At 38.8% G+C, this 144,179-nt stretch overlaps 3 protein-coding genes across 5 annotated transcripts in view; 1 reads left to right on the forward strand and 2 right to left on the reverse strand.

Annotated features, from left to right (window-relative positions):
- Window positions 1–7,289: 7,289 nt before the first annotated feature.
- ibtk (inhibitor of Bruton agammaglobulinemia tyrosine kinase) lies at window positions 7,290–62,929 on the reverse strand. 2 transcript variants are annotated; one of them, XM_056258205.1, is made up of 28 exons: window positions 62,770–62,929; window positions 57,422–58,224; window positions 55,500–55,596; window positions 54,475–54,599; window positions 50,003–50,113; window positions 49,752–49,922; window positions 47,585–47,702; window positions 47,137–47,317; window positions 46,710–46,833; window positions 40,100–40,277; window positions 39,874–40,024; window positions 35,205–35,807; window positions 33,709–33,795; window positions 33,535–33,617; window positions 32,359–32,396; window positions 32,181–32,277; window positions 31,985–32,086; window positions 28,273–28,390; window positions 25,564–25,624; window positions 25,362–25,486; window positions 25,141–25,277; window positions 21,776–21,915; window positions 20,797–20,912; window positions 20,628–20,714; window positions 19,134–19,283; window positions 17,119–17,313; window positions 8,460–8,586; window positions 7,290–7,873 (listed from the first exon to the last, which is right to left on the reverse strand). In XM_056258205.1, the coding sequence occupies exons 2-28, from the start codon at window positions 57,743–57,745 to the stop codon at window positions 7,748–7,750; spliced, it is 3,972 nt and encodes a 1,323-aa protein (XP_056114180.1). In that variant the 5' UTR covers window positions 57,746–58,224; window positions 62,770–62,929; the 3' UTR covers window positions 7,290–7,747. The 2 variants fall into 2 exon arrangements, with proteins under 2 accessions (XP_056114180.1, XP_056114172.1); XM_056258197.1 differs by having other exon boundaries at window positions 20,628–20,723.
- Window positions 62,930–65,776: 2,847 nt separating this feature from the next.
- On the forward strand, window positions 65,777–67,967 carry tpbgb (trophoblast glycoprotein b). The gene is made up of 2 exons (XM_056258225.1): window positions 65,777–65,902; window positions 65,974–67,967. Exon 2 carries the CDS (start codon window positions 66,259–66,261, stop codon window positions 67,402–67,404), a length of 1,146 nt encoding a protein of 381 aa, XP_056114200.1. The 5' UTR covers window positions 65,777–65,902; window positions 65,974–66,258; the 3' UTR covers window positions 67,405–67,967.
- A 59,207-nt stretch (window positions 67,968–127,174) lies between these two features.
- Window positions 127,175–144,179, reverse strand: part of ube3d (ubiquitin protein ligase E3D) — a 35,092-nt gene continuing 18,087 nt past the window's right edge. For both annotated transcript variants that reach the window (XM_056258243.1, XM_056258236.1), the window contains exons 9-10: window positions 138,639–138,777; window positions 127,175–127,302 (exon numbers count right to left, since the gene is read on the reverse strand). In XM_056258243.1, the coding sequence (XP_056114218.1) occupies window positions 127,282–127,302; window positions 138,639–138,777 (160 nt within the window). In that variant the 3' untranslated portion in view covers window positions 127,175–127,281. The remainder of the gene's footprint in view (window positions 127,303–138,638; window positions 138,778–144,179) is intronic.

Here is a 144,179-nt window from a genome sequence, read left to right on the forward strand (position 1 = left end):
TTTCCCTTGCCATGCAACGTGGAAGGAATCTTTTGGAATGGCTTATCCATCCTCTGCAGGCGTCGACTGTGATGTCCTCACATGCTGCATCCATTGCAGCCAGCAGGGTCATCTGTGTGTGTGTGTGTGTTTGTGGCTGACGATCGTACACCTTCCACCTCCATGCTGAAAAGAACTCCTCAATTGGGTTAAAGCTGCAGTCCGCAGTTTTCCCTCTTTGTCGCCATCTCTGTTCGAAATCTGCAATTGCAGTCATTCACAGAATTATCAACTTCACGTGAGTTGTGCCTCGACACGGCACAGCGCGGATGAACACAGTGTTTGAGGAGAGTGTGTGTCTGTCAGTCGCCGCCGGTGTGGATACTGGCATTCAGAATCACAGATTATACTTTTTGGAAGCATGACCAGCATAATAATTTTCACAGGAAAATGTAATCTGAACAAGTAAGTAACATCCACTTTTGTTCTTCTGACCAACTAAGGGGAAAAAAGCATTGCAGTAAATCGCGCTGATTAAATCTAACGATCGCTTATCATATCACGTAAAACCGTGCAAATTATATTTTGTTCTCAAATTGTTAATGTTCAACGTCAGCATTGCGTGACTACATTTAATGTCCTTCAGATATAACCCTTGTTTTCGCATTGGCCGGTTGCAGTCTCTTCTTTTCTGTAGCCACTCCGAAGTCAGAACGAAGTCTTTTGCATTTTACAGCGGGTGAATCTCTAGTTGTCACTGGTGATTGTCGTTTGAACCTTTCTGGATCCGCCATCAAATTGATAAGTTTAATTATATCAAGTGCTGTGAGAAAAGGCTATAAATCTCCACCTCCAACATCCTCACGCTCATAGCCTAATAGCCGAGACTCTTCTTTATGTGTACAGATGTGTGTGTGCAGATGTGTGTGTACAGATGTGTGTGTGCAGATGTGTGTGTGCAGATGTGTGCGTGCAGATGTGTGTGGACAGATGTGTGTGTGCAGATGTGTGTGTGCAGATGTGTGCGTGCAGATGTGTGTGTACAGATGTGTGTGTGCAGATGTGTGTGTGCAGATGTTTGCGTGCAGATGTGTGCGTACAGATGTGTGTGTGCAGATGTGTGTGTACAGATGTGTGTGTGCAGATGTGACGTAATGACACAAAGACATGCTCGAATCTCCCGAGGAAATCCACCAGTACCACTGGAATTAAAAACATTATTACAAGCTTACCGTTTTGAACCGAGCTACGGCAAGCAGAGAGCTATGAACACTGACTGGTTATGTACTTGCTCAAAAATTTATTTTGGATAATTTTTAACCCAAAAAAGCTACGGACTGCAGCTTTAAGGAATGGTGAATAAGGCGGGAGGAATTCTATGAGCATCCTCGGGTGGGTCACAAACCATTGCCTTATGATGTGTGATCGATGGAAACTCACATTATCACAAATGACCACATACTTTGGCAAATCCTCTCTAAACAGACCCCTCTCATCATCAGAAATGAGAGCCCTGTAGAGAGTCTCTAAAAAGTCGAGTAGATGCTGGGTGTTGTATGGCCCTATAAGGGGGATATGGGTTAGGACACCATGCTCCGAAATAGCAGCACACATGGTGCTATTTCCTCCCCGTTGGCCTGGCAAATCCACAGTAGCTCTGACCGATGATACTCCGACCCCGCCTTCTGCATTTGGTCAGGTTGAAGCAAGCCTCTTCCACGTACACAAAGTTGTGAGAGGGTTCACTTGATTCCAACTCCATTATACGCTATATCCCAGAACACACAGTTGAATTTGTTTTGGTAAGGAAGAGTGACATAAAATGTACATATATTGCATGTTCCTTCCACAGCAATGGAAATGTGTGCAGTTTATGCTACTATGTATCACTATAAAATGTTGGTGTAAAGTAGTTATATAGATATACGTTTTACCTGTACATACTGGTACCGTAACGCCTTAAAGGGATAGTTCACCCCAAAATGAAAATTCTGTCAGTAATTACTCTCCCTCATGTTGTTCCAATCCCGTAAGACTTTCGTTCATCTTCGGGACACAAATTACGATATTTTTGATTAAATCTGAGAGCTGGATCACTCCTCCATAGGCTTCTTAAGGGATTGAAACTTGCCGGCCCAGAAAAGTTATGAAAGACATCGTTAAAATAGTCCAAGTGACTACAGTGGCTCAACCTTAAGTTTATCAAGCGACGAGAATACTTTTTGTGCGCAAAAAAACAAAAGAATGTCCTCATTCCTTTGGAATGGCACACACTCATGTTTCATACTCATCTAGTTTCTACTGTATGCAGCACCCTGTCGATGGTTGAGATGCTAACCGTATGGATGTTTATGTTTTCAAAGACATCGTTGTCTTCTATAATGGTCCTTTGTATTTCCCTGAGTCTCATGGCATTGTTTGCTCGGACTATGGTGCACATAGCCTCCTCCTGTCGAGGTGTGAAAAGGCGTCCTATGCCACCGGTTTGAGGTAATCTTGCAGTCCTATATGGGGAAAAATGCAGTGATGCATCGCACACTTTCACATAGACAAAAACTATGTGAACAAACACACATTTTACTGTTAAACATACAGGTGGGTGCATGTAAGGTGCGGTGTGTATCTGTATAGAGTATATTTCTGTATGCTGTGAAATACAAGTGGACTACTGTAATATGAAGCATTGTAGGAAGTATACAGTATACAGCTTATATACAGTAACAGCAACTCTGTGTTGTGGTCTGTCTATATACACTTGCCAATTGATTGTTCATGAGATGCACCTTTGAGCAATTTAGACAACTGGTTGATTGTTGGTTGAACTAACACTTTACATTCCTTCATGAGTGAGGGTCAATTTCACCTGCACGATTCGTCAATTCACGTTTTTGTACAAAAGGTCTAATAGAATTGTGTAAAACTATGCTTGACAGTTTATGACAAATAGTTCAACAATTTTGCATGTAATGGGTTATGCAAGGAACTGTTGCCTAGATGTTTTGAGGGGTAAGACAGAGAACCATCTACTATATTTTGATCAACATGACATAAGCAATTGAAAATGTGGAAAAAAGCTGACACTTGTACAAAAGCAATTGCAATTTGTTCAAAGTAATAAGAAATTGCTTTAATGATGTGCACAAGTGACTAGATGATTTGGGATTTGTACAAGTAGTATCAAGAATTGCACTTTTGATCTAAGAAATGCACCAAAGCGACTGAGAAAAACTGTAAACACGTCAAATGTCTGTATCGCTCTTAAAATGCTGATTTTGTTCTGTATCCAACACACACAGGTCATGGTTTTGACAATCTATTGAAGTGATATTTAATTCATTTACCAATTATAGTGTAAATGTTTTTTTATTTATTTAAATTACTGTTTAAAAGTTGGGGTCGGTAAGATTTTTAAATGTCTTCAAAAGAAGTCTCTTCCGCTCACCAACGCTGCATTTATATGATCAAAAATACAGTAGAACAGTAATATTGTGAAATATTAGCACAATTTAAAATAGCTGTTATCTAGTTGAGTATATTTTAAACTTTAATTTATTCCTGTGATCAAAGCTGAATTTCCAGCAATAATTCAAGTCCAAACTTAAGTCTTTTCTCCACAGCATTCAAAATTTATGACCGTTTCAGTTCCATTCCCAAAAAGTGAATAAATTGATTAACTATATGCATAAAAAGTACCATAAAATCCCCTAAAAATACAAAATATTAAATAAAAAACATTATCGAACTAAAATATAGTACAATTACATCACTGAAATAAATAAAAAAGTTTTGTTTTTTTTAGCCAGAGGGTTATTGCATCCATGCTGAATTTTTTATATATATAAAAAAACATACTGAACGGTATAGTGCATTTTTAATTTTAGTTTAATTGATGTATATTGCTCTATATTAAACGGTGTTAATTATATTAAAACACTGTATTAAGACATCTTAAAACAGCTTTTGAAACAGCGTTGCATACTTCTTTCCAATCTCCTGGGCATCATATCTCCTCTCTGACTAATTCAGACAAGTAAGTGATTATCATTCCTCTCACTGCGTGTCTGGCAGAAGCTTGAACTGAAGCGTCGCGGTCATTACTGCACATTAGGACCCTTAACCACCATGCTCTTATTTATGGAGGGTCATCTGATGCACTCTGTTAACGGCTGCTTTTTAACTCCCTGATGATTGTAACATATGCAAAGAGAGAGGTTTGTTCGCAAGGAAAGGACCGTCTCCTAAATCAAATCACACCAAACATCAAATTCATTAGGACGGGCTTGAGATGACTGCATGAGTGCAAATTTGACAAATGAAAGAGAGGTGACATCACTGAAGTAACGTCACTGGAGACACGTTGTTCTCTGACCCCGATGACTGTAAACACATCGAGTCAACAGCGGTCTGCTAAAACAGGCTGAGGTGGACAGGAGGTCCTTTAATGACTCATTTTCATATGAGCTGAACATCATTGGGTGTGTTCGGCTTGAAGCGGCGCTGACCAAACACACCTTGGGCCAGATTTACTAAACAGGGCAAATTGGTATAAAAACGCAATTCCACAAAAGTGCAGATGGGAGTGGAAAGTTGCGCACATGATCTACTTACGACACATTAATGAACACAGACACAGCGGATCATTTCAGATGCTAATTTGCGCTGCTCTTGGTAGATTGTGTTGGTCATTATGGAAATGATCCAATTTCTATTATTTGCACTGTTGCGAAACTAATTTTCAATCAAATATCAAAAAACATTAATCTGTTTTTATCAGATTTTATCAGATTTATTTTATCTCCATCTCAGACCAACTTTTCCACCACTATGGCCTTAATGAAATACACCAATGATTTGTTTACTTCCTTTGATAAAGGCCAACTTACTGGTGCAATCTTCATTGATCTCTCAAAGCATTCGTCACGGTGGGCCATTACTTTCTACTTGATGAATTGCTCCCCTATAGGCTTTGATTAAAACTCTCTCCTCTGGTTTAATTCCTATCTCCATAACAGACGCCACTATGTTTCTTTTCGAGGCTCTAATTCGGATTATTTGGTTGTTGATAATGGTGTTCCTCAAGGCTCAACACTGGGTCCTCTGCTCTTCTGTGCCTTTATTAATGACCTTCCCAAAACTTGCTCACAATCTTTCACTCATCTTTATGCAGATGACACTGTTATTTACTCTTCCTATTCTGATTATTCATACATTCAGTCCTCTCTGCAGTCAGAATTTGACTCATTACAGGATTGGTTTTTACAAAAACAAAGTTGTCCTCAGTAAAAAGAAGTCTTGTATGGTGTTTATCAAAAGATGCCATTGTTCGCATTCCTCTGATTTAAGTATTAGACTTAATGACGGGTCACCCCTCACTAAAGTTGATCTATTTAAATATCTTGGTCTTTGGCTTGACCCCGAACTGTCCTTTAAGCCTCACATTGATTTTATTATCAAAAAATCATATGGTTGCTTGTGTTCTCTTTATCGCTCAATTCATTGCTTTTCATTTCAAGTCAGAAAAAAAATCAATTAATTTCTATTATCGACTATGCGGACATTATTTACCAAAACACTACATTTAAAACCTCTAAAAGTCATTCACAATTCTTTATGTATTGTTTTGAGATCACACCATTGTACACTATGAAACTCTTGATTGGCTCCAATCAAAATCCCTAAGGTAATACCACTGGTTCCAGTTTCTTTTTAAATGCGTTCATTTTAATGCCCCTTCTTATTTAAAAAAGCTTTTGGTTTAATTTACATCCTCCAATCCCCTTCGACACATGCAGCTTCCGTTTTTGTGTGTCCCGAGAATGGACAAAGCTCGATCAGACTGGAACAATCTCCCTCCTCGTCTCAGACCGATTACATCTTTCCGTCCGTATAGGACTAAATCTCTTTTCTCATCAGAAAACAACCAGCTCATGTTTTTAAATCAAGGCTTCAACGCTTATCATCCTGTTCATTGTATTTATTTATTTGTTATTTCTGTTGTCTCTCAGGGTGCAGGATTTTCATGTTTGCACTAACATGTATGTCCTCTTGTTTGTACATGCTCCTGTTTGTCTAATACAGTTGGAGACTGTAGGTGGGAGAATAGGGGAGTGAGATGTTTGTCTGTTTATGTGTGATCATATGTGATTTCTTTTTTATTTATTTGTTTGTTTGCTTTAAATGTGTTATATTTTGTATTGTAGTTTGTATGCGTTTATTGGGACCCCCTCGAAAATGAGATGTTGCAGTACATCTCAAGGGGCCATCCTTTCAATAAATTCAAATACACATCAAATTTCATTTTAATTTGTGAAGTTATGACAGGTTTTCAGTTTTAGCGCCCCCTATTGGCAGATTTTGGTACACCCTGTCAATGTGTATCAAGTTTCATCAAGTTTGGACATTGCATTGAGCAGATTCAGGTCAAGTAGTCAAAATCAAAGACGTCAGACCATTTAATATACTTATGTCTTCACAACGCCTTATTGAATCAGAATTCTTGTAACTTTTTGTCTTGAGGAAATTGGGATGATACGTGCCAAGTTTGGTGCAAATCGAACCGATGGCCTAGGAAGATTTAGAAAAAGTACGTTTTTCAGAAAATTTCAAATGGAAAAAAAATGTCCCAGGGATAAACAATATTGCATATATGACCTTTTAGAGCAGAAAAATAATAACTGGCAAAACAGGAAATACAATAGGGTTCAGCATCTTGGTTTCTTGGACCCCTAAAGAAAAGAAAAGTAAGTCAATGAATCAACGGCAAATATTGTTCACAGCAATTTTTGGGTTAAAGGTTTGGCGAACTTGATTGTCTGAACCCGTGCATAAAAACAAAAAAACAAGGTACTAAATAATATTATATGGTCTTAGCCTTGACCAAGCCACAGTGCAGAAGTTATGCTAGAATGACGGTGGATATTTTCAGGTTAAGCTCCAATCCTAGATTAATATGTCACAATTGTATGGATATGTAACATTGTTACATTTTGTAACAATTACGTATGACATACAATCTGTTTGCCCTACAGTACCCTACTGGAGACTCTCACAGACCACCACATGTGGGTGAACTATCCCTTTAGACATGCATGAAGAAAAAACAACATCGCTGATGCTCACATTCACCTCTTTATTGCATGCCACTGCAAATATCTTCTCTTAACATGAAGCAAAAATGACTAAGAGGTATTCAAAGAAAGAACAATAATCTTCTTTTTTTTTTAACTATAGTACCAATCATATTCTGATGCTGACTTAAACATAATAAACTATAATTACACCCAGCCCCAAATGAGAATGTTATTAAATATAAAATGCATATTTGTAAATCTCAGCTCCTTTCGTCGAGCACAAGTTTCTCCTCTTTTAAACCAACAGACCTCGTGAGCAGCCTAATAAAGTCTTTATTGCTTTTCACGGCTGATTGGGTTTTCTTCATCTTGTCACAATGGGTGAGTTTTGTGTGTGTGTGCCTAGCCTCCATAAGACACACACACACACACACAATCATCAAGAAAGAAGAAGAGGAGATACAAACATCCTTTGGCACATGCGGCGACTCTTCGGAGCTGAGAACAATAGATTACACTTCACGTTCCAGTCGGTCCAAGAGAAAACAGCTAAATAAACGAAGAAAACCGGACAGAAAGAAAAAGCAAGCAGTCTAAGAGAACTTGCGTTGGGAAACAGAACACGGCTTGTGATGCAGCTTAACACTGGCTGAAACTGAAGCGTGATGTGATAGTGTTACGGTAACGCTGTGTTAGCATCAGCGCTTGTTCCAGGTGGGGGTGGCGATTGGACCTTGTGGCGCTCTTTCCACCAATATCAGCTCCTCTGGGTTATTAACGGCCTTGTAATGGAGTAACAGGTCCTGAATGGCTCGTTCTTCAATCTACAGTCAAAATGAGAAGAACGGAATTAAAGGGTCAATGACAAAAATATTGAAAGAAATCTAGTGTAAAACACATTTGCAAAGTTCTTAGAAGCTGCATTACTCCAGTCTTCAGCATCACGAGATCCTTCAGAAATCACTCTAATATGATGATTTGATGCTCAACAAACATTTATTATTATTATTATTATTATTATAAATGTTGAAATCAGTTGTGCTGCTTCATATTTATGTAGAAAACGAGATACGTTTTTCTCAGGACTCTAGAAAGTTAGAAAATAGATATATTTTTGCAACACTGTTGTCTTTTTCATAGTTTTACCATTTTATAACAATTTAATCCAAAATTGAGATTTAAATACAACATCAAGCGGTGTAAAGCTAAACGTACATATTTCCTTTATAGCACATGAGTGTACATATCTTAACCATTATCATTCAAAAGTAGAAAAGCTTGGTTTTTTAACCATTTATATCACGCTGTTTCCTTGCAGTTATACCATTTGACAACCTGAACTAACTAATGTTATTGCCAGGTTAAAGTTCCTGTTTTAAGTCACATGCACATAAAGCAGAATCCCGTTACCTGTATGAGCGCTAGCGGCTTCTCGCGGCTGCGGATCAGGGCCGCCTCCTGTTTTCTCTCCTCCTCCACAATGGAGGCAAATGTAGAGGTGGACGGAGGGCTTCCAGCTGCTCTCAGCACCCAAGGGCTGATGGGAAGAAGAAAAAACACAAGAGAGAACAAGGTTCAATGCAGAGTAACTTCCTCCGAAGTTGCTTCGAATGCTTCAATTGACTCAGGCATGTGAATTGTGAGGAATTTAAAGCTGCAGTCCGCAGTTTTTCCTCTTTGTCGCCATCTCTGTTAGAAATCTGCAATTGCAGTCATTCGCGGAATTATCAACTTTACGTGAGTTGTGCCTCGACACGGCACAGCGCGGATGAACACAATGTTTGAGGAGAGTGTGTGTCTGTCAGTCGCCGCCGGTGTGGATACTGGCATTCAGAGTCACAGATTATACTTTTTGGAAGCATGACAAACATAATAATTTTCACCGGAAAATGTCGTCTGAACAAGTAACATCCACTTTTTTCTGGTTCTGACATTGTCTCTAGTTGTCACTGGTGATTGTCGTTTGAATCTTTCTGGCTCCGCCATCAAATTAATAAATTTAATTATATCAAGTGCTGTGAGAAAAGGCTATAAATCTCCACCTCCAACATCCTCACACTCATAGCCTACTAGCCGAGACTCTTCTTTATGTGTACAGATGTGTGTGTACAGATGTGAGTGTGCAGATGTGTGTGTGCAGATGTGTGTGTGTACAGATGTGACGTAATGACGCAAAGACATGCTCGAATCTCCCGCGGAAATCCACCAGTACCACTGGAGTTAAAAACATTATTACAAGCTTACCGCTTTGAACCGAGCTAAGGCAAGCAGAGAGTTTTGAACACTGACTGGTTATGTACTTGCTCAAAAATTATTTTGGATAATTTTTTGAACCCAAAAAAGTTACGGACTGCAGCTTTAAAGGGTCATGAAACCCCAAACCAAATTTTCTGAGATTTCTACAGAGGTATGTGTGTTGAACACCATTGAAGACAATGTTAGCATCAGTTAGATTTAATAGTAGGGTTAAAATGGTTAAATTTGAGTTTTTTTCCGCTTTTCTCGTCTTCCGGGTTTAAAATCTTCATCGTGTCCACGTCACATGCTGTGACGTGTCAGTGCACTGTGAGTGCGTTGATGACTCATCGGTGTCTCATAATTATTAATGAGACTGAGTTTTCATATCCTATGAGAAGACACTGTCTCTTAATTATTCATGACACCACGTGGATCTTTCCAATGACAGACATGTCAAACTGTGATATCGCGTAGTAGATGAGAGAGGCAATCATGGGACGCACGCAAGTGTTTGTTTTCGTGGTGCAAAAGTCCAATTGGGTTGAATATGTTTCCCCGCGATGCTGCCCGGGCTAGACTCTGGCTCCGGGCGGTTGGTTTTCCATCAACCACGGACACATCTAAACGTGTGTGCCGCAAACATTTTTCTCGAGAGAGCTTCGAGAATTGGAGAATGGTGGACTTCGCCTTGTTGACAACCAATGCAGGTTGCGTCTTGCGAGTGATGCGGTACCAAGTCCCGAGGACTTTTCTATCCCTTCAGAGGTGTGTGTGTGTGTGTGTGTGTGTCTAAAATGAGAAGTCATCCACCTCCACAGAGCCATCTTTATTATGGGGGTTCAGGGGGCGCGTAGATCTAGGCTATGCACGGAACGTTTTTTTTTAAGCGGAAAATTAATAATTTTCAAATATATGTATTTATAGTGTCTATAAACAACTATATATTTTATAATGACATTATAATTATACATGTAGCCTACATTAATATGTTCTCAATAGAATTACGATTACTGTAGGCTAATATAGCAGGGCATTCAGTTACTTTTGAAAGGACAATAATAAAGTGTCGTATTTCATAAGACTTTAACTTTGCCAGCTATAAAAAAAGTCTAGCATTTCCTCACGTTTTACCACTGCTTTTAGTGACAGTCGATATGCATGGGATACTGGCGATGACAGTGATGGCCATACCACACCCCTTCTCACAGCCATCCACGCCCATTTAAGTTGCATTTTTCAAAAAGATTGTGAGCTAGACTTGAGCTGAAAGAGGGGGGTTTCATGACCCTTTAACCTGCTTCTGTTTCCACTGTTTCTCAAAGATTCAGCAAACAGTATCTGGAAAAGCTGAGGCACAAACGACAGAAAACAGGATCGTCACAACAACGGCTCAGACAATTATATTGCGCAGTGCGCACACACACATATTAGGCTATATAAACATTTGATACATGCGTTTAATCCCAATTAATCGTTTTGACAGCCTTGTTTACTTCCTAAATCCCATATCAAACTCAACCAGTTGAACAATACAAGGATATGTATGGGATGATTTTAGTATCAAAATGATTAACACGTGCAAGCACACTTATCAATGAACTTGATACATGTTGCAGAAATGTTTTATCCATGCCTTTCAACTTGCGTGTGCAAAATTCAAAATTGAATGAATGTGAAGCAATTTGTACAAATAGAGACATTTTTGTGAATACAAATGTTTTCCTTTGTATTAGTGTATCATAATTTGCACATGCAACACAGAAGACGTGCATGTGTGGATCAGGTGACACGCGTGCATTCATTGACTCGTTTCTGAGTCGATCCTATTTGATTCATTTGGATTTTGAGACTTTCATTTCGCGGGTTTCGCCTTGCACGATCCACACACAGCTGTCTGAGAAAAGCTGCTACCACTAGATGGCAGTATTCTGCTAAAACAGACAACGGCAGCATAATCAAGCGTTCTTCCGCATTTAAGACGCTTAATGAGAGTGATATTGAAGCACCAAATTTAGTACACAATAATATAGGCCTACCCTATTAATAAAGCATACTTTATAGAGGCAAACATTACGTCAGATTATGAACAACACCCATAGAAAACCATTATAAAACGCTTAACGTGCAATCGCGCGTTGCATGTTCAGTAAGGTGTATTGGCTACTGAGTTTAAATATCACCGTCTTACTGCATTGACGTTAAGCTTTTTCTTTATAATATGCTCTATGGAAGGAAAACTATATAGCCTACAGACAAGAGACTACATGAACGCAACGCACGGCGTTTAATACAATTTTCCTTCCTGTTAAAAAAGAGGTGAAATTTCGCAGTTGCGTTCATATTATATGCTTATTTTTATCTGACTACACATTGTGTACATAGTATACAACCAGGAATTTGAAAATGTCTGTTTTTAAATATTAAAGACGATTTTCGCAGTACATTTGTTTTCCCTTGACCCTTAAGCCATAGGCTATAGTCTTACTATAGCACGATGAGTTTTAACAATATGCAACCATTGTATATCGACATGAAATATTAATTGAAAATCAACTGGCGTAGCGGGCCTGTAGCTGCATATTTCTACATGAGAATGCTTTGACGCGCTAACCACAGTTCATGATGCACAAGGGAACGTCTGCCAATTCCACTAACTGCGTTAAAACCACTGATCTATAATGTCATTCTATATAGATCAGTGGTTAAAACGTTTAATTTGTTTTAATTCAAATTACTTTTTAAATTTAATAACAGACATTTTCAAATTCCAAAGCTCGTAGAAGGTTTCTGTAAGACTGACTTACAAGTAAAATTTGGACAATACTTCCCTTCATGTAGCCTGTATTCTGCAGAAAAATACTGTAATTCACCAAAAGGGTTTTTTCATGTTCAAAATGGTTGTAGTATGTTCAGTGACTAGACTGGCTTACTACAGGTGAAATTGCCCCAATAACTCCCTTCATGTAGCCTATTTAGTAAACAATTATTATTTTATAAAAAAATTACTGTAATTAACCAAACGGGTTTTTGGTGACTTACTACAAGTGAATAATGTAAAATTTCACCTGACTTGTCACTAGGAACGTACTACAACCTTTGGAACATGAATAGAAAAACAATTTACAGTAAATTAAAAAATTGTAGGCTACTGTTCAATCGAGATATTGGCTGGACATAGTACAGTAACAGTAGGCTAAGTCAGTCTGCCCACTAGACTTCCAAGGTTATAATATAACCTTGGAAATATGTTCATTTGAATGAATGACTGGACGTTTATATTTTTTTGACTGTGAGTGGAGTTTGCAGATGGTCCCTTTATAAAATGAGGCGAATATCAAACCTAAAACTTACTTCACTGCACTCTCGGACCGGTTGCTCTCCCATTCACATGCAAAGTTAAACGCAACTGCAGAATTTTTATTTCATGTTAAGCTTTTTCTTTTTAACAGGCTCGGGAAGGAAAATGTTATTAACTTGAAACGCCGTACATTGCGTTCATGTAGTCTCTTGTCTGTAGGATAGTTTTCCTCCCATAGAGCATATTATAAAGAAAAAGCTTAACGTCAATGCAGTAAGACGGTGATATTTAAACTCAGTAGCCAAACACCTTACTGAACATGCAACGTGCGATTGCACGTTAAGCGTTTTATAATGGTTTTCTATGGGTGTTGTTCATAATCTGACGTAATGTTTGCCTCTATAAAGTATGCTTTATTAATAGGGTAGGCCTATATTATTGTGTACTAAATTTGGTGCTTCAATATCACTCTCATTAAGCGTCTTAAATGCGGAAGAACGCTTGATTATGCTGCCGTTGTCTGTTTTAGCAGAATACTGCCATCTAGTGGTAGCAGCTTTTCTCAGACAGCTGTGTGTGGATCGTGCAAGGCGAAACCCGCGAAATGAAAGTCTCAAAATCCAAATGAATCAAATAGGATCGACTCAGAAACGAGTCAATGAATGCACGCGTGTCACCTGATCCACACATGCACGTCTTCTGTGTTGCATGTGCAAATTATGATACACTAATACAAAGGAAAACATTTGTATTCACAAAAATGTCTCTATTTGTACAAATTGCTTCACATTCATTCAATTTTGAATTTTGCACACGCAAGTTGAAAGGCATGGATAAAACATTTCTGCAACATGTATCAAGTTCATTGATAAGTGTGCTTGCACGTGTTCATCATTTTGATACTATAATCATCCCATAGATATGAAACTGCTCTTTTAATTTCAAAGTTGCATAAATTATTCTAACTGACCCTAGTTTTTAAAGGGAGATGGTTACATTAAGAACATACACTTTACCCTAGATGATTAGATGTAAAATTTTTATATTAAATCCACTACCGTTTTATATAGAATTGTTCTATACTCTACACAGTATTAAATTCGATTACATGAGAAGTAACTAATTCAATTACAGAAAAATTAAGAGTAATCCCTTAAATTACTTTTTCAAGGGGAAAGTAATTACTTAGTAATGAGTTACACACAACACTGGTTGTGTTTTAATTTTTCACACAACCTTTAAAATATGTTCATTATTTTTAATTTTTAAATTTTATTAAAAATAATGAGCATTAAATATTTGATCATTTTTGCTCATTTACATTCTTCCACGATGTCTACAGAACAATGTTTGATTTGACTAACTTTTATGTTAAATGCGATTCATTTATTTGACAGCACTAGTAACTTTACTTGTAACTCACCAACACTGTACACAACGCAAAACCAACAAAGGTAAAACAACCCCTTTCCACCTGAGAGCAGCGACTCCGTGATTTCAGCCCGCCTTCTCATCGCGCTCGTAAACACAGGTGACGTCCAGCCCCAGTGTGTTTGTGACAAAGTTTGCCCTTATCAATATAGATTACAATCACAGACGGGCTGCTGATAAATATTCAGACCTCTGCTGGAGCGCTGGACTCATAAACACTGACCCAGCGGGCAGCTGATGTGACCGAGAGACGCCGCGCCACAGTCACACATCTGCAGGCTCAGGTCAGATCAGTGCTGACACATGATGGAGGAGGACACGAGAGAGCACAGCATCCCAGAAAACACCGGAGAAAAGCATCTCTCGTGCACCACATATAGACAGACGGACGTCCTGCCGTATTCGGGTCCGTTTTGACCCGGAAGAGGTACATAAAATGTTTTTAAAAATCCATAGTTTTTAGTACAAAGATTTTTTTAAGTGTGTTAAGACCGTCAAAATAAAAGAAATTATTTTCCTTTCTTTTTTTTTCCACACACACAAAAAAAAAAAAACGTAAGAGATATAACCATTTAAACTAAATTGTTACACCTTTCACTTTCAGGTCCGTTTTGACTCGAAAGTGAACTGTGGCTTTACACATTTTTTATTTTTTTTTACATTAGATTTGTCTCAAATTACTTCTGTAAAATACATTTAGCGTTTTTTCCTACATCATACACAATAATTCTGAAAAATAAATAAATCAAATAATGTCTTAATGTTGAAATAATAAAAGTTTATCCAAGTAAAATGAATATATTTTGTTTGAGAGTACATTTCAGAGTAATATTGATGTTGTATTGGTGTTGTTTTGTTAGAAGAACAATATGTAGGGTTCATAAATTTAGACTTATAGAGTTATAAGTTTCATATGAATTTAATTAAATTCATTGAAGTCAATGGAGCTCATACTGGAAATTCTTATATCAAATGCTCTTATAAATGTCATCTAACGATATATTCAAACACAATTTCTCATAAATAAAGTTTTTTTTTTTCATCACACTGGTTTTTGCTGTAATTCTTGAAAATAAATTAATGAAAAAGAATTTCTCAATTTCTTTTATTAATAAAAGGGGGTAAATTGAGTAATAGCGTGGAAAAAACATGGTAACACGCAAAACTTTAAAACCTTTGTGCATTCACTCATTAATGATAAGTTAGTGATTAGATAAAATATGGTTTTGAAAATATTAAGTTATGACTTTTATAAGCTTTCGGTCCATCGGGTCCAAGCTGACCCAGTAATGCAAATATACCGTTTTTTTAATGCACTAGGAGGGTTAAATAACAGTCGGAATCATCTGAACTTCAGACGACACTGGGTTTGCATAATAAAACACAGAATACTGACCAGACGCCACCGCGACAAAGCAACTAGTGCCAAGATACGGTCACTCTAGTTTCCATTTCAATAATTTCCAGATGAATATTTGAACACATTCTCCATCGGCTGAAATCATGCGGGAAAAAACAACAACGTACTAACCCAAGAACAAGAACACCCCATTACCTCTTTGAGAAAACAGCACAAAGCAAATTAAATAGCATCAGCCTAGAATCACACCAGTAATGTCAATAGATGTACTGTAACATGTGGCTTCAGTCCCCACTGACTACAGCATCAGTCACATGACCAATCACTCACAGGCCTCGTTATAAAGAAGCATTACAGCGCCATCTAATGGAACAAACAAATGAACAAGAATCAGAATAACACCTAATCCCACACACAAGGTCTGATGTAAAAACTGGTGAGTGCCCGTTTCAAAGGGAGGCAGCAAAAGACATCTTATTTTGGCCATATTGTAAGGAAGCACTGCATGTGTGCGTCACAGAGAAAGCAATCCCAGAATGCACTCACAACCAAAAAAAGATATTTGAGTGTTTCTATTTGTGTGCTTGGAGAATCGTGGCGTTAGCTGAGCAACAGATGATCAATATATCCAATAAGCATGTAAAGCTATCAATAAGTTTATTTAGTTTACGGTCACGTTTAGGGGTGTGTAAATGCCACTTCAATAACCCCATGTGCAACCATACATCATTCAACACTCTTCATTAAAGCACATGAAGCACATGGGCGGCAGTGGCTCAGTGGTTCATGTAGTTCAATCCCCGGTTCCACCTGACCAAGTGTCGAGGTGTCCATGAGCAAGACATCTAACCCCAGCTGTGTGTGTGTGTGTGTGTGTGTGTGACACCTAACCCCAGCTGCTCCCGATGAGCTGGATGGCGCCTTGCATGGCTGACACCACTGTCAGTGTATGAGTGAATATGAGGCAATATGTAAAGCACTTTGGTGGCCATTGGGTCTGTGAAAGCACTATATAAATGCAGTCCATTTACCATATGAGAAATTAGTTGATGTATTTGTGGATGTTAGTTTTTTTCTCTGGGAAATAAACACAGATTTCTACGGTAGAGATTAAAATTCAAACAACTTTTATCCCAGTTGCTCTGATAATATGAATATTTGTAACACAGAGATAACGGTACTGTGTGGTTGAAAAGACAGATGACAACTGCTCTCTCTGGATCAGCGGCAGCGCCAACACAGATCTGAATGTTTCGGTGTGATTTTGTCAAAGGTTTAATAGACAAAGGCGAATCATTTAAGTCATTTAAGAATAAGAACGCAATCTTTTAACGATTAATTGCGCAGCTCTATTGTGTTTATTTATTATTTTCATACTTTTATCCCCAGCTGAGTGAAACGACACTTGCGCCTGCTGTTTGTGTTTCGCATAAAGGCAAGCTTTCTGCTGCCGTCACACCTTACATGTGTTTTGTTGAACTAATGATGACATCATCAGCTAAAAAGCACGCACAGGTTTCTTTACTTCCCTAACAAGAGCGCACCCGAGTCACGCCACAGCTCCAGTGCTTCTGAACTCAACTTTCACTTGAACAATTTTTCATGCGAACCGTGCCACGTTTCAAACCAAACCACCAGTGTGAAAGCATCAGTGGACTTTGCGAACCTGTTTCCAGTTTATGTGCCATATGCATCCATCATGTAGTGAATGGATATTGTGCACTGAATGAGATGTTCCTCACCTCGCGGGTTTATCCGGGTCGCTGCTCTCGGCACATTTAAAGGTCACTCTTTTGGCACACATCGGGGGTCCTGCAGTGGCCACTGGACTCCTGGCCTTCACTGGGGAAACTGAGGAGGCTTTCCCACGCTGTTCCTCCTCCACTAAAAGATCCCGGAAGGAACGGGAAGAGGGCGGGGACTGAACTGCTGTCGACCTGACAACACAAGGATGCAAGGTGAGTAACAATGGTTGGACAAACATCATTAGACAAATGATGTTTCCAAATGACACAAACGTAATGGCTCTGCCAAAATCATCCTTAGGCTTAGGGCCTTTCGACTAATTCTCCTTATACGGGGCGACACATTGTGCATTTATATTCCCACCTTTTATTTTTAAAATTGATGGTCTTTTACTTTTTAATGATAAAAACTGAGATAAAATTGTTAGCAATAGTTTATGCACTATATAATGCATTAGGTATCACTGATCTAGGTGTAAATATGCTATTTATACAACATGTTAAAATGTATTAGTATCAGATTTATTCGTTTACTAAGGGTGTTCACACACTGGTAGTTCGGTTCGCTTGGTCCAGACCAAAAAAAAAAAAAACATTTAGTCCTGGTCCGCTTAGCATTCACATTGGCATTTTATCATCAAACCTAAAGATACCGAACCTTAAAGGCATAGGGATACATTCACAACCTGGTCGGCTTTTATTACATATATTTCGCGACGGAACAATAGTGTTCTGGGATAAATGCGCTCACTGTATGTGCATGGCTACATATGATGGTATTTTGACCAGCTGAGAACTCGTCAAGAGCTTATAAAATGTGTAAAGGAGTCAAAACAGTGTCAGGAATCCCTCCGTCACACAAACCGAGATCTGCTGTGAGGAGACGCGGTTCTGATGCCTTTACTGAACTCAGACGGGCAACATCACGACCATGACGAGAAAAAACAGGAACTTGAGCATTCTGTCCTTTATAGAGTCACATGTTTATGACATCACCGTCTTGCGTTCATATTCAGTCGAACCGCACCAGAGTTCGGACCGAGAGTTTCAGCGTCTCGGTCCGCTTGTTTGATGCGCACCAGGGTTTAGATGGCAGCGTTCACACTTATTCACATGAACCGCACTAACAGAGCAATCGCACCAGAGTTCGTTTTAATCAAACCAAACATGCCAATTGTGAACACACCCTAAAACCTAAACCAAACCCATCAAAAAACACTGTTACTTGAAATAAAATAAATGTTAGCTGAAATAAAGTGAGATTTTTTTTATATGTAAAAAAAAAAAATGTTCATGTAATTTAACTTCCATCCATTCATCCTGCTATTATCCTCTAGAGGGTCACGGGGATGTTTTGTGCTTTGCTGGACTATGATGTGTCTTTGTAAATGGTTTGCATCTTCATTTGCTACTGACACCGGTTACACTTGCAGGGGGCAATGATTGAAAAGCGATTTGACCAATAGTGTGCAGGCATTGTACATATTCAACCAACTGTAGTGTGCGAGAGATGATGGGATCAGAAAATGATCAAAGCAATGCAAGCACGTGTACAGCGTTTAGAAGACACTTAATTATTCAGTAATATTATACATTCAACTGCACCAATACTATCAATACTTGAATTGACTGAAAAATGACACTATAACCTTATGAAGAGCTGCTGATAACTGAATCAAATGTGTTTCATTATTGATGAATTTTGCAACATTGTCTTTACAGCATCATTTGAATTTGTCTCATATTTGATGAAGCTTGCATCACTGAATCTGTTATTTTCCTGTTTATTATTGTGAGGCTGCTATGAAACAATCTGTATTGTATAAAGTGCTGTTTAAATAAAGGCGACTTCACTTGGGATATTATGTATGAGGACTGTAGAGAGCACGTCAATAGGAAAGCCAAGCCAAGCCAAATTTGGAAATCCCAAAGAGGCCGTGCTGTCACCCTACCTTATACCTATTTCTCAGACATAATGGAATAAGGAAAGCAGAAAGTGATCAGGCTCTCACCAGGTCTTCACAGGTTTCACTGGAGTAACAGATGGTGGTGATTTCGCAGACGTGATCTCCGTGCTTCCCTCTCTGGACGCCAGAGCCATCATCTTCCTCTGCTTCTGAGACATCTTACTGGGAGTGACCGCAGCTTTACTGCTGCTCGATCTGGCATTTAAAAAAAATAATTAAGTAGAGTAGAAGCAGAAAAAAAAATAGAGTATAGACACTTAAAAACCTCTTAAGTGTCACCGGCCCACCGGTGGGCCCAAATCCATTACATTTTTAAAACAGTAATATCCTATACTAGACCTAAACTAATCTTGACAAACTATTATGATTTTCAAAATAAATTACAGAGGAGCCGTAATTTATCAATTTGCAACAAGAATATTTTCATACTCCTAAGGCGTGTTTAGACCTTTATTTTGAAATAGTGATGAACATGAAAAATCATGAAAGAAGGGTAGAAACCTCAGTTTGTTTTCATGCCAAGAGTTCAAAAGATAGAATCCATTCAATTATTTTAGAAAAAAGGTCTGACATTTTTTTAAATATAAAGAAAAAAATGATAGATTCACCATTTGTGATGTGGCAGCGAGCTATAATGCACATACTTGTTTCTTAGAGGTTGAATTCATATCAAAATCGGCCAAACTTCTCATATTACTTCTGAATAGGATGTCTACTTCATGAATTGTATGAAAATTGTGGAAATAATGGTTCAGATCACTCAAAACACATATGGAAATGGAGGCGCCCTTATATGGGCAGTTATGGAATCTGGTTGTGCCCTAGTGGAAGCGTTCGGTACTGCGCCCAAACAAAATCTCACTGAAAGCTCATTTTTTGAGATATCAACCTAAAATTTGAAACACAACTTGTTCAGATTTTTGGCTTTGATTTTTTTTTGCAGTTTTAGAGCCGCCCAGGTTTTGAAAATATATATTTTATTTAAATATGTAAATTTTTTACATTGTACATTTTCATAAACTCAAACTTATATAACTTTTTTTCTGTTTCACTTTCTTAATTTATTTCACTTCTACAAAAGTCTGCCAAATGTCTTCTTTAAAACGAGACCAATCTTACGTCTATATTCCAAAGCATTCTTGAATTACAACCATTTAAGTTTGAAATGTGCATTTTCATGTATATTCAAAAAAAGGGGGGGGGGTGACAGTTAACAGGTTAAAGCTTAAAAATTAAAATTCTGTCATCATTTACTCGCACTCAAGTTGTTCCAAACATTTATGATTTTTTTCTTCTTCTGCTGAACACAAAAGAAAATATTTTGAAGAATGTCGGTAACCCAATAGTTGATGGACCCCATTTACTTCCATAGTATTTTTTTTCCAACTATGGAAGTCAATAAGATCATCAACTGTCTTCTTTTGTGTTCAGCAGAAGAAAGAAATTCAAACAGGTTTGAGGGTGTGTTAATGATGACAGAGTTTTCATTTTTAAGGGAATTATTCCTTTAACTGTGCTCTGTGAACTACCGTGACTTACGAGCTGGGACCTTTGGCTGTGGCACCCAGGTTCAGTGAGTTGGCCTCCATCTCCATGATGGCCCTGAGGTCCAGGACAGGAGCTGGTCTGGAGAGACTGAACATACATTCAGAATTACAGCGACACCAATGAAGAAGATCAACTGCTTGCGGTGACAGATTTAAATCACCTTGCTTTGACTGTCGGGATGGGTTCAGGGGTGGAAGAATTAGTGGGAATGGGGCCATTTTGCAGAACAGGGTTGCCAGGAGGTGTCTTTAGTCCCACTGGTCCACGTCTCTCCTCCTACAAAAGACAATTTTTCTTAAATGGAGAGTTCACACAACGATGAAAGTTCTGCCATCATTTACTCCGCCTAATGATATATGAGAGCTCTCGTGGGAGGGAAAATGTTCAGAGAAAAATGACTTTAATTTTGGTACTTTCACAGCTATTTTATTACAAAAGATGTCCGACAGCAATGTTAGAATGTTTCTGTGTATCAAAGAATCCTGAAAACAGCACAACTGTTTTCAACATTGACAATAATACATAAATGTTTCTTGAGCAGCAAATCATCATATTAGAGTGATTTCTGAAGGATCATGTGACACTGAAGACTGGAGTAATGATGCTGAAAATTCAGCTTTGATCACAGGAATAAATAAAATTGTACAATATATTCACATAGAAAACAGTTATTTTAAATTGTAATAATATTTCACAATATTACTCACAACTCTACTGTATTTTTGATCAAATAAACGCAGCCAAGTGAGCATAAAAGACTTCCAACCCCAAAACTTTGAACTATAGTGAATATAAATAACAAAAAAAAAAGCTTTAAAAAAGGACACAGCTGACATGATCAGAATTATAATGTAGTAATCTTTAAATTTGACTAATAAAACAAATTACTTAAACTGTATATAAGTGTATAGAGTACAGTATATATTCCACTAAAAATAATATCTTAATTTATAAATATTATATTACACCAAAAATAATCATAATTTTTGGAAATCATTTTGGGTTAAATATTACCCAATAAATAATATTATTGATATTAGTGAAACCGAAAACAACATTTAGGTTTTTTTATATTAAAGAATGAAATGCATCTATACTATGGAGCATTGTGAGTTGATAGTAAAGTGTTGTGCTATTACCTGTGTATCAGGCCTGTCCTGGAAGACGGGGGACGGCAGGTCTCGAGGGCTTCCCACCTCCATATAACTGCCCTCCGAGTCAGACGTGATGAGCTCCTGCAGAGACTCCACTGAACTGGCCTTCACCGAACCACACAGACCTGGGGAAACACAACAGTCAACCAGATCCAGTCCAAACTAAGAGCATCGGTATTCAGGAAAACTACTAAAATGATAGAAATGACTGAATAATTCACATTTGCTTTGTGATCACATGATCTTCAGTGTGCAGAGCGCCATTTAGATCAGTGGTTCTCAACCTTTTTGTCTTAAAGGCCTCGATTGTTCCACATTATACAGTATATAATGTAAAAATTTAATTTTATGATGTGCTTTATGATGGGTTTATGTTGTGTTTGTGTCGGTTGGTGTATTTATGTATTTTATATTGTTTGAACTGACTGTACAGCACTTTGGTCAGCAGTGGCTGTTTTAAACGTGCTTTATAAATAAAAGTGCCTTGCCTTATATTCAGAGCCCCCGGATGTAAACTATAACATTTCCTCTGTATGTTCATCTGTATGAAGATGACTTGACTTGACATGTTCTGCTGTAATTATGATAAAGCTGCTTGTTTTCAAACATGAAACGTGTCAAAATACTAAATTGACAATTATTTTTGTGATTGTAAACAATTCAACAACTGAATATTCTTCTGCTGATCACAAAAGATGATATTTCGAAGAATCAACAAACAGTGGATGGACCCCATTGATTTCCTACTATGGAAGTCAATGGGGTCCATCAACTGTCTGGTTACCGACATTCTTCAAAAATATCTTTTGTGTTCAGCAGAAGAAAGAAATTCATACAGGTTTGAAACAAGTTGAGGGCGAGTAAATGATGACAAAACTTAAATTTTTAGTGAACTATTCCTTTCATTTAAATAATTGTAATTAATCCTGCGAATCATATAGAAGTTTGCTGAGGCCCCTGGTTGAGAACCACTCATTTAGATGATCAATATTTGTTTTCGGAAGAAAGAGTGAGTGGTATTTATCTGTTACGAGGGTATTTTGGACCCAGCTCAAAAGAGACCACAGAGGGATCTGAATAATTCCCTATTCCCAAGTATAAGCAATAGTAAAAGTGATGCTTGCCCTAGCAAACACAACTAATTAGTAGGGGTGTAATGATACCCCTCATGTCACGATTTGATAAATATTGAGATACTGAACTCAAGATATGATATTATTGCGATACTCCAAGACATATGGTAAAAGGTTAACAAAAATGCACTGTTGATTACAATTCAAAAAATGTATATTTAAAATAACGTAGTCCACTTTTTACTGGTAACATAAGAGATTTGGCATTATCAGGACCCACAATATCCCCCCACTGCATTATTATACATTATATTCAACATTGCATATAATAGTTTAATGTAGTATAAGCCCTGGACCTTGAGAGTGGACCTTTTAGTGTCAATGTACACTAAAACTCTGTAAACTTGAATTTTTTTCTCACACAGTAATTTTAACTACACACAATACACATATTGTCACTATCCACGATACGTATTGTTGCATATTTGTGTTGCGAAATATTGTGACACAATATATTGTTATAGTCCTACGAGCAGGTCGGAGCGCATTAAGGGTTTTCTGTCGGGTTAGCGGCCCCTAATTTAATAACTAATGATCTTTGCAACGGAAGTGAATGAATCAAAACTAAGGGTGTATTCACACCTGCCTTGTTTGGTTCGATTGAATCGAACTCTAGTTCGTTTCCCCCCTTGGTGCGGACCTTTTGGGCAGGTGTGAATACAGCAATCGAACTCGGGTGCGGACCAAACAACCGAACCGAGACCCAGCTGAAGAGGTGCTCTCGGTACGGTTCCAAACGAACTCTGGTACGGTTCGTTTAAGGTGTGAACATGAACCGACCCAACTGCAAGAAAGCACTGCGCCTTTGAGTTAACAGGCTTCCGTAGTCGGAGTTGAGTTATGGGTAAGTGATCTGTTGTAGCCTACTACATTACATCTGTTGCGTCGTGTGTGAATCATTGGAATGGAATGAATGAATGAGTGTGTGCATCAGGACATTCACATACAGAGCGTTCTCTTTAGTCTAATCGCGCATAGATGCAAAAAAGCATTTGCAGTTCATATAATGTAACGATAGTTATAATACAAGGATGATGCTGCGTTAATTTACGTTAAGCCTTTTTTGCACTTCCTGATTTCCCTACTTGAGAATCCTTGTCCAATGAATGGACGACCTTAGCACACGTGTGGTTTTGTTTACAAATTTTGGTTCACTTGCAAAAAGAGCAGTGTGAAAGCGAACCGTACAAAAAATAAAAATAATTTATTTGGTCCGGACCAAAGCAAGTGAACTATCGGACTTTCCTGGTGTGAATACACCAGGGGTCTCCAACCTTTTTTCATTTGAGAGCTACTTTTTAAAAATGAAAGTGGCCGGGAGCTACTCATGTAATACAATACTTAAATCTCCTAAATAATGACTCATAACTCATATTAACAGCTATCCAAACTGTTTTAGGCCTATATATGTCACCCTTAAATGTCAGAGAAAAGAACAGAATCAGAGATCAATTTTTTTGTATAGAAAATTGTACTTTGCATATTATGCTGTAAACACATAATTATAGTTGATTTTATAGTGCATCATAACTAGAGATGAAATGGCATGAAAATTTCCTTTCATGATTATAGTGACCAAAATGATCACGGTTATCACAGAATCCTGTTTAAAAAATACTACTAAATAAAATCAATTCACCAAGTTATATGTCGAAAACGAGCAAATAACAAAAAAAATAGCATCAATATGCTCTTTTTGTTTAAATAAACATCAGGACATTCACAAACAGAGCGTTCTCTTTAGTCTAATCGCGCATAGATGCAAAAAAGCTTTTGCAGTTCATATAATGTAACGATAGTTATAATACAAGGATGATGCTGCGTTAATTTACGTTAAGCCTTTTTTGCACTTCCTGATTTCCCTACTTGAGAATCCTTGTCCAATGAATGGACGACCTTAGCACACGTGTGGTTTTGTTTACAAATTTTGGTTCACTTGCAAAAAGAGCAGTGTGAAAGCGAACCGTACCGAAAAAATAAAAATAAAAATTATTTGGTCCGGACCAAAGCAAGTGAACTATCGGACTTTCCTGGTGTGAATACACCCTAACTTTAGCTGGACAATAACTTTATTCTAGATCTGCTGTACAGCCAAAACAATCTGTTACTTTAATTTCCTATTATCACTGTAAAGCTGCTTTGAAACAATCTATATTGTTGAAAGCGCTATATAAATGAAGCTGACTTGAATAATTAGTGTCTTGTTAGCAAGTTGACCTGTAGTGTGCGGGCTGTGGGTGACGTCAGTAGGAGAGCTCTGAATGACATCAGACAGGTTGTATCCGCCAAAGCTGTCAGAGCGGCGCCGAGGTTTCCTCTTAGCCCTCATCTTGGCCTTCTTCAGCAGGATATCACTAAGTTAAACACAGTGAGAACTCTTACAGATGGGCAGTCCTTCATATCGAGATTACAGTGTTTCAGCAGGGCAGATTTCACACCTGGAGTGATCGGCTTCAGAGCCGCTCTTACAGTCCACAGCAGAGTCCCAGTCTCCGTCCTCATAGGCGCTGAGATCAGGAGCGTCGGCGTACGGCGTAATGAGGCGTCTCTGCATGGCTGGGATCTGAAGGAGGAGTTCGCTGTCAGGATCTCGGAGCGAAGCTTTAACGAACACGATAAGAGCGATGATTTAAAACTTACCATCCTCCTGTACGCAGATGTTAGATCCCGGAGGACGTCATCGCTCAGGATATCCAGCGATCTGACAGACACATGAACAACATCTGTTCATTCACTACAGTTCAAAAGTTTGGGGTCAGTATGATTTTTTGTTAAATAAATTAATTCTGTCATTCAGCAAGATAAAAGACATTTATATAGGCTGTGAGACAGAGGGTTGATTGGTACCATTTTGAGGGATTAAACCGCATGGTGATTTTTGTGTAGGTATATGACCCTGTATTTGAAAAATGTGTGATAGCATTAGATTCAAGGTAGTTTTTGGTTACGGAGGACGATTTTCAAACATATGTCAAGAAAAAGGATAAATGAATTTATCTTTAAATAAATTTTAAATTTTATAAAAAAAATTTTTTATTTTTTTTTATTTTTATAATAAAAAAATAATATTTTTTTTAAATAAATTAAAAAAATTATAAAAGGATAAATTTCTCTCTCTTGTAGTCACTGAACACCTTACCTTGAGGTAGGATGATATAAGTGTTGATTTCTAATGAAAGCTACCACGGATCGGATGCTATCACACATTTCCCAACACTAGAGATGTGTACCTTCATGAAAATCAAAAAGAAATTTAATCCCTCAAAATGGTACCGGTAGCCCAAATTTGGGGTCCCGTCTCATGGCATAATAATGTTATAAAAGATTTATATATTTCAAATAAATGCTGTTTTTTAAAACGTTTTATTTACCAAAGAATCATGAAAAATAAAATGCATCATGGTTTTCACAAAAAATACGAATCAGCACAACTGTTTTCAACATTGATAATAGTTCGAAATATTACTTGAGCAGCAAATCATCATATTAGAGTGATTTCTGAAGGATCATGTGACACTGAACACTGGAGTAATGATGCTGAAAATTCAGCTTTGCGTTGCAGAAAAAAATTACATTTAAAAAAAAAAAAAAAAAAAAAAAAAAAAAAATTATATATATATATATATATATATACACTCACCGGCCACTTTATTAGGTACCCCATGCTAGTAACGGGTTGGACCCCCTTTTGCCTTCAGAACTGCCTCAATTCTTCGTGGCATAGATTCAACAAGGTGCTGGAAGCATTCCTCAGGGAGTTTGGTCCATATTGACATGATGGCATCACACAGTTGCCGCAGATTTGTCGGCTGCACATCCATGATGCGAATCTCCCGTTCCACCACATCCCAAAGATGCTCTATTGGGTTGAGATCTGGTGACTGTGGAGGCCATTTTAGTACAGTGAACTCATTGTCATGTTCAAGAAACCAATTTGAAATGATTAGAGCTTTGTGACATGGTGGAAGTAGCCATCAGAGGATGGGTACATGGTGGCCATAAAGGGATGGACATGGTCAGAAACAATGCTCAGGTAGGCCGTGGCATTTAAACGATGCCCAATTGGCACTAAGGGGCCTAAAGTGTGCCAGGAAAACATCCCCCACACCATTACACCACCACCACCAGCCTGCACAGTGGTAACAAGGCATGATGGTTCCATGTTCTCATTCTGTTTACGCCAAATTCTGACTCTAACATCTGAATGTCTCAACAGAAATCGAGACTCATCAGACCAGGCAACATTTTTCCAGTCTTCAACTGTTCAATTTTGGTGAGCTCTTGCAAATTGTAGCCTCTTTTTCCTATTTGTAGTGGAGATGAGTGGTACCCGGTGGAGTCTTCTGCTGTTGTAGCCCATCCGCCTCAAGGTTGTGCGTGTTGTGGCTTCACAAATGCTTTGCTGCATACCTCGGTTGTAACGAGTGGTTATTTCAGTCACTGTTGCCCTTCTATCAGCTCGAACCAGTCTGGCCATTCTCCTCTGACCTCTGGCATCAACAAGGCATTTCCGCCCACAGAACTGCCGCTCACTGGATGTTTTTTCTTTTTCGGACCATTCTCTGTAAACCCTAGAGATGGTTGTGCGTGAAAATCCCAGTAGATTAGCAGTTTCTGAAATACTCAGACCAGCCCTTCTGGCACCAACAATCATGCCACGTTCAAAGTCACTCAAATCACCTTTCTTCCCCATACTGATGCTCGGTTTGAACTGCTGGAGATTGTCTTGACCATGTCTACATGCCTAAATGCACTGAGTTGCCGCCATGTGATTGGCTGCTTAGAAATTAAGTGTTAACGAGCAGTTGGACAGGTGTACCTAATAAAGTGGCCGGTGAGTGTATATATATATATATATATATATATATATATATATATATATATATATATATATATATATATATATATATATAAATAAAAAAAAGATTATTTTAAGTTCACAATATTTGATCAAATAAATGCAGCCTGGTGAGCATGAGAGACTTCTTCAAAAACATGAAAAAAAGAATCGTACTGACCCAAAACATTTGAATAGTTGTAGTGCTGGGCGATATGACGATATTATATTTTGACCTCTTGTATCTCTTTGCTTAAATATAATGCAAGGCTAAGAGTGAACTAAGGACATAACTTGCAAGCTATCACGTTTGAGGAGATTAGTTTAAGATAGTTTGACAGATGTAAGCTGTAAAGTACGGAGACCAAGAGGGGACATGTTCAGTTCACGTACGATAAGGACGTCATTAACTCGACAAAATGATCTTGTGGCCACGAAAAATATTCTCACACTCCCACAAGTTATGCCATGACCACGATAAATCTAAACCGCAGTAAAGGATCTCATCTTACTTGGACTCCAGCAGCGCCGCCATGTTGAGGACGATGAACTGCAGACAGGAGAGTTTGAGCTGATCAGCGTTGAACACGGTGGCGAACTCCAGCAACTCTGCTGCGTTCTTCAGCGTCACTGCACACAATACAACACTCACAGATTACACTAGATATTTTCAGGACGTGTTGTGTCCATGACTGAAGAATCTTACCGGATGAAAGCACCTCATTTCGGTGTCCATTTTGCACTTTTAGACTATGTATAGTATGTTATATGCGATTTAATAATAACAAAAATCAAGTCAAGTGCAAGATAAAAGCTTAATAGTCAAAATTAAAGGGAGAGTAGTTCTTGGAAGCTATTGTTTAATCTCTAAACTTTCCCAGAACTTTGTTTTCTCTCCATCTACGGTCTTGTATTTTAGTCATGGAACTTTTTATCTACATTACACAAGCCCACTCTCATGCTTTACTAGTTACTTGAAAAAAGTAATCTGATTACAAAGTAACTAGTAAAGCATGATAGTGGGCTTGTGTTTTGCTACGCACTTCATTCCACCAAGCGTTGTCTGTTTTCTTCTGATTTATTTAAATCCAGATTGATGAATTGATTAACAAAACATCGATTGAAATTAAGGTACAAATTATACAAAACGAAAAAAATTCAAACAAACTTATGAAGCGGTTAAAAATCGTCTCCGACCCACTCCATATCTCCCGACATATTGTATTCAATCCATTTCCATAATATCATAAAATTGTAACAAAAATATGAAACCAAATAAATTGACTTAAAGTCCCCATGAATTCAAAATTGACCATACTTGCTTTGTTTGCCTAAATTGATCGTTTTGTGGTGAACAATCCATCCATGCAAGTCAATCCACACACAAAAATTTTTTGGCTTCGTAATCTTTAAGCAAAATCTGAAATTTCCCCTCCCCTCTGCATTGGAGGACCTTCCCTGATGACGTAGGTTTAACGGTTTGGGTGTCTGCTTAACATCCGTAACCACACCCCTCCAACTGACAGTAGACAGGCTGAATGAAAACACCTACTTTTCTAGGTCCAATCAGGTGCTAGTTGGGAAAAAAGCCACGCCCACTATTTTGCCTCATTTAGTATTACGTTTCTCTCGGAAATACGTCACAACACTAGTAGGGGTGGAACGGTACACAGAAGTCACGGTTCGGTTCATACCTCGGTTCAGACATCACGGTTCGGTACGATTTCGGTACAATGGAGGGAAAAGCAAAACAAAAATGCAGAAGGCATTGTATTTTTTAAATAAGTTTTATTAATAAAGGCATAGAACCAGTTTATTTGTAGTGCACTGACAATAGTTTTATATAATTCGTTTATTAATTAATTAATAAAAAGACAAAAAGACCTTGCGATATGTTTGGTAATTGTACCTGAATTAATTTAAAATTAATTTGCTATATTTCAGATAAATATATTTGTTTTCCTTAATTTTAATTAACATTATTAATTAACAATGTAACATTATTCTCATCTGAATTATAAATAATTGATTTCTGTATAAAATAATACTACCATTAAAAACGCATTCGATTTTCTTTTTTAATCAATGTAGAATGTGTAAGATTAGTGCTCCGAGGACAAGAAATGAAAACCAATGCGATATGATGAATGTCTAAAAGATGGGACCCACAGAGTGTTTTGAAATGGAGTTGGATAAATATGTTTTGCTTTTAAAACAGTGTGTGTGTGTGTGTGTGTGTGTGTGTGTGTGTGTGTGTGTGTGTGTGTGTGTGTGTGTGTGTGTGAGAGAGAGAGAGAGAGAGAGAGATTTTGGTTGGGTGACAGTTGTAGGTTACAGTTTGACAAGAGTTTAGAGTGTGACAAAAGCACAATGTTGTGTTTTATTGCGAGTGTACACAAATATAAGTAAACACTTTGCAGGTTTAATGATCTGTATGAACAAAATGACGGAGTATGTTTTTTATGTTTCCACTGTTCGATCGAGGCCGCGCCTCGCTCTCTCACACACACACACACTCCAGCATTGCAATCTTGACATCGCAGCCTGTTCATTATGCGGTCACACCAAACGCGAATAGAGCGTTAAGTTCGACGCTAGTCCAAAGCGAATAGGATGCGCGTATAAAGCCAACGTTTGAAGTGAACGCGCGTTCAGAGCTAAGCCGATGGTAGCCTACAGATTATGTGTCCCTAAAGAACCCGCGTATCTAACGGTAGTTCCGCATTACATTAATTAATTTTCACGCGAGTTTTATTTATTTTTATACTGTGTATTCTCCGTGTAAATTCGTGCACCGAACCGTGACGCCCGTACCGTTTCGGTTCGGTACGAATACATGTACCGTTCCACCCCTAAACACTAGTGCTGCCGCGATTAGTCGACTTAGTCGACCATGCAAATTAGTCGACGGCAATTTTTTTAGTCGACGTGTCGTTTTACTATTGACCGCTATTTATTTTTGGTCTCCCGTCACAAACGGCTCACTGTAATTCACCTCCACACACCAGTCTGTGCGCCGTGCGCGCCCTGCTGGTTTATCTGCTATCATTTTCCTTCACGTTCCCGCCCGCCTTTTGATATGAAAAATTGCAGAGGCAGGTGACGGAGCTTTCACAGTGGGCTCGTTTGCTGCGGTCCGAGTCCGAGCGCGAGCGCGATTGTTCCCGGCGCCCCCCGCAGCGTTGGTCTGGTTTCACACTCAATTCTATCGAACCCTGTTGAGTTTGCGTGCATCTTATGCCATCGCAAACGTGCACGGCGCATGATAGAAAACAGAACGCGGGTCAATATACCGGTATTGTGTTTTTCAAACGGACTCTTTTGAGGAGACAGTGGATTTCCAAATGTGTTGCCCTGATTGCACGCGCAATGCGCGAATACACTGCAGACTCAACTTTCGCGTATCCAAGGTAAATCATCAACACTATCATCCCTTAATTACATGCGTTTTATTTAACTAAATGCATCATAATCAGCTAAAACGCATGGGCAGGCAGGTTACTTAACTTCCTGAACAAGCGCTCCCGAGTCCGTGTTGCTTTCACATTCACGCGAACCGCGGCACGGGCCCGCCATGCACGCAAGTGTAAACGCGAGCTACATAACTGCGTGCCTGCCTGCTTTCAGCGCGACTCATAGTGGGCTAGTCCAGACTCTCAATTCAATTCCAATTTATTTGTATAGCGCTTTTCACAGAAAATGCATTGCATCTACTTTACTATTCAGAGTGATGTTATCAGTTATGCTTTTCAGAAATGTACATAAATTAATCATTATTAGCTTACTGTACATTTTTTAAGGCAGAACAAAGAGCTAATTTAAGTAATACATACATGTTTGTTATTAGAGGATTAGATTAGGACTCTGACTAATATGGAATAGCCTAATGGAAATGCAGATATTTAATGCTTAGATTGTTAATACATAATGTTTTTGAACAGGTGACATTTTATGTTTTGGCCCTTCAGTTGAGTTCAAAATAAAATGGACACAACGAAATAAACACTTGATTTTTTTAAATTAGTCGTTTAGATTAGTCGACTAATCGAAAAATTAGTCGAAAGATTAGTCGTTAGAAAATTAGTCGTTAGTGGCAGCACTACACAACACTGGAGAAAAGTCGTTTGCAACTTCCGGTTCACGGGGACTTTAAATGGCTACATTACTATTACATTTACAACAAAATATCTGAACATGAACGACAAGACTGAAAGAGAGACTTACGGTTCTCAGTGATGGCGACCTCGCAGATCTCCTTCAGCCGAGTGATCAACAGCTGATCAGCCACCACAAGCACGTTACACACGAACTCCACATTCACAGACTCTGAGAGACACACAGAGAGACGAGATATGGCTTACACAGGAGAGAGGAAGAAACAGCAGGATATGACAGCAAAGCACAGCATCTGGGCTGAAACCTCTGACAGTGGGAGACTCGTCTGTGTAGATGTACTCCAGAATGACCTGCAGGACATCAGAGGTGGTGGGCATGTCGAGCGCAGTGCAGCTGGTGGCCTGAAGGGGGCAGAAGAGATTATATTTAAAAACAGCTCCAGTTCAGAGAGACTAAAGATGCTTCATGTTGCTCAATCGTACCTCTATCCAGGGGCTGCCCAACATACTGTTGAAGTACTCTGAAAATTTAATAGTGCATCTATATTAAAATATGATAACCACAGAACAGGAATAGTTCACCTGAAAATGAAGCAGTTAGTTATGTTCATAATGTTTCAAACGTGTATAACTTTGTCTAAACTGCTGAATGAAAGCGAATGGGGACTTTCAACCATAAAATTAAGGATCTTCAGCAAGGAACTTCAATTCCAGTCTGTTTCTCACAAAGAAAATAAATGGGTTACGAGGTAGTTTTCTAGTCATTTTTAGAGCTCTCCACTATCAGCTTAACATCTCTTTGCTTCCACAGGAGTCATTAAACCTGTGTTAATGATGACAGAATTTTAATGTGAAATGTCCACGAAAGAATAAAATCACTGCGAGTCAGAAATCATATTTAAATGTCACTTGAGTTTAGTTTAAACAGATATACACTACCATTCAAAAGTGTGGGATTTTTTTTTTTTTTTTAAATGTTAAAAGAAGTCTCTTCTGCTCACCAAGGCTGCATTTATTTAACAAAAAATAAAGTAAAATTGTAAAATATTACAATTTAAAATAACAGTTTTCTATGTGAATATTGTAAAATGTAATTTATTCCTGTCACCATTACTCAGCATGTCACATGATCCTTCAGAAATCATTCTAATATGATGATTTGCTGCTCAAGAATTTGTTTCTGATTATTATTATCACTGTTGAAAACAGTTGTGCTGCTTCATATTTTTGTGGAAACCGTGCTATTTTTTTTTTTCAAGATTCTTTGATGAATAGCAAGGATTATTTGAAATATCATTCTTTTGTAACATTACAAATGTTATAAATGATCAATTTAATGCATCCTTGCTGAAGTATTAATTTCAAAACTTTTAAACGGTAGTGTATTTATTTGACAAAAATGAAAATGAGGCTGTGTAGGCCAGACATATACTGAGTTTATGATTTTCCTGTCCAATGAAAGAAATTATTTAAAGACATATTTTCAATGCTTCATCAGCTAAATGGTTAGTAATGAGGTACACAGTGTAATAGACTTCTTCACCTTCCAACACTCACAGCTTAATTTTCATTTGAGTCAGATTTAATATGGTATCTGAATCATTTTGAGTAAAGTCTACGGCAGTGGACACAAGTGTGAAAGAAAACGTTTGGTCTCACCCAGCCGAGCGCACAAAACGCATTTGTGACAGGGAAACTCTTTCCCATCTTCAGAGCGCAGTGTGACATCACAGAGATACAAGCTGAGGACACACAATGAGAAGATCTGTATTCACAGCCAATCAGAGAGTGTATGACATCGACTGATGTTTCTCAAAGGAACAACACACACACCATTTTTTCTGGTTGAGTCGTAGCTTGTTGCCCGTCTTCTTCTGCGCCACACTGATCTTCCCATTTTCAAACTTCACTCCGTCAAGCCTGGTCAAACAAAAAATACAGTTATTGATGACTTATTGATTACAGCAATAGCCAATAATATCCCCTCATTTATATTTATATATATATATATATATATATATAAACATACACATGACAAATCAACAAATCATTATCCTGAATGTGCGTGAAATGAAACGTTAAAGGAGCTGTATGTAAGAAATGTATTTCAATTAATCATAAAATTACCCTGAAATGTCACTAGACATTAAGAAATCATGTACATTTCAAATACTTATATCACTGACAACAGTAGTCCAGCCAGGATATTGTCATTTAAAAAGTGCAGTTGCAGCCCTCAACTGATGTTGATGTTGTCATGTTGTGTTTTGGTCTGATGCTCCACCCTCCACCTATCTACCAATCACGAAGTCAGTAGTGTTGTGGCATCCGGGTTGCCAGCTCTGCTCTAGTTACCGCAGCTGCAGCTCGTCACGTTCCTGCTGGATCCTGCAGCCTATCTGGCAACCTCGAGTCAAGGAGGAGGGGGAGGGGATACACCACTCTACAGTAATTTGAAAGTGATTGCAGTACCAGTTTTGGCCACAATCTTACATACAGCTCCTTTAAATATGATTCGTCAGTTTCAATTGGTCCTATCCACAATGTTATCTTTATGACACAAGGTTGTAATACTTGTAATAGTGATTTGTGCAGTTGAATTTGAAAATGGAAGCAAATATCAATTAGTGGATACTTTAAAAGCCTAAACTTTATTATGTGTTTATCTCTGTTTTTGACCATATTGCAGGAGTAAGTAAAAACATTTTCTCAATGTGTATAGTTAAAAAAATTCTACACATTAATTCATAAAATGTTTATACTGACAAACTTGATAGAAAAAGGAAGTGCCTTTGTATTGTTTCATGCACTGTAAAAAAAATGTATGATCAGTAATTCAAGGCAACATCTTTAACTCATAAAAGAAAGTTGAAATTAACTAAATTATTTTTAAGTTATATGGAACTCAACTTGATTTTACTGTCAGTTTTAATATAATTTAATAATAATCTTTGTTCAGAGACAAAGGTAATACAGTTATCATCCTCTATCCCTGTTTTATGAAGGCTGTTTCAATTTCACATGCTTCAGTAATGTTTTTGCGTAAAATTATTTTAATGCGTTAAGAATTTTGAATTAATCGCATGCGTTAACGTTGACAGCCCTAATATATATATGCAGCGATAATATTTTGTGATAACTTAAACATGTTTTCACATAAGATACCTTGTTTTGACCAATATGCATGGCACGAATCCTTCATACAGATTGCATATAGGCTGACTATCTGCCTTGTTAAAGCAAATAATGACTATTTTTGGAGCGAGACACCTTGATTGACATTGTCGGTGAACTTTTAAGCTGAAAATACGCTATAAAAAGTGTCTCACCGTGCGGAGAGACTCCCCAAGCCCAGTTTTTTGGCGACTCCCTGCAGCATCTTCACAGGGTTTTGTCCAGGTTGACCAATATTTCCGTTCTTGGCTTTTTTCCCAGACTTAGTGTTTTTACCCTTGGGTTTTTCTGCTTCCTCACAAGTCTTCGCAGGCAGAGAGCGGTACACCTCCAGAGCAGAGCGGTTCTCCAGACCCAAAGCCTGGAGACTGTGGATGAGCTGCTGCTGTGGTTCGGGATCAGAGCGGGGCATGATGGGCCGGCTCCCATGCACCAGCATCTCACAGGAGTCGGTGTAGATGAAGTGAAGCGCGTGCTCCAGCATCTCAGGAGGAACCTTCTCCAGAACCAGCAAGTCACAGCCCACTGCATCTTCCCCTTTCTTCACCTCTCCATCTCCCTCTTTGCAGCCCTCGGGGAGGAGAAATTTCCGGAAGAAGTCCGAGCGCATGGACAGGATGTATTTGTGCGCTGCAAAGGTGCGATCGCCAGCCTGCAGGGTCACGTCATGGATGCTGTCGGTCTCATCGGCTTCGGACAGGAGGCGCTGGAAGTGCTGGGAGAATGTGGACCCAGAGGTGGTGGGAACTTCATACAAGCTGAAGAAAGGAGAAGAAAAGTGAATGTAGGGCTGCATGATTAAACTAAATAAAAGCAATATCATAATATGCCCAAGTGCGGTTATTGAATCACAAAGGGTGTGATTTAATTCAATAAATATAAGCACTGTGTGTTTAAGAGTGAAGTGCGGCACTGTGTTCATTTACACGTGAGCAGATCGTGATCCGCCGCCATCTCCATCTGCAGGTTTTCCATCAAAATGATGGTTTAATGTTTGAAAATGAAGAAATTAAGATAAATATTAGCATTGCAAACATACATTTGTAATGTAAAATAAATTATTATTTATTTTTTCTTTATTTCACCGTGAAATCATAATAGTAATCTTTTTTATTTTATTCAGTAATTTGTATATTTAATAATTATAATTATTATTAAATCGCATTTTAAAATTGCAATAATTTTTATTAGAAAAATCGTAATTAAATGTTTTTTCCCCCTATTCGCGCAGCCCTAGGTGAATGTATAACAAGACATGATTAAGATTGCGATCGGTTCAGAACAAAATACAGGATCTGAATGATTTTCATAAAATTAGGTTACATTAATGGTTCTTGAGAGTTTGCATTCTTACTTTTTTTTTGTACAGCGTTTACAGCACCACTTTACAAGCAACTCTACTTATTTTCTCTTATTTGAGTTATTGCAAAGGGGTTTGCTGAAAAACTACTCTACTACTTTACAAAGTACTTTGGTATTATGTTTCAATTTTAACCCAAAATGAGGCTATGTTAGCAATATGGAGAGCTAAACATTCACATGTAATTTCTGTTTTCAAAATCCACAAGTGAGATTCATAGAAGTATTTAACTTATGACATTCCAGGAAATCTATGAGGCGCCACGTAGGATTTAAATCAAACTTCGCTTATCAATACATGCATAACACACGTGCATATACACCTATAAATTACTCGCATATACATGTATACTATTGGATGTTCAAAATACATATATGAAATACCGGTACACGTGCACACTAATATGAAATTAATACCAATACATATTATGTTAGTAATGAATGCATATAAACTTGTGAATAACTTGCATATAGATATAAACTTGACGCACGCATACACCTATAAATACTCGCATATACATATAAACTTCCATGCACAATGCACATACACCTATAAACACTCGCACATTCATATACACTCGCTGCGCACGCAGACACACTTATACACATTAGCATATACATATAAACCTCCATGCAGACACACCTATAAACACTCGCACATACATATACACTCGCTGCACGCAGACACACTTATACACTCGCATATAGGCCTACATATAAACCTCCATGCAGACACACCTATAAACACTCGCACATACATATAAACCCGATGCGCGCATAAACATCCATAAAACACTCGCGCATACATACAAAATAAAACGTGGATGCATGCTTTAGTTGTGTATATATGTATATGCGAGTGATTTCATATGTGGATGTGCGTGAACTTTTCAGTGTAAAAGGAAGTAATTTCAGTGTAAAAGGAAGAAATTTCAGTGTAAAAGGAAGTAATTTCAGTGTAAAAGGAAGAAATTTCAGTGTAAAAGGAAGTCATTTCAGTGTCATTTCAGTGTAAAAGGAAGTAATTTCAGTGTAAAAGGAAGTAATTTCAGTGTAAAAGGAAGAAATTTCAGTGTAAAAGGAAGTCATTTCAGTGTCATTTCAGTGTAAAAGGAAGTCATTTTAGTGTCATTTCAGTGTAAAAGGAAGTCATTTATTCTTCTTCTTCTTTTGGAGTTTTATGGCGGTTGGCAAACCAGCTAAAAGGTGCATTTACCGCCACTAACTGGACAGGAGTGTGAAGCGTCAACACAGGGGGCGGAGAGATATCACGCAACACCTGAAATAAAGCTTGCCACAAAGAACCTGTCTTTTACTGTCTATGCAAAGAACCGGCGAAAGTAATGATTATGCATGAAACATTTGAATGGTTGATAAAGTTTATAAATTGATCAAGTTGACGATGCAGACTCGCCATCTTCGCTGTAGTGGCGGTGGCGCCTCATAGAAATCCCTTAGATAGCAATCATGTGTTTATTGTCTTCATGTTTCATCAGTCAAAATGTCTATATCTGCATGTTATTCATGGTACATAGCAATATCTGATTTCCATGTTATATCTGTGTTAGTCTGTGTTCTTCAAGCCATCTCGGGAATATTCATAAGAATGATGTATATCTATAATACAACGTTAATTGACAGCCTGTATCACAGTATAAAATTTTATAAAATAATATATTTTCGGTCTCACTCGGTGTTAAGAAGCAACATGGGACCACAGAAGTTATTTCAAACATGACTGACAAAAAAAAACTGCTCCTTTTTTCTTTCTGCCGAAGAATGTGCCGGGAGCCCACTGTTGCTATAGTAACTAACTACACTTTCACGCGCATCTAATTGACAGATAAATCATGCAATCTAATTTCACAGTTGTTGCTAATGTTGAGGTTATTTCAGCTCCAGTCCATACAAAGTTTGCTTTGCACATTTAATTTAACTGAATTGTTAAAGAGGTCAAGCTGTACCATTAAACTGAACTGTGTGCAAACTGTGCATGCATTTTAGACACTTACATTGTTCTTGCTTTGTCCATGCAATACCTGCATCCTTGTATGAGCCGAGGTTTCTATTTACTTCAGCTGCTCAGAGCTCTGATGATATCAATAATGAGCATAGCTCACTAAAATATTGAAATGTTAGCGATCCAGATTCAAAACGCGAGCACCAGTGATTGAATGTCAAAGTGCAGTTTGAACGTTTTGGCACCCGAGTCAGACCCGTCTGTTATTGGCTGAAGTGCAGGGCTCCACCGCTGTAGTTTGAAAAGTGCCCGTCAAATAATAAAATCGCACAGTTGCTCCGTCGGCACCTTTGTCAAAGTACTTTTAGGCCGTGAGACAGAGGGTTGATTGGTACCATTTTGAGGGATTAAACCGCATGGTGATTTTTGTGTAGGTATATGACCCTGTATTTGAAAAATGTGTAAAAGCATTAGATTCAAGGTAGTTTTTGGTTACGGAGGACTTATGATTTTCAAACATATGTCAAGAAAAAGGATAAATGAATTTATCTTTAAATAAATTTTAAATTTTATAAAAATGTAATAAATTTTTTACAAATTTAATAATAAAAAAATTATAATTTTTTTTAAATAAATTTTTAAAATTATAAAAGGATAAATTTTTCTCTCTTGTAGTCACTGAACACCTTACCTTGAGGTAGGATGATATAAGTGTTGATTTCTAATGAAAGCTACCATGGATCGGATGCTATCACACATTTTCCAACACTAGAGATGTGTACCTTCATGAAAATCAAAAATAAATTTAATCTCTCAAAATGGTACCGGTAGCCCAAATTTGGGGTCCCGTCTCATGGCCTATTTGTACTTTTGGTGAAAAATAAATGTAGCGAAGCTGAATACTTTATTTGTATTCAACTCAAGTAAAAGTAAAACTACCACAATTTAATTATACTCAAGAAAAAAAAGAAAAAGAAAAATGTACTTAAGTACGGTAATGAAAGTATGTGTAATTAGTTACTTTCCACCTCTGGCATTTTTTTAAAATATGTAGAACACTTGTATTATCTGATTGCTATCAGGATGTGTTTCAATTTGTTTCAACCAGAATAACAAAAAGTGTTTATGATTTCTTTTTATTCAACTAACCATAGAATTACCACATAGTTAAGATAACATAATAAACAGGTTTATCAACTTTTAAAAGGGAGGAGAGAATGCTTCTCATATCTTTTGTTGCTGAAATAAGGCAGTGAAAGTGTGTGTCCAATAAAACCATACAGTGTTTAGGCACAGATGTATCGGCCTGTTGGTAACATGGCTGAAACTGGTGTAATGTTTTATACTTCTGTTGTTGTTTGTCTTGAAAAACTGTAAATTTGGTACGATAAACAACTTTGATGATCAGAAGGAACTGGAACCATTTAGTGACATCAAAAAACTCAAAAATTCCAAACATGTCTTTAGTCATACACATCTGTGACCGTAGTCATAATTATCAGCACCTGGTTTTGGGATCGGCTTGCAATACTCCGAAGTTTCGTCCGTTCGAATCCATGGTGATGCTGACGGCTCTGTGGACGTAATGAAGCTTCTCCAGACGGATTCGTTCATAAACAACTCCTCCGTCTGAGTGGCCGGACACCTCCATGGTATCTGACACAACAGAGCATATCTAGTTAAATTCGATTTTATTTATAACGCATTTAGTTAAACTGATGGTCCCAGTACCTTTTTTGTCTACGGCTTTCTTGTACTGTCCCAGCCACTGTCCACTGAAGCCCTCTCCATCCTGAGTAACAAACATCATGCTGTTCTTACTCAGGGCGATGTCTGACATGAAGACCTGTCGTCCATAAGCCCAGCGACACTGCCTCACTGACGTGCCCGTGGAGCGCCAGCAAAACACCTGCAAAAGCATCAGAAAATAAACTGTGAAAATTAATAGAATGAATACAATACCAGCTAACTGGTGGTTAAAGTGATTGATACAGTGGTTGAAAGGTGCCTTACTGGCTCAAGTCAAATGAGTTCAAGAAAATATCTAGGGCCTTATGAAATCGGGTTTACTTTTTCTCAAAATCCTTTTTTTCCATTTTCATTTTTCTGGATTCTCCCTTTTTTTCACATTTCACATTTTATAGGTTAAATAAAACTTTAGTAATCAAAAAGCATATATAATTAACTGAAATCATAAAACATACAGGTTTAACAACAATTTCGTAAAAGTTTAACCATTACATTTTTTGTCCCCGTTTTAATGGTTTAATAAAATTTTAATAAATCAAAAAGGTTTTCCGGGACACTTATTCACAAGACGAATGAGCTAGTCCACAGGAAACTGTGTGTAACGTAAACTGTAACTGACTGTCATAAAACTCTGAACGCCACTGCCATTATATTCACATAATGCTTACCTTTGTAGGGTCTGGACCCATCAGAAACCCACTAATTATTCATTATATCCAAAGGTTTATGAAACTACAAAACTAACATCCCAAATGAAACAAACACCAGGGCTGAAACAGTGTCATATTACAGGGCTGATAAGGAGGTTTTTACGACCACATTCCTTTGACCACATGCACAAGAGAGAGACAATGGGAAGACAGAAACCCTCTTTAAAACAGACTTTTCTGCATTAATCATAGACTAACTGATCTATAAATGAACATGCTTCATAGCATTGTGTAAACGATTTACTGTCTTGTGTACTATTATGTATATATTATGGTATGTACCAGGGTATACAACCAACTAACGGTCAATGTAACCTCACATGTATCATGCCTCCTACCTAATTAATCCTCATTTAATGCAAGAGGTCCTCGCTGCAGCCTGTAGCACGATGACGTGGCTGGATGGTCCAATACGTATTGGATGGAGGTGTGTTTTGGTGACATAATAGACGCATGCGCACTAGTCAAGTCAACTTCATTTATAGCGCTTTTAACAATGTAGATTGTTTCAAAGCAGAGATAAACATATAATTTAAGGTAAATGAGATTGTTTTGGCTTTATAGCGGTTCTTAAATAATGTTTAAGAACTTGTGATAAACGCTGATGGCGTTCATATGCGCATTAAGAATTAATTAGAGTAGGTGTAGAGAGAGAGAGTTGGTGAACGATCGCACGTGCTTTGATCTTCCAAGAAGAATAAAGTAAGTTAAATATAAATGGTCACTTGAGTATGGAAGCTCTTTTCCGCCACAGAATAAAACATTTAAAAATATATAATTGCGACTTTTTCCTCACAATTGCGAGTTTATTTAACGCAGTTCTGACTATATCTCACAATTCTGATAAATAAAGTCAGTTTGCAAGATGTAAAGTCTCAATTGCATGTTATAAAGTCAGAATTGCGTGAAATAAAGTCAGAATTGCGTGCTATAAAGTCAGAATTCTGAATTTATAATAGGCCTACATAATTGGGAGTTTACGTCTCCCAATTCTGACATTTTTTCTCATAATTGTGACATAAACTCGCAATTGCGAATTATAAAGTCAAATTCTAAGGGAAAAATATTTTTTTAACCTGAGAATAGTTTAATATCTCACAATTCTGACTGTAGGCTATAACACGCAATTGCGACTTATGCAATTCTGACTTTATATCTCCCAATTGGTATTATAAAGTCGAAATTCTGACTTTTTTCTCGCAATTCTGAATTTATAACACATAATTAAGATTTTATATCTATCAATTCTGACATATTTTCTTAGAATTGTGAGATATAAACTCGCAATTGCGAGTTATAAAGTCAAATTTTACCTCAGAATAGTTCTCTCACAATTCTGACTTTATAACACACAATTGCGACTTTATATCATGCAATTCTGACTTTAGCCTATATCTCCAATTTGCGTAGGCTATTATAAAGCCAGAATTTCAAGTAGCCTCGCAATTGCGAGTTTATATCTCATAATTCTGACTTAACACGCAATTGCGACTTTATATCACGCAATTCTGACTTTATAACCTGCAATTGCGACTTCAATTCTGAGATAAAAAGTCAGAGTAGTGAGATAAAAAGTTACCTTTTTTATTTCTCACTCTGTGGCGAAAACAAGCTTCTATAGCCTACCATATGTATTGCAGACACTGAACAGCAAATTAAGAGGAACCATAGGCTACAGATCACTGTGGAAAAATGAGTAGGCTATAGCCATTAAAGAAGGAACTCTTACCAGGCAAAATATCAAGCACTTTTTTTTCACATCTGACAAGATTTATTTTCTTGATGCTGTTATTATTTTTGCATTTTCCCTTGAATGTGTACTGGTATCTTAAAATGTTTACAGACTTTATTGTATTGTACCTTTAAAATTACAAAGACAATTAGGCTACTTGATTCATTTTTGCTTCCACTCAACAACAAATGTGACCTGAATAAAATAAAATGGCTTTAAAAAACAAACAAAAAAAACTTGCGGTGCTGAGGACATGCTATTAATCTATCAAATTTAGGTTTAAAATCATGTGATTTAAAATGTTGTAAAATTAACTATTTTGCATAGCCTATGTGTGAAACTCGGATAAGCATCCCATTTATGTAAATAATTACTTATTTATCAATAATTACTATTTAGCAGTACTATACTACACAGGTTAGAACATCATATCAGTACAATATTGAGCATACATGTCACTTAAAACCAGCGCATGCGAATTATAATCCAGAGATCGACACTGCGCATGCGTATATGACGTCAGCAAAACACACCTCCATCCAATACGTATTGGACCATCCAGCCACGTCATCGTGCTACAGGCTGCAGCGAGGGGTGTCTCATTTAATGACACACATTTTGATGTACATCGCCTACTTCTAGAATGCAGTGTGGATGTGTCTATCTGAGCATTAATGAAGGTATAATCACGCTTGGGACAAAGACTCGTAAATTAACTGAAAGCAACCTTCCCACTCGGACATTTCACCGTGCTTATTGGTCCAGTCAACCCTTAGGAGTGGATCGTTCTCAGGCCTTTATTAGAGACAGTCCATATGTGACCTCCCTTTCTTAGTTTTCTCATTCGGCCGCAACACACTGCTACTGATACTGGGGAACCCTCTCCCCCTTCACGGGGGCCCAGGGCCCAGCAGGAGAGAGAAGACTCTCTCACAAAGAACCAAGGACAATCTCAGGAGTTTGTAACAAGGACTCTAACCCACCATGCAAGTTCATCATATCTTCTTCATCCAACAAAGAAGAAAATGATTGAGACTTCAACATCTGACACTCGCAGAATCATCAACAACTTCAGTTTTCAACAACTTTGATAATAGTGTACGCTACTCAGGCATGCAAGTATACTTTTGATTTGATGCTTTGAAAATGAAATGCTGATGTTCTTCTCATATAGTTACATGGAACTTCTCAATAGTTCCGTTTTCGGTTTCGTTCTATCACTCACCTATTTATGTATTCATGTGTGTATGTTGTTTAGTTTATTTATATTCATATAACTATCTATATTTAGTTAATAAAACTTGTACATAATATGTATTTGGTTCTGTCTTGTTTGCAATACCAAGTCACTTTTACGATCACGGTTTTTGCTACTTGCTCAAAGTGCTGTACATGCAAAGAAATAATTATTCTTCTGGGGCCATGGAAGATACCCTTTTCTTAGAAAAAATTTATAATCAAAAGAGTTCGTTGGACGAACTGATTAAATGATTGTAATATTAATTCAGCCACATCAAGTTAATCCAATTAACTGACCCAAATATTCATAATTAATAATAAGTTATTATTGATTATTAATATTTCCAAAAAGCTGAGTTCCTTACACCTTTTATACTACTGTTGAATCAGATCGAATGCATTAATATTATGAACAGCAGCTATGCTAATTATTTCCCATCTGCTTTTCTGCTGTTATCTCGGGACGCTAGTCCCGAGGTAAAAAGCGTTCGTCAGTTCCAGTTTGTATCCAGCCTCTCACGGAGACTTCAGATGCCCCAACACCTGCGATGAGATGACTAAACGCCTGTGAAGAGACGACTCGACGCCTGTGAAGAGACGACTCAACGCCGGCAATATGTTATGCCCTAAATTAATAGATGATTAACTAACTGTATTTTTCTATGTACATTTCTGAAATGCACTTTCTGTAAAGCTGCTTTGAAACAATATGTAGTGTGAAAAGCGCTATACAAATAACTTTGAATTGAATTGATTGAATATGATAGGCTGAGGCGCCTCACAAGTTAGCCATTACACTGTTTCCAATGGTAAGAGCCACAGACCCTCTCATCTCCCAATAATAAGACAATCTCTGCTTACAAACTGTGCAGAACGGGCAGGCACAAGCAAGGACTGGAATTGGGAACCCCTGGCCTGGACCACTCCATATCGCAATTTGATTAAGTGTAAAGTCCTACTTTTTATTTATTCATCCAAAATTTGCCAAATTCCATGACATTCCAGTATTTTTTTTTTTATGACTGGAGTATGCGATTCAGTCCATGTTTTCAGCATCACGGAAATCAAAGGGCTCTACATAATCTTAAGTCAGACTACTCAGAAAAGTAGTAATGCATCTCTCCTCAAAGAAACAAGCCACATGATTAGAGGGATACACCATTAAATAAACTGATGGAGTGACAAGCTGTGAAGATATATAAGCATAAAACTCTGGCATATAACCAGACAATTAGGCATACAGTGCTTAGCATAAGTGAACACACCCATGACTAAAAAGATGAATAAAAAAAGCATGGTTTTATTTCAGTTAGCCTAATTAGCTGTATTGATTTGCATTGAGAGATGATCTTATGGAAAGTACCCCATGCCAGTCTCTAGGTATGGTGAAGGGTGTGTGATGATCTGGGGCTATTTTAATACCAAAGGCCAAGGGAACTTTATCAGGATGCATAGTATCCTGGATCCATGAAATAACTGGCCTTTAAAAATCTAAATCTGCCTGCCTCTATGGGAATTTAACATAGGGGTGTCCTGACTTATGCACCCTGTATTTTAAGGAAGAACATTCATTTATTTACAATAGATTATTCATTCACAAAGAATATTGGTGTCCTTAAAGATTGGATTTTTCCAATTTTTTTAAATTAAGGCCTTAAGATCAATTTCCAAAAGATGATTTTTTATTCATCTTTTTAGTCAACTTTAGCATGGGTGTGTTCACTAATGCTAAGCACTGTACATGCTAGGCAAACCAACTGGTGGCATAAGATTAAGATTTTATTATAGATTTGCTTTTAAATAAAAATATATAGATAAGAAAAGTGGTGTAAAATGAATTAAACATTACTAAAAACTTGGATCCCATTCCACTAACTGGCCTGGTGCAGCTGCCTGATAGTCTTTTATCAGGCACGTATTGGCCCACAAGACTGAACATCTTGGTTAAGCAGACATTATATGGGGGGGGGACATTTGGACACTTAATAAGTAGCTGGAATGGTTTAGTGGTTCAACAACCATTCTAGTAGCCAAGTATTGCTCACAGCATTTTACAAAGAACTTGACAGAGAGACAAACTACTAACGTATGTCATCTGATGCTAGTACCTTGGAACAAAGTGCTGATTTTGATACTATAGATCAAAAAATTATTTTACACGGGCTAGGGAATCGTGTTGGCAAATATGGACAGTCACTAGCTTGGTTTAGGTCTAACCTGTCCGACTGTTGCCACCGATTTGTGTAAATGAAAATCTGCCTGACCTATTGCAAAATATGGTGTGCCACAAGGCTTGGTCTTATGACCTTTGTTGTTCTTGCACTTTAGGTGATAATTTTAGGAAACAGAGCATTAGCTGTCACTGTTAAGTAGACCACGAACATCTCTATTCTTCTTCCAGATAAGATACAATTTTTCCAAAGATTGCATGTCAAAAAATTTCCATTTGCCAAATTCTAGTTAACAGAAGTATTTTGTAAAAAAAAAAAAAATCTAGAAACAAGCTTTTACAGCTACAGAAGAAATCTAGAAATGTTGCTTTTAGTAGCTGTATTGAGAGTGAGACTTTTTCAGACTGACGGTGTGTTTACATCAGCATTGTTGTTGTTCCCCCCGAGAATACAAACAGCATCTTCATCAGAGTCTTGAATGATAGATTCTCTCCTTCAGTAAAACAACAAATATCACAACAGGCACTGTGACAACTCCCTCGTGAGCATTTTTAGGCAGGAAGTTTTGTATGATGATAACACATCAGCTGATTATCAGAACAGATTTTTTTTAGGCTTTAACCCAATACCCAAAGTTTTAACCCAATTTTAACCCAACCTAATTATTGGGTACCATTTTCATCCTGTTAGAGTCTCTGATGTGCATATTGAAGTTCAGTTGAGTGTCGTACATCACTCACCCTTCCAGTTTCATCGAGAGCCAGAATCACCAGCTTCTCTCCTCCACCATCATGCAGAAGCTGAGAATCAATTCGATGATCTAAACTACCACCGCTCACTAGCACTTTTTTCAGGTTCATCTGTCTGGAGAACAACACAAGGACAGTGTTGGACTTCCATCCAACTAAACTTTGAATTGGAATATTCCATAAAACATTTCCAAACAAAGCACCATTTCCATCTGCATCATTTTTATGTAGTACCTCATAATTTGCATAAAAATATGTGGATGGAAACCTAGCTAGTGTTAAGTGCCTGTTGCAAACTATATATTGATATACAATTCAATTAAAATATTGAAATACATTTCAAGCTCTAAAAACTGTACAAAATCTGGATCGCTAAGACAACATAATTGTCAAACTCTGGTCTCTAAACTCCACTTACTTGGAGGCCAGTTTCTTGCACTGGTAATCTGCCAGCAGGTACACATCTCCCTTTTCGGTCACACACACAGTGGCCCCATTGCTCGCTGCCGCCATAGTGATGGTCAAATCCTTGTGGTGCAGAGCGGACACCTGTCGAGGAACAGTCACGCACTTCTCTCCGTTGGGCTCCAGCAGGTAACCTGAATGTATCACAATGGTAGGACCACAACTTTTCATATGGGAAGAGGCAAATGAAGCAGATGCTCTGGTGAAATTGCACGCAGAGGATTTACTATACACCTGAGAGATTTTAGATCAGTTAAACAATCTGGGATGCATTTCCCAAAAGCATCGTAAGCAGATTGCCACCAATGGCCTCTACGATCAACTTAGCTCACAGTGCTTTTGAGAAGGGCAGCCCTGATTGTTTTCTGTGACAAATATATCTGGGTACTTGAGCCTCTTACCAAGTTGGCCACCATTTAATCCTACGGTATAAACCGCATCTCGGGTCCAAAGAACAGTGTGGAACCTGCCGGCTGCAACACCAATCACGGACCTCCCTTTCAGGGACTTAGATGTGACCTGTGGTCAATAGAAAATAACATACAAACATTTAATTTATGGAATTAGCTAGAGTTTATTAAATTTGTGAAACGGTGCTTAATGCATAAGACAAGGGTTCGGATTCACAAAAATCTTCTTAAAGGTACACTATGTAACTTTTTTTGTTTAAAATGTACAATTTATATAATGAGTGAGTGCACCATGAATAATAATTATTTAAAAAGTTTTTTTTATTTTATAAAAAAGTTATTTAAAAAGAATTAAAAAGTTAATTCGTCTTAAGTTTTGTCTTAAGAACAGTGTTAGGAATAAACGATAAGAACGATCTTACGTTTTTTTGGGAATACAAAATAATCTTGTGTTTTTCTCTTAAGTAAGAAAATGAGAAGAAAATGTCGGTTAAGAAGAATTTTATTCTTAAAGGATAATTCCGGTATTTAGCACTTTGAGTCTATTTTCTAGTTTGTTTTGGATGAACTAGAGTGGTGGACTTATGGCGCTTTTCCACTGCATGGTACGGCTCGGTTCAGCTCGGTACGGTTCGACTCGGCGCGGAACGGTTCGGCTCGCTTCGCTTTTCCACTGCTCGACTCGGTACGGCACGGCTCGGTTCGCTTTAGCTCGGTTGCTTTTCCACTGCAGTAGTACCGCTTCAGTGGGTGGGACTGATCGTTATAGTTGCGCAACTCCTCGGCAACCAACGAGAGGAACGTCTGCACCTCGTCCACTGACCACGATTCAGCCATTTCTTTTTCTGAAGTTTTCATCTTCTTTTTTCAAGCAAATACTTTAAAAACAGGTGCTACAGCGTTGGCTGTTGTCTACTGCTGGCTATTTAAATCTAGCGGGTTAGTGTCTCATGTCGCAAATACAATGACGCTGGTAGTGACGATTCTGTCTGACCAATCAGTGATCTGCAGTGTTTTGACGTCACATTTTAGTACCGGTACGGTACGCTTGGAACCTCAACAGACCAGGTACCATTTAAAGCGAGCCGAAGCGAGCCGTACCGTACCATGCAGTGGAAATGCGCCATAAGTGAGCCGTACCGAACCGAGCCGTACTGTACCATGCAGTGGAAATGCGCCATAAGTGAGCCGTACCGAACCGAGCCGTACTGTACCATGCAGTGGAAAAGCGCCAAAGCGTGCCGTACCGAACCGTACCGTACTATGCAGTGGAAAAGCGCCAAAGCGTGCCGTACCGAACCGTACCGCACTATGCAGTGGAAAAGCGCCATTAGAAATGTTGACGATGGGTTCTGTCTCGACTTTTTGACTCTTTTAGACTCGCCTCTGAGCGCTTCAGAGTGGCTGTCTATGGGCATGCACAAACATGTCCTTAAAACAACCCTTAACGTTCGTTTTCAAAACTGTGCAACTCACCGAGTGGTTAGTGGTGTTGTAGTTGATGTTCCAAAACAAGTAGCGTAGCGAAATACAGTTTCTGTCGTGTTTTATTTGCAATTTTTTTAAATCGCATTGATGTCTGCTGGAGGACTCAGTGCTCGTTGATATTACTGCGCTACCGAAAACGGAAAAGGGTCTGTTTACATTTGGTTGTAGTCTTTTCGCTCGGTTCTCCGTCTCTCAGAAGGCTAGCGTGAGCTGAGCAACTGCGGCAAAGTGGTTGTCGCCATCAAGTGGTCGGGAGTGTGCTAACGCTTCAGACTCAAATATCGAGCGGAAGTTTATACGCGGTTGTGAGGTATCTGAAAAAATAGTTCCACTATAGCAAATAACACGGATTGAAAGCATACATTGCGTCGATATATTTGTTTTTAAATCATAAACAAACACCACTAACCACTCGGTGAGTTGCACAGTTTTGAAAATGAACGTTAAGGGTTGTTTTAAGGTCATGTTTGTGCATGCCCATAGACAGCCACTCTGAAGCGCTCAGAGGCGAGTCTAAAATAGTCAAAAAGTCGAGACAGAACCCATCGTCAACATTTCTAAGTCCACCACTCTAGTTCATCCAAAACAAACTAGAAAATAGACTCAAAGTGTTAAATACCGGAATTATCCTTTAAGTATGTTTAGCAAATCTGGCCTCAGGCTGACCGACCTGTTTGGGAACTTGGCTGGAAGCAGGAGGAGGTGCCAGACCCAGCTGATGATGGGTGTTGAGCCCAAAAGTGTAGACGTACCCCTCCTCTGTCAGAACGACAGTGTGATCTCGGGCCGCTGCAATCTGCGAGCAGTGATGGGACAAAAGACCCTCCACCATTCGGGGAACCTTTGATGTGAACATGGACACCAAGTCTTAGACAGCAGATGTGCAGAATATATGCGTTACCCCACACCAAAACAGCTTACCAGATATGTCTGTTCATCACCATGTCCAAGTCGTCCGCCCTGTCCGTGTCCACATGTGTACACCTGACCCTTCTGGGACAGGAAGACCGAGTGGAACTTACACAACACCACCTCAAAAGACACAGAAACACAACAATGTTGCCATCATCATCATCATTCAAGATCATGTTTGCACAGGCAGGCATGGTCCTATTACTGATATAACTCATAAGCCACATTTATGTAGCACAAGCATGTTATTTTCAGCAAAAGATAAAAGTTAGTGTAGAAAAATTACGAAATTTAATTTGTTAACAAAAATGTATTCATTTCTTCAATGAGCTCATTGTTTCTACCTTAAATGAATACATTGTTTAAATACATTATTAATTATTATTTCTGAAATACATAACTTGGTTACCTCTGATAACAGATCACTCTAAATTGTAAAGTAGACATGCATTTTCTGTAAAGCTGCTTTGAAATAATATGTATTGTGAAAAGCGCTATACAAATAAATGTGAATTGAATTAACAAACAACTTGACAATTAGCATTGTTGGCCTAGTAAGTACAGACATTTGGGTTTTGGCCAATAACTTTCACTTCAATCATTTTCATTTTACTACCTTGGTCGATTTTTTGTAATGCTCAGGGGGGCTGCATTAAAAATACAGTAATAATCATAATTTCACTATATAACTATTTTTAGTTTAAAATAACTACTTTCTATTGTAATATATTTAAAATATATAATTTATTCCAGTGATCAAAGCTGAATTTGCAGCATGATCCTTCAGAAATCATTCTAATATGATTGTCAGTGTTGAAAACAGTAGCACTACTTCATATGTTCACCGTGATATACTTTTTATTTCAGGATTCTTTGATGAATAGAAAGTTCAAAAGAACATTGTTTGAAATAGAAATCTTGTGTAACATTTTAATGTTTTTACAGTCCCTTTTGATCAATTTAATGCATCACTACTTAATAAAAGTATTCATTTCTAGAGGGAAAAAAGTACTGACCCCAAACTTCTGAATGTTACGTATATGTGGAATGACAAAGAAATAAACCCATAAAATGTCCTTTTTAATGATTTCATCTTTCATCTCATAATTCTATTTTAACAAGAAATTAGTATTGTTGTCATTAAACATTTGCTCAAGATCCTTAGACAAGATGCTATGGTGATAAGGTAGTCAGTCAGAAATCATTTTACTTGGGAGGTAAATTCATTCACACAAACACACTTTCTGCAAAGTCACTGACTAATTTGGTAGCTTCAGTTTTAGACAACCGTTGAGACAAGCTGGTTAAATGTCACTGCAAAAATATCAAAGCAAGTGTAACTGCAAAAAAAAAGGCCTTTTTTTTCTCTCAGAACCGTTTCTGAGCTATTTATGCAATTACAATTAGACATCTTTTTAGCCAAGTGTACCAAACACTTTTGATGCCACTGTAAATACGATACAAATTCATAGTGGTGAGATTATTGGTCGATTAAGAACTGCGATAGGAAAACTATGAACCTGCTGTGTTCTGCTCATCACAAGGGCTTGACTTTTAGCCATGACAGCTCTGCCCTTTCTCTACAGAGTGTGCCAGCTCTGGATTGGCTTGGAGTCGACTACAGCGGGGAAGGGGTTTCGAGGGTCAACATCATCATTAATTTAACACACTCCTCAAGGCCAAAACTGAAGCAAGAGATGTTCTGTAAAGTGTCCAAACTCTGCGCCTAAAGAACTGACTGGCTCCCTCGCTGCCGTACGCACGCATTCACAGCGCTTATTTAATCTGCTGCTGTTATCCCGGACTGAATATTTTAATATTTAACTGAAAGCATCTGCAGAACAGCGTGGCAGGTCACAATGTGCTTAGGGGGGCATTGGAGAGCTGATGAAAGGGTCGGGAAACAAGATCCGCCATCACAATGAGCACTGTAAAATTAAAGGACTGCCCTGCACTTCAGAAATTAATCACACACAACCGACTAAACAATGAAAAATGAAATTGAAGTGTCTTTAGAAGCATCTCTGGAAGTTTCCCCATCATCCTAAATGGTTGACCGATTTGGCTTACTAAATTAATTTTGATCGCACCCTTAACCTTCTTGTTCTTCTCCTTTCAAAAATGCCAAAATACCAAATTGAAAGGCTGACAATGGGATCATGCAACACTACTGGATCACATTTCCCATCCACATATGAGCACATGTTGGTTATCCATCCAAAATGCAAATGAGTCCCCGCTATGACCACGGAAAAAAGGGAAGCTTATACACCGTGGTTCAAAGCATGATGTTGGCATGAGTTGAGCTGTCAGGGTCAAGTACGCCAAAGCGGTGACAATCACCTAAGTGCTCATGCACATCTGCTAAATGCCCGAGCTCCAACACAAAGAGCTTCTCTCCATCGGCAGGAACATAGTGTTCATCCTCGAGGGCATTTTCAAGAACAATTTACAGAGAAGCAAAGAGGTCTAAGTCTCCTCAGATGGTTTGCAAGGACTCTTGGAGATCTTTGTTTTGAAGGAGTTCCCTGTTGAGAAGTTCCCCGTTATCAAGGCAACACTAGCAGGTCCTCTGTTGTCACACATAACCCTGGGGAGTTTGAGACCCAGTTTGCATAAATAAACCCTGAGGAATAGCATTGCAGATGAGGATTTCATAGCATTATGTGCCTCATCAGCAAAAATGTATCTAAATAGAAGTAATAAGATAAGAAGAGAAGTTTGAGAGTGACCACATCGTAAATTTTATCACTAAAGTCACCAAGACATCAAAATCTTGGTTTTTTTTTATTGCCGTATTTATAATTAATTATATATCAGTGCACATTATATATATATTTTTTTTTTTAATTCACGCTCCTCAAATCTTTGATCAAAATAACTTCTCCCTCTTGCAGCGACATCTCTTCTCTTCTCTGATGATGTGTTCACTGGCGTGAGGGCGGGGCAACCTGTCACTCACATGAGATCCACCAATAGCAAACCACAACCATCCAATCAATTCCCAATGGACAAAAAGAAGTTTCAAGCCTACACAGAAGCGGTTCACTCGTATATTTGTTGCAGTAGGGAAAAAAAAGTATATCTCAACTTCCGTTTCATGAACACTTTAATGAAAACTTTAAGAAAACCAGCAAAAAAAATTGAAAATAGTAAATGAAAAAAAAAAGTAACACTTTATTTAGATGATTCACTTTAGACATTCTACTAATTATAAGAAACTTTGCAACTACATGTCAACTATTATGTTGATGGTTCTACAGATTATCTTAACAGATTCTCCTGTGGTGTGAGGTGTGTTAAAGGGTTAGTTCACTTTGAAATTAATTTTTGGTATGTTTTAGCTTACCTCAAGGGTGTCTTTGTTGAGGTAAGCTAAAACATTACCTAAACAAAGGTAATGTTTGTTATTACGAACAGTGAGAAAACGAACAGTATTATTTATATTGTTTTTACCTCTTGTAAACACAGCCACGTCCAAGTGATCTGAGGGCGCGGGCGCTTCGGTCTGCGCAAGCGCCCGAAGTGATATATTCCAAAAAAACTAAAAAAAATCAACGTTGTCTGTTGATATCTCGAAATCGTCTTCCATTGCGATTTCCTGTACATCTAAATATGTTTAGATCTTCACAGTGAAAGGTAACACTTCCGAAATCTCTGTGTAAACAATGAGTGACGTACACGCGCGAGAGATCACTTCCGGCGCTTGCGCAGACAGAAGCGACACTTGGACGTGGCTGTGGCTACAAGAGGTAAAAACGATATAAATACTGTTTGTTTTCTCACACAAACTGCTCGTTTCGTGTCTTAGGCCATCAATGTGTACTTACATTTACGAGTCATTAAATCATGTTTAATTTGGACTTCTCTGTGCATGCTCTTTGAGGTGGTGACCATAGACCTGCATTATATGACTGACAGACAAGAACGGTTTGACCTAAAAATATCGAAATTGAAACTTCTGCGGAAACAAAGACACCTACATCTTGGATGCTCTTGAGGTAAGCTAAAACATACCAAAAATTAATTTCAAAGTGAACTATCCCTTTAAGAGTGATTGAATCTGCTCGGAAGAACGCCGGGGCCTCACCGATATCAAATTGTAATCCAACATGTTGATTTTTGACGATCAGAAATCCTGTTGTGCAGGAGAAACCCTGAGGACAAACCCGCACGAACTCTATAGATTGTCACGTGGAATGAAACGATACCCAATCAGAAAGCAAGATGGTGGGAGACAGAACCATAACACTAATCCAAAACCTTTCTGTAAAACCCAGTGCAAACACTATTATCGCCATTTCTTCTTTCCCGTCGTCCACCATGTTTGTTTACTCTAAAGTCACGTTTGATCGTGAGAGATTTTGTGAGATTTCCTGTGTTCACAGTCGACAGTATGATTTTATTTTTCGTTATGTTTACGGACTCTAGTGGACCATCGAAATAAAGTATAACCTAAAAAAACCCTAAAAGACATTTACCTGCTTCACATAGATCCCAGACCTTGAGAACAGGTCCACGATCTCAGGATGGTGTCTGCTCTCCTGGTTTCCATGTCCGAGACTAAAATTTGTGTTGTTTCCCCAAGTGTACACTTCAGTAGGGTCTGAAATGAGATCAGAACAAGGACACAAGTTATCCACTTGTTTTAATGCATTGAATACTGTTTCTAGGTCCAACCCTCCAATCCATTTCAAATCACACATTAAGCTAAGCTTTTAAAACTCATGGTGTACACTACAATCTTTATGCTCACGGCATCCCAGACACCAATATTTTAACGATTCATATAGAGATGAATCACTGCCTGGCCAATTGAGTTTTCGGTATAGAGATAAAGGTTAGGATCATGCTATTTCTGTAGTATTACACACAGTGTATATTAGCACCATTTGTCATTTGCTTTTGGGATCTGATAGAGTGTTGGACCCGGAAATGTGACGTGTGACAAGTTTTGGTTTATTGATTTAAGGTTTAAGCCAAAAGAAAACTCTCTCATTTTAAATCTCTCATGTCATTCCAAACCAGCATTTGAAAATGTTCCCTATATTTCATTTTTTAATAATATTCTTGCTGTTTGTTTCCTGTTTTCTTTCTCACGAGTACTAATGATGTCAAATATCATTCACACTTACACTTTTTATGCTGCAAGTTTGAATGACGCAAAACACCAGTTTTGACATCAATGAAACCAAACACCATTGGTTCTGCCAGGTCTCATAACAGGATGCCATGCGTCAGCTACTGTTGTGCTGTTTTGTTATCATTTTTGGAGCATGACAACCACTGTTTACTGTATGCTTTTACTTAATAAAAATATTAAAACGCTTCATATTTCTCAAAAGTTCTAACTTTGATTTTTACTAAGAATCATGCAAGTTTGGAACAATATGAGGATCAATAAATGAGGACAGAATTTTAATTTCGAGGTTTTATTGTTATAAGTACTACATTAACTCTGGTACAATCATACATATTAACAAGGTCATTAGCCCATTTTAATTACCAGTGTTTCGGAACACAACATGAGCTGGGCGGTCCTTCATGGTGAGGTCTAGGACAGAAAGACCCTCCTTGTCCTGGATGGACAGCCCTCCACCATGCTGGAACACAAAGATACATAGACCAATGAAAGACAACAATGCAAACCAATAAACCAATAGTATTGGGAGGAAAAGATAAAGCAGTTCCGGTGACTCTCAGTCCACTGGGTTTCAAAATCTGTTTCAGTTTTCAACTGTGATTGACTAATATACAGGTGAAACTCGAAAAAATCGTGCAAAAGTTCATTTATTTCAGTAATTCAACTTAAAAGGTGAAACTAATATATTATATAGAGTCTAGATTCATTACATGCAAAGTGAGATATTTCAAGCCTTTATTTGTTATAATTTTGTTGATTATGGCTTACAGCTTATGAAAACCTTTTCACAATATTCTAATTTTCTAGTTTTCATAAGCTGTAAGCCATAATCATCAAAATTAGAACAAATAAAGGCTTGAAATATCTCACTTTGCATGTAATGAGTCTATATAATATATTAGTTTCACCTTTTAAGTTGAATTACTGAAATAAATGAAATTTTGCACGATACTCAAATTTTATAGTTATAGAAGTGTTATATTACTTGTGTGACAGTTCCAGAATTGACAGCTTTGGATGAAAATGTACATTTTTGGTTATCATATTTTAAAAGTTGAAGTGTGCAACTGCCATTTAATTTAGCAATTTTCTGCATTGTTTAAAGGTATAGTTCACCCAAAAATGAATATTTTGTCATCATTAACACCCTCATATTGTTCCAAGTTTCTTTCTTCTGTTCAACACAAAAGAAGATATTTTAAAGAATGTTGGTAATCAAACAGTTGGCGTCACCCATTGACATCCATTGTAGGAATAGAAGAAAAAAAAACATGGAAGTCAATGGGTGACGCCAACTGTTTGATTACCAACATTCTTTAAAATATCTTCTTTTGTGTTGAACAGAAGAAAGAAACTCGTACAGGTTTGGAACAACATGAGGGTGAGCAAATGGTGACAGAATTCTCATTTTTGGGTGAACTATCCCTTTAACTTCATTAAATTCCTTTAAAATGTATATTGACATTATCCTGGCCATTGGTCACCCATTTCTCTAATATTGGCATAGGTTAAAGGGTTAGTTCACCCCAAAATGAAAATGCTGTCAGTAATTACTCTCCCTCATGTTGTTCCAACCCGTAAGACTTTCGTTCATCTTCGGAACACAAATTAAGATATTTTTGATTAAATCTGAGAGCTGGATCACTCCTCCATAGGCTTCTTAAGGGATCGAAACTGGCCGGCCCAAAAGTTATGAAAGACATCGTTAAAATAGTCCGAGTGACTACAGTGGCTCAACCTTAAGTTTATCAAGAGACGAGAATACTTTTTGTGCGCAAAAAACAAACAAAAATAACGACTTTATTCAACTATTTATTTCCTTCTCTGTGGGCCTCAAGATTTCACGTAGTGAAACTGCGCAAAGCTTCTGTGTTGTATGTCACACACATCACACACATGACCAGCGTCGGCCAATAGTGAGCCTACGTGTGTCGTGCAACACAGAAGCTTTGCGCAGTTTCACTACGTGAAATCTCACGGCCTACGGAGAAGGAAATGAATAGTTGAATAAAGTCGTTATTTTTGTTGCCACTGTAGTCACTCTGACTATTTTAACGATGTCTTTCATAACTTTTGGGCCGGTCAGTTTCGATCCCTTAAGAAGCCTATGGAGGAGGGATCCAGCTCTCAGATTTAATCAAAAATATCTTAATTTGTGTTCCGAAGTTGAACGAAAGTCTTACGGGGTTGAAACAACATGAGGGCGAGTAATTACTGACAGAGTTTACATTTTGGGGTGAACTATCCCTTTAATGAAAATCTCATATTAATGAACCTGTTCTCACCTTGATGAGCGTCATCAGGCAGTGAATTTGCCCATAGAAGGCGCTGCGGTGTAATGCGGTCCACCCAGACTCCTTGTCCTTCGCCAGCAGGTCGGCATGTTTACGGTCCAGGAGCCACTGAAGCAGGTCCCGTTTCCCCAGAGAGGCGGCGAGGTGTAGAGCCGTGCGCCCAAACTCATCCCGCAGGGTGGCTGCGTTGTGACAGTGGACAGAGAGAAAGCCCCGCAGACGCCCCTCCGAACCGCTGGTCAAAGCGGCGATCACTTCATCAGCGTGCCTTTCAGAACGGCACTTCGGTGTGCAGTCCGGGCTTCCCAGATTCATTTTAGCAGAGTTACAACACCAGAGTTATCCAAAACACCCACAAGCTTGAGCTCAGATTTCTCACACTTTCTAGCAATAAATTAAGGAAAACAGAATGAAAAAACAGGGAATATGTTTAGCCTTGCTGTGAATTTCAGGGCGCTAGAGTTGTGCGTGTGTTGAGGTTCCACGGCACCCTAGCGGCCCCAGAGAGAAGATCTACCTCATCTCAGTCCACCATCTCAGCAACACATTCGACAAAACCTTTGGAACAATCATTTGCATCAAAGAAAATAAAAAACATTCTGTACAAAACCATACAAATATATTCCAGTTGACTCAAAAATAAGTTAACCTGTAATGTGTGTATCGTATTTTACAAAAGGCAAATCCTTCAGTTCTTTGTACTGTCCAGCCAAAAAGTCCATCAACTTTGAGGGGAAAGACTCCTTCCCCCCAAAACTCTCCACCATTTAAGCCTCCATAATTGCAAAAGGTGCCTGAAAAGAGAGAATGTCTTTTAGATTAATATCCACAACAACAATCCCACCAAAATTCAAATTCAGCTGCACATCAATCATCCTCGGGGTTTGAGCGACCTCAGATTATTTGGAAGTCGATAGGCATGTGATTAAAGACAAGTTGACGTTGACTAATCGCTGATGACGTTTTTAATAAAAACACAAGAGCTTTGCCACAATTTGCAACTAGAGGCTAAAGTTTGATGTTGGCTTGAGAAGCATGAACCTCGAGCTGAGACACGAACTTGGGCATATGACAGAACGATGCCCACAGTGCTATTGCTCTTACATAACAGCTTATTTTTATCAGTTACTTTGTATATGGGTCGTTATATTTCTTACAGATTTCTGCTCGTCCTAAATGAGACACACATAAAGTCGCACCGAAGGGGTGTACATAAGACTGACATGACACCTTCATAACCATGACATGACATATGTTATGAATATGAAGTAGGGTTTATGCATGTTTATGACAACTGTCATTAAGTGTCTTTCGCTCTTTCGCTCAATAATGACATTTTGAATGCAAATATGACATTGTTTAAGATGTCTTTGTTATGACACCTTGACATAAACCAACACATCATAACCTGTCAGTGTCTTTGTCATGACAACTTGACATTAAATTAAGTTAAACTGTCATCTGGTTGGTTTTGACATTGGCTGTCATAAGGCCATTATAACTGTGTCATGAATATTTTTCTTGACCTCAACTACAGTGGTACAAATTGAATTTGTCATTAAACAGTTATAATGGCTTCATGACAGCCAATGTCAAAACCAACCACATGACAGTTTAATGTAATGTTAACCAATAAAGCTAAGTGGTTTCTTAAGTTTGATAGTTAATCTGCTATGTCATGTTTATGACAGGTTGTGTTGTCTTAGTAATGTCAAGTTGTCATGACAAAGACACTGACAGGTTATGATGTATTGGTTTATGTCAAGGTGTCATAACAAAGACATCTCAAACAATGTCATATTTGCATTAAAAATGTCATAATTGAGCGAATGACACTTATGACAGTTGTCACAAACATGCATAAAACTTCATTCATATTCATAACATGTGTCATGTCATGATTATGAAGGTGTCATGTTAGTCTTATGCACACCCCTTCAAGTAAAGTGTTACCATTAATCCTACCTGTCTGTGCAGTGTATCTCTACTAATAGTAAAACTGTGGCTTTTATGTACTTTAAAAAAAGAAAAGAAATATGACAGAACTTTTCGATTTTTAAGCTATTTTTTGATAAATAACAGGACAACATTAATAGTAAGTTTCTGCGCTACTGAATGTTTCTGTTTTGCGCGATCTATACATTCCCCCGATATGTGAGTATTGAGATGGTATAAACAAACATAACTTGTGGAGCGGAGTATGCATTTATTTGTCTTTTTAACTTGTGTTGGACTGATATTGTTTTGTTTTGTTTTGTTTTATGGCCGAAGCGAATATCTTAAAGAGCAGGGTGCCAGATTGCTGATAAATATGGCTATATTTTATATATATATGTTTATATATATATATAAATCAATAAATAATTTTAAAAATGTAAGATTTAAAAAAAAACTAATCTGTAAAATAAACAGACTTATGCTTTAGATGGCATCTTCTTGATTCTGTAATCCTATAACACTATTTTTCACAAATAAAGAAAAATGTTAAAAAAAAATGAAGTGAACCATGTAACCAAAAGGGCACTTAGGGCGTTTTCACACCTGAAAGTCCGCACCAAGGTCCGAACCAAAGTTCACGTTTTGATACATTTTATACTTTCAGAAAGTTTTGGTTTGGTTTCACACTGCAATTATGTGAGCGCACTAAAGAACTTTACGTGACACACTCGCGTCCTGTCATCATCATCTATGTGGAGTGGACTGCATCTTGACATTGATTGATTTGTAAATGGACGTGCGTCTGACATCAGCGTGTTGTCAATTCGGCGGGTAACTTTGACAACATGAATGAACAGTCGCATATCGTTGCAACTATATTGTTATTTTTATGGCATAATTACCTGCAGCACCAACTATACACAAGGCTTGTTCAAATTCGCCAAATGAACGTCCTCGTCGTGCGAACATTTTATCGTCGCTGGCAGGAAAGGAGGAGAAGTTGACTTCTTATTATGTCATCAGACCATACTTCAATTAAAAACCTCGTCTCCTCCTCTCCCCATGTGCTACACGGCTCATTTTTCCTGCCACCTTCTGTTTTTTCGGCTATTTGGGAACCACCGGAGCTTCCTGTAAAAGGTCTGAAAGTCCGAACCATACAGAAATGCTTTCACACTAGAAACGAACCAAACCTTTGTTCAGTTTGATCCGGACCGAGACTACCTCTTTTCGTCGGACCAAATTTCATCTGTTTGGTTCGGACCGTGGTCCGGGGGAGGTTTCAGACCTGTAACTTTGATTCGGACCAAACTGAAAAGTCCGAAAGTCCGGACCAAACAAGGTAGGTGTGAAAGAGCCCTTAGTAATCTGGTAAGTCTAAGCGCACTGGGAATAAAGGCACAACAGAAGTGCTTTAGTATGATGTAGGGGTTGCACAGACTTGTCGACTTTAAAGGTGCAGTAAGCAATTTCTGAGAAACTGTTGATATTTGAAATCACCAAAACAAACACACCCCTACCCAACAGGATCACACCCTGTTCTTGATAGCTCCGCCCCCAAATAAAAATGGACTTCAAATATTTCTTATCCTGTGGACAGCCAATGCAAATCTATGGGATTTTGGGGCATTTTGGTTGTAATTTATATGAAAACCGTAAGTCCGATCAGTTAGAAAAGATATGGCACACTAAGTCAGAACAGTCTAAAGGTCTTTTGCGAGTAGTCTTCTGCAAGGCAGCCATGTTGTTAGTGTCAAAAATCACATGATCAGCGACTAATCAATGTCAAGCTTAAAGCATCATGGCAGAGCATTAAACGAGCAGCAAGAGCATTCTGAGAAACGCTGTTGAAAGTGGAGTAAGAAAACACACTTGTAGTCAATTAGCAGTAAGGTGTGTGTCCACTTATGAGAGGGGGGAGGTGCCTGTGTTGCATAAGATGCATCCGAAATCACATACTTCCCTACTATATAGTAGGTGAAAGACAGTATGTGACAAAAGTAGCATGTCTGAATTCACAGTACTCATAAAAGAATAGGCAAAAAGTACCCGGATGACTTACTTCTTCCAGGGAGAGTCTGAAGTGTGCATACGATGGACTTTACCATCCTATGAGGCCACGGGAGAGGATTTATGAATGGCAGTGAAGCGAAGTAACTGGTGCTGATAAGTCACATGATAATGACATGGTGAATGTAATAGATTACATTCATACTACACACACTCATTCTAAATATAACATATTGTTTAATGGTTGTGAAGTAATTTATTCAAAATAAGTACCTACCTACTCAAGAGAGTTTGCGATTTCGGATGCATACTTGTGAATTTGGGGGCGGAGCTATCAAGAACAGGGTGTGATCCTGTTGGGTAGGGGTGTGTTTGTTTTGGTGATTTCAAATATCAACAGTTTCTCAGAAATTGCTTACTGCACCTTTAAAGTCGACAAGTCTGTGCAACCCCTACATCATACTAAAGCACTTCTGTTGTGCCTTTATTTGTGAGTGTGACTAAACAACACCCTTTGAAAATGTATTTAAAAAATATTGATTTATCTGATTTAATTATGTAAAATTGTACATGTGCGTGTTTCTTCAATTATGAACACTTTTGGCCATGTAGATTAAAAAATAAAAAAAAGCTCACTAGTTTGTCCACAAACAATATTCAACAGTGGACCCTGTTGCGATAATCATAGTAATAAAATGAACTTATTATTATTAATTCTACTGGTCATAATTTAAGATTAGGTCTGGTTATATATATTAACAAAAAGATCAAATCTATACAAAATAGGCATTAGAAAGGTAGTAAAATAAATATAACTTTGCATAACTTTCTATAACTTTGCATGTGACCATTACAAACCAAAAAAAAGTTAAAACTGTGAACTAATTAATGAAAATAATTTTAAAAAGTGCACATAGTTGAAGAAACAGCCCAGCATTATGAAGTGCCACATTTGGCAGAGAAGTAGTTTGACACCTTTCGAATACCTCCATCAGCTAAATATGGCTTCAGTCTTGCATCACTTTCTGCATATTTAATAACTTTGAGACCCTAAATCCAAAATCCAATACTATAAACTATTAAAATCACATATTTGAGAAAATAAGTCTGTTGAAAGCGTTTGTTTACATTTGCAGACTGTAAACCTCTCATGTAATGTCAGTCAGGGACAATCAACCTACACACTCATCCAGCTTTAATATGTGGTGAAAAGAATTAACTCATTACAGCACGGACAGTTCGTGAATATCAATAACAGGACATATGAGATGTGTGACGAAGTCTCTTTTCTGAGTCACTGACACATCATCATAATTTTTATGAACCATATTGGGCTGAACTATGTAAAGACTGTCAGATTAAAAGACAACGCGCTGATATCTCTCACTCACCTGTCGCTAGATGAAAGAAAAGGCCATGTTAGTGTTTTTCCCTATGCGACAGATCCAGAGAAACATCTTTAAAGGAAAGATTGGTGTTTTGCGGTGAATATGTTGCAGCAGAAGATACTAGTCGATTAAGTAAGATCTAGAGGCGGAGGCACACAAGAGTAAAACGAATTCTGATTGGCCCATTAGACATGTATCCTTACATTTCATTGGACAATTCACCTTGCAGCCTTGTATTGTTATTTGTGATAGGACAGTTCGACATGTAAAAGACTTAGCAGTATATAACCAGTCTTGCCCTTGTGACACAAATTTTAATGGAGCCACTCAAGTCATTTATGATATGCATTCATGGCTTGTTAGACGGAATAGCAAGTTGGCAAGGGAGTCCCCTCTCTTGCGTAGGCGCTGTGGGCGGGGCTTACCTTCCACACGAGTCACATGACTATCACGTCAACCAGATAATTGGTATGTTTTTTTTAAAAGAAGGAAATCTTTCAATTGCTTTAATTCTTTCTTGCACGAATAAGTGTGTATTAAAGCTGCAGTCCGTAGCTTTTTTGGGGTTAAAAACTATCCAAAATACATATTTGAGAAAATACATAACCAGCCAGTGTTCAACTCTCTGCTTGCCGTAGCTCGATTCAAAGCGGTAAGCTTGTAATAATGTTTTTAATTCCAGTGGTACTGGTGGATTTCCGCGGGAGATTCGAGCATGTCTTTGCGTCATTACGTCACATCTGTACACACACATCTGTACACATAAAGAAGAGTCAAGGCTAGAAGTCTATGAGTGTGAGGATGTTGGATGTGGAGATTTATAGCCTTTTCTCACAGCACTTGATATAATTAAACTTATTAATTTGATGGCGGATCCAGAAAGGTTCAAACAACTAGAGATTCACCCGCTGTAAAATGCAAAAGACTTTGTTCGGACTTCGGAGTGGCTACAGAAAAAAAGAGACTGCATCCGGACCCATGCGAAAACAAGGATATATCGGAAGGACATTAAATGTAGTCACGCAATGCTGACATTGTTAACATGAACAATTTGAGAACAAATTATAATTTGCATGGTTTTGCGTGATATGATAAGCGATTGTTAGATTTAATCAGCGTGATTTACTGCAATGTCAGAACCAGAACAAAAGTGGATGTTACTTAATTGTTCAGATTACATTTTCCGGTGAAAATTATTATGTTGGTCATACTTCCAAAAAGAATAATCTGTGATTGTGAATGCCAGTATCCACACCGGCGGCGACTGACAGACACACACTCTCCTCAAACATTGTGTTCATCCGCGCTGTGCCGTGTCGAGACACAACTCACGTAAAGTTGATAATTCCATGAAATAACTGCAATTGCAGATTTCGAACAGAGATGGCGACAAAGAGGAAAAACTGCAAACTTTAAAGGTGCCCTAGAATGTTTTTTTTTATTATTTTATAATGTTTCCTGGGTTACCCTTATAATGTTAGTATGTTTTTTAGATAAAAAATAATCATAATTTAGAAATAAATGGCATTTTTCCTAGCCTGCTTTTAGCCTCTGATTTGAACGCTCTGTTTGAAGGGGCGTGTCTGCTGTGGGATTCAGTGTAACCGCGGCCACTGCTGTGATTGGCTGACATGCTTGCATATGAAATAGCTACGCATTACATGTGAAACTCTCTCGAATACTTTTACTACTGCTATTATACGTTTTTACTATAACAGCTATCGAGATTAACGAATCGTGAGATGTTTTTAAAGTATGTAGATCTATTCCCATCACATAAAATGTTGCCGTGATGATGAGCATTGAGCAGATGAGTGTGTTGATCGCGAGAATGAAGATCTTATCATTGCAAAGCAGTTTCTGCACTCTCTCTGCTTTCACCAATGCAAACACGATGATGTAAATACAGTAAGAGCTTCGTTGTGCAGTAACGTGCGTCATTGATTTCATAACGAGTTTGGCAAGTGTCCAGATAAACTCGTGCTGTGTGGAAAGATTGTTCTTTGTACATCCACACTGAGCAACTGCCATGCTTCGGCTGCGCAGTTCCGTCTGGCATTGAGGGCTGGCATTATGCAAATATTTGGAGGCGTACATATTAATGATCCCGACTATTGCGTCACAGTCGGTATTGTGTGGAGAACCGACCGTTTTTCAGGGGTGATTTTCATAAACGTGAATTAAATGAGAACGTGAAAACAGTCCAGTTTGAGATTCACTCTATGTCATGTCCATGCACTGAACTCTTGTTATTTGACTATACCAAGGTAAATTCAATTTTGAATTATAGGTCACCTTTAATAGTGGTGATTAGAATGGAAAATTATTAAAATGAAACATCCTTATATATATTTTCTTTTAGACTACCATTATTCTTTCTTTTATTATGTTTTTATTAGGCTTTCATTGAAACTGAAGAGTTTATGACACCATCTCGTACTGACTTATTATTTAATATAGTATTACCCTGCTTTGGCTACAGATTATATCAAAACTTAATTTAGGTGAATTTAGGTTGATTGGGGAACTTTATTCCAAGTCATCTCAATAGCAAAAAATTATTTATGTAACAAAATAAGTAGGCTACTCGTGTTTAAGGTTTTATAAACAGGAGTGAAGTTTTGAATGCATATCTTCTAAATGCGAATTTTGTCATTGTTTTAGAGCACACTAGTTTATAGATAACAGTAATGCTAACATATTCACACTAAAAGCCAAAAAACTAAAATGTTTATTTCATGGGGACTTTAAATACATAGCACCTTGCCCGTTATGATTACATGTATAAGTGTCTATTTGTTATATCATAACCATATTTAGTTATTTAAATGAACGTACTTGTGGCGTGTTTATAGTGTTTTATGCCAAGAACGTTTTTATTTACTTGTAGCCTACATTCCCCCTAAAAGAATGTACCACCTGGCTGGAAAACTTCACAACTCTGCTGCTGGTAACGTGTGTGGTCCTCGACGCCCCCCGTACGCGTGTAATGGTACAGTCCGGTGAATAGCGTCCAGTGTGGATTCAGGGAGCGGCGGGGGAGAATCATTTACCGCGAGCAGCGCGAGCGTTGCGGGACGCTGAGATGACGAGCCCCGAGAATACCTCAACAAACGCGGCGAAAACACGTTTATAGGTTTGTGGATCTACTGTGCCCTTTTTAACATATCAAGACCTTTAATAGCAAAGCGGTATTGTTTTGCACAGGAATCGCTCGTAGGATTGGGCACTAACGTTACTTTTGGTGGAACTCATTAAAAGAAGAGAAACATATTTGGAACTTGAAGAAACGTGCGGTTTTGACGCACATGAACTAAACCCATCTCATCTCGTTTGCTTTGTACTGGAACTGAGGAGGTAAGGAAGCTCATCCTGAATGAGAGAACAAAGAAAAATGTGAGACTTTACGTTAAACGGTCGTTTGAGAAGCGCGTTCCTTTCATCTCTGTGGAGAGAATTGCTTTTACGCAGTTTGATTTATATCGCTTCAAAATGTCCAATGCTGGATTATTGCGTTTGCTTCAACTTCAGAGGAAACAAAATAATATGTGTAACCTGACTCTCTGTGTTTTACTCATCCTGACGTGTTCCTGCTCATCTTTATCTTTGTGTCCTGCCCATTGCTCGTGCGAAAGCACAGTGGTGAACTGTGTTAGCCAAAACTTGAGCTCCATCCCACAACCCCTTCCAGAAAACGTCACCACACTTAACCTCAGTGGAAACAATATAAGGATTCTGAACAATGAATCTTTCCCCAAGCCTTTGGAACATTTAACACACCTTTATGTGTCTGGAAACCAAATGGAGCAATTGGACTCTATGGTGTTTAAAAACTTGCCAAGTCTGCGTTTACTTGACCTCAGCAACAGCAGGATTTCAGAGTTTAACGTTGAGGCTTTACCTCAAGACAACAAGATTGAGGTTTTAAACCTCAGCAAATCCTTATACAATCACTCCTACATGGGTGTGTTTGCAAATCTTTTCAAACGCAGCCTATCTAAAGTTTCCCATCTTGATTTGTCCAATAATGACCTGGTGTTCCTTCCAGAGGGCACATTCACAGATTTGTCGGACTTAACGGTTTTGGATTTGAGGAACAACACTCTTGTTTCATTCGGGAATGATACATTTGTGAATCCTGCACTTAAAGAGTTGGACTTAAGAGACAACGCGTTAAAAGTCCTGTCAAACGTGACCCTGGCGGAGCTCAGTTTGATCCCTGATTTGCGAGTCAGTCTCTCAGGAAACCCCTGGCGCTGTGATTGCGACATCGAGGACATGTTGATTTGGTTAGAGAGACATGACTTTGTGGTGGACAAATTAAACTTGACCTGTTCTTACCCAAAAGAACTGAAAAATGCACCACTTTTACACCTAGCACAACCACATCTCCCGTGCTGGAGCAACAATGGAGATGTGGATCGTGCTCTGGAGCCCTCATATGTGTTTTTGGGGATGGTTCTTGCCCTCATTGGGGTCATTTTCCTCCTGGTCCTTTACCTTAACAGGAAAGGGATCAAGAAGTGGATTTACAATATCCGAGACGCGTGCAGAGATCACATGGAGGGATACCATTACAGATACGAGATCAACTCCGACCCACGGCTAGCCAACCTCAGCCTCAACTCCGATGTGTGATGAGACATTCTTGGAAAACTGGCTTGCACAACTGGCACGCAATGATCTGACTCTAGCTTTGCATGAATACATATATAACTGTAGAGGTTTGCTGTGACATGCATTCGTTTCTGTCAGATAGGACAGTAACTGGATTCTGCAAGGATCAACCCTGTTATGCTTGCCTTCAGCTCAATCATATATGCTGGTGTGTTGCTATAATGTTGTCCAGTGATGCATGAATCAAGAACATTTACAATTCATATTTCCCTTTTTTATACAATGGATGGGACTGTGGATGGGTTTGTCTTTTTCTGATGAAATCTGAAATTCTGATTACAGAGTAACCGGCAAAATGTCTGAACAAACTGTAATTGTTTAATGTTATTTTTATAGCTTAATTCATTTCTTCTGCAAAAAAAAAATACTGCCATGCATGTATTTTAAGTATTTTTTCATTGATGTAAAATTATGGCAATATCCACTTTTTTATGAGTTATTTGGTTTTATATTTACATTTGTTGACTGGACATAGATCAACTTTTTTCTCGGGATGCCCTGTTGAATTAAAGGTCTTGCACTGATCTTTTTTCTCCAGTCCAGTGATTTTTAGGTTTAGAGAGGTGCGTAAAGCTAATAATAACCACTAATTGTTTGGTCTGGTAAACTGATTATAGGTCTATCACATATACCCAGTTTCACATTGAAGACTGTTTTAAAGTATTTGCAAAACGGTTTATTATCCTTCAGGCCGTGAGGATAGACCACAGTAAAACAGGACCTTACATCTACTCAAGGCGCTGAAGCTGAAGATTTGCATAACAATCAAAAACATCTGTTTGTGAGAGGATCCTCGCATAATATCAAAATGACAAACATCATAGACATTCATGCAACGGTAATCATGCCTGATCATTTCCAGCAACAGAACTAATAGCCAGCATTTATTAGCTTGTTATTTATGATGTTGTTTATGCTTGTGAAGCACTGCACATGAGTTAGCATGAAATTAAAATGGACTTCTTAATGCACATACCCTGGTCTTCTTGGGCATGTTATTTAAAAAAAAAAAAAAAAAAAAAAAAAAATTCTCTTCATTTTTATCAGTGTAATCATTTTGCCATCTCTGAAACTAATTTTTATTCAGCCGACATCACAAAACTATGAAGCCCCTTAGGGGACATGGTGAAAATTTATATTTCAATGCTTTTTGGGTTCCCCGAGAATCTTTGCGTTCTCTCGCAAAAGCACTGAAATAGTTTTTCATCCCACAAAATGTTCTCGGGGGGGGAAAAGGGAAACATTTAGCGAGCGAATGTTTCTCGGAACACAAAAGTTTTCATCCTATCTCATTTTTTTACCGTCACCATGTCCCTCCCCTCGAAACCACCTCATTCCAACACTCACTTGTCATGGTTCAATGAACTTCTGATGGGAAAAAATTTTTCAATTATGTTGCATTTGCTAATATGTTGGACTACAGAACTAAAAACACCTTTGCACACTGACTTGAGACACAAGCTATGCTCTCATATGTTGGAATCATTGGCTTTTCTGTCCATAACATGCAGGCGGTGGTTTGTTATTAAACAATAAGATAGCCTAATATGTTAAAGTATGTGACGCATTCATGTTTGAAATACAAAACTATGTAAACTGTGATTTCAGTTGATAACACTGGTAGCAGAACCTGAGCTGAGTGCGATATGAGCTACTTGTGTGGCCCACACAAACAACAAAAATATACATTTTATTCACATTCATCATTTTACTCAAACAATTCTTTGCTCTCATTTATCTTTGAATGATTAGGAAAATGTCATTGAGATGTAGCTTGCCACAAATTTTTTTTATTTTGTGTTCAATGACATGAAATATTTAACGAGTCCTTGTTTTGTCTGTAGTTTTATAGTAATTTGAATTTTAACCATATTCCTGGTTTGGATGTCGTGACATGAACTCTGATCAGGTCCATGAAGTTAACCGTCCATTACACATTTTGCATTCAAGGAATGCAGTGTATCAGTATGTGTGTTACATGGCAATTGCTCCATTGACCTTGGCATTGCAATTGCCATTTGATCTATGCAGGCAAACATCTTCCAGAGTAAGGTAAAGTTAATCTGTTTCACTGTCACATTTGAAAATAACTCCACCTGAAAGTATATTACCACCAAACTAAAACAAACAGCATCATGTGCTTCCAATGTGTTGGCTAAGCATCCACATGTGTACTTGCATCGTATGTTTGTGGCATTAATAACAACACCATACAACTTTCCAACTGTTTGACGGATTGTTGAGATCGTTTTCTGCAGAGCTGAGCGAGAGCTTGAAGGCTGTATCAAATGTGGCTCTTTGTGTTCAGTTTAATCTGGCAGCCGATGACACTCCAAGGATTCGTCTCTCTTTCCCTGGAGGAAAGGGCTTGGTCGCCCCTCTCCAGGGAAGGAACAGGTGCTTGCTATCTCACGTTTCCACGGTGACAATCTCGAACTTATGCACTCTCTGTGCGGCAGGTGACTCTCGGCAGACTTTTAATAACGAGTTTGAGTTACGTAGCTCAGACATGCTTGGTAGAGCAGGTGTAATTTGGATGGATAATATAATAAAAGTTGGTGTACAAGAGAACCTTTAAAGGAGGGGGTGGGGGTGCTTTCACTTTGCTATCCTCTTAATAACTCCTTGTGCATAGTAAACCTGGACTCCAAATAGATGAAAGTAGCATTGCATATTTCAGCGTTTTTCCCCCTACTTTGCCTTTTGACACTGCTTTTTGTTCCTCAAAGTAGAAGTAGAATATGCTTCTCTTCCCATCACTCCCAGCTGCTTTTGTCCTCACTGTGTTGTCATCTGTTTTCCAATCGATGCGTTTACTGTCCGTTTAGTTTGAATGTTTAACCAGGAATACATAGCCTATAGCACGTGATTCACATTCCTTTATATTATTTCTTTCTAGGGCTTGCCTAGGCTCGCAAAGCGGGGACATGGCACAGAGTCTGGCCCATAGTGCAGGCGTATTCATGCCCACTGGAAGAGGACGTCATCTGACTGATAGGGAAAGTCTGGACCTGTCCAAATACCCACACTTGCGGGCTTGGCCATTTGAGTTTACGTGACCGGAAGTAAGTGGTTTGAAAAATGCCAAACACTTAGCGGTACACTTAAAGTCCCCCTGTAGTCAATAATTATATCCCTTAAAACTCATCTTTGATCACCAAAATTACATATTTAAACATTTTTTTTTCTGTAAAAAAAATGTATTCATGGCTTAAAGGTGGGGTATGCAGGGCTCCAGACTAACTTTTCCACTGGTTGCACTGGTGCTACCAACTTTCTCAGTTGGTCGCACCAGCATATGATTTGGTCGCACCTTTTTTTTTTTTTTGCTACATGCCATGGGATTAATCAATGCATGCTGATGAATAGTGGTTTTAATGGACCAAGGCTAGCAAAGGCTTTCTGGGTTGCAGCAGAAATACCTGTAATATATTAATTATCATTGCCAAATTTCAGGATTTTCATGGATTTTAATTTTAAGCATTTTACATTTGAATTATATACAATCTATCTATTTACATTTTAATCATATTCTATCTATCTATCTGTCTATTATCATCTTTCTATCTTTTAAAAATCATTAAACATTCAAATGTATGCATTACATTTTAAAAGATTAGAGTATTATAATAAACTGATACAGATTTTTCGTTATCAAAGTTTATAGTTGTAACAAAAAGCAGAAATCTCACACTCCTTACCTTCTGCATTTTATAATAATTTCCTTTTCCTCTGTCGAGCGATCATGAGAGTAATCGCTCGACAGAGGAAAATATAACCGCTGAAAAGACGTAGGAGGAAGGGGCTCTGTGTTTCGTGAGCAGCTGATACAACGGCGTTCTGTTGCTCAAGCGTCCACTCGCACAAATGCGACCACATAACATTTTAACTCACACATTCTCAAAAAATGGTCGCATATGCGACCAATTTGGTCGCAGTCTGGAACCCTGGGTATGTGATTTTCTTTTTTGACCATTTTTTCAAAATCACTTGAAATCCTATTCCTAACCCACTTCCAGCCACTGAGTCAGAAGCACTGAAATAAAAATGTATTAATTTAATCATCTGTGGAACGGGCAGGACTCGAAAAACTCCAGCCAATCATTTCCAAGACCACCTAGAATCATTGGACAGTCAGTGCGTCAATCAAACGGTCGTACCATCCCCCCCTCCCCCAATCCCCCTCGCGCGTGTGTGTCCCCTTCGTGCGCATACTCAAAGCTCGTGACCCAGTCACAGTAAGTGCAAGTCGCCCCGGTACAGAGAGAGAGAGAGAAATTGCAATCTCGCGCATCTGAGTTTTGCAGATGCATGATTGCGCGTCCATGCTCTTCGAATGGGTGGAGTCAGGGCCAGCAATGGAGGAAAGAAGGTAGGACCTTTTGAGTTGTGTATTTTCAAAATCTGCTGGCCGTTTTTCAAATCCCATACCCTACCTTTAAAATAGCTTGAATGTAACTCTACACCCTTGCCTCATTTAGTATATGTGGTTACATGAATATGCTAATTAGCCCCGCCTCCACTCACTCACACCAGCTTAGAGATCCACTCGGCCAACTTACTGAGGCAAACGCTGCAAAATGGTGTCGATCTTTACAACGTCGAACACATAACAGTAATTCATTTGATTAGCTTTTTGCTTATCAAACAGCTAATAATGTGTTGCTAATGTTATACAAACTATGTTCCGGTTCACTATCTCAGTCTGCCTTCTAACAATCATTAGAAACGCTTTGTTTGAACAAATCAGAACGTCAGTGGAGAAAGGCATATAGTTCATCATAAAATCATAATATACATCATATACATCATACACCCACTATATTGCTAAATCTACCCGATTTTTCGTATCGACAAAAAAATATAGCGGGATAACCTGGCATCTCTCGAGACTCCCCTGCTAGTTCCCTGTTAATTATATGCTAAAGCCCGTCCGCACGTTGATCTGATTGGTTACAAGGTAGTTTGTGACGTAAGATTTCAAACCGTGTTCTTTGAGACTGTCTTTTTTTCACTGCAGTTTAAAGGAGAAAATACTCAGCAATGGTGTTGACTTGGTTTGTCTTGAAGCACATTAAAAACACCACATAGACATATAAACACATTAAAAGCTTGATCTTCACCACAGGGGGGACTTTAAGACACACTAAATCCACACTGTCTCTAATACCACTTCAGAGTGTCTTCGAGGCTAAGCGTATACCGTCATTCATCAAGTTTAGGAATTCACATGCCTTGATTTTGCATCCTGTCTAGGTAAACTTTCCAGTCTAAGTTAAAATAGTTAGTAGGCTTGCTGCGATAGTTAGTGTTACCGGTTGTCAGCCACAACACCGATTACATCACTTGCCCACCGCGGCGACGACCCCACTGTCGTTTCGTTTTTTTTTATAGTAATAAAAATAATTGAGCTCAGTTGGAGAACAGACACTACAGTTAAAAACTGAATGCATCTGCTTAATTCAGCGTGAGCCGAACAAGAGTTGCAGCACTGATCAGAAGTCAGATTTCACCTCACTCTTGACTGACAAGACGATGGAGGAAGATTTGGTTTCAAAGCGAAATGTAAAATCGCCGAAATGTAAGCGAGTTTGTCATTGTACTGTTTTGTTGCTGAAAAGTTAGTAGATGCATTCATGCTTTCAAGACTAGATTACTGTAATGCATTGCTGTCGTGATGTCCAGCAGGCTCCATAAACAAAATGCAGCTTTTAAACTCCTTAACATATAATTTGATCATATTACCCCAAATTGTATCGTCGCTTCATTAGCTTCCTATTTTGTTCTGATGAATAATTGTTGTTTTGTTTGTGTTTGTTGATATTTTATAGATCCTTTACAGGAAATTGCAATGTCACGGCAGCTTCAAACACACACACACACACACACAAAAAACCCACAGCAACACACATAACAAACATTTCCGACTCTGTACTGTTCTACAATATAAATGTTAACAAGAATTAAGAAATGAGCTCTAACGTAACTTAAGATAAGAATGTGCAATTGATGTTATCATAGCACATTAAACTATCTTATAGCCGCCGATGGAAAGGACTTCTTGCTGCGCTCGGATTTGCTCTTTGGTGCGATCAGTGTGTGACTGAAGGTGCTGTTGGTAATCCCCCCCGAGGGCCTGGAGTAAATGTGAGGAATCGTTCATTATTGATCTCCGCTTAGAGAGTATTCTTCGCTCCGCCGCCTGCTGGACCGTGTTGAACTCAGTCTCTACAACAGAGACAGCCTTCTTAATCAGTTTGTTGATTCTGTTTCTTTCTCCCGTACGGGCACACTCTCCCCAGCACACCACAGCACTGGCCACCACTGTCTGGTAGACATTAGAGATGGGTTTTTTGATCATTGATAGGTCTAAAAAAAACCTGAGTACTCGGGGGGCGGGGCATATACAGGGGGCGGGGCTGTTACGAAAACTAATGTTGACAAATAAAAATATGACATGAAAACATATCTATGAAACCATGAACATATGACTAGAAAACATAACACTGCTAGATTATGATGCATCAATGTTATCGAAAAAGAGGCATCTAAAAGGAATAGCTGTTTGAGGTAAAGCTGAAGAGAAGAGTAATGATCTCCAGTAAACTGAAGCCTGTTCTATGACACATCCTACTATTTGATTAATAATCAGATATTTAGATACTTAACATAAACGTAACATTACAACTTGCATCTACACAAAAGAACACAAATGCGGATTTGAACTTGAGCATGCTAGTTTTTTACAATCAATGGTTTGAAAGGGAAAATCTGAAAGTGCTCTTCCCTAACAGCGCTGATATATATTTATTTACAACATTCGCAATTTACAACATTCGTTCATAACAATCGTGTTCTCATTATAACTCTATGCATATGATAGATTGGCGCTGCACATCTTGCACTAAACTGCATTTCATGATTAAAGTAATTCCAGGCATCACTGCAGTGCGCGCTTTCAAATCAAGTTTCACTGTATGTCGCTGGTCTGGAAGGTGAATTGAATGGGCTATATGCACGCATAACTTCCGCGTTTGATGCAAGGATGCTCTTGCGTTTCCGGTTGGGGAGATTTAAAGCGGAGGAAAACCGAGGAAAACGGGATTATGGCGGAGTCTTCAAAATTTACTGTCCTCTCGTCTTTGAAACGAAACTTTAATACGTTTAGATGTAATTTTTTATTTAGTTATGTTTATTTAATATAATAAACAAAGAAGCATAAACAAAACGAGGGGTGTCTGTTTTGTCTGTTTTTGTGGCTAACATTTCTTTAGTATAGCAATAGAGTATAAAAACCAATATAAATTCTCGGTATAGCATTGGACTCTACGATCGGCGGAAGTAATCCAGCATCCTTAGACCTTCACCGGAAATACCGCCGTGCATAGAGCCCATTGAATTGAATTGTAATCTTTATTTCGAATTCGAAACATGGAAGAGAAAGTTTATAAAAAAAATAAAACAATGTTTAAAAACATAGGAGAAAAAAACAACAGATGAGCAGCAAACAAAGTGCCCTTCTTTCCCGTGTTAAAGCTCCTGTAGGTAACTTTGGAAAACATATATTTGTTAAAACTGTCATTATGTCCTGACAGTAGAATATGAGACAGATAATCTGTGTAAAAATCAAGCTCCTCTGGCTCCTCCCAGTGGTCCTATTGCCATTTGCAGAAATACACGCTCCCGGTCAGAAACAACCAATCAGAGCCAGGAGGAATGTCTTAGCAGTGTCAATCACGCTCGTGTACGCGCTGATCACACCCCTCTCTTGCACAGCGCGTTGCGCGAGCCGTCGTTCAAACTCAAGATTGCCGGCGAGCTGCAGCTGTGCTTATGACGGAGAAACAACCTAAACTGCCAATTCTCGAGTGACACCTGCTCATAAAACAAAGAGGTAAAAGGAAAAAGACTGATGACGATAAACAAGCGAAAAAGAAAGAATTACACAGAGCCCATTGACTCGGTGTCAAAACTCTAGGCGTATAACATGTAGATAAAATGTCACGCACTCTGCTAAGCAACAATTGAAACCTGCTAATTCACTGTCTTGTCATGTTGCTGAAATAATGTACTAGCACACCTTATCTAGCATTATATATCGCTAGAATAATTACTTACATGCTGTAACGTTAGTTATCGTTATATTAACGTTATCTTACTAGCTATTTATAACTTATAGAAAGAGTGCAACGTTATAAAGTTACATGTAGGCTATTGCAAAATACATAATGATTTGAGGACCAAGTTTGTAGTCAAAGTATGGGCAGGCCATAGTCAATGTAAAGCATATTATTGACGTTTAGTCCCTATTAGTGAATGTGCCATATAACTTTTTATCCGACGTCATCGGTGGCCCTGTTTACTAGCCTGCGCGTTCACGACGGGCTCCGCTGTGGAGGACGAGCTGTGGAGGGAGGGCTGTAGCGCAGCAGAGAGCAAGGGGTGGGACCTGTAAGTTGTGCTTGTTCAAATTTTCAGGCTAAGTCAACGTTTTCTCAAAACTCCCTACTGCAGCTTTAACATACTTCTATTACATGTGCGAAAAGGAGAAGTAAAACTTATGTACTCCTACCCCTTTTAGGTGGCGTTAACTAATCAGAAGGCTTTTAACGCTAACCAATCAGACCTCAGGAACCGCCCCAAATGCTGCAATAACCAATCAGAAAAAAATGAGAAATATATATTTTAAAAATGCAGTCGGCAAGTCTGGCAGATTGAGTCGACTTAGGCAAAATTTTGAATGTTTACAACTCTCATGCCCCTCCCCCACTATCAACGGATACCCTCCCACCGAGTTCGTGCTCGTCAGTGCGTGTGCACCAAGCGTGCCGCACAAGCCCTCAAAAGTGAAGCCAAAACGTCTCGATCGCCCCCTGGTGACCGGTCCTAGTATAGCTCATAAGCCCCGCCTCCCCATGTTATTCAACGGGACGTGAGACCAACAAAAATAATTAAATTACACTTCACATATCTTTTTTCTAAAGATAGTTTCTGTCATTTACTGTAGTTTCTATCACGTTGATGTAATTTCAAGTGTTTGTTTTTAAAATAAGTTAGTTTTTAGTTAGATATTTGATGCTATAAAAACGGTGCTGTGACATCATGATTGACAGCTGTGATTGACAGGTTCTCTGTGCGAAGTAGTAACTGAAGCACCAACGGACTTTTTTTCATAATGTTGACTATGTGGTTAGTAGTTGTATTTACCTTATTTTAACGAGGTACTGCAATCAGCAGACATCATTGGAGCGGAACGGAGCAGACAAGGCCACTTAAGAAAAGTGCAGGGCGTGTGCTTGCGATTGATTCAGTGAGAGTGGGGGCGGGGCCTTGATTTCGCGGCTTTACTTCCTGCTCGCGACTGCGCATGACTGGTCCCGAAAACGCTACTGCGCAGACTCAAGTTCCAATATGTCAGCGCCATATCAGGACACTGGCGGCTTCAGTTCTCTCCGATGGAAAAGAGCGAAGGGGCGTCGTCCATCTTTTTTTACACTCTATGGTGTGCACCAAGTTATCTGTGAACGCGCCCGTCTCATCAGCATCCATCAACACCATGGAGTATTTAGAGGTATGCTGTCCTGGCTAATCTCCCGATAGATTGCAATTGCTAACGTCATTTATACTCTAAATGAGCTTACTTGATTTGTTAGTGTTTTGAAAGCGAGATACATCCGCCATCACTCTTCGTTACTGTGTGAACCTCCGGTGTGTGTATGTGATTGTAACGTGCGTGAGGGGTGGCGTGTGCCCGATCTGTGATTGACAGTCAGATCTCACACCCCCCTGCGCTCATTGGACCCGATGATCCGGGAGCTGTGGATTTTTGCTAAACAAATAACACGCTCCAGGTGGAGTTAGAAGCTCGGGTTTTTTCTAAAACCACTTTATTTATGTTGTTCTGTCGGATTATAGTGTCGATTTCACTGAATATGATAAAGAAAATGTTGCCGACGGCAGCTTTAAACTTCATCGGTTTCATGATCAATCGTCGCTGTCACGAACGAGTACTCGAGTACTCGAGTACTCTTGCCCATCTCTAGTAGACATTTCACAGTAGGGGACGACAGATGTTGAATGACCTCAACCTCCTTAAGATATAACGTCGGCTTTGGCCCTTCTTGTACAGCGTCTCCATGGAATTGATTGTGTCCTCTTCCACCTAAAATCCACAACCACTATCGAAATAGTGTAATCAGGGATTATTCTTTAAGCTGCAGTGAAAATATATTGTGAAAAGCTTAAAAAAATTAAATTGATTTGTCTCAAATGCATATAGTGGCATTTATATTTACTGAACTATTAATAGAGCATCACTAGCCCTAATTCTAGATCTCATGTCTCTAATTATATGGCATTAAGGGAAAAGCTCCTCCTGCTTAATATGGAGTTATGATGCATTTAACAGTGCCAGTTCATCCCTCCCTGCTGAGTTTAATTAAATGACCATTACAATAAATGAAGACAAATATGAGTCGACAGCCATGTCATTCTATCGAGGCAAGATTCCTGGGCTCCACAGGGATAACAGGAGAGCAAAATGAGACTTGTGCCTGGAGAAAGGAAATAATGGCCTTCATTTATTCTGGTAAAACAGTGTTCTCAACCCTTAAAATAATATCTTGAAGTTTCCGAGAAAGGTCAGCCATTACTGTGAACAGAGGAGAACTGAAATTCCAATTTGAATGGGTTTGGGTCATAATTGGAAGGTATACTTACTTTTTCAGTCAAAGTGAGTGGTATGTCGTTACCATTTCCACTTTCTAGCCTTTTGTACCTGCAGAAAATAAATTCAGAGGACCTATTACCACTTAAAGGTACTGTATGGAAGTTTTTTTTTTTTTTTTTTACTGTACTAAAGGATAAAAATGCCATATGTTTGCAGATATTTAGAAAAACATGCTAATTTCACATACACATTTCTCCAAGAAAACAATGCTACAGCCAGATATTTTACTTTGAAATGTGCGTTCTGTGTCGGGTTGTCTGTTTTTGTCAACGCTATCTCATGACCAATTCGTACAAGTGAGTAAAAGGTGGCGAATTCGTACGATTTGTCTAAACCCTGATAGGTAGGTTTAGGGGCGGGGTCAGGTAGGTCATTCATACGAATTGGGCAACTCGTAAAATATGTAAGATTTAGCAAAAACAAAAATTAATTTGTACGAAAGAGAATTGGCGTGAGATCAGGTTGGGTCTGTGTGATCCCGCCCACTGCCAATTTACCCAATAGTATTTCGACACCACGGGATGCCAAAAGCGCAGCATCAAACTGGGTCAGAGATCACATATTCTACCTGACCTTTTTTAAAAAGCCTCTGCAGCCATCTAAAAATCTCTAGGAACGGGAGGATACTAAAACACGGCTATATCAACTTATCAACTAACAGTATGTAAGTCTCCGTGCCTTCCTTTGTCAATTGTGCTCGCTCCAGTTGTGTGAGGAGGAGGGGACGGGGGAAACAACCAAGGGGGTAATCCAGTCCTTCCAGAGTTTTTTTGTGATTGTTGCGGGCAAAAATCATTGATTATGCGGCCCGTTTTCTTAAAAAATGCGATGGAATATGCGGGATATTTATGCAATTTTATGCGATGAAATTGCGGGAACTTGCAAAAATTGCGAGAACTTGCAAAAACTGCGGTTTGATGAAAAAGAGAAAATAAAGTGATTCCCCCAACACCCTGTTCTCACTAATAGGCTACTACCTTAATGTAAAGAGTCATTTCTTATTACTTCCTATGATAAGCAAGCATATACATCACAGAAAGTATTTAATTTCTCATCTTGTGTCAGAAATAGACTGTAAAAAAAGATGGACGACGCCCCTTCGCTCTTTTCCATTGGAGAGAACTGAAGCCGCCAGTGTCCTGATATGGCGCTGACATTGGAACTTGAGTCTGCGCAGTAGCGTTTTCGGGACCAGTCATGCGCAGTCGTGAGCAGGAAGTAAAGCCGCGAAATCAAGGCCCCGCCCCCACTCTCACTGAATCAATCGCAAGCACACGCCCTGCACTTTTCTTAAGTGGCCTTGTCTGCTCCGTTCCGCTCCAATGATGTCTGCTGATTGCAGTACCTCGTTAAAATAAGGTAAATACAACTACTAACCACATAGTCAACATTACGAACAAAAGTCCGTTGGTGCTTCAGTGACTACTTCACACAGAGAATCTGTCAATCACAGCTGTCAATCATGATGTCACAGCACCGTTTTTATAGCATAAAATAACTAACTAAAAACAAACTTATTTTAAAAACAAACACTTGAAATTACATCAACGTGATAGAAACTACAGTAAATGACAGAAATTATCTTTAGAAAAAAGATATGTGAAGTGTAATTTAATTATTTGGTTGGTCTCACGTCCCGTTGAATAACGGGGAGGCGGGGCTTATGACCTATACTAGGACCGGTCACCGGGGGGCGATCGAGACGTTTTGGCTTCACTTTTGAGGGCTTGTGCGGCACGCTTGATTTCAGACTGTAACGAGTGGAAATCAAGGGGGTAATCCATCGACCGGAAGTTGAAGCCGGCCGGGTGCCGCCATGTTGTAGCAGAACTTCACTTGCGTTAGCATTTCCATTGACTCCCATTCATTTTGGCGTCACTTTGACAGCGAATAACTTTACATCTGAGGCGTTTAAAGACTCCATTTGTCCATTGTTTATTTCTAAAGAAACACAACTATGTATAAAAGGATCCGATTCCTCTCGGCACAGATACTAGAAGACTTACAGCTGTCAGACAGGCTCACGTCACATCTCCGTCGTCAAGCTCAGTTTGAGCCGGCGCAGTCGCTCGGAAGAGATGCTTCTATGGGGTCGCTGTGTCCATTTCTTTTACTGTCTATGGAAACAACCCTCCAATATTTTTGAATTTGGACTGCAGTTCCCATTTCAACCGATAGCTGTCAATATTACATAATGCACCTTTAAATATGTGTTTGGCTGCAAGATAAAAATAAGGAGATATGGAGAGAAAGTGTTGAAATGAAGTGTTGCTATAAATGTTGAAATTAAGTGTTATTTTATGGCGGGTTTTTTTTAGTAAAGAATTGTTAGTGTTTAATGCTGTTGTGTTTAACATTTATAAAAGTTTCTGTAAAGTCTGTGTGGTTACCATTGTGCTGAAGAATGATCTTGTGGTTAATTTGTGAGTGCTAAGTGCATACATGTCAGTGTTAACCTATAAGCAGAGCTGAACTGTTGGCACAAACCCAGCCCAGCCCAGCCCATCGCACAAGAGCCCTCAACCCACTTTCAAGCACTGTGCTGATAGCAACATGCTGCAGCCACATTTCTGGGGGACGTCATGTTATGGTATTTAAGATTTCTATTTTTAATTGATCTCGATTACAAGATGCCTACATGTTAACCTTTAAAGTGTGGTTGTGCAATGCATAAAGTTTCAGGGAGAAACAGTTTAGTTTTGGAGGTGCATACACAAACGCTACTGGACATTATAACGCAAACAGTTATATTCGAGCTACAGTCTCTAACTCTCTTTCTATATACGGTAGTCACTTTTGAAGGATTAAATACACGTTGGCCCCTCGTTAACGCAAAACATTTATCAATATGGATGTGAGCGGTGGCTACGATCAAATCTCACGTCAGGTTTCAGCCAATATTACATACTATACTCTACGAATGTTTCATGAATCACACGTGAACCCTGTCGTTAGATGATTCCTGTGTTCGAATCTGCGCTTTCGTTAGTTTGATAAATGAGGCCCATTGTGCATCACCCCTATCCTTTTGAGCAAACTCTAGTTTGAATAATGTGAATATGTGCTGGATGAAGCTTCATTATCTCTGTCTGTCCTACTTCGAAAAAGCCAGACTGATGTGATTTCAGATAGACTAAAATGTTTACAGCTCAGCATTGAACTCGGACGACTGGTGGAAATATAGTGCATGAGTCATATGGAGTAATTAAAGTAAATATGGTCTCTTTGGAGTTTGACAATAAATTAGCATCCACTGTCTTTCTATGAAAAAGAGCAGCTTCCGCATTCTGCCTTGAAAAGAACATAATTTGCTATTGGAACAAAATGAGGCAGAGTAAATATTAGTTTTGGGGAAACTGTCCTTTTAATGAGTAAATGGGAAGTGAATACACAGCATATCTTTACAGCCAGCGGGTGTCTTTTTTTAAAAAGTTTGACATGGATCAGATAGTGTGACTAAGCACGGGTTTGTTCTCTGCTAAATACAGCCCTATTTGGACAGTGCTAGTTTTCCGTGAGAAGGATAGATGACCACTGTTTTTATTTCTTTCACTTCTCCTCTGAGAAATCATGTCCAGTCCAGATAAGTGTCACATATGCTCTCCGTCTGCCCATCTTTAACAGTCCAGTCATCTCGCCAGAAACTACATTTCCCAGAATCCTTCCTGTCCCTCACTGTTATTACCCTGGTAAAAAGGAAAGACACTCTGTTGTTCTATTCTCATCTGTTCATACTCATCACTACCCTGACTGCTCCATCACTTACCGGTTTAACCCTTTAGAACAAAGCAAACATAAGATGTTTGCAGAAATGTTATTTTGCAAGTTAAATGAGTAATTTTTTCTCAAAACAAAACAAATGGCTTTCAATAAATGAGTTATTGACAATTACTGTGTGTGGTGAGTTTGTAAATAGAATTTAAATGGGCAACGGTTTAAAAAACAGGAATAATTTTCCAATTTTTAATTAAAAATAAATCAGAAAAATCATGAATGAAAGAATCTAACACTTTAAACGTGAAAAATGTTTATATAATACATGTATACAAGTGTTGTTGTTTTTTCATACACACACACACACATAAATTGCCCCCCCTAAATTCGTTCCAAACTATTTCCTGAAACTGGGTGTGATGTGCAGTTTTTCCTGTGGTGGTAGTGATGAAAAGAGTAATTTATTGTGCTATAGCCTTTTAAACTCCGCGGAGAGGAATTACTCTGACCAATGAAGAGAAGCGAAACCACATAAAGAGGCTGCGACACAGAAGTAGTGATGGCCGTTCATGAATGATTCGTCACCCTGTCTACGTTTCTGAGTTTTAAAACGCAGAATATTAAGCAATGCACTTGATTATTGCCTACATAGCTCTCTTAGACTAAGTTGTGTGTAACTTTACTTATGCGCAGCAGTGATAGATCAGATCATTTTACTGACTTGATTTGATGACTGAATTTCCTTAAGCAAAACGAAATGCCTAATCTTTAAGTCATTTCGTTCATTTGAGCGGAGTTAAAATGCAATTTTTCAATAGCTAATTTCTCAGAACACGTCCTCATACGCAATCTTTGATCGTGTTACGAATTATGAAGTCATTATAATGCAGTCAAAGACTAACTGTTCATGAGTGACCCACCAATATCACAGAGACAGTGTTTCACATCTTCAGCATACCAAGAAGATACCCGAGAAAAGATACAGGTTAAATAAAATATTTAGTCATGTTCACGTATTGTGAGAAATAATATTAACCCATCCAATTGTACTTATACAGCATTAGATGTCTATTTTTAAACAACATATAAAACAATTGGCCGTCTTTGCAAAGAGTCCGCTATCAGAGAACAGATGTGGGCTAAAATAACGTAATATAATGCTTTAGTTTTGCTTTTATAAATTGGACATGCATGATATTACAGATCATAAGTTGATTTGTGTTAGGCCCATTTGTAAGATGATGAGGCAGATTTTTTTGTTTGTCATCAATTTGTTTTGTGATATATATTATGTGTCAAGTTTACAGATGCAGAAAAGTACCTAGATATTATAAGTGTTTTATGTCATCACTGCTCATTATCACCCTACACTACAAGATTACTTGTCAAATAAATTAACTTGAAATCATTTTAATTCACGTGTAGAGATTGTAGAGTGATACATTACCCCCCAATCCCCCAAAAAAAAATGACTTCCGAATTCCGATAATCCTGAAAATCCTGAAAAAGGTTAAAGGGATAGTTTACCCAACTCATCAGCCTCAAGTTGTTCCAAACCTGTATTATTATGTTGGCATTAGAAGATATTTTGAAGAATGTTGGTAAACAAACAGTTTTGGTGCCCATTGACTTCAATTGTATGAATAAAAAAATAAAAAATAAAAGCCATTTCTCAAAATATCTTCAAGTCATAAAGTCATATTGGGAATGACGGGGTGAGTAAATGATGACATAACCAAAATTGTAGGTTAACTATACCTTCACCTAAAAAGGTTCACCTAAAAAAGTTACTTTGGTCTAGAACTATGGGATGATTTTAGTATCAAAATGATTAACACGTGCAAGCACACTTATCAATGAACTTGATACATGTTGCAGAAATGTTTTATCCATGCCTTTCAACTTGTGTGTGCAAAATTCAAAATTGAATGAATGTGAAGCAATTTGTACAAATAGAGACATTTTTGTGAATACAAATGTTTTCCTTTGTATTAGTGTATCATAATTTGCACATGCAACACAGAAGACGTGCATGTGTGGATCAGGTGACGCGCGTGCATTCATTGACTCGATTCATTGAGTCGATCCTATTTGATTCATTTGGATTTTGAGACTTTCATTTCGCGGGTTTCGCCTTGCACGATCCACACACAGCTGTCTGAGAAAAGCTGCTACCACTAGATGGCAGTATTCTGCTGAAACAGACAACGGCAGCATAATCAAGCGTTCTTCCGCATTTAAGACGCTTAATGAGAGTGATATTGAAGCACCAAATTTAGTACACAATAATATAGGCCTACCCTATTAATAAAGCATACTTTATAGAGGCAAACATTACGTCAGATTATGAACAACACCCATAGAAAACCATTATAAAACGCTTAACGTGCAATCGCGCGTTGCATGTTCAGTAAGGTGTATTGGCTACTGAGTTTAAATATCACCGTCTTACTGCATTGACGTTAAGCTTTTTCTTTATAATATGCTCTATGGGAGGAAAACTATATAGCCTACAGACAAGAGACTACATGAACGCAACGCACGGCGTTTCAAGTTAATACAATTTTCCTTCCTGTTAAAAAAAGGTGAAATTTCGCAGTTGCGTTCATATTATATGCTTATTTTTATCTGACTACACATTGTGTACATAGTATACAAGCAGGAATTTGAAAATGTCTGTTTTTAAATATTAAAGACGATTTTCGCAGTAGGCTACATTTGTTTTCCCTTGACCCTTAAGCCATAGGCTATAGTCTTACTATAGCACGATGAGTTTTAACAATATGCAACCATTGTATATCGACATGAAATATTAATTGAAAATCAACTGGCGTAGCGGGCCTGTAGCTGCATATTTCTACATGAGAATGCTTTGACGCGCTAACCACAGCTCATGATGCACAAGGGAACGTCTGCCAACCACTGATCTATAATGTCATTCTATATAGATCAGTGGTTAAAACGTATAATTTGTTTTAATTCAAATTACTTTTTAAATTTAATAACAGACATTTTCAAATTCCAAAGCTCGTAGAAGGTTTCTGTAAGACTGACTTACAAGTAAAATTTGGACAATACTTCCCTTCATGTAGCCTGTATTCTGCAGAAAAATACTGTAATTCACCAAAAGGGTTTTTTCATGTTCAAAATGGTTGTAGTATGTTCAGTGACTAGACTGGCTTACTACAGGTGAAATTGCCCCAATAACTCCCTTCATGTAGCCTATTTAGTAAACAATTATTATTTTATAAAAAAATTACTGTAATTAACCAAACGGGTTTTTGGTGACTTACTACAAGTGAATAATGTAAAATTTCACCTGACTTGTCACTAGGAACGTACTACAACCTTTGGAACATGAATAGAAAAACAATTTACAGTAAATTAAAAAATTGTAGGCTACTGTTCAATCGAGATATTGGCTGGACATAGTACAGTAACAGTAGGCTAAGTCAGTCTGCCCACTAGACTTCCAAGGTTATAATATAACCTTGGAAATATGTTCATTTGAATGAATGACTGGACGTTTATATTTTTTTGACTGTGAGTGGAGTTTGCAGATGGTCCCTTTATAAAATGAGGCGAATATCAAACTTCACTGCACTCTCGGACCGGTTGCTCTCCCATTCACATGCAAAGTTAAACGCAACTGCAGAATTTTTATTTCATGTTAAGCTTTTTCTTTTTAACAGGCTCGGGAAGGAAAATGTTATTAACTTGAAACGCCGTACATTGCGTTCATGTAGTCTCTTGTCTGTAGGCTATATAGTTTTCCTCCCATAGAGCATATTATAAAGAAAAAGCTTAACGTCAATGCAGTAAGACGGTGATATTTAAACTCAGTAGCCAAACACCTTACTGAACATGCAACGCGCGATTGCACGTTAAGCGTTTTATAATGGTTTTCTATGGGTGTTGTTCATAATCTGACGTAATGTTTGCCTCTATAAAGTATGCTTTATTAATAGGGTAGGCCTATATTATTGTGTACTAAATTTGGTGCTTCAATATCACTCTCATTAAGCGTCTTAAATGCGGAAGAACGCTTGATTATGCTGCCGTTGTCTGTTTCAGCAGAATACTGCCATCTAGTGGTAGCAGCTTTTCTCAGACAGCTGTGTGTGGATCGTGCAAGGCGAAACCCGCGAAATGAAAGTCTCAAAATCCAAATGAATCAAATAGGATCGACTCAATGAATCGAGTCAATGAATGCACGCGTTAAGCACCTGATCCACACATGCACGTCTTCTGTGTTGCATGTGCAAATTATGATACACTAATACAAAGGAAAACATTTGTATTCACAAAAATGTCTCTATTTGTACAAATTGCTTCACATTCATTCAATTTTGAATTTTGCACACACAAGTTGAAAGGCATGGATAAAACATTTCTGCAACATGTATCAAGTTCATTGATAAGTGTGCTTGCACGTGTTAATCATTTTGATACTATAATCATCCCATATAGAACTGCCACTGTTACTTTATTATTTTACATGAAAATAATATTTAGGTCACGATTGTCAGTTGTTTGTGAACTAAATCTGCTGTAAAAGGTAATGTTGTTTAAGCATGAAATGCTTGAATGTAGACATGTCCATATTTGTGTAGCCTATTACTGTCTGAACAGGGTATGGTTTTAGGTAAAAACTAAGAATAGCATTAAAACAACGTGAATCAATGTTCACGCATCTTCCCCGCTGCCGTATAGCAGTTTCAAATTATGTAAAACTAGTATGTTTGCATAGCGTTCTTCTTAAAATCTGTACACATTTTGACCTATGTGATGTCTGATTTTATATGTTTATATTTGTCAACACACATTTTTTCACACATTTTGTTTTTCCTCACTTCTATATACTATATGATACACTTAAATGATCAGTAATGAGTAGTGTAGCTATCAGTGTACAACAAGTTTTGGTGATAAAATAAAACATCCATCTGTGTGTCTACTCTAGAGGGACCCCACTTTTGTACTTTTACTCAAGTAAATTTGAAAAGGAATACTTCTGAAGTAATACACTTATATTATAAACATACTTAATTACTCTTGTACTTGATTTGTGTACTTTGTCCACCACTGATATATATAAAAGTAACTGCATAATGGTGATTAGTGTTCCCTTTAGTTGGGCACTTGGCCATTGACTTTGGTTAAATTAATTCTATTTTAGCAATTGTTGAAAGTGCATGCTACAAAGAAAAAAACAATAAGTAAAATTGACTTAATTCCATATGTGAAATTTACTTAACAAATCTGCATGCAAAAATTCAACTCTACTTAACTAAGTAAAATTAAAGGTACAATATGTAAGAATTTTGTAATAAAACATCCAAAAATCACTTGCACAGTGTGATATATTTCCTGCAGTTGTCTACTTACAATATCCCAAAAGTCTCCAAAGATTTTTTATTTCAGAGAAATTCCAATTTTAAATAAGTGGCCGTCCCGGAAAAAAATGTCGCCTGTCAATGACGCAATATCCGCGCTATCCTCGGTTTCCGTTCATACTGCCATAGCCATGACGTAACCATGGTGACAGACGTGGACAACTGCGTAGTGCGTAGCGTTTAGCGGCACGCAGTTCTTGTTTCTTTCAAACATAGACCATGGCAAGCAGACTTTGGGACAAACAAGGAGAACTAAAATGAGGATCAATATCAGCGTGGCGTTGTTGAGATGCCGAGAGCTAGCGTCCGCGACTAACGTTAACTTGGACTCGACAGAGCTTCACAAGTCACGACTTGACAGCTTTATTAGACAGGTGAGCAAATGTACATAAAACAAATCAATGTTATATAACATTAGCTCAACATGATGAAATGTTAGAATATGGTCAGTATGTTATTCTAATGTTGATCTAGCTTACTGGTAGTTTCCTATAGCAAACGAACTAACACGTACGCGTAGTATAACATTATAACTTTCAACACACATTTAAATGGCGTTTAGTGTGATAGTGTAACGTTAGACCAAGTGAAGCAGTGCTGCGTTACCTCACAAGTTTAATTCGTCTAATAAACTGACCTGTGTGAGTAATCCAGCACTTGCGGGTAGTTCGGTAGAATTAAATGTCCTTATTCCTTTATATCCGCGGGACTCGCGTGTGATATCTGTCTCTTTAGCAATCGCAACCTGCTTCATACCACTGTAATGTTAAAAAACATGAATGTTTGCACTCAACCATAAACATTATTAGATCCATCAGCTTGACAGCAAGTCCCATCATTCAGCTCATCACTGCGTCATCAACCTACGCCTTTGTTATTCTTGGAAACTGCGCTGTCTTGTGGCGAAAAAAAAACTACATATTGTGCCTTTAACAAAGAAAATAAGTAGGCTAACTTTAACTAGGCCAGTAAAAGGTTGAGTAATTTGTACTTGGTTAAAGTTTCCTTTGCAATACCTTTAGTGCACCTTCATTATGGGCTTTGACCTTTTTGCCAACTTTCTGGGGAAAATAACAGTTCGAGTTCAAATATTGCTGGAATCCCATCTGACATAAAAGGAAAATTAAATCAAGGAGAGTCTGATCCTGGAAACTGCGCAGAGCACTCGCTTTATCATACAATAGCTTCACATTAATAATTTTCTTTCTTGCTAACATTTTATTGTTCAATATGTTAAAGTTGGCATGAAACAGAAGTTATGGTAGTCTTTTCTTCCCTATTGTGACGTCAAATATATCCTATATCTGAGTCAAACGGCTTCTCGAACCAGAAATAATGTAGGCCAGGGGTCATGGGACTTGATTTTGTCCATGGGGAATTGACTGGATGGTTGGATGACTGTGGTTTGCTATTGCTGCCATGCAAAGGCACCTTTAGATAACCAGAGGCCCCTGGGCTACAGCATTACAGTGAGGCAAGTTTATAAAGGAATTAAAGGGATAGTTCACCCCAAAATGAAAACACTGTCAGTAATTACTCTCCCTCATGTTGTTCCAACCCCGTAAGACCTTCGGAACACAAATTAAGATATTTTTTATTAAATCTGAGAGCTGGATCACTCCTCCAAAGGCTTCTTCAGGGATTGAACTTGCCGGCCTCGATAAGTTATTAAAGACATTGTTAAAATAGTCCAAGTGACTACAGTGGCTCAACCTTAAGTTTATCAAGCGGCGAGAATACTTTTTGTGCGCAAAAAAACTAAAATAACGACTTTATTTCAACTATTCATTTCCTTCTCTGTGGGCCTCGAGTGAGTTCACTAGTGTAATAGCGTAAGCTTCTGTTGTTGTACGTCACACGCATCACACACATGACCAGCGTCGGCCAATAGTGAGCCTGCGTGTGACGTAGCTCTACGCAATCACACTACGTTAACTGAATAGAGGCCCACAGAGAAGGAAATTAATAGTTGAAATAAAGTCGTTATTTTTGTTTGTTTTTGCGCACAAAAAGTATTCTCGTCGCTTGATAAACTTAAGGTTGAGCCACTGTAGTCACTCGGACTATTTTAACAATGTCTTTAATAACTTTTGGGCCGGCAAGTTTCAATCCCTTAGAAGCCTATGGAGGAGTGATCCAGCTCTCAGATTTAATCAAAAATATCTTTTTTGTAATCAAAAATATCGATTTTTTTGTAAAAACCGATACAAAGAGCTGCAATTGTTTTTTTCCTGATATATTAAAGTTTTATATGAACTACTGTCACCGTGTTTTGAGAAAATGATGCATGTGATATGTAATTTGCATGAAATTAAGGAAATTATACGACCTGTTAAGGACAATTACAAAGTGTTCAGATCACTGTTTTGAGAACAGTGACCCGAGTTTGGATAAATGTGTCAAATCGATTGAGAAAAACTATAAATTTGTAATTACAGTGTATCAAAGACACCTTAAAATAAAGTGTAACCCTAATGAAAGTTCTACCTCAATGCTTGATTATATACATAATGTAAATGAGATCACATACTTCTGTTTTATTTCCATGGGTTTCGTGTGCTGTGGTGCATATGCATCTATGACCTTATACATAACCCCTCAGACAGACAGTAGACACTACCATTTCAGTAAATTTACAGATCATTATCCCGTCCCAAATCACTAAGCAATAAGAAAATAATAGCTGAAATGTTGAGTTGTGCTGCGACAGCTGTGTTTTGTTGTGTTGGACTAAAACAGTGCTGTGAAGTTTGACAACCTGTAGTGACAATGAGCTTGTGGATAGAGAACATGGTCATCAATCTGTCCACTCACTGCTTGTAATGGTAGCATCTGAGATAGAAAGCAGATTCAGTAGGAGTATTGGAGGATATATTTTCATACTAAGGCTCTGATGATTCAAAATCACTCTTAAGGGGCGTCACACATATTTGTTCTATTTTTTTTTTTTTTTTTTATTTCCTTTATTTTAACCAGGAGAATCACATTGAGATATTTCTATCTCTTCTTCCAGAGAGACCTGGTCAAGACGGCGGCGGCGGCAAAAAAAAAAAAAAAAAATTCATACACAAGAATCATTGAAAAGAAATATCACAATTTACACATTCACAGACAACATTGATAAAAATGAGTCAAGGAAAACTGTAAATTCTATTGACTATTGAATTCTATAAAACTATTGACTTCCATTCATACGCATTTGAATGCTGGATACCGGAAACGCAGAAGTTTTGCACTTCAGCGCATTGTAAAGTTCAAGTTTGGTGAACTCTGTCCTGCGAATGCGTGTCATATGAAGACGTGTGACCAATAGAAGTTAGATAAGCCACGGCTTGACCTCTTGGCTGAATTTTGAAAAACCCACATTTTTTTGCAGTAAAGTCGAGTATATTTTATATTTGTACTTTTTGGATATATTATTATTTGTTAATATATGTTGAAATTATGTTTATAAAAAAGGTTTTTTTTAGGGGTTTTCCATCACGGGATCATTTTATTGATTTAGTTTGAATTCATATCTTATTTTAATTACATTTTAGGAATTAAATTGGTAACGTTTTAGATTACAGCCCGGAAAGTACTGTGCAATTAAGAGGAATTTACAGTGTAACTTTCTGTGATTATAGTGTACCTATAAAGTACTTACATGTAAGTATAAGGGAACAATATGTAAAGTTTGGGGAATAAAGGGGTAACAACCAGGAGAAATAAACAAATATTTATACTGTAAGTATTATAGAACTAAGGGGTACTTATTCTACTATTATGATATAACAATCTTACATTTGGGAGCAAATTTAGCGAGAACATACACTGCATACCTTTTTGTAATAATTGTGTACCAAGGCAATACATACTGTATAGGCTTTTTTAAAAATGATAGGGTACATATCTATGCATTTATAAAATATATATATATATATTATAATATATATATTTTTGATGCAAAAGTGCAGATGTTTTGGCTAACAGGTTTTAATGCAAGAAAAGCTAAGACTATTGCAATTTTTTTAATATACTGGGAAATATATCTGGTTTCATGTGGTTACAGGGTAAGTGGTGCTTCTATAATAAATAAAGGTTTCTGAGTCAGTGATATAAGATTGTGTATGCATTTTTATTGTACTTACCCTGTAACTACATGGAACAAGAGGGTAACAAGCACCACTACATGAAACAAGAGTATCTTTCCCCAATATTTAAGCAAATGTTGCAACAGTTTTCGTTTTCAGTGCACTTTTGTTAAAAAGATTACTTTATAAATGCATAGATATGTGCCCTGTAATTTTTAAAAAGCCTATACAGTATGTACTGGTTCACCATTATTTCAAAAAGGTATATTCTCGCTAAATTGCTCCCAAATGTAAGATTGAGTAAGAATGTAGAATAAGTACCCCTTAGTTCTATAATACTTACAGTATAAATATTTTATGTTACCCCTTTATTCCCCAAACTTAAAATATTGTTCCCTTATACTTATATTGTAAGTACGTTATAGGTACACTATAATTACCGAAAGTTACACTGTAAAATCGCTTTAATTACCCAGTACTTTCCGGGCTGTAATCTAAAGCGTTACCATTAAATTTTATCAATAGAAAAAAAACCCTGTTAAACATAGGCTAAGTATTATGCAGATATTCTCCTTATATAGAACCTTTTTTGTCATAAAGCGTATGGAGTCAGGAACCCTAGGAGTTCTGCATTGAACCACGTTGTACCTTTGTTGTCACTAACGCCTCATCCTAACTGAAATGAAACCTCATTTTGAACACTGCAGTGGGTCATGCTAATAGCACTCGACTCAATTGATTTCAAGAGCATGTTGCTAAGCTAATGATGCAGGACTGTAATAAGCATAAAAATACAGAAATATTAGGAAAACATGCTGTTTTAATTAGTTACATTCTGGTGTTGTCTTCTACGTAAATTATATACATTTGCTGCCTAATGTCCATTGACACACCGCTTTAAAAAATCGCAATCTTGATGCTTGTTATCGTTACAGAAAGTTCTGCTATAGTTTTAACGTATTTTTCCATCAGTAAGAAATTCAAGTTGAAAAAAAATAAAAATCTACAGGTTTCAGTGTTACTGGTCTAAAATATTTTAGACTGTAGACTTTTCTTTGTTGTTGTTTTTGTTCAAGCTGCTATTCCTTTGGGAACATGTTGGCAGGGGACAGGTCAAGGGAAAAAGAAAGTCTATTTCATGCCGGCTGATAATCGGAATTGAGCATTAAGCCCCTGCATAAACGGCTGATAAACACTGAATATTGCTTTTACCATAAAAGTGGAAATAATCGTACTGAGGAACAACTCTGTGTGACAGTCCTAAGCCCACATCCACCACCAACCAACTCAAACCCACACACACACACACACATTGGGTTTTCATGTTATATGGGGACATAATGATTTTTATACTGTATAATGTATATTCTATCCCCTAAACACAACCCTCACAGAAAACTTTCTGCATTTTTAGATTTTAAAAAAAACAAACAAAACATAATTCTTTATGATTTATAAGCTGTTTTCCTCGTGGGGACAACATGACGAAACTCAAAAAATGTCCCCACAAGAACAAGGATTTTAGATATTGCCATCTTTGTGGGGACATTTTGCCCCCATAACGTAGAGTACACCTGAACCAGACTGTTGACAGCCACTGAGAGACAGATTAGTCCTGCAAATATTTTCCTTTCATGTATACATTCCAATGACGTATATAAAATAAATTTGTATTGTTAATGGCATTTGCCTCCCTCAGAAGGTTGGCATCTTTGCTCATGGGCATGGCATTAAGTAAATGCCATGCAGTCGCTTTGGATCCACAGCTAAATGACGTCCTGACATGCTAACAAAAGATTGTGTACATAAGAATGATCCTGCTTAGTAGTGTTTTCCCCTTAGGTCCACTTTTAATCTTAGTCAAACACCTCATAATGTAGCTTTCTGTGACCATATTCAACCCTGTCTTTAAATTAAAGTCGGCATGAAATCAAAAATGATCCTGTTTATTTTCCTAATGCATGTTAGTACTACCAGTTAAATAAACGTAGCCGTAGTAAAAACAAGTTTGACCAGCTAGTAGTTATTCACATCCTCTTTTCGGATTCATATTAGACCAAACTATTTTTTTTTTTTGTAACCAACTTTTAAAAATTAGAACCAGACTTGAAGGAAAAAAAACACGTGACTAACTTTTAAGACTAGTCTAAGCAGTTTATGCAACCGACCACAGCTGTTGGTCTTATAAATAATTAATCTATGCATTTATCTGGTTTTATATAATTTGTTTTGTTTTTCTTTGAAATCTTAAAATGAATGAAATTAATTAAGTCTTGTCCTGTTTGTATCTTTTTCATTAGCTGTTTTACTCAGAAATCAGTCACGATATAGTAGTAAAGTAGGTTGCAAAATCCATTTCAAGCCGACATTTTGCATTTTTGCATTTAACAGACGCCATGACGGGTTTTGCCTGTTTGACAAATGTAACCGATCCATCATCAAGTGTGTAAGAGAGCACCAATGACCAGCAGACAATCAGCGCAAGAGGAAAGGGTTTGGGAAGTGGGAATAACAACAACAAAAAAGAAAACCTCTAACTGCTGCACATTTCATCTCCCCAAGCACATTTTTCGACTCTTTTTTTCTTATGTTTTCCTATTCTGTGCAAAAAAAACATCCGCAAGCCTTTCTTTCCTGTTGTCTGTTGGCATGTTGTCAACTCTCACGCTGCTGTTTGTGTGAGAATGTATTCGGAAACAGCCAGGGAGAGGAATGATTATAATTGACTATAATTGAATGCACCGAGTCTGTGATTAGTTGTGTACTGTCTGCACCAACATGACAGATAACAAGAGATTGTGAGCCTGTATATGTTTGCATTGTCACGGTTCAGGGTGTATCAGCGGCTTCCCCTGTTGTCTGTGTGTGTGTCCTGTCATGTTCTGCAGCCCGTGGCCCGGGAAATCAACGTTGCCTTAAGTTTCTCTAATCCCTGTGTAACGGAGGCCAGCTAGTAGTTGCTGTGCGAGTAAACCTCACTCCTCTGATCTCAAAAGGCTCTCTAGCAACAGATGCTAGGGGCTGTAGTCTTCAGCCTCCTTGTTAGACCACCTGACTTTCATGCCGGAGACCCGGGTTCGAGGCCCGCTCGGAGCGGGTCGAGTGGGACCCGGGTGGAGGGGTTACATTGGTGCCGTGACCCGGATGGGAGTGAGGTTTAGGGGGGTGAGTGTAACGGAGGCCAGCTAGTAGTTGCTGTGCGAGTAAACCTCACTCCTCTGATCTCAAAAGGCTCTCTAGCGACAGATGCTAGGGGCTGTAGTCTTCAGCCTCCTTGTTAGACCACCTGACTTTCATGCCGGAAACCCGGGTTCGAGGCCCGCTCGGAGCGGGTCGAGTGGGACCCGGGTGGAGGGGTTACATTGGTGCCATGACCCGGATGGGAGTGAGGTTTAGGGGGGTGAGTGTAACGGAGGCCAGCTAGTAGTTGCTGTGCGAGTAAACCTCACTCCTCTGATCTCAAAAGGCTCTCTAGCGACAGATGCTAGGGGCTGTAGTCTTCAGCCTCCTTGTTAGACCACCTGACTTTCATGCCGGAGACCCGGGTTCGAGGCCCGCTCGGAGCGGGTCGAGTGGGACCCGGGTGGAGGGGTTACATTGGTGCCGTGACCCGGATGGGAGTGAGGTTTAGGGGGGTGAGTGTAACGGAGGCCAGCTAGTAGTTGCTGTGCGAGTAAACCTCACTCCTCTGATCTCAAAAGGCTCTCTAGCGACAGATGCTAGGGGCTGTAGTCTTCAGCCTCCTTGTTAGACCACCTGACTTTCATGCCGGAGACCCGGGTTCGAGGCCCGCTCGGAGCGGGTCGAGTGGGACCCGGGTGGAGGGGTTACATTGGTGCCGTGACCCGGATGGGAGTGAGGTTTAGGGGGGTGAGTGTAACGGAGGCCAGCTAGTAGTTGCTGTGCGAGTAAACCTCACTCCTCTGATCTCAAAAGGCTCTCTAGCGACAGATGCTAGGGGCTGTGGTCTTCAGCCTCCTTGTTAAACCACCTGACTTTCATGCCGGAGGCCCGCTCGGAGCGGGTCGAGTGGGACCCGGGTGGAGGGGTTACATTGGTGGCGTGACCCGGATGGGAGTGAGGTTTAGGGGGGTGAGTGTAACGGAGGCCAGCTTGTAGTTGCTGTGCGAGTAAACCTCACTCCTCTGATCTCAAAAGGCTCTCTAGCGACAGATGCTAGGGGCTGTAGTCTTCAGCCTCCTTGTTAGACCACCTGACTTTCATGCCGGAGACCCGGGTTCGAGGCCCGTTTGGAGCGGGTCGAGTGGGACCCGGGTGGAGGGGTTACATTGGTGCCGTGACCCGGATGGGAGTGAGGTTTAGGGGGGTGAGTGTAACGGAGGCCAGCTAGTAGTTGCTGTGCGAGTAAACCTCACTCCTCTGATCTCAAAAGGCTCTCTAGCGACAGATGCTAGGGGCTGCAGTCTTTAGCCTCCTTGTTAGAGCGCCTGACTCTCATGCTGGAGACCCGAGTTCGAGGCCCGCTCGGAGCGGGTCAAGTGGGACCCGGGTGGAGGGGTTACACCTGCTACAGATTGTGCAATTTCAGCACTCCTATAAGATCATTACAAATCACACTGTACGACATGGATCTGGTAAACTTGGGGACGACATGTATGTAGACTGTACGATGATGACACCTATTGAATCGTAGGCTACAACGCAAGTTAGTATAGAAGAATAAAACGTCATCAGCATTCGCCAGAGGTGAACAAATAGAGCAAGATAAATCGACCTTTAGCAATTGTGTTTTTTATGTGCGCTGAAAAAAAAAAGAGAAGTGAAAGAGGAGAATATGGACACAATCATGGCTAGGGAAAAGAGGTCAACTTGGCATGCCAATCTATCTTGTAAATTGAGCTTGAGGTAAGAAGTTTTAAGTTTTAGCGCCATGTCAGGTTAATCAATGCACCATTTCATGTTGCATTTTGATTGACTAGTCAGTAGACGTCGCCATCGGTCGTAGCAGCAAACACACTGTGAGGTGATCATGCTAAAGATATGACACTGTCAGAAAATGATCGCAGGCTATCTCTGGATCGTCTTTGAATCTCGACCACGACCACAGAAATCGCCACGATTGGTCATCGTATGGGACAGCCCAAAATCATACAATATGTAGCGGGCATTAGTAGCGCTGGTGTGTGCAGATCACGGGCTGATTGCCCTCACCTGTCACTGATTCCATCTTCTCTTTATATTCTCTGCTGTGTCTACCCCTTGTTGTCAGTAGATCGCATGTGCTTCGTCTCAGGTGTCAGTCAGGGCTCTATCATACACCCGGTGCAATGCAGCGCCAGGCTAAGCGACAAGTGTGTTTTGCTAGTTTCAGCCCGACGCAGTTTTCATTTTCACGTCCTGCGCCACGTTGTTTAAATAGCAAATGCATTTGCGCCTATTTGTGCGCCCATGGGCTGCTGGTCTGAAACGAGGTGTGTTCAGGCGCATTGTTGGCGTGTTGTATTTTGAGGAACTGAAATAGACTGAGCATTGACCAACTGAAACCTGGTCTAAAGTCAATGGCGCAATATTTTTTTTGTTATATAAAGAGCACGTTAGTAATGTGCGCCTATAGGCGGGTCCACAACGCGCGTACACTTTGGCTACGTTCACACTGCAGGCTGAAACGACCCAATTCTGATTTTTTTGCCCCTATCCGACCTGTATCTGATCTTTTCATGACAGTCTGAACGACACAGATCTGATCTTTTCAAATGCGACCCAGGCCACTTGGGTATGTGGTCCAAATCCGATATGTACCTGATCTTTTGAAATAGACTTCAATCTGAACGGCCAGGTCATATGTATCCGACCCGCACGTCATTGATATGCGACAAACGTCATAATTCTGCGTTGAAGTAGGCGGGAATTGACCGTTGAGTACTCTTCTGTGCATGCGGGTCACTTCTGGGTCATTTCACGTTCACACAGGAGCTCACAAAAGGTCGCATTTAATTGGAAATGTGAACAGCCTTGCAAAAAAATCAAATTTTTAAAAAAAATCGGAATTGAGCATTAAGCCCCTGCAGTGTGAACGCAGTCCCATAGATGGTCTGCTTTAACCTAACGCACGAGCAGATCCGTTTCCTCGCTAGAGAAGTGTTCAGTCTTTCCGCTTGCAAATTCCTCCAGCGAGCGCAACTGGCTTTTAAAGGGAATGGGAGATGAGACTCTGATTGGTTTTTTGCACGTTACGCCCAAAACACACCCATTACTCATTAAGAGAATAGGGACCACCTTTTTAGACCATGTGCCGGGTACGCCAACCATTTTTCCCCGTTGTTAAATCTCTTGTGCCCTGCGCTTTAGACCATGCGCTTAGATCGTTAAAATCGGGCCCTCTGTGTTTTTGGACTGATTTGTGTCTTACCTTTTGTTTGCTGCTGTGCCCAGAACACTTAGACGAGGAGTTTCTCAGCAGGTCGTTCACTCGCTGTACTCGGTCTTGTCTTTTTCCCCGTCCCGTTCGGCACTGCATCTTAGATGGTCTCCACAAACTGTGTGTCCGCTGGTTGTTGTACAGATAGCACTGGAGCTCCCATACTATCTTTTATATTCTCCATGAGTGTCTGTATAAGTGGGACTACTGTTGTCAACTAATGTTAACAAATGAAACCTTATTGTAAAGTGTTATGCAAAAAATACTCTTTTGAACTGTGAATTATATTTCCGAAAATTGTTGTTTTAAGGTAGCCTAAATTTGATTCCTCATGATATGAGCTCTTAAAACAAGCCATTTATTATATTGCAAGAAATGTTATTGACTCAGTCGTTTACTGTATTTGCTAAGTGTTAATTTTGGCCCTGCTTATAATCAGTAACTACTGAGTGTAAAGAACAAATGTTCTGCAATTGAGAAATGAGTGGTGGTTCAATTCATAAAGAAAGGAGGGCTCTGGAGCGTCACGGCACACATTATTAAGCTTCTGGTAATGAGATGTGCATCAGTGGTGCATGCGAGACAGAATAATGATTGCAGGCGGCCCATACAGAGACACACACTCTTATATTACCACTTATATTTCAAGATATGTATTTTCTTCTTATTAAAATACTCAGTGGAGCTTAAAGTGGCAGCGTGACTGAGCTTCCCCAAGATGTGAACAGTGTGTCTGTCATTTCCTCCTGCCCCACACACACACACACACACAGGTTTACACACCCTGACTCTGTCGACAGGGAGATAAAGCAGTGTACTTTGGGATGCACAATATGTGGGAGATGCTTAACGAACCACTTTTAATTACTTAAAGGTACTGCTTGTGGTCTGTTCTCAGGAGAAATGAACAAACAAGTTCCACTGTGACTCTTTAAAGTGAAGCTTATACACACCTGTCCTGTATACATGTCTATACTATAGTGAAAGTAGGCTATACAATTAAATGAATTGATCAGGGGTGTGTTTCCCAAAAGCATTGTTAGCCAACTGTGTATGCCAAATACTGCAACATACTGTAACATGATTACAAAATGAATGACTTTCTGTCGTTTTTGCAAATGAACTATAATAACGTTACATACTTCAGCATAAATTATTACTCCACCACCTGCATGTTGTCACATGTGTGCTCTGTTTTGTTTAGCTTCTGTGTTCCTGTTTTCCTTAGTTCCTTGTTAATCTCCTTAGTTCTTAATTAGTTAACACCCGTTCTGTTTCAGGCAATTATCCTCTTTATCCTCCTTATCCTCTGTATTTAAGCCCTCAGTTTCCTGTGTTTCATTGTCTGGTATCGTCTAGTTTCTTTAGTTAAAAGAGTTGTTAAATGGGGCGGTCCTAATCTACGGAGTAGTGTTGTCGCCTAGCAACCGTGACAGCTGCCGTTGATGAGTGACACTAACGTTTGTACTGGACTTTTTTGAAAGTTATTTTAGGCTATGTTTACACGGAAACGATCTGAAGAGAAAACGCAAAAGTGGCGTTGCGTTATCACTTTTTATTCTGCGTTTAGACGAGCGTTATGGTTGGGAAATCCGCGTGCATATGGTAACGCAAAAGTGTGTGAAATTCGATGTAGTGTGCACTCCAGGCGGCTAGGTGGCAATGTGAAGCACTGCCACACAACAACACCAATATCTTAGAATATTTTGTACAACTGCTAAAAAGACTCTTGGATGTTTTTCAGAGCTGCTAGGGCAACTTGAAGGTCCGACGTATGGACATAATCTGACATGTTGGTTGTTATTTTCCTGTACTGGCGCATGCATGTGACGTAAACGCGTACGCGACGAGAGCCACCGTGAGCAGGTTTGCGTTTTTACCGTTTAGACGGGAACGCGACGGTGGAGCGTTTTTAAGATTTCCACTCTGGAGGGTGGTTTCACTTTTTTGCGTTTTTAAGCCCCCAAAACGCCGTTGCCGTGTAAACGAAAGGCACATCCGATAAAATATTTTTACGTGGAATCGTTCTCGTGTAAACGGGGCCTAAAACTGTCTGAAAACAAAAAAGGGTTCACAATAAAATATGTTCTAATAAACATATCTAAATATGTTCACCATGGTCCATTTCGGTATATTGTTCACCATTTCTGTATAAAGAGTATAAACTATATATATTTGCATCTTAGTAAGATATAAGCCAACATTTGAACGGCTTAAAGTTTTTTTGTTTTTAATTACATTTGTATCATTAGATATTTCAGTAAGCTGGAACCCAATACTTGTGTTTAAAAGTGTAATTTGTAATTTCTCTAAAAAAAAAATTCCTGTCGTCACTGGTGTGCAATGAACTCTGGGATAGGCAAGGCTGCGAATGATCCATCTGTTGTATCCTTCATCCTTCATAAACGAAGGACGCATTTTGAGGAGCCTCCGAATCGGGACAGCCTTTGTCGTGCCGCAGTGAAATGTTGAAATAACGCGTTTCAAACGACAGAGTAGTAAACGGTTACGGGAAACTAGTTAGACTGTCATTTGCTCGTTTAGTTTCATTATCATGGACTTTTAGTTTGCTTCTCATTACTTCCTGTTGTCTTTGTTCATGTTTCCCGCCATCATTAGTTACTATGGATTTTAATTTGATCATCCCACCTGTTAGTCTTTTAGCTCATTATCTGTGTATATTTAAGTTCCTCGTTTCTCTGCCTTGATTTGTCTGTTATTGTTTTTGTTAGTGTTTGAACTAGAACACACTGTGACGCTACCTGTGAACTATCTGAGTTTGTTTTATTAAAATACCTTTATTTTTTAAATCTTCTTCATCTCTTCATCATCTGTGGACTTTATACACAGATAATCGTGACATAGACCAGCTAGTTAGTTTCAATGATACATCATACTTTGGTTAAGCAGTGAGTTAGTTGTATGGGAAAAGCACCCCAGGTTAGTTGAATCACAAGCAGGCTTACGGAAAGGAATTGCTTTTTGTAAAAACAACAACATTTAACTGCTTCAAAAAGCAAAAAAAGTATAGGGTCCCATATTGTGTGCCTATTAACTACTATGAACTAACATTTAAATTAATAATTTGATACAATGAACTTTTCATGTACATACATGTTTTACATTGTACTTTTATTTAAAAAAATAATTACCATACCACCAAACTTGTCCCTAACCTTACCCGTATCCCATATACATACCCGTATCCCCTTACCATAGCAGAACATGAATAGCTGGAGTGTTTTGCAATGCAATTTGAACACAAGAAGTACACTTATTTTTTTATGTAAGTACATAGTAGTTAAGGACACCTAATATAAAGTATGACCAAAAGTAGTCCATACCTTTATGTTTTTTTATATTTATTTAATAACTTTTATACATTTTTTTGGAGGCTACAAAATTTCACAATTCATTTATGGTCACTTGAAATGTCATTTTTTGGAAAAGAGATGTTTGAAGCATCTTTTTAAAAAATCCAAATTTGAGTTTTAGTTGAGCGAGTCCTTTAAAATGTTTTCCCAGTAAATTCCTATGTCACACTGATCTAAGAGCCGATTAAAACAGTGGGTCTCCAAATGGTTTGCAATATAATCTTGTTAGAATGCTTTTAAGCAGGACCCACGCTGACACTGAAGCATATACTGTACGCCTTAGCTGTGGCATTACGACTAATGACTTCTCTCAGAATAAATCATGAGCTGGACTCATTCATTACTTTGCACTTTTTTCAAGATTACTGTACTGAGAAAATGGATTCCGCTCTCTCAAATCATTGGGTCTCATTCACTAACCAGTGTAAGCACGTGTTTGTCTGTGATATTTGCGTATGGATGTTTTCACAATCTCCAATAACTTCAATAAAAATTGGTGTAGGATTTACTTCAAAATCATTTTAACTCCGAAATGGATAGAAAATTTCACATATGATTACAAATAAACTGCACGTAACACACTGCATTAAATGTGAATTTTCAAGTCAAAAGACTGAAATTGTATTTTCTTCTAGAAACCTAAAGTTCGAAAAATAATTTTTACAGTGTACAATTTATTCTAAATTTATGACACACAAAAATCGCATACTATACACTTTAAGATAAACATTTTTTACATATGTATTTAATCGTAATCTTAACTAATCTTAAGTAGATTGCAAGTGGTTGCTCATTTATGATACTCAAAATTCATTAAGAGTACAACAAGGTTAAGAACAAATTCATGTCCATAATAATTCAATGAACACATAGAGTACAATATTGTTAGCTTAACAAACAGTGTTATATTAACAGTTTTCATATTCAGTTTGTAATTTTCATTAAAGATTTTTTTTTATTAAATATTGCTATTCCAATTAATAATTATAGTGCTTCAACCTATTTCAGTTTATTGCCAAGGCAAACTTTCTAATTTTCGTTTAGTTTAAGCTTTTCACCTAATGGTTGTATTGTATTTTATTCTGTTTCAGCTTCCTTTAAATTAACTGAAATGTTTTTTTTATAGTTTTTTGTTTTTAGTTAACGATAATAACCCAGTTAAAAACAACTAGCAACTTTTGAAATAAATGAATCTCCATTGTAAATCAGTCATTGGATGTTTTCTGTGTAGACAGCAAGGCAGCTCACTATAGGTTTGAAAAACAGCTCCTGTCTTTTAAAAATAAAAACATATATCTTCAGGCGATAAAACCCTGTTTGTAGTTCCCGGTCCTGTTTTCACAGCTTGTCTTGAAGTGTTCTGGGCCTGTAAGTCTCACAAACGTTTGACATGCATGAGGGTGAGCAGGTGAGCCACGCCAGACTACTGCTCCATGCAATTTGAGCATGTTTTGATATATTATCAGCCATCATCTGGTTACAATCACACTCCCCTGCTGTAGTGTTTCTAGTGGTGAGTGTTTCTCTTCAACAAGCGTCTTATATTTTACCTCCATCTGTGTGGCACAAAAGTTCAAAATCAGAACTTAAAACTTCCTCAAGTACAAAGACAACCTTTATTGAAATGGCTCACTCTGTAGTTCTGCAGCTTTCCAGTGTTAGAAAACCAAATTCATTGACATATGACTATTCAATTTTACATGTTGTGAACAATGGCTATTCTGTGCTCTGAAACTTGGCCCGACCAGTCATGGTGAGAAGGAGGATATTAAAAGAGGAATTCACCGCTGGCAAGATGGGCTTTTTATAAAACTTGTATGCAGTAGAAATAAAATTAGTGCTAGTGGACTAGTGATTAGTCACGAAAAAGGAAAAAAGGGCTGTGTTCTCTTTTGCCAAAAACCTCAACGCACATAATTCACTTTTGATTTTGCCGCCGCCACCACTCTGTTAATCCAACTGTGCATGTGTGGAAATACAAAAATTTGGATCTGTAGTTTAAACAAAAGTCCTGGAGCTGTCAAAAGTCTGCCGGATGACACAAAATAACACACTTTTGCTAACAAATAAATGGGGATATCTGGGTTCAGGTAGCATGGAGAAAGAGTACACATTGTTCATTTACATACTACCGACATTGTGCCAATACAAAGCTGGTTAAAAATCAGCGAACTTATCCTTTAATAAACCCTAGAAGAACCAACAATTAGAATAAAATGTACAGTATAGGAAAATCTGCAACCCATTTAATACTGCTATCCATTTAATTTGAAAACAAGCTCAGGCGGAAATCCACAATATGAAGACGTGTGATAGCTCACAAAGATGGCAGCATCCAGAGAAATTAGTTGTGTCCCAAATGACACACCATACTCTGTGCACTTAAACTATGTAGTATGTACGCTACCTTTGTAACGGTGCTGACATGGGGCAAACGAAGATGATGGTGAACAAGTGCCATTTATTTACAACTAACCAGAATCCAAAACAAAACATAAACTCAATCCTGACATCAAACCAAACATAAACAATGAACTTGACAATAAATAATGGCCTGGAACATGGGAACAGCGTAACGTTCTTCAATACATGACAAAGTTACATGGCAAACATAAGGGCTTAAATACAAGACTATGGAGATCACATGATAAAAACAACCAATGAACAGACAATACTAATGAAACAAAGAAAGCAATGAAAACAAGACACACACAAAGGAGCCAATTAGAACATCACACATGAAACAAGGAACCACATGACAAGATCACACAAGGGGAACAAGGAATCACATGACATGAAACAGGAAACATGACTATGACTAAATTTCGAAATTAAAACAATTATTGGGGGTGGCAAAGGGTGGCCCCAGATGCCCTAACAGAACACAAAAATTCCAGGAGGGAAGAGGAGTGGAAGGGAAGTTTCCCATAAAGGGAAACTCAACCTGGATCATAACATGGTGGAGGACATGGGCCGTGAGGCAGAGACAGACCCAGAGACCAAGGCAGAGCCGGCAGTTTAGAGACCCAAGGCTGAGCCGGCAAGGCTGGGCCTAGCAGGGATCCATGGAAGAGTTGGCACAGCAGGTGCCCAGGGTGGAGCGACAGAGCAGGTGACCACTACGGCGTAGCAGGCAAAGCTGGAGACCACTACAGCTAAGCAGGCAGAGCAAAAGACCACCATGGCTGGTCAGGAGACCACCAGGCAGAGCTGGAACAGAGAGCATAACGATTTTATCGATGGCCTTAATGGCTGTGACAGGGAGCTTAGAGAGTCCAAAAGTGGCCTCCATGGGCATAACAGGGAGCACATAATCTTCACAAACAGCCTTCCTAGCCGAGACATGGAGCACAGAGTGTTCTAAAAGGGCAGAAACGGCCTCCTTGGCTGGGATAGGGCAGGCAGAGAGTTACTAGATGGCCTCCTTGGCTGGGATAGGGCAGGCAAAGAGTTACTAGATGGCCCCCTTGGTTGGGATAGGGCAGGCAGAGAGTTACTAGATGGCCCCCTTGGCTGGGATAGGGCAGGCAAAGAGTTACTAGATGGCCCCCTTGGCTGGGATAGGGCAGGCAAAGAGTTACTAGATGGCCCCCTTGGCTGGGATAGGGCAGGCAGAGAGTTACTAGATGGCCTCCTTGGCTGGGATAGGGCAGGAAGACTGTTCTTAGATGGCCTCCTTGGTTAGGATAGGGCAGACAGAGAGTTCTTAGATGGCCTCTTTGGCTGGGATAGGGCAGGCAGAGAGTTCTTAGATGGCCTCCTTGGCTGGGATAGGGCAGGCAGAGAGTTCCTAGATTACCACCTTGGCTGGGATAGGGCAGGCAAAGAGTTACTAGATGGCCTCCTTGGCTGGGATAGGGCAGGCAAAGAGTTACTAGATGGCCTCCTTGGCTGGGATAGGGCAGGTAAGGAGTTCCTAGATTACCTCCTTGGCTGGGATAGGGAATGCAAAGAGTTCCTAGATGGCCTCCTTGGCTGGGATTGGGCAGGCAAAGAGTTACTAGATGACCTCCTTGGCTGGGATAGGGCAGGCAAAGAGTTCCCAGATGACCTCATTGGCTGGGACAGGGCAGGCAAAGAGTTACTAGATTACCTCCTTGGCTGGGATAGGGCAGGCAGAGAGTTACTAGATGGCCTACTTGGCTGGGATAGGGCAGGCAGAGATTTCCTAGATGGCCTCCTTGGCTGGGATAGGGCAGGCAAAGAGTTCCTAGATGGCCTCCTTGGCTGGGATAGGGAAGGTAAGGAGTTCCTAGATTACCTCCTTTGCTGGGATAGGGAAGGCAAAGAGTTCCTAGATGGCCTCCTTGGCTGGGATAGGGCAGGCAGAGAGTTACTGGATGACCTCCTTGGCTGGGATAGGGCAGGCAAAGAGTTACTAGATGACCTCCTTGGCTGGGATATGGCAGGCAAAGAGTTCCCAGATGACCTCCTTGGCTGGGATAGGGCAGGCAAAGAGTTACTAGATGACCTCTTTGGCTGGGATAGGGCAGGCAGAGAGTTACTAGATAGCCTGCTTGGCTGGGATAGGGCAGGCAGAGATTTCCTAGATTGCCTCCTTGGCTGGGATAGGGCAGGCAGAGAGTTCAGGAAGGGATGCCGCCATCTCAGGAGGAGCTGTAGCAGAGGGCCCTCACCTCTAGAGGAGCTGTAGCAGACAGCACCGCCTCTGGGGAAGTGTGTGTGGCCCACACACACAGAATAGCAGTGGCCAGAGAGATGATCTCTGGGACCACCGGACTTGGATGTGCTTAAACCACCAGATTTTGAAGCGCTAAGACCACCAGATTTGGGACCACCAGACTTGCTCTGACCTGCTCGCACCAACTTCTGTGGTGGATTCATCACACTAGAGATGAATCCCGAGTCTGATCCCGTAACCAAGGAGATCTGTGTTCTGCATCCGCCGGAACTTGGGATGTTTAAAAAAATCTTCAGGGGATTGTTGAGCGGCCGTGACAAGACTCTAATGACATGACAGAACTAATGAAACATGAAACAAAGGAACCAATGAAAACAAGACACATATACACAAGGAGCCACTTGACAAGATCTCATGAGGGGAACAGGGAATCACAGGACATGAAACATGACTATGACTAAATTTCAAAATAAGAAACATGAAGTCTGAGTCTGATAGCACCTCCCTTTTGGCTACATAAGGAAAGCAGCACAATTGACTTTTTAACAACACTTTGTATTTTATGGGAACAAAACAAGCTCAACTAAATTAACTATCATTATTTATAACAGTTTATCATGGGTGTTCGTTGTATTGTAAAGAGCAGCGACAATAAACAGTGGAGACCAGGTAATACCATGATGTTTCATAGAATTCCAACCAAAAACGCTGACCTGATGAATCAATGGCTAAGTTACTTGCTGTGGATATAACGTTAGATCCAAACACACCTGAAGAGATCATCAAGGACCATTGTGTTAGCTCAGTACATTTCACTGAGGACGACTATTTTGAAAAAATGGAATTTGCCACACGGACCATAAACGTGTGTTGAAGGATAAGGCCATCCCATCTATAGCACAGACAGGACAAAGTGGATCACCTGCGGCTGCGGTAAGTGTTCCATTATGTTTTTAGATGACTAGCCTACTGTAACAGTGCCATTAGCCAGATCTAATGTAACGTTAGTTACACTATTAAATGAATAGGGTGGTCACTACTATTGCAGTTGTTCCCGGTCTCCATGTATCACCTGTAAGGCACCATTCACATATAGCGCCTAAAAACGCGTAGAAAAAACTAGGCTTGCAGCATTCTGAAAAGTTGAGATGTTTTTATCTCGATGCGGTGCGGACGCACTGGGAAAAGCGAGCGTGTCGCAACCCGCGCGCCTACATTTGAAATAACGAACTTGAGCGCGCAAAAGACGCGATATGTGAGCAGGCCCTAATGTTAGTATTGTTTTGTCACGAACGCGCTCTATCGCCCCAGTAACAAATGAACGGAGCTAGAGGTAAACTCAGGACTGTAGCCTTCACCTTGCTAATGAATCGGAATTTTTTTTTTTTTTTTTGAGAAACAATGACCTTGTCCAGTACGGGTACGTTAAGCTACTGTCTGTGGGTTCATTGTGCAAAAAAAATTTGCCTTGTGCTATTACTTTCCCCTTATTCTAGCCTATTGTAATGCAATTATCTAACATTATGTATTATATGCTGTTGAATACAGTTGGTTCAGCTGTAATAAATTGCATTTAAAATATATCAATTCCTGTAATAATAATTCTTTATTCATGTTCTATGATATTTATTAATCAGGATGCGTTTTTGGTTGGAATTCTATGAAACATCATGGTATTACCTGGTCTCCACTGTTTATCGTCACAGCTCTTTACAATACAGCGAACACCCATGATAAACTATGCTTTTCTATCTAGTAATTGCTGACTCTATTACTCCAACTCTGAACGAACTCTCTGCTCCTCATCACGGTGCGTCTCAGGTGCTGCGGTAATCACTCCGCCCAAGTAGCAGTGCTCCGCCTTCTGAGAATATAGTTCCCAATATTTTACGGTTAAAAGATGGCTGTGTCTCATATGATCTTGTTATTTGTACACTCTGTGATTATACAAATCAAAACATGTAAATAGGAAAATGTTTGCATTATTTTGTCACTTATTGGAATTAGTATGCTAGCTGGAGCCATTTACATCCAGTCTTTGTGCTAAGCTAGTGGTGGGTGCGTCAGATAGAGTTACAGCACGCACGGAGATGAAAAAGGTATGTATGGACTTATCTAACTTTGGGGGATAAGGTGAATAAGCTAAAGTCCCAAAAAGTCTGCGTGTTCCTTTAAGCTTTCTTACTGCAATATCTTCTAACCCAATTTCATACTTTTGAATTATGACCCGAAGTGAAAACATTTATTATTAATGCCTTTACTATCACTATTCCAGAATATTAAGAATATTACTGCATCAATTCAGTCTTTCATGTATTCTGTAGCAGATACATTTGAACCATCAGTATTGGACGCCGCAAAGATAAACTGCATCTCATCTCTGTGTTTGTTTGAAGCACTTTTTGTGAATAAGAGGCTGTTTTCAACACTTTAGTCTTTAACACACTAGGCTGATATTTAAATGGTTATATAATACATATCTCATTAAAATCTAAAACTCTTTGATTGTGTTGATAAATGAATATTTTGTCAAATGGCTGATTGACTGATTCCCCCAACCACCCGCAAACAAAAACATCTTGGTTCATCAAGCTAAATGACACATTTTGGCTTCAGATGGCAAAATTCACCAAAAAGCGATAACTTTTGGGCACTGTTAATTTTTTTTACCTACAACAATGGTGAAACTTAACTGTCAAATATAAAAATATGTATTTTTTGTTATTTGAAAGTTGCATTTAAAATCTATTTGACTAAAAAATCTGATGGGACATGGGCGGGTTTGAATGGGCATGACACCTCTGCATGGCTGGGTGTAAATTAAAGGGGTCCTATTATGCCCTTTTAGGAAGTCTTGATTTTGTTTTTGGGGTGTACTAGAATATATCTTTTTAATGCTTGATTGTTCAAAAAACACATTACTTTTCATATATTTTACATTATTACAGCTACTCTCGCCCCAGTCTGTCCCGAACACATTGTTTAGTTCCGGTTTTTATGAAGCCCCTCCTTCCGAAATACGAAACGGGCTGTGATTGGTTAGTTGGCCCAGTCTGTTGTGATTGGCAGCGCTTAGCGTGTGTTCGGGAAATGTCCTGCCCCTCCATAACCGCAAACTCTACTCTAGTGTAAATATAAAGGTGTCACGGGAACACACGGGAAGACAGGAAGATCCAAATGCAGCATATTTATTATAAGGGCAATCCAATTCATAGTCATCCAGGCAGGGTTCAAAGTCCATTTTAGCAATCCAAACACACTAAACAAAACAAGAAACAGGCTAGAACACAGACCAGAAGTGTAGTGACAAATAACAACGAATCCGTACACATACTAACACAGACAGGGCATATATACACAGATCTAACAAGACTAACAATGAACAGCTGGGAACAATGATGACGGGGAACAGCTGAGTGCAATGAACTGATGAGTGACAGTGACAGACAGAATGCTGGGAAATGAAGTCAATAGTGAAGGACACCGTGATAACGAGGACCTCTAGTGACAAACAAGGGAACACAACCAGACACTGTGACATAACCCCCCCTCTACGGAGCGGCTACCAGACGCTCCACGACAACACTAAAACACAACACAAGAGTTCAGGAGGAAGGTGGAATGGTGGAGGATCAGGGGAGGGATGGTGGGCCAGGTCCATGAAGGGAGACAGGAACAAGAGGTGAGGGCTTGACCGGGGACCAGGGCAAAACAGAGAGTCTATCGGGCATCATCCAGGGCGAAACAGAGAGTCCATCGGGCGGCCAGGGCGAAGCAGACAGTCCATCGGGCGACCAGGGCGAAGCAGACAGTCCATCGGGCGGCCAGGGCGAAGCAGACAGTCTACCAGATGGCCAGGGCGGTGAAGACCCTTCGGGCGGCCAGGGCGGTGAAGACCCTTCGGGCGGCCAGGGCGGAGGCTCTGGAACAGACACTGGCACCGGCTCAGGAACAGCAACCGACACCGACCCGGCGGCGGCCATCCTGTCTGGGGGCACTGGAACAGGCTCAGGGACAGTCACTGGCTCCGGCTCAGGGACAGACACTGGCTCCGGCTCAGGGACAGACACTGGCTCCGGCTCAGGGACAGACACTGGCTCCGGCTCAGGGACAGACACTAAAACTGTAACAGCCACAAGAACAGACACAAACACAGAAACAAACACTGGCTCCGGCTCTGGAACGGGCACTGGCTCCGGATCTGGAACGGGCACTGGCTCCGGCACTGGCTCCGGCTCTGGCTCTGGAACGGGCACTGGCTCCGGCTCTGGAATGGCAGACAGTGGCATCTCCAGGATCCGAGCCAGATGCTCCAAATAATCCATCATAGCCTTGGCGGCCACACGAATGGGCATCTCTTGATCTATCTCTGGCTGGGCAGACGGAACGTGAACAATCTCTGACTGGGCAGACGTGACGTGAACAGTCTCTGGCTGGGCAGACATGACGTGAACAGTCTCTGGCTGGGCAGACGTGACGTGAACAGTCTCTGGCTGGGCAGACGTGACGTGAACAGTCTCTGGCTGGGCAGACGTGACGTGAACAGTCTCTGGCTGGGCAGACGCGACGTGAACAGTCTCTGGCTGGGCAGACGCGACGTGAACAGTCTCTGGCTGGGCAGACGGAATGTGAACAGTCTCTGGCTGGGCAGACGTGACGTGAACAATCTCTGGCTGGGCAGACAGAACGTGAACAATCTCTGGCTGGGCAGACGCGACGTGAACAGTCTCTGGCTGGGCAGACGGAATGTGAACAGTCTCCGAATCAGCCTCCAGAAAAGCGGCGGGGTGCTGGGACACGGCCTCCGGATCTTTGGAGAGGCTAGGGGTCTTCCTCCTCCTCCGCCGTTTCCGCTGGTGAAGTGCGTGCTCTGGGCTGGATGGAAACGGCGCCGGATGAAACTCTGGACTGGATTGCACCAGCCCAGGGTCGAAGAGTGGCCTGAGTGGAAAATGGTGTTGGAATTCCTCTCGACCACCTCCTCCGCTGCGACCTCCACGGGTCCTGCGAAACTTGACCAACCGGGTCCCCTCAAACAAATCCCTTCTCTCCCGCTCGGTGGCTCGGGAAGAGATATTAAAAAACATACCGCTGGATCTTGTTTGTGACGGTTTCGTTCTGTCACGGGAACACACGGGAAAACAGGAAGATCCAAATGCAGCATATTTATTATAAGGGCAATCCAATTCATAGTCATCCAGGCAGGGTTCAAAGTCCATTTTAGCAATCCAAACACACTAAACAAAACAAGAAACAGGCTAGAACACAGACCAGAAGTGTAGTGACAAATAACAACGAATCCGTACACATACTAACACAGACAGGGCATATATCCACAGATCTAACAAGACTAACAATGAACAGCTGGGAACAATGATGACGGGGAACAGCTGAGTGCAATGAACTGATGAGTGACAGTGACAGACAGAATGCTGGGAAATGAAGTCAATAGTGAAGGACACCGTGATAATAACAACGAATCCGTACACATACTAACACAGACAGGGCATATATACACAGATCTAACAAGACTAACAATGAACAGCTGGGAACAATGATGACGGGGAACAGCTGAGTGCAATGAACTGATTAGTGACAGTGACAGACAGAATGCTGGGAAATGAAGTCAATAGTGAAGGACACCGTGATAACGAGGACCTCTAGTGACAAACAAGGGAACACAACCAGACACTGTGACAAAAGGATGGCGGCAATCTCAAACATAATTCAGACCCTGACAATGTTAACAAACAAGAGGAGCATCCATAAGCATACATTATAGGTATGATTTTACCCAGCATTTAATCATGATATTTGTTGGAGAACTATGGTTATACAAGCAGTAATCAATCTCAAAAACATGTTTAATTTTCCTAAGGGGTGGTGAACATGAAACTTAAAATAAGACATACTCACAAGTTGTGATCCATAAACAACAGATTGTCCCGACAAAGTGGAAACTGCTAAATATTAGGAGAAGCTTTTGACTGTAAAATTTGCAGCGAACAGACAAACATCGGGATTATAATGTTCAGGAACAGTGTTTAAAATAAATTTGACCCATTCTAAGTTCGTCAGCCTTAGGAAGGTCAAACAAATGAGTTGTGGAAATAACAGCGTAACAGCAGATCATCAGGCAGATCAACTGCAGAATCAACTGCAGAACTAACAGCAGATCATCCAGGCCTCGTCCGCTTTTCTGCGTATCCCGTGGGCGGAGATTATTTAAATGAGGAACATTATGACGTTCGTTGTACAGTAGTTCTTGAAAAGTGAATTTTGTTAAATAAAATATCTCCCTTTGGAGTGGACTTTAAAGGTTGTAATCTTACAGATCTTGTTTATGCTCAAACAGCAACATTACACTAAAGTTAAAAAAGTGAAAAGCATAATAGGACCCCTTTAAACGTTTTTAATGCATGATTAGCGGGCAAAGAACCACTCAATGGGAAATATCTCTTGAGAGACGGTGGAAATAGTCGTACAAGTCTTAATTATGACTGGCACAAAAACTTTAGGGGGAAAAAAATTAAATGAGAAATACAGACTTACCGTATATGACTCCATTAAAGTTTACACACGGCCAATGTAATTTGTGATAACAGATACAGGCCCATCCGAAGCTTGCTATAATTAAACAGTACATGTTGGCATGTAACAGGAAATGCAATATTGCTAAAGTGCTGTGAAACCTGAGTGGGCAGTATAGATAGCAGATGTGTGGCGCTCAACTGTAACACTTACCTTCATCACGCCGCTGATAGAGCCAATTACTTGTTCTCTGGTTACGCTGGCTTTCTGAGTGGGGGGCATTTCTGATAAGAGCTTATTGATATGTTTACTTATAGTGAGTGATTTGACTCAAATTCAAATACATGAGTTTTTTTTTTTTTTGTTAAAAAAGGATAAGAAAACCCAATAAAAGCACAAAAGTAGTCCATACGAAACTTGCAGCATTTCCAAATATTCTGAAGTCATGAGTGAAGAACAGACACAAATTTAAGTCATTATTCACTGATAGTCTTCCCCTCTTTTAAAGGTCAGATACCGCAATGAAAAATTGCGCGACATAATTTTTTGGCCTGGCTGTTATACAAAGAAATTGTGAATAGATGCATAAACAATGGAATATTAAATAACTGATCATGTTGTAGTCCATTTTTATTGACCTTTTTATTTTTTTCTATGCATTATTTTTGCATACAACCTCTAGGTAAATTTTTCAGATAAATACTTTAACCAAGTTAAGTGTTTTGTTCTTCCCTTATTTTTAAAATATTAAAAAATATGTAAAACATTCTCCTCATACTTTGATGGTTTAATCGAATTTGTATGGCTATTAAAACAAATACACCCTGCGGACATCACTTTTTGGCCACTACTGTATGCCACCTCTAAATAGACTGAAAATTTGTGTAAACTAACCTTTTTCAAGAAATATTTTAAATTATTTTTGAAATTATGCATCATTTAGCAATGAAAATACATTTATTTTTATTTCTTTATTTTTCTTCAAATACTGATTTCTTAAAAGCACTAAATGAATCATGGAATCGTTAAATAACTGGAATCATTATAATTCAAATATCTTTAGATGTGAAGGAAAAAAAACTTGGCTTTGTTTCCCAAAAGTTTTGTGAGCCCAAGTTTGATGGGCAATGATCAACTTAGCTCACAATGCTTTTGAGAAACGCAGCCCTGATTCCTTTAAATGTGGCCTGTCATCCCTGTTCATTCATCTCCACTACTCTCCATTGTGCGGATTTGCTCTACCTTCAGCAGTTCACTGTGTTAAATGGATACGGACCATTTTACACAAAGACGAGAGAAACAAAACCTTTCGTTGGCAAATGTGGCAGGTGAATGGTCTAATTAGGCAATGCGGCAGAAAGGAAGAGGGGGAAAAGTGAGAGTTACAGAAGCAGCCATAAATTACAGAAGAATGGAGAGTGGAGAAAGCCACATCTGGTGTGTTAAAGGTACAATATGTACTACGAATTTTGTAATAAAATATCCAAAAATCACTTGCACAGTGTGACATATTTCCTGCAGTTGTGTACTTACAATATCCCAAAAGTCTCCAAAGATTTCTTATTTCAGAGAAATTCCAATTTTAAATAAGTGGCCGCCCCGGAAAAAAATTACGCAATATCCGCGCTATCCTCGGTTTCCGTTCATACTGCCATAGCCATGACGTAACCATGGCGACAGACGTAGACAACTGCGTAGTGCGTAGCATTTAGCGGCACGCAGTTCTTGTTACTTTCAAACATAGACCATGGCAAGCAGACTTTGGGACAAACAAGGAGAACTAAAATGAGGATCAATATCAGCGTGGCGTTTTTGAGATGCCGAGAGCTAGCGTCCGCGACTAACGTTAACTTGGACTCGACAGAGCTTCACGAGTAACGACTTGACAGCTTTATTAGACAGGTGAGCAAATGTACATAAAACAAATCAATGTTATATAACGTTAGCTCAACATGATGAAATGTTAGAATATGGTCAGTATGTTATTCTAATGTTGATCTAGCTTACTGCTAGTTTCCTATAGCAAACGAACTAACACGTACGCGTAGTATAACATTTTGACTTTCAACACATATTTAAATGCCGTTTAGTGTGATAGTGTAACGTTAGACCAAGTGAAGCAGCGCTGCGTTACCTCACAAGTTTAATTCGTCTAATAAACTGACCTGTGTGAGTAATCCAGCACTTGCGGGTAGTTCGGTAGAATTAAATGTCCTTATTCCTTTATATCCGCGGGACTCGCGTGTGATATCTGTCTCTTTAGCAATCGCGACCTGCTTCATACCACTGTAATGTTAAAAAACATGAATGTTTGCACTCATCCATAAACATTATTAGATCCATCAGCTTGACAGCAAGTCCCATCATTCAGCTCATCACTGCGTCATCAACCTACGCCTTTGTTATTGTTGGAAACTGCGCCCTCTTGTGGCGAAAAAATCGTACATATTGTGCCTTTAAATGAGATTACATGTTAATTGAACAACATTCAACAACTGAATGCACTCCTGACAATTTCAGGTTGCGACCAGGGTTATTATAGTTAACTAAAACTGAAAACATTAAAGGAACTAGATTTTTCATGACTTTAAATTTGTTGGCCACAGAACCCGTACAGGCACAAATGCATAATCATTGGGAGAATACGACCCCACGGCCACATCCGCTCGATCTTATTTGATTTCATGCGGAGCTCTCATGAAATAATCAAATGAGTGAGATATTGCTGCCGTGTCCTCAGGCTCTGTGTTCTACACACACAACACAACACTCATTTATTTCTATAAGAGAAAGAGGTAGGGACAATAGAGATAATTCCATGGTGAACTATGAGGACGTACTCATTTTTCTGAAGTTATTAAATCACACACAGCCGCTCGCAGAAAGCATTCAGGCCCTTAACCATTTCTCTCATTTACTGAATTACAGATCTGCAAGTGAAACGCCGTGTTCTCTGTGATGTTCGTGTTTCGAAGCAATAAAAAAAGCTAAATTTTTTTCATCTTTTATTTTCTGCTAGAGAAAAAATTTAATAAGCTCAAACAACTGAAAGCCATTGTTGTCATGAGTGCCATTCATTTAATGTTTTGTAGCATCAGAAACTGCGGAAATTAAAATGTCTGCATTTGCTGGCTTTCCAAGCTGTTCAAGTGTGATTGCTCAAGGCTGTTTGAATGGACCATTGAGATATAATGTGTTTGAGAGTCTTAAGAGATTGTGTTTGATTGTGTTATTACTCTCATTTCTTGTCTGCGGTGGTCTTGGAATGGGCAGAAAGCCATGAGGCAGGTGGTTTGACTGCTTTAAATTGGGCTATTTATCTTGGCAGCGTGGTGGCAAACGGATCGGCTCCTGGCTTACTGTTCATCTATCATCACGACTTCCCTCGGTGGAGGTCAAAACTGCAATTCTATTGACCCCTTGAGTTTTGAAGAGAGCAGGATCTTTTTGGAAATTAAGATGCACTATAGCGTATATCCTACAGGCTACCTGTCTTATTGAAAAGACTACATTAATACATAAGAGTACATTTCAAAAAAGTTATTTACTATATGTCAATTAAACACATTAAACACATTAATATGTTCATTGAGGTTCACTTATAACATTAATACAGTGTTTTGCACATATATGTGTGTGTGTGTGTGTGTGTGTGTGTGTGTGTGTGTGTGTGTGTGTGTGTGTGTGTGTGTGTGTGTGTGTGTGTGTGTGTGTGTGTGTGTGTGTGTGTGTGTGTGTGTGTGTGAAAAAATATATATTTTCAACCCTCATTCTGAGCCTCAGTTTTTTAAGGTGCGGCTCCTTTAAGGCTTGTCAGTAAACAAACAGCCACAGTTATGATTGGCTTATGCCATTGCATAATAAACAGCAGCAACGCTCACTCACCATTGCATGCGAGAAAGTGTTTTGAAAACATTATCCATATAAAAGCATCATTTACAAACAAAGCATTATGAAATCATTTACTTGTGATGCAGCTGCTGTCAGATTCAATACAGTTGCTGCTTCATCTTCCAACCAAATTTTGTTGTTGTTGCAAACTCTCCATTACACTGTGCCTCATTTACGAAACAATCTGCAGATCCAGGACGCCATTAAAAACAAACCATCCACTTGTTCCTGACACTGGGGTTCTTCTGAAATCTGCACAGAGACGAGCTGTTAAACGAGCTGTTTAAACAGGACATGTCAAAGAAAACGTTCCTTTACGCTCCTATTTACTCTTCCATTCGTCCTCTTGCTGGCAGACTCAAGCGTGTGGAGTAAAATAAACGGGCATGTGTATACTGTATCCAGTGTAGACAGCATCAGTGATTATAATGGGTTGTGTTTGCTTTTGACATACGACGCGACACTCGCATGCGCTGTAGGCAGATGTCAGCAGTTAAACGGCTGAACGCCAGTGGGCGGGGCCTATGCTGCGATTATGTATAACAATATATTGTAAAACGTAATTTATTCCTGTGAACAAAGCTGAATTTTCAGCATCATTACTCCAGTCTTCAGTGTCACATGATCCTTCAGAAATCATTCTAATATGCTGATTTAATGTTTAAGAAACATTTCTTCTTATTATTATAAATTTTGAAAACAGTTGTGCTGCTTCATATTTGTGGAAACCGTGATAATTTTTTTCAGGATTCTTTGATGAATTTTAGATTTAGTCCGAGAGCTTTTTGTCCCTCCATTGAAAATGTATGTACGGTATACTGTCCTTGTCCAGAAAGGAAATAAAGACATCATCAAAGTAGTCCATGTGACATCAGTGGGTTAGTTAGAATGTGTTGAAGCATCGAAAATACATTTTGGTCCAAAAATAACAAAAACTAGGACTTTATTCAGCATTGTATTGTCTTCCGGTTCTGTTGTGGATCCGCGTTCAGTGCCGCCGCTGACGTAAGACGCTGCTGACGTGTCTCTGGTGCGTCCGTGTATTCGGGTTCAAATAAATATGGCTGGGCAAAAAAATGCAAGTCTTCCTCTGTGTGGAAATCCTTAGACATGTTTGCGAGGATTGTTTAGTTTCCAGCGTGCGTCTCCCTCAGACTGTAGACGAAGCTCGGGCGCACCAGACACACGTCAGCAGCGTCTTACGTCAGCGGCGGCACTGAACACGGATCCACAACAGAACCCGAACACACACACACACACACACACACCAGACACACGTCAGCAGCGTCTTACGTCAGCGGCGGCACTGAACACGGATCCACAACAGAACCAGAATACACACACACACACACACACCAGACACACGTCAGCAGCGTCTTACGTCAGCAGCGGCACTGAACGCGGATCCACAACAGAACCAGAATACACACACACACACCAGACACACGTCAGCAGCGTCTTACGTCAGCAGCGTCACTGAACGCGGATCCACAACAGAACCGGAAGACAATACAATGCTGAATAAAGTCGTAGTTTTTGTTATTTTTGGACCAAAATGTATTTTCGATGCTTCAAAACATTCTAACTAACCCACTGATGTCACATGGACTACTTTGATGATGTCTTTATTTCCTTTCTGGACAAGGACAGTATACCGTACATACATTTACAATGGAGGGACAGAAAACTCTCGGACTAAATCTAAAATATCTTAAACTGTGTTCTGAAGATGAACGGATGTCTTACGGGCTTGGGACGACATGAGGGTGAGTCATTAATGACATAATTTTCATTTTTGGGTGAACTAACCCATTAAAGGTGTAAAATAAATCAACAACAAAACGAAAGTAAAGACAGCAGCCCCTCACTGACGACTGCTGTCACATATAATAAAACCAAACATCAAATAAAATAGTCCTGGCCTGGTCCTCTCTCGATCTTCACTGTCGTCGCTATCCCTTTGGTCTTCCGCTCCTCAATGAGAGATACGAGACCGGTGTGTCGGTCAGGTGTCGCTCATTATCAATCACGCCACCGGCCCTCGGCCTCATCCACAATGTATATTCGATGCATGAAATTATTTGTCTTCAGTCTCTATCTAAAACTATATGCTTTTTTAGAATGTATTATAGGATTTTAAAGCCCTCCCTTGCTCTCATATTCTTTTTAATCAAGTTTGTTTTCTTTTTTTTGTGAGTCTGCAGGTGGAAATACATTTGAATTAAGGACACTATTGGACAGGAATGTTTTATTTGCTATACAACAATCTTAACAGCTATAAACATGAATTTTACTGCCACATTATCAAGGTTGCACTTCAATGCAAAATAAACACTTTATATGAGGCCGTAATGTGCTGCTCACTGCTCTGCCCTTCAGAGGTAGGGTGAAGAAATGATCACTTTCAAATGGAGTTTGCCTTCAGTTTGAAGGACTCTTATAATATAACCCGTAATGTAATAATCACTCTTTCTGCAGAACTCCTTTTACACTACTTCAGGGCTAAACCTTTGATGGTTCTTCTTTGACAGCCCTTTCCTTTTCTATGTTAGCTGTTTTCTCTGGATGCATCGCCGACACCCGAAAGGCCTTTTAGAGACAGTTCATGAAAAATATGAAGCACCGAAGCAAAAAGTTCTGCAAAGCTGATTCGTATTTATTGGCTGAAGTAAGAAAGTGTAAAGTTCTCACTATGTGCTTCTGCGACTCCCCCGGTGGCGACACACTGCTTGCACTGCAGGTCTGTTTCATTATGACATCTGTTAAAGAAAAAAATCCCTCAAACCGCTGCATAACAAGGTTGTATTGGCCGGCAGACTTTGCCCGCAGGCTTGGCCTTTCTGTAGGTTCAGCACTGGCAGTCCTAATGAGACACGAGGGACTCGGCGCTTAGAACCAGAAACTTCTCCATCATGAGAGAGAAGGGCTGGAGACTTTCGTACAGGATCTGATTGATGAACAGGACAAGATGACAATGCAGATGGAAAGTGCAATGTAAGAAGTCTAAATCTAAAGTCTAGTCAATCCCCAATCAACGAAATAACTTAAAACTTCGACTTTTTATCTAAAATCACTTTTACACTTTACTTTTCAACCTTTATTAGGGAAATCAGATGTTAATAAATTGTGAATAAATTAACTTAATTCCTTTTCATTTAACCGGGGTTACATGTGTCTGAATCATGTCCGAATATAACAAAAGGGGAAATGAAACTAGACAGATAAATAAATATAATATATATATATATAAACTCAGTAACAAAGTAAAGCTTCTATCTAGTAACAGAAGGGTGTTCTGGATTATGCATATGAAGAACCAATCATATTGTAGAAAAATTATGTACTGTAATGCCATGCCATGCTCCTATTCTATAAAAAAAGTCTTTTTGCTGGTGGGATTCTCTCTGAAATTGGTCTGAGATCCTCCGGCTGGGATTAAAGCATTCGAAGGCATCGTCTGGAGTCTGTGTAGTTATTGCTGTGCAGCAGGTTAGAGGAACACTAGACCTTATTCCCAAGTGAGAGTGTTCAAAAGTGAACGAGACGTTGTTTGACTCAGTGTGAGACTCTCAGGTGGGGTTAGATACGGTCAGGTAACTATAATTCTTAGGCATTATTTGCGGGCAAAGTATCTACACTTAGGCGTCATCCAACGCGGGCAGAGGAGAAGACACCTGAGTATAATATTGCAGGTAAACTTAAGTCAGGTGTGTAGGGGAAAATCTACCACAGTATCAAACATGATCATCAGGCTTTTGAGGAAAGTTTATTTGTTCATCTCTCAATCATCATTTTATAACGTTGCATTTTATAACGTTGCATTATATCTTTGAAACTACAGAGCTTTGATGATAAAACTAAGCATTTAAATATCATCTTACTATTGGGAGATAGATTAAAAAAAGATAGAGTAAAAGCTGATATTTATATGATTTTATGTAGTGCCATAAAGATCTCATCTTATTTTTTTATATACACTCACCTAAAGGATTATTAGGAACACCTGTTCAATTTCTCATTAATGCAATTATCTAATCAACCAATCACATGGCAGTTGCTTCAATGCATTTAGGGGTGTGGTCCTGGTCAAGACAATCTCCTGAACTCCAAACTGAATGTCAGAATGGGAAAGAAAGGTGATTTAAGCAATTTTGAGCGTGGCATGGTTGTTGGTGCCAGACGGGCCGGTCTGAGTATTTCACAATCTGCTCAGTTACTGGGATTTTCACGCACAACCATTTCTAGGGTTTACAAAGAATGTTGTGAAAAGGGAAAAACATCCAGTATGCGGCAGTCCTGTGGGCGAAAATGCCTTGTTGATGCTAGAGGTCAGAGGAGAATGGGCCGACTGATTCAAGCTGATAGAAGAGCAACTTTGACTGAAATAACCACTCGTTACAACCGAGGTATGCAGCAAAGCATTTGTGAAGCCACAACACGCACAACCTTGAGGCGGATGGGCTACAACAGCAGAAGACCCCACCGGGTAACACTCATCTCCACTACAAATAGGAAAAAGAGGCTACAATTTGCAAGAGCTCACCAAAATTGGACAGTTGAAGACTGGAAAAATGTTGCCTGGTCTGATGAGTCTCGATTTCTGTTGAGACATTCAGATGTTAGAGTCAGAATTTGGCGTAAACAGAATGAGAACATGGATCCATCATGCCTTGTTACCACTGTGCAGGCTGGTGGTGGTGGTGTAATGGTGTGGGGGATGTTTTCTTGGCACACTTTAGGCCCCTTAGTGCCAATTGGGCATCGTTTAAATGCCACGGCCTACCTGAGCATTGTTTCTGACCATGTCCATCCCTTTATGGCCACCATGTACCCATCCTCTAATGGCTACTTCCAGCAGGATAATGTACCATGTCACAAAGCTCGAATCATTTCAAATTGGTTTCTTGAACATGACAATGAGTTCACTGTACTAAAATGGCCCCCACAGTCACCAGATCTCAACCCAATAGAGCATCTTTGGGATGTGGTGGAACGGGAGCTTCGTGCCCTGGATGTGCATCCCACAAATCTCCATCAACTGCAAGATGCTATCCTATCAATATGGGCCAACATTTCTAAAGAATGCTTTCAGCACCTTGTTGAATCAATGCCACGTAGAATTAAGGCAGTTCTGAAGGCGAAAGGGGGTCAAACACAGTATTAGTATGGTGTTCCTAATAATCCTTTAGGTGAGTATATATATATATATATATATATATATATATATACAGTATATAAATATATATCAGTATCTTCACCAAATTTCATATTTTCACTCAGTTTGAGCCTCTGAATAAAACGGATGTGTTTTTCCTCTTCTAGTATGAGCTCCATATTCTCACTATATCAGATTATATGAGCCATAAAAGCCTGATATATTAAATATGATACTCAATATACAAACTTTTTTTTATTTGATCTAAAGGTTAAATAAACTGTTCCATTTAAAACTTGTGTTTTCTTTTCTGACTATTATACCATATGTCAGGCTTTAATACAGGAGATAAAGGTTTTACACTTCTCCATCCAGCCTCTTAGAGGAGTAGCATCTGCCTGCAGTCCCGGAGGCTGCATTTTCAGGACCCCACTTCTAGGACCGCATTTCTAGGACCCTAGTTTTTTAGTGACAGCGCCACCTACCGAATTAGAGGACCAGCGAAGATGGATGACATTCAGAGTGTGAGTATCAAATGCGAATCAATTTTTATTTGTTTAACTTTAAAAACAATTGTGATGCATTTCATTGGAAAGTTAACGTTGCCAACGTGCTGGTGATTTGCTAAACAGTCTTGAATGCATAGCCATCATATATTAGCCTCTAATGCTGGAAAATGAATTGTTGAACTGTTGCATGATAAGCATGTGTTGACTTATTTACAGCACAATAAACTGTAGCATGTTCGTTCTGAAAGCTTGTTAATTACTCATTGTTTTTCCATTTTAATTCAGTTAAAATAATCTTAATGTTTTCACTGTCACGTGCTCACAGTCAGCCTGTTTAACGTTACCCACAATACATGTTATGTGTCTCTTCATTTTGACATGGTTTTATAAAGTTGGTAGTGCTGCTGCATACATCACAATGTGTGCTTTAAATATTATATATGGTCAGGAAAAGTCGTGTCAATAATGTTATTTCTATTCAGGTTTCTTGCATCTCTCTCTATTATTTTTTTCTCAGTTCAGATGGGCTTTATTGACATGAGTGTTTCTAGAACCTTTGTTCCCACAACATCAAAATATTGTTTTTCCCCCCAAATCTTTGAACAGTATGCAATAATTGTATTATGAACATTAATTGGTATGAAGATTGATATCATTATTTTTATCATTACTCTGTGGTAACTAAGATCTTTTAAATATGAAATTTAAAATTAGAGAGTAGAACATGTTCAACTAAATGTTCCTTATTTAATTCACTTCTCTTTCTCTCTCTTAGGAGTCAGTGATGATGTTGTCCATGTGTTTGTCCATCCATTGCAGTTCTGTCTATGTGGTTCACATCATGATCAATTTTGTTTTTGTGTGTTCAAGTTCAGTTGTTATATATTATTTTGTAAAATATTTAGTGTGTTCAAGTTCAGGTGTTATATATTATTTTGTAAAATACACAATCTTAAATCTACCCCCAGAGTCATCCTTGTCTTCCCTCTGTACTTGAAAATGTGGTCCATCTAGTGACTGAAAAGGCTATAACATGATTCCTTGTTTATTTTACTTGAGTTATTATAGTATGCTACTTAGACCCAATCATTCATTTCTCAACATTCCTAGGAACCTGGTTTAATTGCAATAAAGAAAGTAGTATGTGGGTGTAATACAACTTTAAAAAAAACTCTAATGTAGTTCAAACTGGGTGGAAATACTGCCTTGGTGGCACTTTTTTCGGTCCTCCAAAACTAGGATCCTGGAAATGCGTTCCTGGGACTGCGGTTCTCCGACTCGGTAGGTGGCGCTGTCACAAAAAACTAGGGTCCTAGAAATGCGGTCCTAGAAGTGGGGTCCTGAAAATGCAGCCTCCGGGACTGCAGACAGATAATATTGTCTTAGAGAGAGAAAAAGAACAGATGCACTGTGACTTCTGAGATCTTGTGTGCTGTGTTCACACTGGCTGCCGGATTGCCCTCGAAAGAATGGTTTTACACGTTAAAAGACACTTTGTCAGAAGTGAAACACGTGGTGGATGCCTGAGAAAACTAGTGGAAACGTGTTTCAGGAGCAAACAAACCTGCTGTAGATGCAGTATTTCTATTTATATTCAGGAATTTGTGGATTACAGCAACATATACATTTACAAAAGAGTCTCATAGTCATAAAGCTGGTTGATGACTGATGATGGATTCTAGACCAAGAAGAAATATTTAACATTTTTGGTCACCACATAATCTCCACACCTCAGACATATTAGAACATATTCACACCAAATGATGGCTATTGTTTAGACATGCAGACAATATTCATACTAAATAACCAGTAGTATGGTGTATCAAAAGATTTTTCTGGTGGTGTAAAAAAAACCCAGTATATATAAAATAACACACATTGCAAACTAGTTCCCAAAGCATTTTGCAGGCGTCTGTTGGAAGCACTATCTTTGTCTCTGGGCTGTTATTTGTCAAAAACACAAGTGCTGTCAGAGAAGCAGTGCAGTGAGTTTGCTGCCCTAACTCTATTCCTCAGTGGATCTGAACACCCCTGTGACTGATGGAGTTCAGCCTGCTGGCAAATTCGGTTTCCTCTAAATTAGGCTCTGAGTGAAGCGGGTGCAGGGCATTATAACAGCGCAGGGAAAAGGCAGAGGTGGCGGTGGTCAACCAAAAATAATGCAAACAGGACTATAAATAAGTTTGAGCATCTTTGTGCCATTCTTCAATTAAAAAGAAACCTTCATACTGTACATTAGAGTGGTGTACATTACATTGAACGATGTACAACCTGGAACAGGGCACTTGTAGGAAAGGTTATTTTCCTATTTTTGTGGAAGCTTCATGCTGATTTCATTATTTTTGGAGCCTGATGTAAATAAATGCATGTGTAGTCATTAGATGGAAAAAAGAAGCAGTTCAGACGTTCTGGAAAGATATACATCAACGTGTTCAATAGAAAAAGCAGTCTCACAGGTTCTGGAAGGGTAGAAAATAAACCCATGGCAGCAACGTTTTAAGTTTTATGGATTGAACTTAAATTTATAAGTACAAAACTGCATATTTTTATTAACTGATGGAATTTTAACATTTTATCTAAAGTAATAACTTCTGTTTTGTACATGTGTATTACTGATAACCACTATAATAATGGTTAAAGACACATTATGATTCATACTAGTTTATTAGCTTTTCCATGAGCTGAAGTTAACATAAAAATATAAATCGGGCACACAGTGACTGACATGCACACAAATATAAAACACTATCATGGTAACATGACGCTAATATAATGCAAAAAAACCCATTAATTTAAAGTCCCCCTGTGGTGAAAATCCAGCTTTTGATGTTGTTTATATGTCTATGTGGTGTTTTTAATATGCTTTAAGACAAACCATGTGCAAATTCATAACTCAACAGCATTGCTGAGTATTTTCTCCTTAAAACTGCAGTGAACCAAAGACAGTCTCAAAAACACGACATTTCTGACGTCACAAACGACCTTGTAACCAATCAGATCAACGTGTGATCGTCAACCAGTGGATCTCTGAGCTGGAGTGAGTGAGTGGAGGCGGGGCTCATTTGCATATTCATAGAACCGCTGATACTAAATGAGGCAAGGGTGTCGAGTTACATTCAAGCTATTTGGCATGAGTGGCATTACAATTTTCTGCAAAGAATAAAAAAAAAAATATGTCTGTTGTGATCAAAGATGAGTTTTAAGGGATAAAATGATTTGACTACAGGGGGACTTTAACAACATCAGATGGAACATTAAAAGAACATAAAAATATCCAAAATCTGTATTTTTAACGGTATTTTACTGTAATATTATGTAAGATCTGATCTATCAATTAGATCTATTACAGTTTTTCACCATATGTAGAAAGGGAACTTGCTGTTAACCAATTAACAGTTTTTTACCATAATTTTTTCTATCTATCTAGGGTGTTAACTTTGTCCACAGTTTAGTATGCTAGCGGAACTAATAAAATGTCAAAGATCAGATTGTGCCATTTTTCCTACAATTAGTGAAGTATTGCTATTCCTAGGTTTGAGAAGAGCCCTGTGACGCTCACTAGGAGGTGTGCTTAATTATCTTATTCACCCCTTCAGTGCCCACACCAGCTCTGTGCAGAATACCACCTCCTCTATATACAGCACTAGCCTCACACAGCACGACTTACCCGAGCAGGACACATTCCTGCACATGGAACAACATTCCCATGAAACACAACACCCGCACCTCCTCTTATATCAGATGATGGTGCTCAGATAATCTGAGGGAAATTATGGTCTATAAATCTTCAACCAGCAAAAAATGCTGTTTTTAACCTTATTTTGCAATGCAGAAGCAAGATATTTTCTATGAATGTGTATGAACTACTTTTCTTACTTAGTATTTTTTGTCTTGTTTCCAGTCCAAATATCTAAACATTCTTAAATCAAGATGCAAAATTACATAAGACATTGTTTTTGCTTAAAACAAGCAAAATTATCTGCCATTTGTTTAGGAAAATATTTACCACATTGGCAGATCTTTTTTTTTTTTTACTTTTACTTAAATGCATCTTGATTAAAACATTTGTACATATTTGGTATTAGATATTTATTCAGCATCATTACTGCAGTCTTCAGTGTCACATAATCCTTCAGAAATCATTCTAAAATGATGATTTGATGCTCAAGAATAATTGATCATTATTAATGTTGAAAAGAGTTGTGCTGCTTCATATTTTTGTGGACACATTGATAAAAGAATTTCATGATTTTTTGATGAAAGCTGAAAAGAACAGCATTTGAAACAGTACAAAGTTTTAATTTTTACAAAATATTTCTGTCACCTTTAATCAATTTAATGTGTTCTTACTAAATACGTAGTATTAATTACAAAATAATAGCATTCAATTATTTAATTAATGAAAAAATGAAACCCCAAACTTTAGTGCGTATCAAACTCATCACAGTTCTTCAGGCGGTTCTCATGTAGCGTGCTTTACTCTTCACAGTGACTTCAAACTATTGTAAACTTGTCTTTTTCAAGCCATCAGTCAAAGTTTATCCCGTTCAACGTTCCTTTTATAGATCAAATCACGCAATTTGCATTATCCTCACATTTATATGCAACTGCTCTTATACAGGAAGATTGTGGTCAGATTAACCTTGTCCGCATATATTATGGTTGTTTTTATGGCCTGTGGCAAAACCTTTTTTTGATCATTAACATGCATCTAGTCTAGTTGTACCTCTCAGTGAGAGCAACATGAAGGTTTGTGAATTTGAGAGCGTGAGCATTTAGATCAGGGCCTAAAGTTCTTCAGACTGCTTTAAAAACCGTCAATAAATAAAATGTTCTGCAGAAAAATGTGTGGTGTTTGCCAGTACAAAACTCACTGCCACAGTGCCAGGGTGTTGCTATGGGGTTGCTAAGGCATTCAGAGTGGTTTCTAGGGTGTTGCTATGCAGATGCCAGATAAAGGTCATGTTCATTCCACACAAAGCAAAGCACCCTGATGACATGCAGGCGTTTTCTTAAGGAAAAGTGTGTTCCCCCCCCGTCATTAAACATTGGCATCATGATGCGTTATTAAGCACAGTGAACTCAAAGCTTATTCAGGACGCTCTATGAACACATTTACTCGGTCACGTCTGGGAACGCAGTGTTTCCAGTCACTCGCTGGACCGCACACTCAAGAACTCGGACACCATTCCTAAGATAGACAGTGAGTCAAAGTACCGGTAACATGTTTTAAGAGTGCATGGAGTGATGTTCAATGTCCTTGTAATGAAGCATGATGGGTATTACACCGGTACAGATTGCAAGATACGAGACGTCAACAAAATGCAGATCATTAGACTGTAGAACAAAACACTTTTATTTAAAAAAAACTTTGTAATATTTAGCATTTGCAGGCTATAAGAGCATGACCTGCTGATAAACTGGTCCGCCGTGAACTGGAGTACATCACATCCGCATGTAGGCCACCTGATGAGAGAGGAGGAACAGACGAGGTTTAGCACCACACGATATAATACTGTATCAACACAGTGCAAAAGCATAGTACTACATACTAAAATGTGCATTATAAATTGCAAACTGTATCCCTCAATGCAATGCACTCAACTAACCTTACAATTGAAATGGAGTAATAAATACTACTTTATAATATAAAATATAAAAATATTATAATATATTAAAAAAATAATACGTTTGTTATGTTGGTTATGGGTTTGTCGAGTATGCTATGAGTGTTCTCTTAATTGTATTATGGGCGGGGCACTTAGCTAATTAAATAAATTGAAATCATGGGGTGGGTCAGTTGATTGTGAGACCTATTTATATCCCTGTATTAAATGTGTCCGCCTGAAGAAGACCCAGTGGGGTCGAAACGTTGCTTTTTTATTAAATATGGGAGCATAAAGCAGTGTTGCGGACATTACATTTTCTTTTACTTCAGTAATAAATACTAGCCATGTTTTTTCTTAATTCATTATCTACCTCACTATATTCTATACACCATATTCTAATTCACTATCAATTGACAACCAACTGCACTAAATTTAATTTTAAAAATGCAAAATAGTTCCACTCACTGAAGGTTGCAAAGCAAATTGGTTCACATTTACAACCATACAAAAGTCGTATGTCGGAAAAAAAAAATTGTAATGTTTTTGAAATAAGGCTGCAAAATGCAGAAAACAATAATAAAGTGAAATATTATTACGATTTAAAATGACTGTTTAATATAATTTAAAAATGTAATTTATTCCTGTGATCAAAGCTGAATCTCCAGCATCATTACTCCAGTCTTCAGTGTCACATGATCCTTCAGAAATCACTCTAATATGATGATTTGCTGCTCAAGAAACATTTCTAATTATTATCAATGTTGAAAACAGTTGTACTGCTTCATATTTTTGTAGAAACTGTGATGCATTTTATTTTTCAGAATTCTTTGATGAATGTAAAGTTCAAAAGGACAGGATTCATTTGAAATAGAAATCTTTTGTAGCTTTAAAAATGTATTTACAGTCCCTTTTGATCAATTTCATGTTAAAAGTACTGAATAAAAGTAGATTTCTTTATAAAAAAAATAATTCTCACTGAGCCGTAACAAGTCCTCTATGACTTCTATGATTCATAAGCAGTGATCCACAGCTAGGTGTGCATTAGGCTGCAAGTTTAATCACTTCAGAAACGACATGACAAATGACAAAATCTGGGATTTACATTAAAAATACGAAAACTAAATAGATCAATAGTCAAAAATGGCCATAATGTAAAACGCGTGCCAAACAGAGAAGAGCAGCTTCACGCCGGCCTCGAGTCCTGTGACGGACGATGTTGAACTCGGTACACAGTAAAGACATTCATAATGCTAGAAAACATTTACATTTCTAATAAATGCTGTTCTTTCTATTCAGAAAATAATCCTGAAAACGCATTTAGTTTTCACAAAAATATGAAGCAGCACACAACTGCATTGATAATAATCAGAAATGTTTCTTGAGCAGCAAATCATCATATCATAGTGATTTCTGAAGGATCATGTGACACTGAAGACTGGAGTAATGATGCTGAAAATTCAGCGTTGTATAAATTACATTTTAAATTGAAAACAGTTATTTTAAATGGTTTATAGCTTATAATATTTCACAATATTACTGTTTTACTCTATTTTTGATCAAATAAATGAAAAAAAACAACAACAAAAAAACACACAAAAACATTTACTGACCCCAAACTTGTTGTTGGTTTAGATTGAAATTAAATGACAAATTAATTTAAATTGGATGCAAATCATAGCATAACTCTCTGGAGCTGTGATTGTGTCTGATATTAACTGGATTAACTTCCCTCTGAACACTGGAAAACATCTCTTCATGCAACCTGGTTCGACTCAAAGAGCTTCTTTATCTATATAGGTCAGGTGTTTGTGTGCGAGTTGAAGGCGTTGAATGAACTATACACAGCATTCCCAGAGGCACATATGCTTGACGATGTCTGCCTGCCACTTTATCATCACAGCACTACAAAAATTGGCAAGATGAGAGATAGTTTTCCACTTGATGGAGAAAGTTCAATGTCTCCAACAGCTACAGCAGAGGAAACACGTGGCCAGCCAGAGAAACAAGTTGATTATCTGAATTCAGACTAAACCATGGCTACAAAAGTAATCCCACAAAGTAGCTTGTTTAATGTAACGCTAAGCTTTAAATCACTGAGTTTTTTTATGTAGAGTTTTCCAAAATCTCCACTTATTAGGTAACATTTCAGTTAGGATGAGAAGATTGCTGCCTATATAGACGACCCATTCTCACTCCCAACGCATCAAAAGCTGAAGTCGCGTTTGTTTAGCTATTAAGACGCTGAAGGTCGTCACTATGATCGATGAACTAGGAACTCAATTGCTTTCAATGACAAACCTTTGGTGTCAATATATACACAGACACAAAGGGCATGGGAATTTCATTGTCATGAAATTATATAATTTAATTGTATTTACATTACACTATTTAGACATTTTTGAGAAGCTAACATGACCCCTAAACCTAACCATTTGTCAATATAAAACACAGGCAGATGCAACAACAGCCAATTACAAATATCCCACGTCTTCCAAGACCAAATGATTGATTTGCGTGATAAACAAAACCCAAAACCGATCATCGTCTCCACCTGCCGTAACACTTAAAGGGGTGATGAACTGAGAAATCAAATTTTCCTTGAGCTTTTGACATCTAAGAGGTCATCAAATTATAAGAATATCCTGTACGTTTCAGAACTGAAAACGTCCTTGTTAGTCCAATAAAAGCTTTTATTGACACCAGGCTCAGCAAACGACTCGTTTTTCAAAGTGGGGAACTATGACGACAAAGAGGATAAAACACCACCCCCGCAGAAGAAGATCACCGCCTACTTCAACACGGCCGGTTTAGCCCCGCCCACCGATTCGCGCATTACACGAAACTCATTATAATATGCAAAACTGTTATCCACTCACAGCAGTGGGCGTTTACTTCCAAGTCTTCAATGCGAGACGCCCATAAAAACCGAGCGTTTTTGAGCTAGGCTCAAAACTAGGGTAGAAAATAGCCTATTACTTATTCATTTTGATGTTTTTGAATGTAAAAACCAAGCGAACGTCATAAGTTGACCTCAGACAACAATATAAAACAATTTAAAAAGCCAGTTCATGACCCCTTTAAATTGCAAACATTCAGATATTGCCGTATGATGAAGCATTACGTCAGCTTGGCATTGGTGCGTCTCATGAATGATTGTGCTAAAGTTTGGATTTATCTTCTGAATGAGATATGACTGGATTTATCTTCTGAAACTGATATGACTGATCATTTTCAGTGAGTGAAACAAAGATATTGTATGGCTTTAGAAGACTTAGAATGCAACAAAAGTATGTTGTCAGTTTTTGCAATAAATCCATGTGACATCTGCCAGAAGTGGTTAAGTTTAGGGTAGGGATTAGGTGTTCAAAGACATCTATAGGTGTAAATATACATATAAAACAAAATAATTTCTACTTTTTGTCAATATAGAGACACCTAAAGGCGGGCATACACTGTGCGATGTCTGTGCGATTTCAGCAAGGTACCTACTCACACTGAACGAGTAAATCACATGCGATGTAAAGCCAAAGTTCAGGATTTATGTGCTCTCACTATACGGTCCGATCATCGAGCTTGACTTCACTGCTCACACTATACGTGTGAAATATCTGCGTTCTGGATTGCGCCTATAGACGATATCAGAGATATTGTCAAAACAAGCATCAGCTATCAATATCAAGATGATTAACCATTCCAATTTATGCATTAAATTATTATTAGTATTATTGTATTATCATTATTAGGGGAGGCCTAGGCTAATTTTATTATTAAATTGATCTGCTATTATAATTAATTTGCCACGCAATAATTTCACAGCACATAAAATATTACAGCTTACTCCTCATTGACAATTGTCTAAAACATTTAGGTCGATTAGAATGAATTATAGGCATATAATTAACAGTCTATAATATGTCCGAACATTGCAATAATTAGTCATCAATGAAAATTAAAAACAGGTTTATTTCAAAAACATTGTTTAACAAATTAATAAAAGAGGCGTTACATCGCAGGTGGCTTGGAAGACGTGGGTAATATATGGTTAATCCATTTTGCAACACGAACTGGAGGTAAGCAACAGTAATTTGTAGCTATAGTGGGGATACTCCACTTTTTTTGGAAATAGGCTCATTTTACAACTCCCCCAGAGTTAAACTGTTGAGTTTTACCGTTTTTGAATCCATTCAGCCGATTTCCGGTTCTGGCGGTACCACTTTTAGCATAGCTTAGCATACATCATTGAAGTGGACAAGACCATTAGCATTTCTCAAAAAAAAATGACCAAAGAGTTTAGATATTTTTCTAAAATAATGATATGATGCAGCGCCTGAAAATAGGTCACGTTGGAAGTTACCGAGCTGGGGACTATTTTCAGGCGCTGCGTCATATCATTACGCCTGCTGCACTCATGGTACGGCAGTGAAGTTTCTTGATTATTACGCAGGAATGAGAGTATAGTTCCTAGCCATATCAGCCTAGAAAATCGCAACTTTACATTTTCCGTCGATCTTAGTGCACGATGTAACTACAGAAGAGTCAAGTTTTAAATAGGAAAAATATCGAAACTCTTTGGTCATTTTTTTTTTTGCTAATGAAATGCTAATGGTCTTGTCCACTTCAATGATGTATGCTAAGCTATGCTAAAAGTGGTACCGCCAGAACCGGAGATCGGCTGAATGGATTCAAAAACGGTAAAACTCAACAGTTTAACTCTGGGGGAGTTGTAAAATGAGCCTATTTCCAAAAAAAGTGGAGTATCCCTTTAAAGATCTCCCCGTTTTCGTTTTTATTTTTATTAACTTTTTTGCTGCAGATGAAATGGTTAAACTTCTGTCTTCGCGCAGGCACAATGAGGGAAAAAACACTGAGTTTAGGGCAATCGGTTCATAGCTTTGCTTCAACTGTGCGATAGAGTCACGAGGAGCGACCAAAATTTCTGACATGCCAGAAATTCATCCGACCATCCAATTGTCGATCGGGAGAGGTTAACCGCCTCTCATTTCTCCCTGTACACTGCATGAACACTGCACGACAAAGCTCAAAAAATCGGTCCGACCCGAAAAAGAGTCGCACGAGTCAAAATTCGGCTCAAAATCGGACGAAAAGCACACCGTGTATGCCCGCCATAATGGAACCAAAGTGTCTTAATAGTGACGCTAAAGGTGCTTGAGCATGCTTTAGCTTTAGATGCCGTGAGTAAGAATAGGTTTAGCCCAAAAAAAAAAAAAAAAAAAAAAACACAATGTCCAAAACTTCACATGTTCCACATAATTATCACTCATTAAAAATTGGTAGCAGACACACCTCACACCTCACACCTCAAGTGTTACAGATCCTTCAAAAACACCCCATTTCACAGGAATTCCTGAACACTGCGTGTAAAATTCTCTTTATCTTCTTTTTTTCTGTCAGAAATATAGACTCTTTTGCAGAGAATAAAGCTCCACCTTTTCCTTCATGGGTCAAGCGCTAAAACTCTTCACAGTGAGTTGGGGGGAAAAAGACTCCCGAGAGACACATGTTTTGTCTCCTTACTTTGGAGCAAATATGCCGAGGAAACAACAGTAACTGAGGCAAGCCTTTCAACCAGGATATCTGCCTGATTCCAATGCACGTCTGCTTCAAAGAGATGCCATATTTTGTTTTTATTCATTAGTATTCTTCTTTTCCACTGAAAGGCATTTCAGCTTAAGCAATGCGGACGTGAGGTACTAACGTCAGCTTAGCCGAAGGTGGGCAATTAAAAATGACATCAACTGAGGTGACGGGTAACTAAACTTTCACTTATTAGCTGCAAAGATTAAAGAAAAAAATATTTGAAGTGTCACATGTAGAAGGTAGTAAGAAGAGCCGTGCTATTGTCACGGAAACTCATGCGTAATTATTCTGCTGGATCTGTAAATCACCAGGTGCTCATGTCTACACAGTTGTGGACAGAATTATGGGCACCCCTGGGAAATATGATCAAAGATGGCAGTAAAAGATCTTTCATTAAAAGAATTTGCAAAAATCTAACCTTTCTTTGAAGTAAAAGAATCAAAAGTGTGTGTGTGTGTGTGTTAGAGGATGGATACCCGAACCGAGCTCGACGGGACCCGACGGTACCGGACACATATTTTGAAATGACGTTCGGGTTCGGGTCGGGCTCGGTCACGTCGGCGCAACAAGGCATTGAACATTTGAAATTTAAAACAGCTTATTATAATGTTTAACTGGATGCAAATGTTTGTTTTTGTGATTAAAATAAATTTAAAATATTACCCTAACATCCATCTTCATGTGTGCGGAAATATGTTTATGTTGCTGTGACAACGCGCAACACGTGCGTGCATAATATTGCATATTTGGCTACATGTGGCTGGCAGCGCAACGATGGAAGACGTTAAAAAGAAGTTGGCCTCAGGAGATTTTAAAACCAGCCTAAACATTGAAGGATGGATTATGTGAATAGATCCCATGTTACAGTTTTATTAGCCACACAGTTTTCGAGGAAAAATGGTAAGAGTGATTGGTAACACTTTATAATAACTGCATGCTATTAATCATTTGTTAAGCATGAGTAAACAGTCAATTCATCATTTATAAAGCATTAATAGACATTAATAAACAGTTTATAAATACAGCTATAAACGCTTTTTTTCTTGATTTATAAGCATATCTATAATGCGTTTAATAATTGTATTTTCATACGTTGTTAATGATCAATTAATAATTTCTAAATGAAGTATAGCATTATTTACAAACCAGTTATTTAAGAGTTGTCAGTCATTCATAAGATCACTTAGAAAGTGTAAGTAAATGTAGTAAATACAGGTAGTTATAAAGCATTTAGTAGTGGTTAGTTAACTATTTTGTGAGCTAATCTAAAGTGAGGACTATTCATGCCTTGTAAAGCATTTATAAAGGAGATTTGAAGGCGCATCAATCTTCTAAACAGTAACATGTAACTAACACAACACAGTGATACAGAACATAGAAATATTTAACAGCCTTTAAATCTCCTTTATAAATGCTTTACAAGGCATGAATAGTCCTCACTTTAGATGAACTCATAAACATAGTTAACTGACCACTACTAAATGCTTTATAACTACCCGAATTAACCCTGAATTACAGCATAAATACATGTTAATAAAGCATTTATTAACACACTAAGTAACCATCACTATATGTCTGAATAATAAGATGTATGAATGTACATTTAAATAGTTTATTAATCATTTACTTACACGTTCTAAGTAATCTTATGAACCACTGAAAACTCTTAAATAACTGGTTTATAAAAAATGCAATTATTCATTTAGAAATAATAAATTGATCATTAATAAAGGATGAAAATACAATTATTAAATAAATTATAGATATGCTTGTAAATCAAGAAGAAAGCATTTATAGTTGTATTTATAAACTGCTTATTTATGTCTATAAATGTTTTATGAATGATGAATTAACTGTTTACTAATGCTTAACTAATGATTATTAGCGTGTAGTTATTATAAAGTGTTACCGAGTGATTTTCATTTCAATAAGCTGCATTTGTGTTACGTTTATGTTTTGTTCTGTTAACTTGGGCAATTTTTGGTAGACCTAGCTTTGTTCATTTCATTTCAATTGGCTATTTGTTTGGGCCTATTGTGCGCGCCTGTGTTAACATGCACTTTGTTGGACGTGTGCGGCGCACGCTGATGCGTTGCGCACATCTGTAAACATTTCCGAATGCCTTCCAGTTGCTAAATAAAAGCGGGCTTTCTACACAAACAAACGTACGTGTCATTAGTAGGCTATGAGAATTTTTTTTTTTTTTTTTTACTGTGTCAGGCTCGGGTCGGGCTCGGACATAAATATCTTAATGCCTGTCGGGCTCGGGTCGGGTTCGGTTACTGCCCTGTCGGACGCGGGCCGGGCTCGGACAGAAAAATGCGGCCCGATCCGCACTCTAGTGTGTGTGTGTGGGGTGGGGGATCACATTATTGGTGCTTTTCCACTGCATGGTAGGATGTGGGTGGGGTTATAGACTGATCGTTATAGTTTAGCCACCTCTACTGACATCATCGTAAACGCGACACAAACAAACACACAACACAGGAGCAATGGAGCATATCGATGGAATGGTGTTCACGATTGTGGATGTTTTTCACTGCAAGACGAAGAAGTTTGTTTGTTCAGGTTTGGTGTCTCGTGTCGCAAATCCAATGAAGCTGGTAGTGACAATTCTCTCTGACCAATCAGTGATCGGTTTCACAGGAGTATAAATGTGAGTAAACACAAAGGCCAAATTCCCTTAATAACCCATCACAATGAGTGAAACCAAAGAATATTGTTCTAATGTGCATCAAAAGATTGTTGAGCTTCACAAAATAGAAAGTGGCTGTAAAAAGAAATAGCTAAAGCATTGAGGATTCCCATTTCCATCATCACGGCAATTATTAAAAAGTTCCAATCAACTAAAGATGTCATGAATCTGTTATGACGTGTGCCTATATTGTCTTAATGCACGGTGAGGAGGAAAGATTGAGTGGCCAAGGACTCTCCAAAGATCACAGAAGGAGAATTGCTGTGATTAGTTGGGGTCAGAAAGATAAAAAAATAAAATAAAAATAAAAATCTAACAACCCCTACATCATGTTTGGGAGGGTTTCAAGAAAAATCATCCAAAAACAAACTCCAGCATATTCAGTTGTCCGACACGACTGGAACTTCAAAAGGGACCGGATCCTATGGTCAGATGGACTAAAAAAGAGCTTTTTGGCAGCAAACACACCAGATGTGTTTGGAGCAAACAGGGATGAAAAGTACCCCATGTCCACGGTTAAATATACCGCTGGATCTTTAATGTTATGGGTCTAATTATTTTGCTGGAGGTCCTAGACATCTTGTTCAGATACATGGCATCATGGATTCTAGCAAATATCAGCAGATATAAAATCAAAACCTGACGGCCTCCGCTAGGAATCTTATAATGGGCCGTGGTTGGATCTTCCATCAGGACAATGATCCAAAACAAACATCAATATCAACACAAAAATGTGTCACTGAGCACAAAATGAAGCTTCTGCCATGACAGTCACAGTTCCCTGACCTGATGAGTGGAGTGAACTGGAGAGAGGAAGCACAAACATGGATCAGGGAATCTCCAGGATCTGGAGAGATTCTGTATGGTGGAATGGTCTCTGATCTCTTGTTCTCCAAACTCATCAGGAGAAAACTCAGAGCTGCTATCTTGGCAAAAGGAGGTTGCAAAAAGTATTTAATAAAAGAGTGCCAATAATTGTGGCCAATGTGTTTAGGAGAAAATAATTTATTTCATAATGTGATTTACCCCCACTTTTAATCGTTTAACTTCAATAAAAGGTTAGATTTCTTGCACGATTTTTTAGATGAAAGATCAAAAAGATAAACAATGTGGATTTATTTTTACAGCCATCTTTGATCATATGTACCAGAGGTACCAATAATTCTGTCCGGCTCAATCGTTAACACCCCAACCAAACACTTAACTCATGTACAGCTCACGCTCACCAGTAAAACGATGTTCGCTCCCATTCAAGCTGTTCATCTCTGTCCGGGATGCTAAGATTTCTTTACATATAAACTGATTAGGTTGTTGGTGAATTTGGGGGACACATTTGTTTTTTAGTATACTTCACCAAACTCACAAAATAATCTTGAAATTATTATATTAGAACAAAATATATTTTGTTCTAATGTCAATAATCTATATGAGAACATATGTATAACTGAATAAAACAAAAATATCTTAACCATTTTCTAATTTCATTAAAGCAGAGAATGAAAAAGAACTTTGCTGTGGCTGAGTACAGTATATCTTACTCCACTCCCTTTCAATATCTTCTCCTCCTCCTTCGCTCTTAACTGTGATGTTTACAGTGCATTTGCTATATGTATAAGCTTCATAACTTCATTATAACAATATTTGCACTCCATAACGTTAGACCTATTGCTTATTTCACATATTCTCAAACTAGCATGTCACAAAGGGCATTCTGGGTTGAGCGAGCGGGATCTGTAGAAGGTCGCTCTCTGCTCCTGAGGAAATATTACCGCTCTGCTCCGTTCACATGCTCTGCCTCAAAGCCAGATATCTCAGAGTACTTTAGTAGGAAAAAGTGTGTAAGTCACATAAATTAACCACTGGAGTACCTCAGGGTTCGGTGTTTGGCCCTTTCCTTTTCTCGATATGCACTACATACATCAATGCAATTTAACAATTAAACCAGAATTCCTTCACCCAAATAATTTAACAACAAATACACAACATCACTAAACTCTCTTTATAGAGTGCTTTTGAGATTATGTATTTTTTGTAGGCCAAAACCCAGAAATGAGTTATCATTAGCACTTCCAGGTCCATCATCCTAAAGTCAATGTGTTTTTTTAATGGGTGTTTGGTTAAATACCTGAAATAAGGTCTGTGGTTAACAGAAGCTCAAGATATTTTGCCCCCTTGTGATTTTTACTTGTCTTGAAAAAGGAAGCTGCTAACAAGTGGCTAAATGGGACTACAGAGTTTGTTGGACATTAAACGTCATCACGCCGGACAGGTAAACTCATCTACACAATAGTTGCTTTAGCAGTTTACAATCACACTCTTACAAACTATTCTAACTCAAACTTTCAGGGAATTTTTTTTTTTTTTTTTAAATAAAGACTGAAAGAGCTGTCAGAAATGGTGGTGACATTGAAATCATGCAAACGTGATGTAGTTCGTTTACAGCCTACGTTTAGCTTTTTACTTCTGCCGAATAGGCTTCAAAATTGATAAAATCTGTGTTCATTTGTTAAGATCATGATGAACAAAACGTGTAAGAATAATAAAGTCTTATAGCTAAAATTAAGCTCTCCAAAAGCCAATGGAAAAATCCTATTGGTTTTTTTCTCTCCAGGGTGATGCGAACTTACAGACTGCAAAATACATAATCACCGCAGAGCTCTATTTCATTTATTGTGTCACACGCCTACAGTACATTGCTACGCTAGTCTGTACTTTTCTAGGCAATTTTGAGACTTTGTATTGTGTTTCTCATTACTGTCTCTTAAGGATGAAAAGCTTTTTTGAGAGTCCTCTATTTGACGTCGCTTTGGATAAAAGCATCTGCTAAATGTAATGTAAAGAAGGAGTCAGAGATAATGAACTATAATGACTAAGCAGTCCAGTATGACTAAGTATGTGACCTGATATGAGTTCATGCAGCGCAGGAATGCTGGCAGCCTGGAGGTGCTGGACATCAGAAGCTTCTGGAGCTCCTCACATGAGCTCTGCGGGAGGGGGAGAGGGTGCACGCTAATGTCCTTCTCCCAGACATCCACAACACTACAACAAGAGGAAGAAAAACACAAGATATGAGAGAGAGAGAGAGAGAGAGAGAGAGAGAGAGAGAGAGAGAGAGAGAGAGAGAGAGAGAGAGAGAGAGAGAGAGAGAGAGAGAGAGAGAGAGAGAGAGAGAGAGAGAGAGAGAGAGAGAGAGAGAGAGAGAGAGAGAGAGAGAGAGAGAGAGAGAGAGAGAGAGAGAGAGAGAGAGAGAGAGAGAGAGAGAGAGAATAAAGCCACACGTCTCGTATCGTTTCTGCCTTTTCGTAAAAAAAAAGGCAAATGTGTGAGAACATTGGTTGAATCTGAGCTAAATGAAGCAAGAGTCCACTTACATGTACATTATTTTTTTAGTAAATATGTATACAGTGGAGTTCACTTGGAGACCACTATTGAAAATGCTTTTATTTTGCATTCTTTTCAAGTTTAATACTTTATTACTAATTATATTATCACCGGAACAATCCGAGTAAAAATACCAAAATTACTAATTTGCTTATATTAAGTTTACATTTACTTAATTTAGTGCAGTGTTTCTCAACCGATGCATAGCGACACAAAAGTTTGAGTGGGTCACGGAGTGTGTAGTCAAAAATAATCAACAACAAACAATGTAATTGTAAATGTTCTTTTTTGATGCAAGACTTTTATTTTGGAAGACATGCGTGAAAGCTGTTGACTCTTCTTTCAGACGCAGTTTAAGTAAAGAGTGCCTGAGAAAAACACGATGCCTGATTCAGTATCTGCTGTCAGATGAGATGTTGTTAGGCTGTATGTCACTAGGCGTGTTTCCATTACAGATTTGCGCAAAACTTTTGCGATTTTTTCTAAAGATCGATAAAAAACTATTGCGAAATGACGGCGTTTCCATTAACCGATGTTATGCGACTAAAACGTAATTATTTCCTCTCGCGATAAGTCATTCCAAAAATACTGGCAACGGACGTTGGTAGGTTTATATATATCACAGCCACCGCACTAGACATTAGTACCGGTATTATTATTAATGGAAGAAGATGTGTGTGTGTGTTATCCAAGCATTAATGGCAAGGAGAGACCCTTATTCTGTGAACGGCACACATGAGGTGTTTCTCTGTGTTTCTCCCTCATTTCTGCTCCGAGGTCGTGATTGTGGCATTTTTTTGAGGTTTAGAATCCAGTATTCCTGTAATTCTTTTTTCTTTTATGAATTTAATAAAGAACTCTGTCTCGTATTCTGTCCAAACACACCGCGTCATCTACGTCAGGTGACTGTAAATGCGCAAAAACGGTTTCCATTGTAGTTTCGCGTAATATTCCTTTTTCGAATTGCCTGAAAAACCACCTCATGCGAGCGTAAAAACTTTTTTGCGATAAACAGAAGTTTTTACGAAGTTGACGTGTTTCCATTGTGCGTAATTTCAATTCACAATTCCAATTTGCGCAATTTGAAGGGTAATGGAAACGCAGCTAGTGTCATTATTCAAACGTTATTTTCATAATGAAATCAAAAGTCTCTCACCTCAGAAATACAAACTTTCCTGTCCTGACGTTAAACTGTGCTCGCGACAGTGTTAGTGATATTCTTACAATTTATGTCTATTTAAAGAGGGACAGTACTTGGTATTTGCTTGGTTCAAATTCCTAAAAATGATTTGAGAATCCTTGGTTTAGTGATCTAGAACAGTGATTCCTACCCGGGGTGGCGTGTAAAAAAAACCCAAACATTTTTTAAATTTGTATAAAGCATTTAACAATCGCCAATCTGCGCTGCTCTTGGTAGATTGCACTGGTCATAACGGAAATGAGCTCTTTAATTTGCACATTGTCAGTAGATCACCCATAGAACTTTTTATGGGATCGCGGTCTCAAATTGGCCCCGTTCAGTAAATCAGGCCCTTAGTTTTAAATGTTTCTTTGTCAAATGGCTCACAGCATGGGTCTGGTCCATTGACTCAGGCTGATGAAGACCGACCAATAAAAATAGGTTTTGCTCAGCTAGAAAGAAAATGAGAAGGAACATTAACTGAAGGTGAGAACCGAAACCGTTTCTACCTCTGCGCAATATCTCTGCGCCCGCAGACGCAGCTGGACTTTAAATTATATTAATCTGACAGTTTGAATTTTTAATCATGTCACAGCAATCTGTCAATACGCAGCACTGAAGACAGCAGAGAAGCGGAGAGACTTATGTCCTGACACACATTATGGTGATGATCTATTCAGGACATTTCATTGACATTTACCCATCTGTGCTGTAGTTCCACAGAAAGCGCACACGCAGCTCTTAAAGTGGAAATGCTGGAGAAGCCCAGAGAGAGACGTGTGTGTCATGCAAAACTTCAAACAGGGAACCAAACCAAACATGCTTTTTGGTGGAAGTTGCTCAATTACACAACTGCGTTAATTGCATTTCATGTTACAAGAGGGTATTTAAGTATTTTTTGATATCTGATCATTTTGAATTAAAGACAGTATCTACTGTGCAATGGGAAGTCTGAGCTTCGAAGTCAATAGGCGTGTTTCCATTACAGATTTTTCTAAATATCGATAAAAAACTATTGCGAAATGACGGCGTTTCCATTAACCGATGTTATGCGACTAAAACGTCATTTTTTCGTCTCGCGATAAGTCATTCCAAAAATACTGGCAACGGACGTTGGTAGGTTTATATATATCAGAGCCACCGCACTAGAAATTATTATTATTATAAATGGAAGGAGACGTGTGTGTGTTATCCAAGCATTAATGGCAAGGAGAGACCCTTACACTGTGAACGGCACATATGAGGTGTTTCTCTGTGTTTCCCCCTCATTTCTGCTCCGAGGTCTTGATTGTTAGCCTGGTTAAAACCAGACCATTCTCAGTTGTAACTGAGTTATGGTCTGGCAAAGCATCATTTCCAGAGGGGCGTCACCAATGGACGTCGCGGATAGACCTAAACCCAATCAGAGCGATGAAGGAGATGACGTATGCAGAGCGGCGGAGAAACATCTCCGAGTGTTGTTCTTTGCTCGGTTTTTAACTAAAAGGAAACGTTCAAATCGCTTAAAACAGACGCGATAGCTGATTCGAACGAGTGATGTTCGACGGCGGCATCCATCTTTGTAATGTAGGCTACAAAATCTGCTTTAACATCCCAGCGCTGTCGTCATCGTGTAAAGCCCGCCCCAACGTTTCTGATTGGTGCCTCGATTTCAGCGGATTGGAAATGGGCTTGAATGAGCTCTTTGCCAGACTAACTTTCAGAGCAAATCTAAATTTGCCGGAAGTTGTCTGGGTTTTCCCAGGCTACTTGATTGTGGCATTTCTTTGAGGTTTAGAATCCAGTATTCATGTAATTCTTTTTTCTTTTATGAATTTAATAAAGAACTTGTCTCGTATTCTGTCCAAACACACCGCGTCTTCTACGTCAGGTGTCCTGTAAATGCGCAAAAACTGTTTCCATTGTAGTTTTGCGAAATATTCCTTTTTCGAATTGCCTGAAAAAAAAACTTATGCGAGCGTAAAAACTTTTTTGCGATAAATGGGAGTTTTTGCGAAGTTTCCATTGTGTGCATTTTCAATTCGTAATTTCAATTTGCGCAATTTGAAGGGTAACGGAAACACGGCTAATGTTTCTTTCCTACTCTTAAAGAGATATTGTTTTCATTTCTTCAGGGCCTTGATGATTTAAATCGTCTCTTAAAATACCTGAAGGCAAGCAAGCCTAAGTTTTCCCCTAGACAGCAGAAAAGCGTTTACACAAAAGAACAAACCAACAGCTTGGATCAGAATTCATAGAGGTCTCAGGTCTTTAAAGGTTATTTGTAAATAAATAAATAAAACGTTTCTAAATGTGTTTAGGCTACTATAACTAAAATTACACTTTCAACAGAAAAAAGTAGACCTGATTCCCTAAACAGATCATTAAAATTTCTGTCAAAAAGCCAGTTGATGTTTCTGATGGCACAATGTTTTCTCCTCTTTTCTTCATCAGTGCCATTTCAAATGTCAAGGCTGTCTTGTTGTTTGACATTTAACATCCTATAGAGAGCTTTAAAGTTTCAGTTGGAATCGAACACAGACTTTCTGATGCACGTCATTTCTGATATTCAGGGTGTACAGGTCGTGATGAAACGCAAAAAGCGACAGATTTTTTCTTCCGTATTGTGATGTACATCCGAATGAAATGGATTTTCGAAAAAGATGATTAGATGGAGGCAGACCTGAATGCGAGCTTGACTAAACGATTGGAGAAGTCCTGCATGCGACACCAGAGAGAAGTCTGTAGTCTCATTGAAAGATCCAGTAATGAAATTGATAAAAAAGGTTTTAAAAAAAAAGAAAGAAAGAAACATGCTCATGAGTTCACAATACATATGCATTTAGAAAATATATGAATTTTCAATTCATGCCAACTTTATAGCCTCTTTCACACAGCGCTTTGAACCCGGCAAATTGCCAGAGTGCCTTCTGTGTGAACGCAAACACGACCCGGAACGCGCGCTGTGTGAACAAAAGCCAGAACCAATGCCGTATAAGGGGTGTGTCGTAGTGAGGATTCACGAGCCTTTGCAATGACGTAGTTATCGTGCGGCTCAGTTACTCTAGAAGAAAGTTTGTGTTCGTCATCGATACAAGAAAGAACGAAAAAATGTCTGCAAACTGGACTGAAGTAGAGACCCGTCACATCCAACGTCACGCGTCTTTCCGGAACATACACGGGTTGTGTGTGAATGCGCTCTCTGATTCCGGCAAATCACTGGCAGTGTGAATGAAGCAAAATCAAACGAACCCGGGTCATATCCCGGGTCACTTTATCCGTGTATTTTCCGGAATCTCTGTGTGAAAGGGGCTTAGTTCCCTGGCTGATACAGCAAACAAACGAGCAACTAGTCACTGAATTTGCCAAAGTTTGCAAGTTTCACAGCATTGGATCTTTGACGAATATTCAAGAGTTTAAGAAACTTAAAGGGATACTCCACTTTTTTTGGAAATAGGCTCATTTTACAACTCCCCCAGAGTTAAACTGTTGAGTTTTTACCGTTTTTGAATCCATTCAGCCGATCTCCGGTTCTGGCGGTACCACTTTTAGCATAGCTTAGCATACACCATTGAAGTGGACAAGACCATTAGCATTTCTCAAAAAAAAATGACCAAAGTGTTTCGATATTTTTCCTATTTAAAACTTGACTCTTCTGTAGTTACATCGTGCACTAAGACCGACGGAAAATGTAAAGTTGCGATGTTCTAGGCTGATATGGCTAGGAACTATACTCTCATTCCTGCGTAATAATCAAGAAACTTCACTGCCGTACCATGAGAGCAGCAGGCGTAATGATATGACGCAGCGCCTGAAAATAGGCCACCTTCCGTCAAAACAACGGAACTATTTTCAGGCGCTGCATCATATCATTACGCCTGCTGCACTCATGGTACGGCAG

The sequence above is a fragment of the Rhinichthys klamathensis genome, unplaced genomic scaffold (assembly GCF_029890125.1).
Source record: "Rhinichthys klamathensis goyatoka isolate OS25496 unplaced genomic scaffold, OSU_Roscu_1.1 h1tg000006l_1, whole genome shotgun sequence".
NCBI classification, from domain to species: Eukaryota; Metazoa; Chordata; class Actinopteri; order Cypriniformes; family Leuciscidae; genus Rhinichthys; species Rhinichthys klamathensis.

What these genes read in the sequence shown, in the direction of transcription:
- ibtk (XM_056258197.1), bottom strand. Translation starts at nt 57,745, where the DNA reads ATGAATCTGGGAAGCCCGGACTGCACACCGAAGTGCCGTTCTGAAAGG. An exon ending in GCCTGATGACGCTCATCAAG is followed by an intron (nt 55,597 to 57,421) that starts GTGAGAACAGGT and finishes TTTGTGTTCCAG; the next exon opens with CATGGTGGAGGGCTGTCCAT. An exon ending in ATCCCGACAGTCAAAGCAAG is followed by an intron (nt 20,724 to 20,796) that starts GTGATTTAAATC and finishes ATGTATGTTCAG; the next exon opens with TCTCTCCAGACCAGCTCCTG.
- tpbgb (XM_056258225.1), top strand. Translation starts at nt 66,259, where the DNA reads ATGTCCAATGCTGGATTATTGCGTTTGCTTCAACTTCAGAGGAAACAA.